This window comes from Marmota flaviventris, chromosome 11, assembly GCF_047511675.1.
Source record: "Marmota flaviventris isolate mMarFla1 chromosome 11, mMarFla1.hap1, whole genome shotgun sequence".
NCBI lineage: Eukaryota > Metazoa > Chordata > Mammalia > Rodentia > Sciuridae > Marmota > Marmota flaviventris.
In genome coordinates, this window is record NC_092508.1 from 2,271,429 (window position 1) to 2,415,055 (window position 143,627).

A 143,627-nucleotide genomic window follows, 5' to 3' on the forward strand; every position below is an offset into this window, starting at 1 on the left:
CCACACTGTCTCCATGCTGTGTCGAGATCGCTGCCCCAAGGTGGGAAGGCAGGAGGTCTACTGTGTCCTTTGCCACAGAATTGCATCATCGCTACCCGCTAGGAGCAGTAACGAGAGCTTCATAGAGCAGTGGTTTGGGGCTTTTTATTGAAGACAAGACGGTGGGATGGACTCATACCTACCTGGCGTCAGATTTGCTGGTCCCCTCCGAGGTTTTCTTTACTGGGATCTTTGCACGTGAGAGTGTGGAACACCCGACACACAGAGAGAAGCCTGTGGTTTACATAGTGCCCTTTCCTGCATGATTTTAAAATTAGTTTTATTTTAAATTAAATGTGAAATTGCTTGATAAGTCTTTGGTGCCTTCCTAGCTGCTATAAAGAGGGAATTTCTTTCCGGTTAACTTAGCAATGTTAGGTTTCTAGGAGCTCAAATAGGTCAGAATTTAAAAGTAATTAAAGAAAGAATTCCATTAACTACAAAATGGTCTATATTGGGTTTATTAGAAATTGCAAGGAACTGCTAACAGAACACATTTTCAGTTTAAAAAAATGTGTTCTGAAAGGCTGAGATATAATACCATTTAGGCACAAAAACTGGAATTTTGTTGAAAAAAATCCTGCCCTAATTCATCACAGCTAGAGCCTAAAACGCCGCAGGCTTCAGCCAGCGGATCCGCTGTGGCCACCTCCACAGGGTGCCCTGGTCCTGGGACATGTTTCTTTTCTGCACTTTCGTTTTCTGAAGCGGTTTGCTAGAGTTCGTAAAAAGGGAATAACGGCTCGCTTCGCTCTTGGGACTGGAAGTGGGCTTCCCGTTGCCTTTCCCGTCTCTCGGCTACTTGAGGAGCTGGGCTGCACTGAGGTGACCCTCTGCGTGCTGGGTTTGCAGAGCTCTGCTGCTGGTGGCTGGAGGGCGAGGTGCACTCCTGTCGGGTGGCCTGGCCGCCGGCTGGCTCCCTGCTTGCACACAGCTGTGCCGCACAGGGGATCCCGCCTTTGTGAGGAAAGAAGAGGAGGCTTTACCTGCAGCTCTGAGCCCTGGAAGGCAGCAGCTGGCTGAGCCTGGAGGCCCGCGACAGTCAGGACCGGGAGCAGCCTGGCTGTGTGAATGCCACCACAGGAAGAGCCAAGGCTCTGGGACCCGAGGGCTGCAGACACCACTGGGGGGCCACAACCAACGCGTATGACTCCATGATATCCTCTCCTCGGCATGAATTTCAACCAGTAATTAATTTCAAAATCTCATCCTTGGCATTGCTTCCCTGGCTGGAAAGTGAGGTGACAGGTTAGGGGTGTTTGGAGACGACTTCAGAATGAGCACAGTGTTACAACAGTGGTTTTATAGTGTTTATGGAGCTCTGAGCCTGGAGAGCCAGAGAATGGCACAGGATGCAGGTGATCTGACAGCCACACAGTGCCTCCTGGCCTTCCTCCTGACGGCCCCAGCAGGAGAACTTCAGGTCACAGGACAGCGTCACCCAAGCTCTCTGATGATGTTTCTGCCTGGTGCATTTGGTGGGAGCTTTCCATTTGAGAATAGTCCTTTTAGTTAAAACAGAACCTTTTCTATGCTTTTAGATCAATTGAAAAGACATTTCGGTTTCCTAATCCTTCTGAATTCAATCCCAAATTTCAAATGGCATCTGGCCCAGGGTTGCTGCCTAAGCATGGCCCCAGGTCCAGAGAGCTCCACTGGAGTAAGGAAGGGATCCAGGATGCGCCCAACTCTAGTGACCCTGGGTGACAGCCACCGGCTGTCAACCAACTGCAAGCTGTGTTCCAGGGGACCCCAGCCGGCGTGGGCAGGAGGACTCCAGCTCGGCTCCCAACCTCATGAGGGCCGTGCTACCTGCAGAGGGACAGTGCTCAGTGCCAGGACTCAGCGAAGTCCATGAGCTGCGGAGACACCAGCGTCCAGGGCAGGTGGACAGAGAAGCCCGGTTGACGCAGCCACACCATGCAACGCTGGGTGGCCTTGGGAGGAGGGACTCTGAGCAGTGCCGTGACAGAGGAAGACCCATGCTCGGCCAGCAGGGAGCCACAGGCAGGGACCCCTGGCTCGTGGAGACGGGGAGCAGGGCGGTGCCGCCGGGCTGAGGAGGGAGTCGTGCCCGTGGGCGAGGTCTGGGAGGAGGCCAGAGGCCGAGGTGGGTGGAGCTGGGTGCGGGGGCAGACGCAGAGGGGCACTGTCCATGTATTTGACCAGAATGAAAACACAGGAGATCTCAGGAGCCCAGGCCACAGGCCGTCCGACTGGGCCCTCTGTTGAGGAGAAGTGGCCAGAGCTGCACAGAGCACTGGCTATGGAGCGTCCAGGTCCCTGGCCCTGGCCCTGGCCCTGCTCTTGCTGGGACCTGGCTGGGGCCTTCCTTGTCCTCCTCCAAGGGCCTGACCCCAGGCTTGTGAAAGAGACTGTCCCTGCTCAGGAAGGGGGTGGACAGAGACAGCAACAGTGACACACGTCCAGGGGACCATTAGGGCCCAACCTCCTCCCTCCACCAGCGTCCTTCGGTCTCCTGATGTCTGACTATCAGACCACGCAGCGGGCAGCAGAGCCACCGGCAATCTGCTGTTTGATCTTGGGCACGTCACTCCACCTCTCTGGTCTCCATCTCCCCAGAGTTTTACAAAAGAGTGACTTCAATACAATCATCCCCGGGATGCTGTTCAGCCCCGACACCTTGTGATTTTTCAATCCTGATCTACAGTTCCAAGATCAAATCATAAGCATGATCCAACGCTCCCCTTATCCCAGTGACAGAGGGGAGCACCACAGAGTGCCTCCTTGGGTCCCTGCTGCGGGCGAGGGCACACACTGAGTCCTGGGGACGGAGCACAGCTCTGTCCTGCACAGTGTGGATCAGGGTCCTGCCTTGGGAGCCATCTGCTTGCCGCGTGGCCACCAGAGGGCAGTGGCGCCGCGGGCTGTGCCATCGGGCGGGGCAGAGCCCAATCTTCACCCAGTGGCCATTCTCTCCCAGGTCTCTCCGGGGTCTTCTCTGGGCTCAGACTCCAGCCCTAAAGTCCAGCTCACAGGTGCTGGACCACGGGGCAGCAACACTGACCGCGGCACCTGGCCCAGCCTCCTGTTGATTACAGGGCACGGGATCTGGGCGGGAGCGCGCAGGGTTAAACAGCTCGGCTCACGCCCCCCTCTGCTCCAGGGCCTCTGGCGCATGCCACCAGGAGCTCAGAGTCACCAGAGGTGACCTGCCACCTACCGACTGTCAGAGACTCTCTCTGTCACCAGATCAGAAATGGGCAAAGTCACCATGAAAAGGGGGAAAAGGCTCATGTTATGATTTGGGAGTGGACTGTCCCTCCCCCGCCCCCCCACCCGCCCCGACGCTCCTGTGTTGAAGGCTGGTCCCCTGCAGCCTGTTCAGGGGAGGGTTAGCGAAGCGACCTCATCAGGGGGTCAACCCATCCAGGGACTCACAGCTGCAGGGACTATTGAGAGGTGGTGGGGACTGCAGGAGGTGGGGCCTGGCTGGAGAGAGTGCACCTGGGGACATGCCTTAGGGGTCACTACCCTGCCTCCATCTCCCCCTCCCTCTCTCTCTCTCCCTCTCTTTCTCTCTCTCCTTCCCTCTCTTTCTCTCCTTCCCTCTCTGTCTCCTCATCTCTCCATGTCTCTCCCTCCCTCTCCCCTCCCTCCCCTCCTCTCCCTCTCTCCCTCCCTCTCTCTCTCCCTCCCTCTCTCTCCTTCCCTCTCTTTCTCTCCTTCCCTCTCTGTCTCTCCCTCCCTCTCTTTCTCTCCTTCCCTCTCTTTCTCTCCCTCCCTCTCTCTCTCCCCATCTCTCCCTGTCTCTCCCTTCCCCTCTCTCTCTCCCCATCTCTCCATGTCTCTCCCTCCCTCTCTCCCCTCCCTCCCCTCCCCTCTGTCTCTCCCTCCCTCTCTCTCCTTCCCTCTCTTTCTCTCCTTCCCTCTCTTTCTCTCCCTCCCTCTCTCTCTCTCTCCATCTCTCCATGTCTCTCCCTCCCTCCCTCTCTCTCTCTCTCTCCTTCTCTCTCTCCATCTCTCTCTCCTTCCTGGCTGCCACTATCTGAGCAGCTCCCCTGCTATGCCCTGCCACCATGGGGTTCTGTCTCCCATTAGGTCCAAGCAATGGAGTCAGTTAACCGTGAACAGAAACCTCTGAAACCGTGAACAAAATGAACCTCTCCTCCTTTCCGATGCTTTCCTCAGGCGTGTTGTCACAGTGATGAGAAGCTGGCCGTCACAGCCCCTTTCCCAAGCACGCTCTTCCTCTGTCTTGGTACTTCTGCCTTGACCCACTCTATGGGCTCATTTGTGCCCTGTGTCCCAGCCCACTGTCCCTTGTCCAACAGTGCAGTCAGTCCTCTGGGTGGGAACAGGCTCCTGCGTCCTGTAGCAGGTGTGATCCTCTCTTCAAGGCTGATATCTGCTCTTGAGGCTTCCCTGACGCCGCTGCTCGGAAGCCCCTGCCATCAGCCTGGTCCTGGCTCCTCAGGCACAGCCCCTAGTGAGCCGCCCTGTGGGGACTGAGAGCTTCCTAAAGTGCCGTGACCCTGGCCCTGACCCTGGCCCTGGCCAGCTGCTCCTGAGGCCCTGGAGAGAGCTGTCTCCCAGGCAGTCACACTGTCTCTTTATCCAGGTGCATCTTCCAGGCCCCTCCCTCCGTTCCTGCTTTGACTTCCCGGCTGCCTCCCTTTCCTGAGTGACCTGGAAACACTGAGGGGGGCCGTCCTGCAGGCTGGTGCCTTATTCAGCTGTCCCACAGTCAGTCACCACCCGGTGCTGTTGGTGGTCAGTGGGCAGCCCCTGAACCAAGGCCTTGTGCTGCTGGGGCCACGCAGGCCCGTGGGGTGCAGACTACCCCAGGTCTGCTCCGCCCAGGGGTGCTTGTCCCAGTGTGGATCCTTCATCCAGCCACACTGCTAGAGCCTCGGGCTGCAGGTCGGTCAGCCTTGGGGTCTGTGAGGTGGGATTAGGGGTCCCTCGGCCTGGTGATTGTCGTTGTGAGAAGCAAGACTCGTGCACAAATACATGCAGGAGGCAGCAGTTCTGCTCGCTCCGGGAGCTCGTGAACAGCCCTCTACGCCCAGCTCCGCCCCAGTTACTCCTGTTGGCACATATTCATGAGGCCCACAGCCCTCAGCACCTGCCAAGGGCCAGCACCATCCCAGGAACCCAGGAACCCTCAGGACACAGCCCTGAGGCAGGGAGCACGCGGGGGAGGGAGAGCCCCAGGCAAAGACCTCGTCACCTCCGCCCTGGCACAGATGAACAGTAGGGACCAAACTTGCCCTTCCTCCTGAAACGGCAATGAACAGAACCAGACCCATCATAAGAAACAACAGTGATCAGAGCCCTGAGGACGGGGACCCCAGTGGGACAGTAAAGAAACCAGGTGGCCCTTGGCAGCCCCCTGACAGCCTTGCGTTTTCAGGACACAGCCCTGGGCGGAGGCCCTGGCGGAGCCAGCTGAGCCCTCCAGCAGGGAGTTTGAGGAACCCTCAGAGAACCTCCCAGAGGACAAGAGGCTCGCCCCAGGCATCGTGGGAGGAAGCTGCCCCCCATCACCTTGAAGAGAGGAAAGGGTGCCCAGCTTTCACGTAGGCCTTGGAGAGTCCCGTCACTACCAGGCAGGCTGAACCCTGCGGGGATCAGGGAGGGCACTCGGGGCTTGTCTCAACAACACGCAAAACCCTTCTAGATTAAATGAGGCTCTGGTCCTACCTAACAAACCGTCAAAGCAAGACTCAAGAGGATCGAGAAACTCAACTGCATCCCGGAGCAAATCTCAGGAATATTTGCAGAAATATAAAAACACCCAGCGCCCAACAAGATGAAATCCACAGTTTCTGGCAACCAATCAAAGACTACCAAGCAAAGAAACAGAAAAATAGGACCTTTAATGAGGAGAAAAACCAATCAATCAAAGCAGAGCCAGAACTGGTGCAGATGTTAGAATTAGCAGACAAAGAAATTAAAAGTCACCATGACTGTGCTCCATATGTTCCGAAAGTTCCGTAAAGAGTGGAAGATATTAAAAGGACAAATTGAACTTCTAGAGATGAAAACTATAATGTATGAAATTAAAAACACCCGGGATGGATTAATAGCAGATTACACGTTGCAGAAGAAAACGTTAGTGAACTTGAATGCATAGCAACGGAAACTAGGTAAAAGGAGAAGAGAGGAAAAGGGATTTTTAGAGAAAAGAGCGCCGGTGAGGTCTAAGTGACATCGGGTGGCCTAACATGTGTCACCGGGGCCCACGGAGGGAACGGGGCAGAGGAGCACGAGACACATGCGTCTTCAAGGACGTAATAATGGTCATTTCCCCCAAAACTTGGTGAAAACTATAAACTCGTGCACCCAAGAAGCTCAGTCAGCTTTAATTTATGAGAAAACCACACAAAGGGAACTGACCAGGGGCATGGCAAGCAGAATCTCTCAGAACCAGCGATGGGCAGAAAGATCTTTCGATGACACTTTGTATACAGAGGAGCAGTGACAGCCCGCGGGCAGGTCCTCATTAAAAATGGTACAGGCAAGAAGCCGGTGGGAGAACGTGCTCAGTTACAAAGGCAAACACTACAACCTAAGACTTTATACCTGACGATAATGTCACCCCCAAACCAAGGAGAACAAAACCTGTTATTTTTCTTTTATCTTTCAACAAAAGCTGAAAGGATTTATATAGCAGTGTCACACTATAGGAATGTTCAAGGAAGTCTTCTAGAAGAAAAACAGCTCCAAATGGAAACGTGAGTCCTCACAAGGGACCAGAAACAGTGGCCACATGAGTAAGGACAGTCAGGTCTTTCTTATTATTTACATCCCTTTTTATAATAAAATTGTTTGCTTAAACAAAATAACAACACAGTATGAGATACTAGGATGTAACTAAACAACTACAGCTGATAAGCCATATAAGGGAATAAGATGGATTCAAAACAACGATTTAGTCTAAAGAGGGCCAGAAGGGACAACACAGGACCGACGGTAGAGTAGAAAACAGACATCAGGATGGTAGACAAACTGCACTATGTCAATAAGTGTATGAAACACAAATTGTCCAAATTCTTCAATTAAAATGCAGGTAGCGCCAGAATGGATAAAAGTAAAAACCCAGTTTATATATAAAGACACAACTAGATTAAAAGTAAAAGGACAGAAATAGATGTGCCCTATGCCATCACTGATCAGCCAGAAGCCGGAAACACTGCACTGATGTCAGAGAAAGCAGATTTCAGAGTTCCCCTGGGGTGCAGCCCAGTAGCTCACGGTGGGAGGTGGGTGCGTCTGGAGGACATGACAGCCCTCAACGCTCAGCACGGTATTGTCACATCGGAACACATCGAGAAGCCTGTAGACCTGCAGGGAGAAATAGACTGTGGTTCTCAGAGCCTTCCATACCCTCCTGTCAATCACTGGTAGAGCACGGACCGAGAATCGACAGTGACATGGAAGACTTCGCGACTCGGTCAGCTTGACCATTCTGGAGAATTCTCGAAGCAACAACAGGATCCACAGTATTTTGAAGAACACTTGGAGTGTTTACCATGTGAGCCCTAAAGCAAGCCTCAACAAACAGGGAGGATGTGACGAGAACACAGGAATCCTGAACGGTACACCCATGAACCCAGTGTCTGAGATGAATATGACGATCCTTTAAAGACACAGACTGTCAGACTCACCCCAAAGTCCCCTTTCCACTGAAAGAGCATCCAGAACTGGAGACAGGCGGCCACCCTCTGCAGAGGCTGGAGCAGGCGGGCGCCTGGGCGCCACCTAGAGGTGGCAGCGTCTCATGGTCTATTCTGGAAAGAGAAGCATAGCCAGAAAGTTCAAGAACCAAGCCACAGAAACAAGAAGTCCTCCCTCCATCCAGACACTCTGGGGTCAAGGTCTCCTGGGCACCAGTATTATCAGAAGAGACTGCCACACACAGCCACCAGCCCCCGCGCTTCCCATCAAGACGGTCGGTGGAGGGACCCAGCCAGGGCCTCTCAGTCACGGAGGCTCAGGAGAGACTGGCCACCAGAACAGAGGAGAGAGGGTGGCTTGGGATGTGAAGGAAGAACACGGGTTTGGAAAGCCTTTCCAATGGGGCCCCTAAATTAATTGTCTTCTGCAGTCGCAACATTATCAGGGAAACGCCGTCTCTGGGACACCAGGGTGGCGGGAGGTGGTGACGAGCCCAGGCCAGTTCTTCACCTGGCCCCGTCTCTGCCCCTGAGCTCTGGACTTGGCAGTGTCTCTCCAACTGCAGTGCTCTTCTGCAAGGTCTGTCCAGGTCCTGGGGCCAGCCCCCCCTGGCTGGGCCCTGACCAGTGGGACCTGGGGCTGGGAGAGCTGGCATCTGGCCCCACTGCCCCTGCCCAGCAGGCTCTGTCTTCTTCTGTGTTCTTGCACAGGGCTTGCCCTCTGCCCACTAAAGCCCCCTGGGGAGGCTCCAGGACTCCAGAGGCCCAGGGCACCATGGCTGGGGTCTCTCCAGTTGACCCTCACAACTCTCCTGGGTAGCAATCTGCTCTTCATTTTGTGACGTGTGGCTGAGGCAGGGAGCTGGCTCAAGCCACACAGCCTGGTGGGCTGTTTCCCAGCCCAGGGTATCTGCCTGTGCCGGAGCCCACACTCACCCCCGAGGCCGGGTGCTCCTGTTGTCACACGTGCCAGCCATGTGGTCCCACAGGAGGTGACGGGCTGGCACCCGCCCCACAGCTCCTGCACTGCTGCCCCTGGGGAAGGACCGTACAATGTTGCCTCCCAGCCTACCTGACCTCTGGCCTCTCGTGGCCCAGGAGCCGTTGCTGAATCGGCGTTTGGAGTGAGTTTGGCCTTGGGCTCCGTGTAGAGTCACACTCAGTGCTTCCAGGACCACACAGAGCCCCGGGCCCTCCCACCAGAGGTTGTGTGGGGTGCCCTAAAAACCTCCTGTCACATGGCTTGGGCCTCCAAGCTGGAGCCCGCCGGGGTCATCGACCTGTGCAGAACCCCCTCTGCTCTCTGTGCCCGAGAGAGGCGGGCACACGTGTCTGGCCCTGTCAAAGGCATGGGAAAGTCACAGTTTGCATGACAGTGAAGGGCCTCACCCACTAGGGGAGGAAGAAGAGCTGCCTCTGAGTCCTGCTGTGGTCCCGTCCTGTGGGTTCTGCCACCCCAAGCCCCCTCTTCTCTTGGATGCGCCCGAGGAGACCTCAAAGGTCTGTACCCAAAGCAGGAACCCTGGACCCCAATCCACTTAGCAAATCACCTGATCAGGGACCCAACAGAACCCCCAGCCCGGCCAATGAGCCGCGGAGAAGATGCCTTCCTCTGGGGTCAGCCTAACGACTGGGGGGGCTACAGTTTCCAGCAGGCTGAGGGGCAGCATGTTGGCCCCAGGAGAGGGGCAGGGCAGCTCCGGTTAATTTTTCTTGGCAGGAAACTGAATCAGCGGGAAACACCGGGCGTGCTCTCTGCCAGCCATGCCCTGCTCCCAGCAGCCCAGGGCGGAGCAGCAGCGTCCGCCTCTCACCTGCTCTCTGCGAGGGCGCGGTGAACGTCTCCTGAAAGGGAGCAGCCTGCTGACCCGTGGCTGCAGAAAGAGAAGACAGACCCCCACGGACGAGAGCTGGAGAAGGAGCCCAGGCAGAGCCCGTCTGAGGTCTGGAATGTTCCGCACCACCCCAGGGAAGGCTCGGCTGGCATGGTCCTGGCTGCCCGTTAGCTGGCGAGGGGCAGGCCTGGCAGGTGCAGCCTCGGCCCACCCTGCAGACTTGGTCCAGCAGGCGACTGGGCCACGGGGACAGGACCTGGGGACCTGCCATGGAGCCGCAGTGGGAAGGCAGGTCTCGCGTTCGGGGTCCCCTGCAGGCCTTCAGTGCTCTCTTGTGCGGTCACTTCTCTGAGGAACATTGTGTCTGGTTAGAACTTCCCTCTGGGAGTCAGAAATGAAGCTCCCAGGCAGGAGGAGCTGGTCCGGGGGCTCTCTGGGGGCCATGTCCTGAGGACCCACAGCAGGGCTTCTTCCAGCTGTACCCGTCACCCCGTCCCACCAGAGCACCCCCCAGCGCCCACCGGCCCCCTCAGCCCTCTGCAGCCTCCTGCTCTCTAGTGGACCCCTCCACCCTCAGGCCCAGTCCTGGAAGCCTTGGCTCCCTCCCGATGGGGACCCACAGCCCTGGCCTGCGTGTCACAGCCCCCCCACCAGGTCAGCATCTTCACTTGGTTGAGCCAAACACGCCCCACAGCTGCACCGTGCGGCCCCTGGGCCTCTGTGCCGCTCACCTCTGGAGACCCTCCCTGCCTGAGAGGACCCTGGGACTCCACTGACGGCTGCGAGCGGCCTCAGGACTTAACACTCCCGCTGACTGATGGGCCTCCTCCTGCCTCTGGTGCCCCAAGGCCAGAGTCATCCTGACTCCTCCGTCCCCAGCGCGGCACCCTGCTGTGCCCGTCCTGCAGCAGATGGAGCGCCTGGCCCAGCAAGTGAGTTCAGGAGCAGTGTGCACGTCCACACCCGCAGTCGGCCTCACATTCACTCAAGTCTGATTCCCGTCGGAATGCTCGAGGCTTGCCTCCTCTGGGAGGTCTTCCAGGCTTGCCCTGCCACCTTCCGCCCCTCGCATCCCTGCCCTGCTCTCCTGTTGGACATCAGCTGTGGGAACTCGCGGCTTTCCCAGTCCCCCTGGGTGCAGCTCCTCTCCCTCCCGCCCACTGACCTGGGCCCCTCGGAGGCAGCGGTGTCCCATCAGCTACGAGGCAACCTCAGCCTCTGTTCGCGGCAAGCTGTGCAGGATCAAGGGGTCCTGACGATGATGACTCCTTCCCAGGAAGGACCCTGCTGATGTCCCCATTGAAGGACGCTGAGGATGGGAGAAGCACCTGTAGGAGGAGGTGACCCATCGAGGGCTGAGAAAAGACCCCAGCCATTTATTTTATGATTAAAAGTTTGCTCCACCTTTAAAGAGACAGCGGCACCCCTCACCCCTGCCTCCCAGGCAAAGCGCTGTTCTCCGTTCCCCCTAGTTCAGCTCTGAGGTCACCTCCCTCACGGTGAGGACAGCCACCTGGGCACACACTCCGTGTGTGGGTGGCGGGACGGTCGCCGTCCTGCCCGGCTGGGCCTCCTGCCAGCTGCTGGCGCTCTGAGCTTCTCCTGGGAGCGCCTCTTCCCGACGGAGGAGCCGGCTTCAGGGGCCCCAGCCCTTCCTTCCCTGAAGCCGGCCTTGCTCCCAGCCTCTTGCTTTTTAAAACTTTTCTCCCTTAAGCTCAGAGCCCAGCACCTCCTGGGGAAAACTGAAGGCCTCCGCTTTATACCCCAGGGCAGGACAGTACAAAGCGGGCCACCTGGAACTGACCCCCGTGCAGGGCGCCCACAGAACGAAGCATCAGGGCCGAGGGAGGGACCGTCCACTCTCACCTCCCTCTGGGCTGTGCCCAGTTGCGCTGCCCTCACTTCCTGTAGAATAGAGGAGGGGTGTCCCCCCCCCCTGCAGAGGAAGGCAGAGGGCGCTGGGCTGGCTGCTGTGGTGCCTTCCTGGATCCCAGGTGACTCTGTCCCATCATCGAGGCTCGGCCACGGCCTCTGTGTGCCTGCAGTACCACCGGCTCCGGATTCACCCCTCGGCCGTGGCATCGTCCGTCAGAATCCTATCAGCAGGCAGTTGGTATGAACATTCTGAAGATATGATGGTTTTTCATTAGTCATTTGGTTTAATTAATTTTTATACAAATTAACGTCAAGCAGAAAACAGTATTTTTAAACATAGAATGCACGTTGGTTTATAATTTATTTTTCCTGATCACTTTCAATTGGACATTAAAAAGAAAATGTGTTCCAAATCTTCTTCACCCCAAAACAGATTTTAAAGCCATGTTTTTATATGTTAAAGCTTATTTACTATAAAAAAATTTGATTTATTTAGATCACAATAAACACTAAATTTCTATGCTGTTACTACTTTCTCAACTGGATTCAAGTTATCACTGTGATATGTCTATTCTCAGGACTTTCTTTGAATCATTTTATGCCTTTAAAGCCATGAGATTTTTTTTTTTTTGTAGCAAATAACTAAAGGTCAAATTCATAGAAATGAAAACAGAGGTCAGATTTCTGCTTCCAGCCAGAGTGGAGTGAGAGAGACCAGTTTTTCCCTGCTTGAGGCCATCAGAACCTCAGAAACACAAAGAAAAGGCTTCCCAGAACTTCAGCCTCAGGCCCCAAGGGCAGTGCCCCTGAGGATGGAGGGCCCTGGAGTGGCCTCTGTGTGTGGCTTGGAGGGAAGTTATAGACTGGACAGGCTCAGGGGCAGGAGGGGCTCAGGGGCAGGAGGGGCTCGGGGTCCTCTGAGTTGAGGAGAGGGAGCCGGGGTCAGGAAGGTCCAAGACAGGTGGGGTCCCCCTGTGAGTCTTCAGCTGGGTGCTGGCCAGGGTAGGCATGTGGGGAAACTACTGGGGAACAAGAAAAGAATCATCTGGAAGGTTTAGAAGAAGCAATGCAAGCAGCTCGCTCAGGATCAGACACGGGCTGGAAAACGCTGGAGTCCCAAAAATCAGGCCGTCCACAGGAGGGCTTGCCTCCACTCTACGAACCCGCTCCACCCCACAGCAGCCAGGTCCTGCCCCGCAAGCTCCAGAGCAAGCCCTGGGGCATGAGCTGCTCCCACGTCCCTGCTGTGTGCAGAACTAAGCTCTGTCACATCTCCAGGAGACACAAGGTAAAACATGGCTGACCACCACCGAGGGCCTGGGGGTCGGCAGCCTTGAAGGCAGTTCTTGAGAATTCAAGGGCTAAGCACAGCAGTGTGCAGGGCAGAGTGGGGGGGAGCTTCCCTGAGGAGGAGGGTCTGGAAGCAGCAGGAGGGAGGCAAAGGCCACTCGGAGGCTGCAGGGCCCACTGTAAAAGGGGAAGGGTCCTGTGGAGCAGAGGCTCAGAAGGTGGAAAGGGAGAGGGCAAGATAGGAGGGCAACCTCATTCCTGCCAGAGGCGAGAGGCCTGGGCACAAGAGGGCTCCCAGGGTCGGGGGGACAGCACTCATTGTAGTCCTGGCCCAGAGGGGCCTGCGTAGACCGTGAGTGTGCAGGCTGCAGACCTGAGCGCCGGGCCCTGAGGCTGAGTAGCATCCACCCCACGGCTGACAGGCACGTGGCCTGGGCCACCCTTGCTCAAGCTGCCACAGGTGGCGCATGTCCTCCCACAAGTGCAGGGAGCACAGGAGACGGGGGGCCGGGGGCCAATGCTCAGCCTGAGTGTGCGCATCCCTCAGCCAACAGCCAACTTGTACACAGACTTGGAGGTTCCTCTAAAAGTCTATCAGGACGTGGAGCGGGAGGACCCGAGGGACACGAGGCCTCCGATGTCTGTAAAATAAGGTTTGAGTGTGCCTTTTCCCCACACCCTCGCCACACTTACTATTGCTGGTATCTTGATAACTGACTGGAGGGAGACGAAATCTTAGAGAAGTTTTGATTTGCATTTCACTAATTACTAGAGAAGTTGAACATTCTTTTCATATATTTGTTGATCGATTGTATATATCTTCTGAGAAGTGTGTTCATTTCCTTAGCCCATTTATTGATTGGGTTATTTATTTACTTATTTGGTTAAGGTGTTAAGTTTTTGGAGTTCTTTACATACCCTGGAGATTCATGCTCTACCTGATGTGCATGTAGTAAAGATGTTTTCCCACTCTGTGGGCTCTCTCTTCACGTCATTGACCATTTCCTTTGCTGAGAAGAAGCTTTTTAGTTTGAATCCATCCCATTTATTAATTCTTGATTTTATTTCTTGCACTTTAAGTGTCCGGTTAAGGAAGTCAGAACTTAAAGCAACATGAAGATTTGGGCCAATTTTTTATTCTTCTTTCTTTTTTTAGTTGTCAATGTATTTTTTATATACGTGGTGCTGAGGATTGGACCCAGGGCCTCACACATGTCAGGCAGGCACTCTATTACTACCTCTACAACACCAGCCCCTACTTTTTATTCTATTACATGCAGGGTCTCTGGTCTAATTCCTAGGTCCTTGATACACTTTGAGTTGAGCTTTGTGCATGGTGAAAAAGTCACACTCATCCATTGCTGGGGGACTGCAAATTGGTGCAGTCACTATGGAAAGCAGTATGGAGATTCCTTAGAAAACTGGGAATGGAACCAACATTTGAACCAGCTATCCCACTCCTTGGTCTATACCCAAAGGACTTAAAATCATCCACTATAGTGACACAGCCACATCAATGTTCATAGCAGCTCAATTCACAATAGCTAAACTGTGAGACCAACCTAGGTACCCTTCAGTAGATGAATGGATACAGAAACTGCGGTACATATACACAATGGAAGAGAATAAAATCATGGCATTTGCAGGTAAATGGATGGCGCTGGAGAAGATCAGGCTAAGCAAAGTTAGCCAATCCCATAAAACCAAGACTGAATGTTCTCCCTGATATGTGGATGCTGACTGATAATGGGGGTGGGGCGAGGGAGAATGGAGGAATTTGGGCAAAAGAGAAAGAGGGACAGAGAGGGGAGATGGGGTCAGGAACGATGGTGGTCATACATCATTACCCTAGGTACATGTATGATTGCAGTATGGTGTGACTCTACATTGTGCACATCCAGAGAAATGAAAAATTTGTGTACAATGAATTGAATCTGTTATCATGTATAACTAATTAAAACAAATTTAAATAATTAAAAATTTTTTTAAAAAATGAGGTTTGATCAACCACCTCTCAAGATGGCTACAAAGACGTACAAATCAAAAAGAACCTGCAAAGTTATGTTCCGTATTCTTATATTCAACCCCCTCAATGTTAAGGAGCTGTACAGACGTCAGAGCGGGTGTCCCACTGTGAGTCTACGAAGACAGGGGCGAGACGGGGACGCAGGCCCACGGAGGAGACTGAGTGAAGGAACTGTCCCTCCCCGAGTCTCGCCGCTCTCCCTTCAAGCATCTGGACCCTTGGGAGCCTGCCGGCCTGTCCCCGGGACCCTGGTTTCCTCAAGGTTTCTTTAACCCCATTTTATCTCAGCCTGGAGGGTCATCAGACTGGCACCATGAAGGGATCTGAGGAGAAGGGAGCAGGAGTTAGCTAAACAGAGCCTAGGCCAACGGGTTCCGTGACCCGGCACCACGACACCGTCACCCATCTGCTGCAGAGGCCCTCCTAGGAAGAGCCCTGAGCTCATCCGACCTCCACGCGCTGACCCGGCGGTCATCAGCCAATGTCTCCCTGCAAAGAGATGTCAGCTTTCATTCCCCAAATGAGCAGGGGCTGGTGCTGGGGCCCAGAGGGTGGCGCAAGGGAGCACGCTGCCCTCCTGAGCCTCACGCCGCTCGCTCAGCCCTCGCGCTGCTCAGCCCTCCAGAGCCCCCTCCAGCCGCCGCGCCTTCCGCCTCTGTCTTCTCTCCTCTCTTTACATCAGTTATTTTATGAACTTATTGATGGCGTGTGTTGTCCCCATAACAAGTGCCAAGCAGTCTCCCTTGTAATCTGCCACACAGCTCGACGCTGTTGAGGATGCTTTCACACATTTGGATAGACGCATAGAGACCATATTAGAGGATCTGGGCATCGTCAAGCAGAGACACCAGGAAGCCCTCAAGACCATCCGCACTGAGTTACACGCTGTTGACCTTGTGTTTGAATCACAAAGACCCTGTAGGTCTCATTTGTGAAGCAAAGGTGAAAGTTAGATATTTTTGATAGCCTTCGAATTAATGCCTTACAATTGTTTCTTAATAATTGTGAACTGTGTTGTTTGTATTTTCATTTTACGCTGTTTATTGGTACGCCCTCCCTGTTGCTCCCATTTCTGAGGAGCAGCCTGCAGGCGCCTGACCATGGCAGACGATGCCATCTGCAGAGCCCGCCCAGAGTCTTGAAAGGTGGCCACACTCACCACTCATCTTGCCCATGGCCCTCTGCTGACACTAGAATCTGGTTTCCACACATTATTCTATGAATGATCCAGGACCAGAGCCTGAGATGAGGGGTCAGCAAGTAAGACCACGTGGGCAGACACAGCAGTTGTAGACAGCTGCTGTTCTCTCGAGGGCAGGACGGGGCATCTCAGCTCCAGGCAGGCAGGGACCATGCTGAGCACCTCTCCCACGGTGGCTGCTGGCCTCTACCCAGTTGGCCTCCACCTGGCGCTGGAGAAGGCTGCACCAAGCCTCCCATAGCTCTGACTCCCCTCCTGCCAGTGGGCCTGCGGGAGCTGTCCCCTTCAGCACTGCTCTCTAGCACAGACGTGGGCACCTGGATCTGGGGTGCAACTTGACCTTCAGAACAGATGGGCTGACGAGGTGGGCAGGCCAAGGGTCCAGCCGACCCCCACAGAAGGGCAGCTGTGTCCCTGGTAAGGGCAGTCTGCAGCATTCGCGTGGTCTGGCCCATGAAATCAGGCTCTTGCTCCAAATCACAAGTGGATGGTCAGTAAGTTGTCCCGACTTACCAGTAAAAAGTCAAAATTTGTAAACTTGCCCCGTTAATGGCCTGAGAGTGTCCTGCCTGTTGGAGCCTCCCATGAGACCCAGGGCCGCGCAGCAGCAGAGGTCATTGCCACGCAGATGGACACATGCGTGTCCAGGCATGTGCTCCTCTCTCACCAGCAGTGACCCACAGTGACAGGTGGGAGACAATGGAGCACAGGGTGTTCACCAACCTTCCCCTGAAGGACTTCCTGAGGCCTTTCCAACCCTGCTCTTAGGTGGCAAAAACGCACAGAAAGACCTTCACCAGGACTTTACAGCTTCTGCCTGGGGAGAGGCTTGAGCTAGCCTCCTTCATGCCACGAAATGAGAGGGACACAAAAGCCATGGACGAGGTGACACGGGCAGTGACGCAGGAGCTGTGAGGACCCTATGAGGGGCAGTGGGTTTTTCCTCAACCCACCTGCCACGGTAGTGAGGTCACTGCTGCTCGGAGCACTGGAGCGCGTCCCAGGACCCAAGAAGGGCTGACCTGCGGCCTGCGGCCCAAGGCCTGCTGCAGGACAGGGAGGAGGGGCTCGAGGAACCGGCCCTCGGGACAGGCACCAGCCCGATTCGTCTTCCCCCTTACACCTGGGTCTTGATTTGAAAACCACTGGAAACTGTGTAGTACCCAGGATTATCAGAACGGCTGCCCTCCAACCACACAGGGACTGATGCGCTGGAGCCCACGGGGTTTCTACCGGTTGAAAGTTGACAGTGGGTTTCTCAAGCTCTTCCCTAGGCCATCTTCAGAGCAGCCTGTGGGCAGCAACGCTCACTGGACAGACAGGAAGCCAAGGCGTCCTCTAGGTTGGCAGCTTGTGGCCTGCCCAGAGTCACACAGCAGGCTCATACACACACGCATGTATGCATATGCACACACACACACACGCACACATACACACACGCACACATACACACACACAGACACACATGCACACACATACACACATGCACACAGACACACATGCACACATACACGTGCACACACGCACACAACATGCACACACTCACACATCTACCTTAAGCAGTGATACTTAGCAATCATTGTTGAGTGAATGAATTAAAGGATATAATGTACAAAAAAGCAAGATCATGTACAAAGCTATGTAATTTTCCTCTTTGCATTTAATGCCATATTAGGGGAATTTTCTCTATTGTTAAATATGCTCCAAAAGTAAAGCTCCCAGTGTGTGTCATCTGTTGCTCACATAGGTGCCCAGAGTTCACCCAGCCATTCTGGATGCTGGGGAATTTGAGTTGCTTCACCTTGTAAGTAACTGTGACCAATGTCCACCCTCGCTTCACCGTGCGCTTTCTGAGGGCTGAATACATGCTCTGTGCTGCGCCTGGTTCTGGGGCTCCCAGGGTGACGAGGGTCTTGTCCTCCCTGTGCAGCTCACAGGCAGGCAGAGGCGCAGGACTGGATGTGAGGTGCTGGAGAAGAGCCCAGCCTGCCCTGAAACTGGCTGCGTAGACTCCCGTGCCCGCACTGCCCCGTCGGGTTTCTCTTCACTCTTTAGGGCCAATGCTTCCCATTTATTCTTCCTCAAGTTCACCGAACAACTCCTGCTATCGCTTCTCCCAGAGAAATTTTCATGTCAGACATGGTCCTTTTTAGTTCTCAGAGTCCCGTTTTTTAGCTCCCTGGAAACCTGGTGAGACCTTGGCACGGCCTCGCGGGCACCTCAGTGGGGCAGGTTGGCCCGTGGAGCAGACGGCCGGCGTTGGTTGCATCCTTTCTTACAATGACATAACAAGAGAGTGAAGGTGGACAGGCCGGTGGACAGACTCTTCCCAGCCCACCGGGTAACCCAGAGGGAAGGCGGAGGTGAGTGTGGGGCACTGCCGTGGCTGGCGGAGCGCCCTGTACGTCCCTCTCTCCCTCTCCCCCTGGCCAGCTGGTCTGGAAGGCTGGTGGACAGGGAGCTCGGTGGACAGAGGGCAGTAGCAAAGCTGGAGAGTGGGAGAGCCACCTGTGGTTAAACGGAAGGCCTCGGCCGGGTCGTCTCCAGAGCTTAGCGAGGTAGCAAGACTTTCACAGATAAACTTCAAGGGGGTGCGGAGTCTGGCCTGGAGCTGTCCTGAGAGGAGACCAATAACACCCACGTTCTTGTTATAATGATGTGAAGGAACTGATCAAAAACGAGTCACGGCATCTTGCATGTCTCGCAGCAGCACTGCACCGAGGTGCGAGGGTAACCGAGGACGGCTTAGCTTGCATTCCAGACATTGGGCGTGAGTATTTCCAAAAAGCACATGGAAATGCAAAGCGTGGTTAGGAGACGTACAATATAGGAAAGGGGCATACTTCGAGGCAAACAGAGCATCTTATTGCCAGTGAAACCCTGACTTTAGGACGATATTAAGTCACTCACTATTCTTTTCAGTCTTCCCTGAACTTTCTACTCAAAACCAGTTTCCTAGTTCAAAAAGTTCCCGTGACTGTTGTGACAATAATCAGGACCCCAGCTGAAGGCTCCAGCCTCCCCCCAGGGTGCCCTTGGTAAGGGCTCTTCACTCCAGAGTCAGGCAGAAGGAAGCTGCATCCTGCTCACACCACACCCACACCAGGCCTCCTGTGCTCCTGCGAGTGAGGAGGGACAGTGAGAGCCAGACCCCCCCCCCCCCCCGTTCCAGCCCACGGGCCCAGGTTCCACCCTTCCAGAACATTCTCTGCAGAACTGCCTGGACATTTTGCCCATCTGTTTAGTTCCCAAGCTTCTTCAAAGGCATCTGTGGCTGGGGAGAGGCTTGAGCTAGCCTCCTTCATGCAAGGGTGTGGGTAGCTTTACTGCTCTCCCCAAGGGGCTGATATTAATTGGCCCTCAAATCGTTCCCAAAGAATGAAAACGCCTTTGAGGATATGAATGGATTAGAATCCCCAAGAAAGACAAGCTGGTGAGAGTGACAGTTCCCTTTTCCATTGTTTAAAGAACAGAATGTGTTTCTTTTTACCCTAATAGAAGAGTGAATGCAGCAGTATAATAAAAAGCAGAGGTGGAATTTCTTCTGTCAGGGAATTTCAAAGGGATGTGATCTCCTTTGAAAAGCTGGCATGACTTCTGAGCAGGGCCCGGTCCATGCACCGGGCAGGCTGGCTTTACACCCACCAGCGCGAGCCGTCCACCTGACGGTGCAACCCGTCCAGGTGAAGACGGATCTTCGAGGTCTCTCTTGTTTGTATGAGAACTACGAGAAACACCCACCTTCGAGAGTTTCAGTTTTGCTATTTGAGAAAGAACTTGGCCAGTTCCGTCCGTCCCCCTTTTCTATATTCAGTTCTACGTAAATTAATTCCAGTCTTCTTCGGAGGTGAAGGAAATTTCTCTGATAAAAAGTCATTGATGTTTTCCCGTTTTTCATCATTTTTTTAAAAAACTGTACTGTAACATTTTATGAAGGATAATTTAATGGAATGTCATGTTATTTATGTTACAGAGTGGATCTGAGGATAGAATAAAAAAGTCTGGCTTTTTTGATAATGAAAAGCAGAGTTTTGAACATTGAAAAAATAGGAGAAAAGCAAAATGTTATGGTATATTAGCATTATGGCATATAGATGCAATTATTTTAAAAGAAAATAAAATGATCTGGGTTTCTCAGACCTGAAGAGTATACAGACACATTTAAGGAAAAACAATTTTTATAGACACCCAACATTGTCATATTATTTTTATTATAATGTCACTTCAATATGCACAAATATGTGCTTTTTAACACCTCATTCTACACAAAATCAGACCAAGCTGTATAACAAGAAGGGACAGAACAAGGGTCGTGAAGGTCCCCACTGTGGTACCCACTGGACACAATGGATGTGCTGTTCTGCTGAGGTTCCTCCAAAATGAGGAAATGAGAGGGGCCACGCAGCCGGGGGCTGGCACTGCTGCACCCCGCATCCGGGCGGTGAGAGGCTGCTCACCCCTGGGCCACAGCCGCAGCTCCCTGGCTTCCCCGGGGAGCAATGCAGACTCCACGCAGTCAGCCTTCATCCTCTGTAACCGGGACGGTCGACTAACACCTGCCTTGACTTTGACCAGGTGCCAGCCTGTGGCTGAAAGCCTGTGACTCTGTGGGCCACACACCAGTCTTCCAGTTGCTCCAGGACACGAGGAGACTGAACATCTGCTGGAGAATACTTCTGGGGGCCCCACTCCTCAGGGCAGCCGCAATTTTTTCCCCATCTCAGAAGAAATCCTGGAAACACACTTTTCCTCTTCACCTCCGCTCTCCTTTGTGGAGAACTCTCCACAATTGTTGCCCAGAAAACTGCCAGTCACCCTGGGGACGCCCACCTGAGGGCCGCTGTCTTCCTCCGGCTCCTGTGTTGTTGAAATGTCAAACTGCTCACCTTCAGGCCGACACTGGTCCCCTCTCTGCCCCTGATGTGGCTGAACTCACTGTGATCTTCTGTTTGGTGTTCACGGAGTTGCTCAACTTGGATATCACAGGACACCATTCAGCCATTCTGGACAATCCCCAGTCACCTCTTGGATTCCTGCCTCTGACCCGTGCGCTCCACCCCGTCTTCCTACCCCCCATCTCCCACCGTTTTACACTTTAATCCTATCCAAGGTGTTCAGAGCTGCCTTCCGCCTTGCTGAGTTTCCCTTCAGCTGCATCAACCTGTGTCTCTCCGTTTCCTGAGTTTCTGAACTTGGCTAGCATATTTTTCATGCTCAGTGTTTATTTGGTTCTATTCTGTACCTGCTTGTTCATTTATTTGATCATTTGTTGCCACCAAACCTTCAAAATCTCTTACTTGTCAAAAAATATAAAATGTTCCAGCAGGTGGGCAGCTCTAACAAGCACGCCCCCTCCGTCCTCGGGGTTCACAGCCGGCGCTCCGAGGTGACTGTGGCCTCTCGCACCCGATGGCTTCCTCCCTGGTGGGAACTGCTTTTGTAGTGAACTCATGCTCCAACAACTCCACCTGTTGATGCTTGAGCTTAAGGCGGATTCCGTCACGTTTGCGTCTCCAGGTATCTGGGAACGTAGCCCACCGAGACTCTTCAGACGAAGTGCTCAGCCCTTTCCCCACACAAGGAGCCAACTCTCGTGTTATGGCCTTTCGTAAGAATACTTTGGGGGTGCTGGGGTGATTGGGCATGATTTGTCCTGTGAAGGCTCATGAGTGGAAACTTGTCCACCTGTGCAGGGGGACTGAGGGCAGTGCCCCCTCTAAGAGGGGCCCCCAGGGAAGGCCAGTAGGGCACTGAGGGAACTGCCTTCAGGGCAGCTGATGAGTTCTCGCGGGATCCGGCTTAGCTCTTGCTGTAAAGCAGGGCTATACCGCGAGCTCTGCCCCTCCCACCTGGCTGATTTCCGTTTTGCTTCTCTGCTATGGTAGGAGCAACCAGGCAGCCCCCACCAGAGGCCGAACATAAGGGGCCCACTGTCTTGAACAGTCACCCCCAAAACTGTGAACTACATAAACCTCTTTTCTTTCCAAGTATCTAGTTCCAGTTATTTTGTTATAGCAACAGAAAGCAGACAAATGCAGATACTTTTTCTTTTTTGAGGTCTGCCCAAAGAAAACTCATCTCTTTCAGCAGGCCTGCTCTGCCCCCCAAGTTCCAACTCTCACACCTTAGGGGCCTGGCTTTATCAGAAGTTCTCTCATTTCACTTACAGCTGCCTCAAGCGTCCAGATTTGTGCACTGACCCTAAACAATTGTCCTGTTAAATCCAGGAACTGGGCCACCAGGGCAGGCAGATGTAGTGTTCAACAGCCGGGCCACCCCTCCAGCTCACGCGTCCTTGTTTCAGGCTCAAACTGGGCTCTGAACTTCTCACTAACCCAGCACGTGGAGGAAAAGACGTGTCCTGTTCTGCTGAGAGCCGTGTTCCGTGTGTTACAGTGAGGAGTTCTCTAGACACGGGAAGAAGTAGAGGTTCCCTTCTTCCAGGTCTCGCTATTTTTAAAAGTCTCCTCCCTTGATCTCCGTGACAGTGTTTCTCCGTTCCCCCCCCTTCGAGAGCGGTTCCATGGTCCAGCATCTCGGCTCCCAAGGCAGGGGCCCGGAGTCATGCTCCACTTCACCCCGTACACGTTGAGCTGCAGCCTCGTCCTTCCTCCCTCTGCACCTGTCCCCACTCTCAGCTTCTCTGAGGTCCAGGGATCCCTCACTCATGGCCAGCTCGGCTGCCACAGCTCCCAGCTGCAGGCCCGCCTTCCGCAGCTGTCCCACCCCGCCGTCTTTAGAGGAACCCTAGGACGCGCCCTTCCTCTGGCCAGCCTGCTCTCGCGCAGACGCATTGCCAGCTTCTGCACATCGCCCAGTGTCCGTCAGAGACGCTGCTGCCTGCAGCAAATGGCAAGGCCCTGGCTCTCTCTGGCCGGCCTCAGGAGTGCTGGGCGCCAGGGAGCTCTGCCTCGCGGGCTCTGGGTTGCTCTGGCAGGAAGGCCAGGGCCGTGGTGACATCACACACGGTTCGTCTCTACATGACCTCGAGTCTGATGAGGGTGCATCCCCTGTCTAACCAGAAAACAGGGACACTGGCTCCAGCTGCTGCTGCCTGTGCATGTGGATCTGGGCATAAATGACTCTTCCCTGGACAATATGGAAAACTGTGTGTCTTTAAGGAGTAGCCGCTAGGCCGGCCTGAGATGACCGCGGGCCGGGACACGCAGGCTCCACAGAAGTCTCGGCTCTCAGGTTCCCCGCCTTCCCATGAACGGAAGCTAACAGTCTTCCTGACTGCAAGTATTCAATTCAAATCGCTAACGCACATTCTAACCCGGAGAAGACCAGGTTTTATGGGCATGTTATCTGTTCAAAGGCAGAGGTCCAGATTTTCACTTAGATTATTTCAGAATTTTAATATCGTGTTCTTCCACTGGTAGCCACAGCCCATGGAGTCAATTCCAAAAGGACATGCATTCACGGTCTCTGATAATCCAGCAAGGTTTGAGGTCCTCGGTGTGTGTGGGTGTGTGTACATATGTGAGGGTATAAGTGTGTATGGCTAGGTGTACCTAGGTATGTATGTGAGTCCTGTGTGTGTGTGTGTGTATGCATAAACATGTGTGGGTACATGTGAGTGTGTATATGCGTGTGTCTCTGTGTGTGTGCAAGGTGTATTTATGTATCTATGCGTGTCTGTATATGGGTGTGAATGTGTGTATGCATGTGTGTGTACACATGTATATGTATTTATGTGCATGTATGTGGGCTGTGTGTGCACATGTGTGTGTGCTCATTCTAGTATTTGTTGCCATGTCCCACCCCCATCCTGCCTGTGCAGCCTCCTGGCCCATGAATCACAGAAGTGGCACCTCATAAACCTGCCGGCCCCTCCGACCCACCGAGTCATCCTGCAGATTTACAAAGTGACATCTGGGTGACTGGCAGCTGCTGCTTTGCGGGGTGGGCAGATGTGCACCAGAGCTGTGGCCTGGTGCTGCTGGTGGGGGTGGGGCTGGAGCCGTGGGTGGAAAGGAAACTGTGGCCGGGCCCTGTGGGCCGCCTCCTTGGCCGCGGGGACCTTTCTGTGTGTGACATCCTTCTGCAAGACTCAGCCCGCGGCTGTCATGGACTCTCTCCTTCGGCCCTGCCTCATCCGGTGCTTCTGGGTCTGGATGGGGTGGGGTAGGGATCCCAGGCTTCGCACACGGGGGCAAGTGTCTGCCCTAAGCCACTCCCCAGCCCTGGGTCCACTTTTAAGAGGTAAACTGTTCCACAGCCATGAAAAGGACCAGGAGATGTCACAGGTTGTCACCACAGACCCAGGGCACCCTCCAGGGACACTGTTCTCACGCCAGCTTCTGGCCATTCTGCCCTTGGCCCAGGGCTGGCCCCCACGGGGTGCACAAGGCACTGCTCCACCAGCGTCCCCAGTCACCATGCAGGGCTGGGCCCGTGAGGACCACTCCGTCTGCAGATGGGGAGGTGGCAGCACAGGGGGGACACAGCGGGGAGCCACCTTGAGATGGCATCTGGCCCTTGCCTGGTGGCTGGGGACCTGCACCCCCCTGCTCTGGGCTCTGGGGCACCACTGAAGGTGACACTTCACATGCTGATCCACAGTGTCCCCGTACAGCACAAACCAGGATGTGGCCACACCCACCTGGTGTCTGGGAGCTGGCCTCAGAGGAGGTGGTGTGAGCCCGGGAGGGCGGCAGGGGACCTGAGTCCCTGTGTTTGTCCTCCTGCAGCCCGGCGCTTGCTCCTCCAGGCCAGGAGGCCCCACAGCTTCCAGCATGGCTCCTGTGTGTGGCAAACAGGCGGCTCCTGCAGCGGCCGTGGTGGGCGGCAGGGAAAGCAGAGGACGGCTGGGCCTGAAGACGAGCCCTCTCCCTCGGCTGGACTCAGCAGGACAGCACCCGAGCCAGGCTGGCAGACTCCGTCCACACAGGCGGGCTGCCCTGGGGCTCCCACCTAGTGGGGACAGCCAGCTGCAATCACGGGCCCAGGAGGTGCTGGGTGCCAGGGAGATGGGCAGAGGCTCCTGCTGACCCCTGGGGAGGGAGGTGTCCCAGAGGGAGTGTTGGCAGACTAGAGCTTCAGGCGAGGAGAGCTGCCTGCGAGGAGGGGCCCAGGAGGCTGCGGGCTGGCGGATCTGTCTGCAGAGACCCCAAGCGGGAGCCAGGCCCTGGGGTGCTGGAGGAGCGGCCGAGCCCAGAGTCCAGGCAGGGCTGGGCGACAGGAGCCCACAGGAGAGGGGCAGGAGGGAGGGCACAGTCACCTGGCCACAGAGGGGCCAAGGGTTAGCGAGGCGAGACTGGACTTGAGCCAGTGAGGACTCGGTTGTGCAGGACACAGTCACTGTGGGGATGTAGAGGGACCCAGCAGCAGTGGCGCTGGGCTAGGGGCGGGAGCGGAGGGCCCGGGTCTGGCAGGCAACGGCTTCCTCAGCGGTGCCCAGCCCTGTGCCACTCACTGCACTCCACACCACTCAACACTGGAGCCACGCCACCGATGTGGCCCTGAATCTGGCTGCAGGGTCCCCATCGAGTGCCAGCTGTGTGGCTGGCATAGGCTACTGCCACCCCACCTCTGTGACAAGGCGGCACAGTGTGGTGAGGACACGAACCCTGCTGAGCCTGGACCTGGGAGGCCGGGCGCTAGCTCTGCCTCCGTCTGTGGGCTGGTGCAAGCAGGGCACGCCCCCTCTTCCCTGCAGACCACCGTGAGGCCAGGAGTGGGCTGGACTGCACGGACCCCTCGCCTGGCCAGTGCCCTTGACTCTGGCTCACTCCTGGTCTCCTCCCCAGGGCCACCATGTGGTAGCTCTCACTGGTGCCCCACCCTGCCTCGGGGCCCAAGACCTGGCAGAGACTCGGGCAGGAGGGGATCTGGGGGGATCCAGAAGGATCCTGGACAGAGCAGGACCCAGGGCTGAGCCCTGGCACCTGAGGCAGTCAGTTGGGGTGGGCCGGGGTCTGCGCACTGTGCAGGGAGGTGGGTGTGGAGTTGGAGGGCAGACCCGAGGCCAGGCAGCATGGGGGGCCACGGGGAGCCTGTGAGCAGAGGATGGCTGGGCCCTGGCTTGGGGCACTGGGCGGGCGGGAAGGCCAGGAGCAGCTGTTTCTTCTCGAGTCAAAGAAAGACCAGAGCCAGCAGTGGAATGGCAGCAGACAGGAAGCACCATGTGTGAAGGCCTTGGCCACCAAGTGAGCAGGGAGTGGCAGCTCGGAGGGGCAGGGCCCTCCAGGCTAGAGGCCAGGGGCCTGGGGAGCACAGGGACCGAATCTGTGGATGCTCCACGGGAGAGAGGAGGCTCCCACCTTCTCCGCCCCATGGTGGGGACCCTCCAGGAAAGGGCCGTCTCTGTGGGTGGGGTCTCCTCCCGCACCTAGGGCTGCGCCTGTCTCTGAGGTTTCATGGCCCTGTGCTGGGGAGAGCTCTTCCTCATCGCATGGCAACATCTTCAGCGTTTTCCACTTTGAGTTGGTCTGTGAGTTTCTAGAATTCTGGGCCCGTATCTCACTGCACCTGGCCACGTCCGCCTCCTGGGGGGCCTGCACGTCCTGGGTGATGGCTAACATCTCGGGTGAATTAACAATGGATGGTTTCCTCGCATTTGAAGTGAGGAGGGGATTTTGGGTGCAGGACTCCCTGCAGGCGCCCATGTCTTGCGACGGTTGTTACCTTAGTGGCCGACCCTCCAGCGGCCACCTGCACATTTCATTAGCCGTCACTCTCCTCCAGCCCATTAATCAAGCTGTTAAATGCGGGACTTAACACCAGGCCAGCCATTCATCTGCGGGGCCGGGGCTTCGGGCTCCTCCGTTTCCCCTGCGGCGGCGAGGAAATCGTTAACACCTGGCAGCCGCGGCCGGCTCAGTCTTCTGCTTTGTGCATTAGTGGAAAGTGCTGGGGCCCCACCTTTGCCCCCTCGCCCTCTCCCCATTTCTGCAGCAGTGGAGGGCTCCCCCCACACCAGGTCACCAGCAACGGTTGTGTGGAGCAATCTTGACCTCCATCGACCAGTCACACGGTGGCTGGGGAGAGGCCCTGATCAGGTGTCCAAGGAGCTGGTGGCTGTAGCCCTGGACTCAGATGAAGTTCATCATGTTCCCAAAGAGGTCTCCAGAGGGTCCCGACCCATTTCAGGTGAGGGTCTGAGGCCTGGAGAGTGACTGGGCAAGAGCCCTGGTCCTCAGTTGTCTCCACGCCCCAGACCCAGGCTCCCCCAGGACCACAACGGCTGCCAGGCCAGCAGGGACTCGGGCGTGGCTTGTCCTCTCCTGGGCAGTTGGCAAAGCTTTATCCAAAGGGCTCTGCGTGAAGGCTGTCTTCTTTGCCGTGGTCAGGGTGGCAGATTGGAGTTTTCCAAAGATGGCTCTGACCCTGCCTCCATTACACAGGCTCCTGGAGCTGACCTTCTCTAGTCCAGAGGTAAGATGCATTTGTTCATTCCTGGACCTGCTGACCCTGGGTCTGCCCTAGCCAGTGGAGCACAGTAAGGACGCTGTGCCCATTACTGCATGGCCCTTGGCTGGCCTGGGGACTTCCATTTCCTGTTCCTAGAACACTCGCTGCTGTTGGCAGCATTTCCTCTCATCACAGCCAAGGTGTGAGAGGTCAAACCACATGGGGAGGCTAGATATGGGCCTCAGTTGAACTCCCAGATAACAGCCAGCTTCGACTGCCTGTCTGGGAGGTGCCACGTTGAAAGCCCAGCCCAGGAGAGTCTGGCTCCCCGGGCCTGCAGCTGCAGAGAGACCCGTGGAGAACCCTGCTGAGCCCCATCAACCTCTGGGGCCACAAAAGACTGTATCAAAGTGTCATCTTAAGTCATTAGTTTTTAGGGTGTCTACATGTAGAGAGTGGTGACAGAACGGGAGAGCAGGGTCTGCTGACATCGGGGTCCCTGATGGCCTCATGGCTGTGGCATGCCTGGTGCCTGGGAAAGTTTCTGGGCAAAGGTGGGGGATGGCTGGTTGCTATGGTAACACCCTCCATGAGGAGGCTCTGTGCTGGAGTCTTATCAGCCTCGACCTTGACCTCAGGCACACAGCTCCTGGGGATAGAGGAACCTTCTTGCTAGACAACCACGATGTTTCACCAGCTCGCTGCTCCTGAACCTGCCTGCCTAACAGTAACTTTGAACAACGGACTTTCTGGAGAGCTGCACCATTCTCCTAACATTGCACATCGCAACTGTAGAATGTAGCTGCAGAAAAGCTGCATAATGTTGCAGCCCTGTAACTTTCTGGGTACAAAGAATAACACTTGCATCTTTAATCTAATTAATGAGACACATATAATAAAGATTGCTGGTGTGATTCTTTAGAACTGCTTCTCCATCAGAGAGCAGCGCTCCACCTGACCCCAGATTTATCTTCAGAAACATCTGTAAGTGTGTGAGTCTTTATTTTCCTTATCCCCCTTCGCCCCTCGCCAGAACCTGCTAGATTGACCATGCTGGTCACAGCTGCTACATATGTAGAAGTGGACACCAGAGTGACCTGTGGCTGTGCTGGTGGTCAGCGGCCATGGCTGCAGTGTGAGGATCCAGGTAACTGGTGCAGACAAAGTCATGTTGAAAACAAGGGAGCTGCTTCTGGCCTGGCTCTGCCCCCCAGCAAGCTGCGTGACCCTGAGCCCGTCACCGTGCCCATCTTATCTGGGTGTCCTCATCTGTGAGGTGGGGATTCACAGCCTGGCCAGGAGAACAGCTGGCCAGGTGAGCCACATGGCCCAAGTAGCCCAGGCAGGTGGATTAGAGTGAATCTGCAGTTGACAACATCCACTGCTGGATATGTGCCACCAGGATTCCTGGGTCCTGGTCTGTAGAAGCCTCTGCACTTCTCCGAGCTCATTCCCCATGGATTCGAACTCTGCTCTGTCTCTCTTCTGCTGCCTGTGAGTCTGACACTGTGATCACGCATCTCTGGGCTGCTTCCTCTGCTCCTCGTGGCACCCAGAGTTTAGCATAGAAGGAGCTCAGCTGTGGGGAAGTACTCGGGGTGGTCAGAGGGTCTGTCCCAGTCACTTCCAGTCCCTAAGGCTGCGACTGTGGGGGGCGGCATGGAATGTTCATTCCACACCCCTTTCCTTGGAGAGCCAGCAGTGAGGGAGAGAAGAGCACTGCCCCAGGGAGAGGGGGGGAGGCCCTCCAAGAATGAGGGCCGTGCAGCCAGCAAAGGCACCTGGAGCAGAGGGAGACGAGAGCGGGGTGGCCGAGGATCCGGCTGCCCTGAGCTCACCGTCAGCTTGGGAGGGCGAGGCTCTGGAGAGGGCCGACCCCACCTCCTGGTGCAGGCTCCGACCCAGTAAGTGGAGGGCGTCCTGACAACGGGTGGGTGGGGTTGGGGACCAAATGCTGCCTGCCCTGCCCCACCCTTATCCCAAGAATCAAGCTCTGGAAGGAGGAGGGACAGGCCTCAAGTTAACAGCTTGACCTCCTGCCTCAAGTCACTGGCACGGGGACAGCCAGCTCGCCTCACCCACTGCGGGGAGGGATCCTGACAGGCCACCTCTGAGGCCGTCTGCCCCTCCTCGAGGGGCTCCACAGCCACCAGGGACGCCCCGCCGGCACCCACCCCAAAGCCATGCAGAAACCTGTAGGCAAAGGTGCTAGAGCTCAGGTCACAGCCGACGACCAGCCCAGGTCGGCGTCTAACCAGAACAACTCAAGCCTCGCGCGGAGCCCGCAGGCCAGCTGAGCCCCAGCTGGACTGAGCACAGCAGCCAGGTCACACGGACATTCTGAACACTTGACCCAACCCCAGCAGCACATTCCTCCCAGCCCACACACACCAGGCACCAGGGCAGACACTGGGAGCCACAAACCCACCATACCAGACCTAGGAGAATAGGAGTCAGGAGAGTCGTGGTTCGGACCACAATGGAATTAATCCAGAAATTTTGAAACACACGGGAAAATCCCAAAGTCTTTGGAAATTAAACATACACTTCTACATGTCACAGAAGAATTCAAGAGAAACTGAAGAAATTTTTTTTTTAAAATAAATGAAAATGAAAACACAACTTGTAGGAATTTATAGTGTTTGATTCATATATTAGAAGGCATAACTAAAATTGATATTCTAAGCTTCCATTTTAGAAAACTAGAAAAAAAAGAGCAGATGATGTTTAAGTAGAAAAAAAAAGAAATAATAAAAGTTAGCACAAAAATAAATGAAATTCATAACAGAAAATCAACAAGACCAAAAGCTGATTCTTTGAAATATTTAAAAATTTGACAAACCCCTATCCAGGCTGACCAACAACACGAGAGGAGACACACATTACTAGTATCAGAAGCAGCAGGGTCATCTGCACTGACCGTGGGCCCTTTCAGGGGTGAGGAAGGGATTCTATTAGCCACTCAATGCCCACAAATTTGGTAACTGAAACAATGGACCAATTTCTTGTAAGACAAACTCCACAAAAAGAAATTGATCATCTGAAAAAGGCTACAAATATTTTAAATAAATGAGTAAACAATAATCTTCCAGAAAAAAAAAAAATCCCATCCAACCTAGATAGTTTCACTGGCAAATTCTCCAAAAGAATGGAAACAGAATGAACACTTCCTAATTCTTCCTGTGAGGCTGATATTGCCCTAAAACCAAAAATAGATGAAGAATTGCCAGAAAAAAAAAAGATTCAGACCAATATCTCTTCTACATAGATGCCAAAGCCCTCAGCAAAACATCGCAAATCAAAGCCAACAATGAATAAAATCAAGCACACACCACAACCAAGTCAGCTCCAGGCGCATGACTAGCTTAGAACTCCAAAACAAGGCAGTCATCCTCTGTAGACAGGCTGGCGAGGAATGATCATACGACTATATCTACTGGCACAGAAAGAGCTTCTGACAAAACCAATATCCAGCCATGATACAAGGTAAGAGAATTCCCTCAGCTTGCAAAAGACCATCTGCAAAATCCCGACAACTGTGATGGTGCTTCAGGGAGAGAACGGATGGTTTCCCTCAAAGTCCCAGAAAAGGCAGGGTCAGCTCCTCCCGTCACCCATACTCAGTGTTGGACTGGAGGTCCTGGCCGTGCAGAGTCAGGAGAGAGCAATTAAGAGATTACAGATTGGTGAAGAAAAGGGAGAACTCTTCCTTTGCATATGACATCATTATCTGTGTTAAGTATTCCAAAGAATTAAACAAAAAAACAAGCAATGCCTTCCTAGGTCTGTTGGTTATAACAAGGATACAAGATACACACACCAATCACTCTCCCATGCACCAGCAATGAACAACTAGAGTCAGACATTTAAACAGCACAATTTAAACCTGGCAAAATACATGCAAAATCTATGTAGAGAACATTAGACGTCTCTAATAAATAGATTTATTAGACACACGAGAAACACTGATAAATCAAGGAATATCTAAACAAATGGAGAGATAGTGTATGTTCTTAGATCAGAAGAGTCAATATTAAGATGTTGATTCTTATCAATTTGGTCTATATAGTCAGTGCAATCCTAATCTAATTCCCAGCAAATTATTTTGTAGATATTAACAAACTGATTAAAGTTTAAATGCCAAGCCAACAGAACTCAGTCTAGCCACACCGTGCTGAAGAAGAACAGGGGGCAGGCTGGCATCGCCCCGTGGCAAGAGCTGCTGTGAAGCTGCAGCCAGCAGACCGTGTGCTCTTTGCAGAAGGGAGGCGGGCAGACCCAGGAGCAGACGGGAGCCCCCACAGACCCACACACAGGAGGCGATCGTCCTCAACAGAGAAGCAAAGGCCATTCCGTGAGAAACATTCTTCCCAGACAATGGAACTGGGGCAACCGGACACTCCATTCCTGTCCTGCCCCTGAGAAGATCCAGGCACCTTCCACCGTCCACAGAAGTCACTCACCACGGGTCCTAGAGCTAAGTGCGAAATGTAGAACTACAACGCTTCCAGAAGATTACACAGAAGGAAAATCTAGGTGACTCGGGTTTAGGATGAGTTTTTGGATACAATACTCAAAGCCTAGTTCATAATAGAAACATCGATCAGTTAGCCGTCATTAAAATTTAAAACTTCTGCTCTGCTGAGACACTGTTAACAGAATGAAGACAAGCCCAGACTGGACCTGAAAACACCTGCCTGATGAGAACTTGTATCCCAAGCCCACGAAGGACTCCTAAAACTCAAAAACAAGAAGACAAACAGCTCAACCTGCATATGACAGAAGATCGGAACATACACTTGGGAAAACTATGTACCAGTGGTGAATCAGCCTTTGCTTCTCTGTAAAAAGATGCTCACGTCATTTATCCTTAAGGAAAGTAAGTCAAAAAGACGTCGGGCTCCCCTCCTCGTAGAACAGCTAGAATCCAAAAGCCGGGCAATTCCCAGTGCTGATGAGATGCTGAGCCACAGGGTGCAGAGCAGTGCAGCCACTTGGAAAGCACAGGGACAGCTCCCCCAGAGCCAACCAGTCGGACCAGGGATTCAGAAAACCGCACACCGGGGGGTTTACCCCAATTGAATTGAAAACCTGTCCACATGAAAACCGACACACGACGTTCATACGAATCTCATTCACGATTGCCAAACAGTGGAAGCCACCAAGATGTTCCTCACCTGGTGAAGTCGGAACACGCTGGTACATCCACGCAGGGGGAGACCATTCAGCAACAGAAAGAAATGAGCACGTCAGCCCCGGAAGGGGAAGGGAGCAGCCCTAACAGATGTTGCCAAGGGAAGGAAGCCAGTGTTAGGTCTCCAACCAGGCTTACTCCAGAAAGGTCGCAAAAGGTCAGTGTGGTCCAGGGCTTGGAAGGAGCAGGGAAGTGAGGCTCAGGGTTTTTGAGACAGTGAAACTAGGCTGTGAGATGCCATCACGGAGGATAAGACATGGATCTGTCCAAACCTGCAGACTTTGGCAACACACGGTGAGCCCTAAGACACGCAGGTGAAAGTCACTTAGGAGCTTGAGCAACCTCGGGGAAAAGCAGTCTTGAACAAGGAATGGAATTCTATCAGGAATCTACAAAGGGCCCCCTCTGAGGGCCTGAGACAGGGCTGGCTTAAGCAACTCCGAAGGCAGAAGAAGCAGCCCCTGGACACCACGCTCCGCCTGACCACGCTGTTCCTGGGCTCAGCAGCTCTGATCCTGCCGGGCCTCTGTGGGGTCTGAAGGGCTGAGATGGCAGAGGGTGGAAGCCAGACTCTCACTCTTGGAGCAAAAGGTTAAAAAGCACTGCACGTGCTCATTGCTACTTCTGAGAAAGCTAAGTGGCCCGGTGGCACTGGACTAGGCTTGGAGACATCAGTGAGAGCGCGTGCTGAACTGCGGTGGGGACTCACGCTCTGAGGAGAAGCCCTTCCAGACACACATGCCAAGGGTAGCAATCCACACCCGTGGCCCTGCTCTGCCTGCTAGGACCAGCAGTGACCTTCCTGCCCACCTTGGAATCACAGCAGCCAAAGTGCCCTGGACACAATCTGATCTCTCTGGGCAGCCTGGCGTGCTGAGTACCCTGAGGCAGCCGGTGCTCCCAGGCAGGAGGGACCTTCGTCTCTGCACCTCCAGGACCTGCAGCCGGTGCCCATTAGACAGAGGCCCATCACACCCTGCCTGGCCTCCTGCAATCCTCAAAACCACCCCAGGAGCGTGATCTTGTGATCCACAGGAGACCCAGCACGGCAGGTGAGACCACACCCACGGGAACTCCCCACCATCTCCGACTCCTTAGGCAGGACTCGACCTCGCACCCGGCTCTGGATGACTGTCCTACTAAGGCTGCCCTGCACTCAGGACAGCAGCCCATGCCCGCAGCTGAGCGAGCCGCCTCAGGCAGGCCCAGGCTTCCTGGGAGCATCGTGAATTCTGTAGCCACACCTTCTGGGTCGCCGTCGCTTCTTAAGAAGTGACTTCAGCCGTGAAATGTGCTGCACATTAAGGCCGGCCGTGCTGCCTTGCAGCAGGAGCTCACGGTCGCCAGCTTTTCTGGGAAGGATCTAGAAGGCCAACCGGGACGTTGCAAAGGTTCAGGGGAAAGGAATGCTGATGGGCGTCCCAAAATAGAACTTCCAGGGAAGCGCTGGCCCAGGGCAGCCAAACCAGCAGGACTCGCACCCTGGAACATGGACGGGTGAGTCACAGCAAAGGGACGAAAGTGGGTTTGAGTTTCCCCTTTCATCGAAATTCTGATGATCGTAAGATAAATCATGTTTGGAGAAGAATCAGAACAACTGGATTAACTTTTACTGCACCGTTTCCATTTGGACCCCGGTCGCCCCGTTGAAAACCCACATCTGCTGAACACTTGGACGCTCGCCCTCGCTAAGACCCCCCTGATGGCAGCGCAGCCCAGGCAGGCCTCCTGCACAGGCGGCACCCCAAGGACAGGCCCCAAATGCTCCATTTCCCCATGAGGTTTTGCCTGGAAGTCCCTCTGGGTTCGTGATTATGACAGATCGCTGCTCACGCCGTGCTCAGCCCTTCTTGGACTGACGGGGGTGGAAGCCCCAGCCGCCAGCAACCATCCTTTTCCTGGAGGAGAAGGGAGCAAGGACTCCATGCGGCTTTGCCACTTGCTTCCGTGAGAGCTGAGAGCTCACCACACCACACACCCTGCTGGCACCCCCTGGAGGGAGCTTCATACCTCGATACCCCTTGCTTGTGAGCAGACCCTACCCAGACGTCCACCTGACCCTTTCTGGTGGGATTGGCCAAGGTGGACACGGGAGAGCAGGCCCATTTGCACCTGGTGTCACAGCTCCCCTGTGGGGTCGAATGGCAGTCCCTGTGGCAGACAAGCTCCTGAGCCCCACCTGTCCGAGGGACCTGGTCCTGGACCTTCCTGGAGGGGCAGCCGCCCTCTGGGGCACTTTCAGGAATGAGGTGGAAATGTCATCAGTGCCACAGGCCTAGACTTCGGAGTCTCCCAGAGCTGGAGGAAGCTTGTCCTTGTCCTTCCTGGCTGCAACACTGGCAAATTAGTAAGCCAGGCGACTTCCAGACTTCCCATCCCTGACTGGGTGTCCGTCACTACACAGCCCTCACACAAGGACGCAGAGCTGTGCACACAGAACCGTGCATGGTACCAGTGAGGGTCGCCGCTGCACACAGAACCGCACGTGGTACCAGTGAGTGTCACCGCTGCAGTCAAGGACAGAAGTGGTCCTTGGCCGTACTCTCTGTGCCAGCACAAAGGATGCGCCAATAAATGTTGCTGGCTGAGGGGAGCCTGGCCCGCCCCCCTTCCCTTCTCTATCATTGAGTGCTGTGTGCAGAGCCTCCTCTGCTGTGTGCTGCACACGTCCCATCTGCCTGTGTTTCCTGCCACCTACGTGGGACGTTTTCCCTAACAATATGGTATGATGAAGATTCTCTGTCCTAGGATCAGAGACTGCTGCCTGTCCTGAAGACAAAGACCCCCGAATCCTAAATGTGTAAGCCGGTGATGATCACACTGCGAAACACACAGAGCACAACAGGTAAACCGGATGGAAAAACAGACGAACTCAGAACCACAGCTGGACTTGTCCACTCCACTGTCTGTCACTGAGAGGCAAGAAGACAGAAAGGCAGCGCTGATGTACAAGGGCTGACCCCCGTGCCCCACTGAGACTCAGAACCCGCCACCTGCTCCAAACACCCACCAAGTCGAGCACATGCTAGTGCCATCAAATGATTCTTAATAAGTTTAAGGCTTGTGTTTCCTGACCACCACAGAAATCAATCAGAAACCAATAGAAAGACATCTAAAAATAGAAATCTGTCTATCTATAATAGAAAACCTAAAAATTTTCCAAGGAGTTAAAAATTAAATAATACACTTCTAAATAACTATGGATAAAGAAGAAATCACCAGGGAAATTAGAAAAGTTCTTTAGCTGGCTGATGACACACACACAAGGACACTTGCCGCAGGTGGGCAGGGGCAGCCAGCGGGGCTCAGAGGGAAGCCAAGGCCATGCTTGAAGAGATGGCTGAAATCCTTGTTAGAAAAAGAGGTAGAGAGTCCAGTCCCAGGAAGAAGCAGGAAGGAATAGACACAGCAATCGAAATCAAGAGTACAAGTCATAGCCGTGCAGTGATCCGGGGGACCCAGGAGGCCGAGGCAGGAGGATCACAAGTGAGGCCAGGGATCCTCCCTCAAGTGTCAGCCTGCCTCAGAATAAAAACAGAAAAGACTGGGAATGTAGCTCAGTGGTAGAGCACCCCAAATTCAACCCCCAGTAAAACGCACACGTGCACACACGCACACACAAGCGCACACACGTGTGCCCACACATGCACACACACACGCGTGCACACACGCATGCACACACACGCACATGCATGCCCCCACACACACACGCGTGCCCACACATGCACACACACGTGCCCACACACATGCACACGCACACACACACGCACACATATATGTGCCCGCACACACGCACTCGCAGACAGTACAAGTGGTGGAAAATGACAAAGAATATCAACAGGGGAATGATAAAGTCCAAGAACCCAAAGCCACTACCCTGAAGAGGAGAGCTCAGTTTGACAGATTCCTCATGGACTAGTCCAAGAAATAAGGAGAGGGTGGTTTACCTGAGTGAGAGGGAAGGTGGGACGTCGCTGAAGGTCCTGGGGACGTGAGGGAGCCACAGGATGGGCGCAGGAACAACACTGCCCACCGACTCGACCGTCTGAAGAGTCCTTCATCTTTCCAGCAGCTGAGCTCACCGCCAAGGGCCCCTCCCTTCACTAGGAACCCGCAGATTCTCAGGGAGACAACTTCCAACCTCAGGCAAATTTTCCAGAAAACAGAAAGGGAAAGTCCGTGTCCTCCCAACACCAGCTGCCCACCGCCAAGGCTCTCCTCCAGGAGGACGGCCCCCTCCTGTCCCCCTCCCCACCGCCCAGCCACAGTAGCACAGGGTGCTGTGGGGAGGGGGGAGGAAGAGGCCTCGGGAACCCCCAGCACTGCCCGGGGTTCCATCTGCAGCTCGTCCTGCGTCCTGCCGGGGTGGGGGTGGGAAGGAGCAGGACAAGGGCACTCACAGGCCAGTTCTCCTTGCCAAAAGAAAAGATCATGGATTTTGGACACTGAATCCTGATTAGATAAAACAATACCTGTCCACTCCGTTACAGAGTCCTCGTGAGGACGGCAGCTGGCCTCTGAGCAGACCTGGGAAACTCAGCCCCACACTTCTCAGTGACCAAGGCCAGTGTCCTCCAGCCCAGTAGTCCAGGGGCCCTGCCTGCGGCTCCACCCGCCCCCTCCTCTGGACGTGCTGGGCTCCTGACCCCTTCACAGGCTCTCTGCTCTATCTCAGTGGGAGAGGCCCGGCCCAGCACTGCCACACCCTGTTAAGCAGTGACCCTCAGGGGCCCTGTCCCAACATCAAGACCTCCCAGAGAGCACTTCTGAGATTTATGATTCTGTACCTAACACGGGGCATCAGGAAGAAGTGTCAGGAGTTCTGGATCTGCTCTTTTAGGTCACAAGAGGGAGGCAGTCCAGGGCTCCCAGCAAGGGCACAAACCCAGACAGCTCAGAGGCTTCCAAGGCCCGTGAGCTAAGGTCACCATGATGCTTCTCCTTCAAGTCCAGGGCAACTCTGTGACGCAGACACTGCTGCCGGTGAAGCTCGAGGAGGTTGTTTCCGGCGGACAGCCTCCCTCTGTGTTGCTCCATGTGGGGGCCGCCAAAGCCCCGCCAGCCCTGACCCTCAGGCAAGGCGGCAGAACTCTGTGCTGTCAGGCTGGGCAGCCTCCAAGGACCCAGCCCTGTGCTGTACACACAGTAGGCGCCCAATTAAGGATCGCTGCATGATGCATTGCCAAGGCTGCTCGTGACCTCAGGAGGGAAGAGGCAGGGGCGGCGCACGTCAGGACTTCTCTGGCGCACTTCAGGCAGACTTGTCTCCTTCTAGGCTCAAGTTGATGATAGTGTAAAGGCTGAGATTGTCAGTTTATTTCTGTACATTTAATTGTTGCAGATTAAGTTCTACCATAAAAGAAATGTGCTGTAAGTGAGGCACTTGGAAGCCCAAGAGAATGACTAATATTACTGGAGCAATTGTTGATATTAAAAAAATTCCAGCACAACCCAAGGATTTTCCTGTCCCACAGGAGAGATCTGGCCCCTTCCCCGGTGTCCAGATCTACCAAGTCATGTGCTCAACATGCGGCTAAAAATCCTTCTATAGTCAGACCTGCCCAGAGTGGATAAAAGGCATTCCCAAAAAGGTTTCAACAAAATAAAGTTAAAATGGCCATATGTTTAACTTGGCCTCAAGTTGCAAAATATTTCACAGTGTAATATGCTATTAATGTTGTAAACTTATACAGGCTTTTCAGCTGATCCAAAAGCTAAAGAGAAGAAAGTGAGTTAAATTAAAAAAAAGAGGTGAAAGATCTAGACGCAGGAGAACAAATACTCAAAATATTAAAAAAAAAAAAAAACCCACAGGTGACTCTGATGTCCAGTGGGTTTCCCTGGGTGCAAACATGGGGCTGATTTTCAGAAGGTCATAGGCTGCTGGGGCGTTTTAGGGCAGCAGTGCAGACACCCGGCTGACGGGGGCCACATACACTCCTTCAGTGCTTCTCGCCTCCCAGGCTTTCTGTTCTCTCCCCCAGGACTGGTGGGTGGAGGGGAGAACGGGTGACCCCCGGGGGGTCCGCAACTTCATCTCTTTTATGAAATGTGGTATGCAGGGGCCAGGGGTTCCCATCCATGATCCCGATGTACCTGCTCCACACTGACCTGCTGTCTTAATTCTCTATAAGTATTAATATATGTGTGCTATAAAAAATGGAAAATGCCAAATAGCACAGAAATTACCCAGAATTTCCAGTTCTGGGAATGAGAGAAGAGGTGATTCCTGCCAACCTTTCCACTAAGAAAAAGCAAAACCTGGGCCAAAATCTCTGCTGGAAGACACCAGGCGGTAAAGAAAGCAAAGAAACGTCGAAAACCGTCCACCCAGGAAGAGAGAAGGGCAGAGCCTGGTCCCTCCAGGTCCTCGGTCCACTCCAGAGGAGAGGAGAGGAAGTGGGGCGGTCGCCCAGGAGGGAGCTCTGGGAGATCTGAAGGTTGTGGAGTCGCAAGGACACGTCTGCTCCTTCTCAGTCACTCTAAGTCCTCGAGCCACCTTCTAGAAATAAGTGTGAACGCGCCTGGAGCATCAGGTCCTGCACCTCGATTATCTTCTCAACTTCCACACACCACACCATCAGTATGCAAACTTAAAGAAGGAAAAAATCAGAACCCAGGGGAACAACAGACAGAACCAATGGGCCTGGGGGTCAGGTGGTGGAGGGTCGGACCCAGCCTTTAGAGCAACCGCCACTCATGAGTTCAAGTGAGCGAGAGAGAGAGAATTTAGCAAGGAAATTCAAAGGTTTTTTTTTCCCTTTAAAAAAGGACATTATAAAGGCAACAAAATACAATCCACCAAAGATAGATGAGAGAAGCAAAAGGAAGAGTAAATAAGGAGACCTAAAGGTCACAGTGAAAAGAGGGAGTAACCGAGCTCCCTGGGAGGAAAGAGGAAAAATGTCAGACATTCAGCAAACACAGCACTTAACTGCAGAGGATTTGCATCAAGTCTGAAAAAAAACAGGCAGATGATACGCCATGTTCAAGATGTTCCGCGTCTCAATGTCAAAGTGCGTCTCCATTCCCAGAAGGAAGGATACCTTATAGATTAAGATACTCAACAACAAAAAGCAGTGCAAATAAAAGCAAGAAATAGTGCACAAAAGAGGTATTCTTAGATAAAATAGAAAATGGGAGGATAAACAGAGAAAATAATAAGTTCAAGGACTTACTTATAGTTAAAAATAGGTACTCAGAGGTGGGGCTCACAAAATTCAATGAAGACGGGCAAACCAAAGAGAGGAGACTGAGCAAACAAAGAGGTGGGGCCTCAGAACACGTGGAGGTCTTCCATGTACAAAGAGGAGAGTATCACACCCAGAGCCATCCACAGTTCCATGAAAATAGGATTCTTTCTAAACTAAAACCCCAAACCAAAAAGAGCTGCTAAAGCGATCAAGTGAGGAGAGAGGTTGACTGCACCGTGTTCTACATGGTGAACGTACCCTCAGGAATAGTGCAGGGACAGACACTTTTGTCACAGCACTAAGTTAAAAGGGCTTAATCCACAGGAAAATCGTTTAAGACCAGCTCAAGAAAAAAGCCCAGCTCTACCCTCCATGTGAGAGTGGTGCCCAAGGACAGAGATGTGGAGGAGGGGGAGAAGTCAGGATTCAATATGCAAAGAAAACACAGTTCGTGGTCCTGGTTTGAAAGATGGACCGCCACAGGCAGGGGATGAGGGGACAGCCGTTTACACTGCTAGAAGCCACAGTTCAGAGCAGAGCAATTGGAATACCTCGTTCCAAGTGACAGTGCCAGCTCACACACAGAGGCCGCAGGAGGAAGACGGGGACAGGAGAAAGGGAGAGGTGCAGAGAACACAGCTGCCACCGTCAGCCTGGATGGGGCTCAGGGGCACGGGCAAGTCAGCGTAGACCTCCACACGTGCTCCCTAACCAGAGAGCTCCCTGGGCAGAGTGCTCCCTGAGCAGTGACCTACCTGGGCAGAGTCCTCCCTGAAGAGAGTGCTCCCTGAACAGTCACATCTCTGAACAGTATCCTCCCCGACCAGTGTCCTCCCTGAACAATGATCTCCCTCAATAGAGTCCTCCCTGAAGAGAGTCCTCCCTGGACAGTGTCCTCTCTGAACAGAGTGGTCCCTGACCAGAGTCCTCTCTGAACAGTGACCTCCCAGAACAGTGTCCTCCCTCAACAGTGACCTCCCTCAACAATGTCCTCCCTGACCACTGTGCTCCCTGATCAGTGTCCTCCCTGAACAGTGACCCCCCTCAACAGAGTCCTCCCTGACCAGTGTGCTCACGGAACAGAGTGCTCCCTCAGCAGCACACCAAGAACCCAGACAGCACACTCCGTGAGGTTTGTGAGAGGGGAATCTTACAGGTGCCCCACACCCTGCTCTCAACCACGGGAGGCCGTGTGTGCCAAATTTGCTGAAAAGTGGCCACATGGCAGCCTGCAAAGCCAAGCTCCGTAAATCCCAGAAAGCAGGATTAATACACACAGTATTTTTGTTCATAATGAAACAAACTCAAAATTGATTATAAAAGAGCCTTTCTGCCAGATGATCAGCGAAACCTGTAAATGAAAAACTGCAGGGTCAAAGGGAAATACGAAGCCTAAACTGGAGAATTTCTTTAAAAATGATGATAATGGGAAAGTCACAGTGAAATCAATAGGGACAAAGTTAAAGTAGTCATCAAAAGAAAGTTCACAGTTTAATGCAGAAATCACTAAGGAACAAAGAAGCAATAGGAAGTGGATTACATATTCTAACTAGGGAGCCAGAGAAACAAACTCATCTAAAGGAAAGCAGAGAGCAGGAAGTGACAAAGATAAAAGCCAAAATTAACCATTTGGAAAAATAAAACAATGGACCTAATAAATAAATTAAATGCCGGTTGTGGGGGGAGGGAGGGACAAGCCACAAGCTAACCTAGTCATGAAGAAGGGAGAAAGCCCAGGCGCACAGAATCAGAAGGAAGGGACCAAGACATGACAATGAAAGGGTTTTTAAAAGAAACTACTTTGCGGGCTGGGGCTCAGGGGTAGGCGCCTGCCTCCCACATGCGAGACACTGAGTTCCATCCTCAGCACCACGTAAAAATACATGAATGAGGATATTGTGTCCATCTACACCTAAAAAAAAAAAAATTTAAAGAAACTACTTTGCAAAATTGTATGCAAATGTGAAAAGTACTGGTGACTTCCTGATAATATGATTTGTCAAAATTAACCCTTGCTGTGGTCAGTTTTCTGTCACTGTATCAAAAGACCTGAGATAATTAACTTAAGAAGGGTGTTTGGCTCTCAGTTCTGGAGGGTCTAGCCTGGGATTGGGCAGGCCCATGGCTCTGGGTCTCTGGAGGGTGTGCCAGATGGCAATGGTGGGGTGTGTGGTGAAGCCAACCGCTCACCTCGTGGCCAGGGAGATAGAGAGGGGACCCAGCGTTCAGCACACGGAGCTTTCTGGGACCCTCATGCAAATCACTGCCGCCCTTGTAGAGACGGTCTACACAGACCGTCCACAGAGGAAAGGAGGAGGCAACCAAGGAACTAAGCCACAAAACAGCAACAGGCCCGCCCAGAGGATTTTACAAAGAATCCCACCAAACTTTCAAAGACCAGATGATTCTAATGCTACTCAAACTGTTTCAGACACAGAAAAAGAAACAACTTTCAGATTATTTTGTGAAACATATTATTGTGTTTTCAGCCTCCAGATCAGAGATTTACTCAGAGGACAAAGGCTGCGTGTGCCTCTCTAGAATCAGAGAGAAGCAGGAAGGTCTCTAGGTTCAGGAGGAGCATGGGGCGCGCCTGGGGTGCCCAGCCACACAGTCCCCCAGAGGAGGGGCCAGAGCCCCAGGCTGGAGCAGGAGGAAGACAGCCGTCTCTATGCGCAGAAGAGAAGGAGCCCTGAGGGGGGTCAAGTGCACACAGGCCTTCAGTGGGACATCACCAGAAGGTAACGGAAGGGAGTGGAACAGCAGAGGAAGAGGTGACCACAACGGGCCAGACCCGTGGGAAAGAAGCTTGGAAACCACCTTGGGACAGTGGGGAGAACCCTTATCCTGGGGTGTTCCCTAAAGGCACAAAGAACGGCAGGAACTTAGGCCACGTCGGCACTGCTGGAGGGGGGGGGGGTTTGAGCATCGTTCTTCAGAAACACTAGAGATAAGTCAAAGACATGGTGTTGGTGGGAATTAGGAGTTAAAAAGAAACAAAACCCAGATACAGACGGAAGATCAAAAAGGCCGAGTTGAGCGTCCCATGGGCCTGATTTTATATTGGGGATATCAGAACCAAGTATATATTTTAGCCTTAAAAGTCCTAGTCCCTTCCCGTCACCAGAGTAGGGGAAGGGCTCAGCATGAGACCCCCAGGAACGGGCTGAGCCTCCTAGAAGACCAGGTCCAGCACTCCCAGGAGCCACGGCACTTGGCCCCCACACCAGCGGGGACTAGGGGGCTGCGTCCAGGTGGTGGACCACAGCTGGCCCAGGGGCTCTTCCTCTGGGAGTATCTGCCTCTCTACAGCACTTGCCAGCGGGGCAAGGCCCAGGGACGTGCCAACTGCCACCATGAAGCCAAGAGACAGCAACGGCTTGCCCTGAGTGCAGGAGGAATCCACCCCTAGGGCAGAGGAAGGGAGAGGAGCCAAAGACGCAGGGCAGCGGGCCTGTGGCAGAGAGGCTCAGGGCTGACGGTGGGAGATGGCATCCCAGAATGGGCCTCTGACAGCAGGGAGGATCAGTGTCACAAAAAAGAGGGGACAGCGAGGAGCTGCGTCAGCAGAGCGAGGTGGAAAGCAGGAGGCCTGAGGGTTCAGAAGGGGGGACACCGCCTGGGTGGACGTGGGGACTGCAGACCTGCCGGGGGGTCGGGGGCTGGGCAATACAGGGAGTCCTGGCCCAGGCGTGGCTCACGGAACTTTCTCAGGCCACCTGAGGGCCACGTCTGCGTGCCTGAGTATTGAGCACAGCTGCCCTGGACATGCAGGGTCGTTGGCCAGCATCGCAGCTCAGAGAGGGGGAGCAGAAGTCCCCCCAAATGCTCCCTGCGGCAGGGATAGGAGGAGTGCTGACTCCGCCCAGCACAGGGCCGTGGTGCTCAGTGGGAAGCAAGGGGCAGAGCCGTGCCGCTCCCAGGAAGGGGCGCCTCCTGCACCCTGAACATCTGGGGTTAGGACAAGGAGAGGGAGGGACTCTAGGGCAGTTTAGAAGGTGCCATTGGACTTGGCAGTCTGGAGACAAGGTCAAGGGGGGGACTCAAGGTCTGACTGAGACCCTACCATGTTGGCCTGCAGATGCCTGAAGCCACACACCCCCTACCAGCTCCCCTGAAGATCACCCAGCTTGAGTCTGCACCTGCCAAACCCCCTTGACCACAGGGGCACCCACAAGGTGGGCCCAGGGTCAGGTCTGCTGACTCTAATGCTGTCCTCATGCAGCCCTGGCCTTTCCTGGCGGGTCTCATTTCCCCCAGTGACCAGCTGATGATCCTGGGTGCTCTGGGGACAAGTCCTCTGGGCTCATCCCGTTGTCTGTTCAGGGGAAAAATTTCGGGTCCATGAGGCTGAAAACCAGTGAGGCCAGAACACGAAGCCACAGAGCGGACAGTGTGGCTTCTCTCCTGCGCACAGTGAGAAGTCTCCAAAGGAGTCTCAGGAGGTGCGCTTCCCGCTCAAGGAAAGGACTTTCTGGAAGGAGGGTGGTCTAGAGTGGGACATCAGAGACTGCCCTCAGGACCTATGTGCTGGTCAAGGTGATGCCCTGGGCACCACAGAGTGACCCAAGCTCAGGCCACGGGGAGCGCAAGCCCCCTAGGTGCAGCCTGCAAAGGACTTTGGGGTTCCAAATGGAGTGGGTGGGGACTGCAGGGAGCGAGGTCCTCCTGGGGGAAGAGTAGTTGGTTTGAGGAGATGCTGAGCTGGTGCTGAGCCGCTAGTCTGGAGGGAGCTGGGTCCTGCCCACAGGTGCACGTGGGAGGAGGCGTGTCTGGAGGGGACACTGCTGTCCAGGGAGGATGCGCAGAGCCCCAGCCCGGTTCCTCTCCTCCTGCGCCCTGCCTGCCTGGTCTGCAGCGCAGCTGGGACACATGTGTCCGCCCACCGCAGCTCCTTGGGAGCTGTTTCTCAGCAGACCCACTGGAAGATTTCTGTTGTTGCTCCATTATTACGAATTTCTTTTGTTTGTACAGAAACAGGATCCACTTGAAGCCAAGGTTTGCAGGGAAAAAAGAAAGCCTCCCTCCCTCCCGGCACCAGGGCTCCCAGGTCCGTCCTGGTTGCCCAGATGCTCCCACATGCTCCACAGCACAGCTGGACCAACCAGCTGAGCTTACACTGCGCTGCCTGCGGTGTCACTGTGACTGTCACTGAACTTGTCACTGTCTCCCTCAGCAGCAGTGCTGCTCCGCCCAAGGCTCCCTTTCCCTCCAGGGTCCACGAGTCCATAGTGGTTCATGTGACTCTGGGAACAGGTGGGAATGTGCTCAGGAACACAATGGCAGTGTCAGTGTCACCTGTCACCTGGTGCACAGCACCCAAGTGTTTGAACATGGCTTAAAGTGGTGTGAGGATATGCTGGAGAACCCACAGCCAGATGGGCCTCAGGACCCACCTGCAGGGTGCTGGCCTCAGGGACCCACGCTCCAGGGTGCTGGTCCTCAGGATGGAGAGGTAGTCCAAGCGAGGGCAGCTAGAGAAGTCACATGGTGTGAAGCCCCTCTACCAGGTCCTTCCCAGAGCATCCCTCCACAGTGAGCAGACTCCCTGGGAACACGCTGACTCTGCCATACAGGTAGACTGTCCCTGACCCAAGACGGTTCAACCTCGGATTTATCAAAGTCACTATGGTGGGCAAGTGGCACAATCCAGCAGAGATCAGACTTCAGACTTTGAATTTACATCTTTCCCTGGGCCAGAGACTTGTAGTACTGTCCTCTCCAGGTGCTAACAGCTCTTGAGCTCCAGGAGAGGTAACCATGTTCACAGGGGGCCACGAAGCCGGGGGGATTTTGCACAACCACATGAGCTGTTCAAAACGTTCTCGAAAAACAGGCTCGTGTGGGATGGCTTTGCCCAACGGCAGGCTAAGGGAGTGTCCTGAGCACATCTGCGCAGCCGGGCACAGCCAGGATGTTCCACAGATGAAGGGAATCAAACACACTTTTGACATTTTCTGCTTACAGTGGGTTAACTGGGATCTAACTCTGTCATAAATCGAAGAACACGGATGTACTTTTTCCTCTAGGACACATCTGCCCCAAACTACCGGGAGCTGTGTTTGAAGTTCAGGTCATCTGGGAGGCAGTGTGGCCCCTTCTTCCTGTCACCTGTGCAGGCCCAGCAGGAGGTCAGGCCAGCCACAGGGGGGAGGGACCCTGTGACTGGACAAGAGGCTTAGGGTTCAGTAGCATGCACAGGCCTCAGAAATGGACATGGCCAGTGGTTCCCCCAGGACAGTCGAGTGGCATGCTGAGCCCTGCTGAGACCCCCTGGCCACCCACGCACTCTGAGAACCAGAAGCCTGTGGACTCCAGGGGCTGGGCAGGGTCAGATCCAAGAGGGGAACCAGTCACAGCCACAGGAGCTCGCCCTCACGAAATGAGAAAGCCCTCGTCCTCCAGGTGACCATGAGAGCACAGTCACCCTCGGCAGAAATCAAACAGAGTCCCCATCTGGCTCCAGAGGATAAAGCAGGCAAAGCAGGAGCCACGCAGGAAGAGGAAGGACAGAGGCCAGCAAGGAAGCCGGAGAGCCAGCAGCGGAACCAGCCACCAGGAAAATGAGAACTGATGCGTCTCCGTCAGTGGCAAAGGCTCCTGTGGGGCGGAGACGGCTTTGCTCTCTGCCAAACAGATGGCTGAAAAGACGGCAGATCCATCTCCGACTGTCAAACTAAAATAGCTTCTGTGGGCGGCAATGGGATGGGCAGCAGCGTCAAGTTCAAGGTGAAAAGCAGGAAGTGGGGAGCAGGCATTTCAGTCCATGACATGAAGGCTGCCCTCAAGCAGGACGGACAGAACCCAGCTCAGAGGCAGACCCCGCGACCTGCTTCCCAGCACCGAGGACGCCAGGCACCTAGTGCTGGGCCACCACCAGGGAATAGGGGGACTGTGAGAGGACCAGCTTGTGGCTGGTGATTCCTGTGGGGCTATGCCAAGACCCCGGGACGTTTTCACAGGGGATCAGTGAGACTTCTAACTCGCTGATAACCCCACTGGTAACCCCATGAAGCTGATGTCGCTCCCAGGGGAGGCTGGGGGAGCTGCCAGGGCCTGCGGTGCTGTGTTTCACGACTTCTGGTGAGAGGATGCGTCATTTCAAGAAGAAAGCTCGCACACGTCATTAAGAAGAAATCAATTTGCACAGCATCTCACTTAACAGTGCAGCTACCTCCGTGAGTGTTCCGGACCCGAGTCATCCCACACTGTGCGCATTAATGTACCCCCAGTACGCTGAGTGTGGCGTTTGGTCAGGATCGATGAGGAATGAGGCTCGTCACTTGAACACGTCGGGTCCTGGCCGAGTGACACCCTCAATCAGGGCTGAGAGTCAGGGCTGCTTCAGGGGGTGCCGGCCCCATGGGAGTGAGGGCCTGTGCTCCCAGGACAGTCTCCCGCTGCCTGTTCACCTCCACTGCTTGGCCACCCACCCGCGGGCTGCCCAGATGGACTTTGTCCTGTCCACTTCATTTCCATGGGCAGTGGGGAGCCAGCAAGTAGAGCTCCTGTTCCCCCAAACTGGACAGAGGCCGCGAGACTTTCTTCTTGCTCAACAACCCCTGCTCGACTCGGGAGGGCGTGTCCTGTTCCTGGCTTCCCAGGGCCCATGGTGGCTTTGGGGCGGTGCAGGGCCTGGGACACACCTCCTGGCACTTCAGAGTGGCACGGGGTGCTGGAGAGCTGGTGCGAAGGCCGCACAGGTTTTCCTCAGTGCGCAGAGGAAGAGCCTGGGTTGGATTTTAACCCCATTTCAAAAGTGTTTCTATGGGACTTGGACAATTTTTATTTTATTTTATTTTTTAGCTTTAAAATTATCTTTGAACTTTGGGACTGTATGTCTGGGGGGAGAAAATGATTCCTTCTTCATAATGTTTTTGTGGGAAAGCCAGCTGACCCAGTTCCCCGTGTTCACACTCCACAATGACCACGGCCTGACGGTCACACCCCTTGTGGGAATGACTGTGTCCTGGGTTAGGGTGACTCCAGGTGTCCTCTGCTGTGGTCCACCTGCCCTCAACTTAGTAGGAATATGGTTTTCAAAACACCGAGTGATGCGTCGCTGGTTCTGCTGGCAGGGTGTTCCTGGGCCAGCTGGCCGTGAGGCGGGCTGGGCCACCAGAGGCAGCTCTGCTACCCAGTGTCCGTGGCAGGGTGGAGCCGAGTCCTGCTGTCTTCAGCTTCTTATGGACAGTGGGGAAGGCCCAGGAAGTGTCTGCAGCAGCAGTGTCTCTCTCCCCAGAACCCTGCAAGGCCACCAGCACCTCGGGGTCCAGGATAGACTGGGCCGTGAAGCTGCTGGGCCGACCCCACCCAGGGCCTGCACTGGGACGTCTGTCCTGCTGGTCAGCCCCGGAGAGCTCCAGTCCCGGGCATTCTCCCCGGGCTATGGCTGCCCCCACTGCGCCTCCTTGGGGTCGGGGATACTGGATAAAGGGTGTAACCGCACACACACGACCTTGGGCTGCCCTTTCTTAACAGGAGATCGCACAACATGAAAATCAACCACAGTAAGCCCAACGGCGTTGGCTTGGCGGCAGGGCCTGGGGCTCCCAGCACCTGAGGTTTCTTCCTCTCCCCGGAAACCTGCGCCGCGTTGCTTGGAGAAGAGGTTCATCAGATAAAAAGGAGAAGCTGGTATTTAGACTCCCAAATATCTGCCGTCTGGCTGGAGTCGTGAGAAGCCAGGAAGGGTGGTCAGGAGAGGTGACCCAGATGTGTAAGAAGGTGCCCAAACTTCTGGACACGTCCTCATAGGAAAGGCCAGCAAGGGCCAGTGTCCTGCAGTGCCCAGGGCAGGGAGGCGCCTCCTGGAGGGAGGGTGGGTGAGGGCCCACGGGCGGCTCACCCAGCTCCAAAGAAACACCACACATCTCCTGACAGAAGGACTGTCCTGTCCAGAATGCCCAGCTGCGAGAGCTTTCCGAAGTCCCCTCTACCACCACAACACCTCGAGGCCTGGGCCAGGGTCCCACAGGATACCAGGAAGACTCTCAGTCCACCCCACTGGGAAGAGCACCCAGAGGGAGCCCCCAGAGCCCAGGGGAGAGCCGCCCACTGTTGGGACTGGAGTCACCTCTGAGCATGTCCTCTCCACCCTCTCTGCCTCCCCGGTGCCCCCTCCCTCCTCTGCCCCCTCCTCCCCATGCCCCCCTCCCTCCTCCACCCCCCCCCCCGCCACCCTCTCTGCCTCCCCGGTGTCCCCCCTCCCTCCTCAGTCTCTCCTCTTCCTCCCCGGTGCCCCCTCCCTCCTCCATCCCTCCTCTTCCTCCCCTGTGCTCCCCCTCCCCCCCCCAGCGTTTCCCAACACCTCTCTCCTTGGTCCCAGTGGCTGTAGGGAAATGTCACCTGCTGTCCTCTGGAGTCTGGAAACTCCAGCTTCTGGAGGTGACAGGAAAGGTCAAATGGCCCTGATCCCCGGGGCTCGGGACCTGCAGCTCTAAGCCTGGGTGCTGGGTCCGGCTCGATGCTCTTCACGTCCTTCTCCCCGCAAGCCGCTGTTTGGATGGCCTGTCGCCCACCGAGCCAGAGCCTACTGAGTGCAGGGGGTGACAGGAGCCCAGGACAGAACCTCAGGTCCCTTGGCCTCTGGGGATGCCAGTACTGTGCTCCCGACCCGGGCTGTGAACCTGGGCCGTGCCCAGGGCGCCCTTCCCTCCCCACCTGACCACGGCACACTTTTAGGGGGGCCTTTATCCCCTCTGTCCTTGAAGGGTGGTCCTGAGTCACCCGCGTCCCATGCGCTTCCTCCTCTGTGCCCCTCGTCACCTTCCTCCGTGACCCTCACGTCTCCCTCTTGTAAGGGCCCTGTGATGACACGGGGCCCCACTGGGGAAGGACCTGCCAGGGTGAGATCCTAGAGCTGAAGGCTCCTGGGAAGTGAGGGTGCAGATGCCTCTGGGGTCCTTGTTATGCCCCCCACAAGGCCCTTGGGAACAGAACACCGTGGGTGGGGCAGGTCCATCCCCGGGGAGTAGTCCCAACATCCCAACAGCTGCGGGCCACACCGTCCCAAGCAAAGGGGTGACAGCAGTCTCTGCCCCAGGACCACACTCAACAAAGAAGAGAGGAGGCCACTCACAACAGGGAGGCCAAACACCCAAGGCCCAGGGGGCCATGCCACCCGTAGAGAGGGTGGGGACTGACGATGCTCCCCGCCCATCTCCATCGATGCTGAGGGGGCAGGAGGGCACAGTGCAGCCGGCCCAGCCCAGCGCCATTCCCAGGAGAGCTTAGGTCCCTGGAAGGTGGCTGCTGAGGGGCCCTGGGGGTGACAGAGTGCCCTGGGTCCCCTGCATATCCCTCTGCCTGCCTCTCTCCCTCCACTTTCCCTGCTAGATGGACACGGCCATGTGCTGGGCTTCACCGCAGGCCCTCAGAGGGGGCCCATGGGCCCCTGAAGGTGCAGGCTGAGGTGAGCTGGGCGACTCACAGCAAGCACACCCTGCCACCCCGGGACCCCAGGGTCCGCAGACGGGTGCACTTCTGGGGGAGCGGTGGACCCAAGGAGACGAGCCCCCTCTGCAGGGGGCGAGTGGGTGCCCCTGACACTTCTCTGTGAGTTAAAATGTCTTCTGAGTTGTCTGACCCCCGTCTTCTGCCTGGCTGTCTAGACTTCAGGTTGTCTCTGAGGGGGCCCTGGACACTCAGCCCCTGGGGCACAGGGACACAGCTCCTTCCAGGGCCACAGCCTCCAGGGTGTCTGCAGTCATTGGCTCCACACGGGCTTCAGCTTGGGCCTGGCCACGCCCCCCTGGAAGCCCAAAGCCAGACCCAGGGCGACGAGGGACATTGTCATCAGTCGCCTCAAGCAAGCTGGCCCTGCCCTCGTCTTTCTGGCTCCTGTGGGCCAGGACACGTGAGGCAAAGGGCCATGATCTGAGCAGCCAACTGCCGTAGTCCGCCGTGACACCACTGTGACCACAAGGCCTGGCAAGAACTGGTGGGTGAGGAGGTTGAGCTGGGCTCCTGGCTTCAGAGGTTCAACCCGTAGACAGCCGGCCCGTCGCTCTGCCCAGTGAGGCAGAAGTCCATGGGGAAGGGCGCAGTGGAGGAGGGACATGCCACCAGGAAGCAGAGAGCTCCACTCACCAGGGACTAAATGGAACCCCCAAGGGCACGTCCCCCAGGGAGGCACCTCCTCCAGCCACATGCCACGGGCTTACAGTGGCCTCCCGGTCAGTCCCTGTCCGTGGCTGCCGAGGTTAAGGCTCTCGCATCCCGGTCATTCATCTGAACTCTCTGGCCCGTCGCACTGTGAGCTTCAGGGACACCTCCTCTCTTAGCACCAGCCGGAGCTGAGACGCTGGGACTGTGACCCCAGTGCCCAGGGGGTCCAGAGGAGAAGGAGGGGCTGTCACTGCCTCACAGCCACTCGCTCTAGGGAACCAGGGGCTCAGTCACCCCCCCCCCGGCGGGTTCCTGCAAGCGTCCACTCCGCCATGACGGTCCTATTTTGGATGCTGGTTCTCAGCTTGAGCTTGAGAGACAGTGGGAACTGAGAGGCAGGGTCCACTGGGCGGTCTTCAGGTCACTGGGGCCTTCCCTTGAGGGGACACAGGCCCAGTCCACCCCCTTACTCCCGTAACTTCCTGACGGCTGAGCTCTGCCGGGTGCTGCTGCTCACCACAGGCCCAGGCACCGTGGGTCAACAATGTCCCACCAGACCAAAAACTCTGACACCTCGAGCCAGGCTAAACCTTTCTTCTTTATAAGGTGATGGCCTCAGGTACTTGTTATAGTGACAAGAAGCTGACTGACAGCGGCTCACCCTCCTGACATCCGGGGCTTATTCCCAGGCCTCCGACTCTCCTGAGGTTCTTCTGTGGTTTGTATTGAAGCCTTTTTCCCTGTGGATTCTACCTCGAGTCCCCGCAGAGGGATCTGGACTCTCATCCTCATGCCATGTCACCCTCATGCCACCCTAGGTCCTCCCTGAGGTCTTTTCTTCCAGGTCTGCCTGGTAGGCAGGTGGCCCTTTGCCCTTCCCTCACCTCCCAGCCTGACAGGCCTCAGGGTCCCCAGGGAGGGTGGGCTGAGGAGAGCTAGGAAAATGCTGTGTGGGTAGACAGAGGACGCAGGGTGCTGGGGACACTCCAACAGCTCACGTGGTTTCCTAAGGCCATCGTGGATGGAGAGGAGGCAGGTGGCCACGGGACGGAGGATGTTGAAGGTCTGGGCAATGTGGCTTGGGAAATGTTGGCATCTTCTGCTCAGAGGAACTGAGGGCTGGACAGGGGCAGCAGGCAGGGCCAGCGGGGAGGGTCTCCCATCTTAGCCCCAGGGAGGAGGGCGAAGGGGAACTAGGAGACTTTCCACATGGCCCTTAGTCTCCAAGCTACGAAAGGTCGCCAGCATTCAGCAGAGGATCCGGGCGCCACCTACAGCCTCCGCTTGCTCTGGGTCCAGCCTCTTGGGAAGCAGAGCAGGAGATGATGGACCAGTCCAGCCCTTTACGAAACAAAGCAGAGAAGGAGCAGTCCCGGGGAGGGCCTGCTACCTGTTGGATCTGGATTATGTGGTCACTGGTGATGGACGCTAGCCCTCCAGGATTGGAACTTCACTTCACACCGACCTCAGGGCAGTCGCGTCCACTGCTCGCTGACTGAACTCACCAACACCCTAAGATGCAAGCTGCGAGCTCGTTTCTCCCCAGCCCATGAGGGCACAGCCAGGGCAGCCACTCTACAGAAAGGCTGGGTGCAGATGGGCAGGACAGGGGCCGGGGCAGGGTCACCTGACCAGCTCTGCAGGAGGGACACCTCTCTTACTGAGAGGCCAGTTCCCCATAGGCAGTGGTCAGCATCACACAAGTGCACACTGGGTCACCTTGCCTGGATCCTGAGCGGAGGTTCACCCTAGAGGGGCCACCCTTGTCCAAGGGGATGAGAACACAAGGGTCCTTGTGTCCTTCCTCGGGAGGTCTCAGTGGGGTGGACACCAGCCCCCAAGGGCCAAAATGTCTACACCGACTCCCTCCTGCTTGCCCTTCTCCTATCCCCAGCTCATCAGTCTCTCGGGCGTTTGGGAACCCTCTTCCCAGGCTCTGTTTTCAGTGGACGCAGGTTAAGACAGGGACGCTGAGAGCCAAAGAGGGCATGGAGGCCACAGCCCACACCAGCAGGAGGGGCCTGGGGTGGAGGACCAGGCCCCATGGGTGGCCAGCAGGCAGGACGCTCCAGCACCCTGGGGCAGCTGCAGGGCGGGCAGCGTCTGCCCAGGAAATGGACACCAGCCCCCAGGAAGTGGGCACTTGTTTTAGCTTCCAAGGCTCAGGAACGTGCAGCAGAAAGAGTGGCCTGGAGCTGACCGGAGCCACACTGTGGGGCCCCGAGGAGGGAACCGGCCCTGCCCGGCTGGCTGCCCGCTCACGTCTGCAGGGCCTCCAGGTCCCCTGGGCCGGGCTGACTACCCAGGAAGGGCGAACAAGGCACCCGAACGTCCCACCCCAAGCACAGGCAGCGCCTGGGCCCCGCACCCCATTCCATTTGCGTCCCTCAGGCCTGAGGTGGTCACTGAGGTGGTCACTGAGGTGGTCACAGGGCTCCCATGTGGCCGTCACCAGCAGCCCATGCCCAGCCTCTGCTTCCGCCCTCCTCCACCCCCTCTCCCTCTCCCTCTCTCCAAAGAAGGCAGAAGAATGTCTTTGGACGGTTCCATTTTCAGTCCCCGGGCAGTGAGCCTGATGCCTGTTGACTGCCCCTCTGGAGCTCTTGGGGACATGGATGGGCGGCCACGTGCCCCAAGAGGGCCCTGGAGTCCTGCATCCTGGGGAGGAAGGGTGGCTTCCGAGGACAGGGGCAGTCAGGGCACCCGTGTTGGCTTCTTTGGGCTACGATGCATGGTCTTCTCTGCTGCATGCCAGGTCCCTGCAGTGACCCCAAACCCTCCCAGCGGTGGCATGAAGACAGCCACCACTGTCCCACCCTGGGGAGGGAAGATGGAGCAGCTCTCCCACCGGCCACCACCCAGGCAGCCATCCTGCCTGCTCGCTGGGCTCCTCACCAGGGCAGGCTTGTTCAGACCCCCCCCCCCCGGTACATCTCCTCGGTGTTGGTGGGTTGTCCCAATGTCCACTGCCTCCTCGACGGGTGACTTTGAACGGCACCCCCTCAGTTGACCTGGGCTGTTTGCTTCTGTTGTGAACTGATGCTGCTCCCATGCACACATCTGTTGTCTTGATAGCTGCCTGGCCAGCTGCTAGGCCAGACACTGGACATCCCTGTGCCACAGAGTCCCCACTGAGCGTGTGGAGCATGGGCCCCGCCCTCAGCTGTCCATCAAACACGGACAGCGGGCTCCGGTGAGGGCTGTGGTCATCCACTGGGAAGGAGCTCCTTGGGTTCCGGTCGCACGTGGTGACTGGTTTCTTGGTCTTCCCGAGCCTCAGGTGGCAGCCTCAGGTGGCACCCAGGGATATGACTTTTCCACTCTGCTCTCTGACCTGGGTGCCCCGCTTAGCAATGCCTTTCACCCCAGAGTGTAAGAGCACTCACAGTGCGCCCCTCACCTGCCCTCCCGTCTCTTGGAGCCATCTGGAAGTGATCTCACTGTGGGGTAAGAGTCCAACTTCAGCTTTTCTTTCTCCCCCCACCCCCCGCTTTTCAAAAACTGTGGCCACCTACGCCAGGACACGTGTTGCACAATCCGTCCTCTCCACACGGATCTGATTATCTCTTTTCATGTAACCAGCGCTCAGAGTCTCGGTCATTTCTCAGGCGCTCCTCCGGCTGCCACCGCCGTCAGCCTCAGCCGTGGGATTCTGCATTTGCGAACTTTTGAGGGGTCCTGAGTTTGGGCTGGGCCACCTGCCTTGATGCTCTAGTCTTGGTTCTTGCGTGTTCTTCTAAGTGGACTTAGCATCATTCTGTTCCCCAAACTTGACTTTGGGGACTTTAGTTGGAATTCCATTCCCAAGGTATTCGAGAGCCCTCCCAGGGGAACCGTGCACCTAAACAGGGCCGTGGGCCTCCCCTCGCTCGCCTGCAGAGCGCCCACCGCCTCCTGGAGTGGCTCGCGGGCAGCACTGGAGAACTCTGTTACTCTCACAAGGGAAACGTGTCTTTTCAATAGAGTCATATTTTATTCATTAGAAGACACTGTTGATTAGAAAACTGAACTAGTAAGTTGATGTCACCTTTCCAAGAAACAGGGCCTCAATATTTAATATATGTCATGGTTATGAAAATAGTTCCGTTTCAGAAAAATTAGATAAACTTGATTTGCTGATAAATAAACATCTAGAAAAAGCATGGTTTCTTAGGTTCTGTTCTGTGACCACCCACCTCCCAGAGGCCCATCTGGGCTGGTCATTTCAAGCTGTCTCTGGACCTCCTGGTGGCTACTGTCAAGGTAGCATTTGAGCTTAGCTCAGGGCAAATGATGTCCTTTAGGTCCCAGGGGTCTGTGACAGCAAAGCCAGCCGCAGCGTGTGCTGGTGGGGGCAGGGAGGAGTGGGGGGAGCCCTGCTAATTCGGAGGGGCTGTTGGGAGTGTCTGCCTTCCGGAGTGTGGGAGTGCTGCACACGTCTGCACGCTTTGAGATTAAACAGCTGCCCCAATATTGTGTAGCAACGGACAAGTTCCCAGTTTTTATGAGTTAAGTAGAAATTTCTAGTTTTTAATGTAAGAATGGATCATGAAAAAGTCTAACAACATTCACAAAAAGTCTCAGTTCTCCGAGAGTAAGGGAGCCGGCTAGCAGGAACCCACTTCTCAGGAAGACGCTGCACCGGAGGCCACGGGCTGCTGCCCTGACCAGGGGCTGCAGGCGGGACCAGCCCAGGCGCTGGCAGGTGAGAATCACAATTGACCGCACTGTACCCTGAGGAACCAGGACCTGGGACAGTCCTGGGGACCAGCTTTGGCATTGACTATGTCACAGCCAAGCCCCGAGGAGAACAAAGGGCCCCAGCGCGGCCCTCGCCCGCTCTCTGTGTCCCAGACATCAGGGCCTGGAGTCCACGCCGCTGGAAACCTCCACTTGGCCATTCTACGCCAACAAAATGTGCAGGAACCTGAACCCACTGCCCTAGAGATGGGGACTCAGCTCACTGCCAACACCTCTCTGTCCCGGAGGCAGTCCAGGTCCTGATGTCTTGCCAACCCAGACTCCAGGGCGAAGGCTTCCGGGCCAGGTTCTGGCACTTGTGACACCACGCACCTCCTTCCTGCCTCCTGAACCGTGTGTGCTGCACCTGAGTCCCAACTGCCACAACCAGGACACTGTCAGAATTGAGCACTGGGCAGGCACGGCTTCGCAGGTCCTCCGTCTGTCACAGGATGACGGCCACTTCACTGCACAGGTGATGGGAGACGCCCCCGGCCTGGCGTGAGCGCTCCACCTGCACATTCCCCACCATGAGGAGACTCCTCGGCCCCTCTGCTACCTCGGGAGTCCATGACAGTCACAGCTTAGAGCCAGCACCCAATCCCACCCACTCCTGCTCAGCCCAGCATGCTCAACGCTCCAGCCAGGACAGCAGTGCCCAGCCGTCCAGGGCTCAGGGGGAAAGTGGCCCCTGGGAATGCAAGCTGCGAGGCTGGGGATTCAGGCGCACCCTGCAGCGGGGCGCAGCTGCCTTCCTATGCTGTTTATCCCTGCGCAGGTCTGCACAGCCTGCCTCTCCCTCCTCGGCCAGACATTAGGTCCTGCTTCTACAGACGCACCTCTCCCTGCCGACCCGTGAGCAGGAGCCAACGACAGTGGTGGAAATGGATCCCTCTGGCTCCAGAGAACGTCTTGGAGGGCTGAAGGCCATCGCATCCAACTCCTGAGCTGGAGGGGTGCTCCCAGGCCAGATTCCTCGTAATTAATCCTAGTTAGCTTTTGTACAGTGATGACAACAGAACCCAGTTTATGATCTCATTTATCACCTTCCTGTCACTAAAGTATGAGATGCAAACACCCCACCCGAATATTTGAAGGAACGCCAGTGAATGCAAAGCATAAATTCCTTCCCCAACACCATGGCTTGCAGTGTCCTCCTGGGGTGGCTCTGAGTGCTGCCTCCACGCACCTCACCTGGGACTTGCTCATGGAGCAAGAGCGGAAATAGACTCAAATCAGTTTTCGTCTTGGGAATCCATCTCCTCCGAAGCCAAATTAAATGCATGTATTCCATTAATGTGTGGTAAGAGATTAAAAGGATGAGCCACTTGGCTGGTCTTTCAGAACAAAATGGCAATTGTCTGCTTGTGGGAGGGGTCATTTGTGAGTTTAAAAACTCTGAAAATGAGAATAAACACCCCTCTGACTCATGAGTGAGTCACGCAGTGGGACTTTCCCGACTCCCTGGAGCAGTCCACGTGGCGAGGTGCATGCCGGCCAGGCTGACCCCGCGCTGCCCACGCTGCTGAGGGCAGTCCACACTGGCTCTCCCAGCCCTGTCCCACACCCACGTGTGCGTCACACAGCTCTTCTAGGAAACGGCAGTGACAGACGGGCACAGGACGGGCCGTACCCCTGGATGCACAGCCTAGTGCTGCACCTTGGGCTTCACAGAAGGTGTCTGGTGTTCTGGGTAATGGACAAATTCCCCTGCAGGTTTTCTGGATCTTTCCCCCAGGAAGCAGGACTGGGGGACGCAGAACGAGCACGCGGGGAGTCCTAAGGAGTGACGGCTGCGTCAACGCGGGAAGGACGTCCGCAGAGCTGCCCCACGGCACTGCTGTCTGGAATCACCAGCTCGAAGGCACTTCCTGTGGGACCTGGACAGGGGGTGTGAGGGATGCTCCAAGGGTGGCTTCCAGCAGTCCCAGCGGGTGGCCTGCCGTGGTCCCTCCTACTGGAGGCCCCGCCGCTCTGTCTGCAGGTTTTCTCCACGGGGTGATCAGGCCGGAAACACCAGGCAGCTGAGCCCAGGGAGTAGCCCTCTCCCCGTGACTGACAGGGGTCCTCTCAACGCTTGGTTTGACTGACCACAAGTTCCAATCAGTCAGAGGTGCCCGTGGGAACGGCCGGCCACCCACAGCATCACCCATGTTCCTTCCGGGGCTGCCCCCTGAGTCTCACCTGGCATCCACCTTCACTGCCGCCTGGACCCCCCCCCCGGGGTGTTACTTCCCCCACGACCTTCGCCCAGCGCCCGTCAGTGGGGCCAACTAGAGGGGGTTGTGCAGCGGAGGAGTTAGACGGGGGAGGAAAGCTGTGTCTCACCTCTGAACCGCGAAGTCTGAGCCTGGAAGGAAGAAATAGAAGGTGACTAATCGTGGTCAGAGGTGACGGGGCTGAAGCCAGTCTCAACTGGGCCACACTGACCACACCCTGGGACTTGCAAGAAGGCCCGGTGGGTGCCGTGGCCCTCAGAGATCCACCCTGGGAGCCCCATAGAAGCAACGGCCTGGGAGGGTGCAGCCTGGGGCTCTGAGACAACGTCCGTGACGCCCCACAGCCTCTCCTGAGACCCCATGAGCTCGCCCTTGAATCCCCAAGGGCCTCTCACTGCGCGTCTGTGCACTGTGTGTTAAATGTGTGAAGATGGTGGCGTTGCAAATCAGAGGAGAAGCATGGGTTACTGAAAGGTTTAGGCAACATTTATAAAGTTCATCGCTCATCTATGTCTTAAGCTAAAATCATTTCAATCATGATTAAAACATTAAACATGAAAGACAAATGAACTTATGGAAATCCTAAAAGAAATGATGGTTGAATATTTACATAACAATAAGCTGAGATGAAGAATTTTTAAAATGGCAGCAAGAACAAAAACTATAAAGAGAAAAATTGATCAGTCCACGCAAACATGTAAAGCTTCTTTATAGCAACAACAAAATAAAAAGGGAGACGACAAGAAGAAAACAGTATTTGCAACATACAAGACACTTATCAGTGTTTTCATGTACAGGAAGCATTTAAACAGCAACAGTGAAATAAAGAACAGGAATATACAGGGCACATAAATCAGAGGAGAGTCACTCTTACGAGTAGTCCCAGGAAAATGCCACATCTCCTACCAAGAACAGAAGGCTGCGACCTGCCGTGGGCCATGTTGGGAGGTCAGAGGCGACACAGCGCACTACCTGAGGGCCAGGTGGGAGCCGCCGCTCAGAGCTGAAGATACAGACACCACAGCAGGAGCTCACAGATGGAGGACCTCAACCCGAGGGGTGGCTCTAGAGCTTCAGTCCCTCTTCTCCAAATGTGAGCATCGCCCAAAACTCGCATCCTGGAGACAGTAACAACGAGAGTGTCCCTAAGAGAAAACGTCGGGATAGAAGTTATGGAACCATCCAGAAAAAAGACTGACTAGTCAACCTCAGTACTTCTACACAATCAGGTGCTATGTGGTCACTAAAATACTGTTAAAGCCACATATCCCTTGATACAGAAAATGTTCGCAAAGTGTAGTTAGGTGAGATCAGAGGCTCAACATTTTGAGGAAAAGATACATGAACCTGAAGGATCTGAAAGCCACCAACAGTGGTGTCACAGTCAGGGGATTATCATGGGTTTGTCCCACTGTGTTTTCTGAGTTTAATAAAAGTCTGTTACCTTGGGGGTAAGAAAAATCAATCCCTGAAATTTCATTTTGAATTAAAAACAATAAACATAAATCATCTATGCATTTAACTAAAACAGAAAGGGAACAAAAATATTACTAATCAAATCTAAGAGGAAGGAAATCATAAGGAATAAAAAGTGAATGAAGAAATTATGAAAGAGCAGCACCATTAATAAATAGAGCCATGTGTTCTCCAAAAAGCAATCAATAGACAGAAAAGCAAGAGACGTGCTTCTGTAGCATGAGCTCAGTCATGTTCTAAAGCATGGAAAACACTCAGAAGCCAACAGCCTGGTGTGGAAGGCCACATCTGGGCATCACGCTCACGTGTCTGTGTCTGCAATTTCATACTCTCATTGATTTTCCCAGTATTCTACGATGAACATGAGTGCACGTAACGTCTAAGTTGACAGCGGAAAGCTACATGAGGGGGACAGAAGCAGGCAGAGGTCAGTGAAAATGTTGAGGTAGGAGGGGTCCGCAGCTTAGACGGGCTGAGGGGGAGGAACCCGGGGGTGGGAGGTAGGTCCCTGCCCCCAGGAAGCACTTGACCCCCAGGAGGGTCTCCCCAGTGCCTCAGGCCAGGCCAGGCAGAGGGAGAGGGCAAGGCAGGAGCTGCGGGGCTGGTGGCAGAGGGACATGCAGGACGGAGGAGGACCGAGTCTGGAGGAAGGCAGGAAGGAGAGAAGGGCCACCAGAGCCCTGCTGACAAGCACCAGGCTCCCAGGTGACAACCCCGGCAGTGAGGGAGCTGCAGGACCTTGGGAAGGGGAGACATGGGGTGGACCCAACCTCAAGGTCAGCCTCGAAGCCAGCAGCACCGGCCAGGAGGGCACTGCCCTCGACGGGAGCCAGGGCCACTCCTCCTTCCTCGCGGCTTCTGTAGATGTGCTCTAGGTCCCCTGCTTCGAGTCATCTTGTGGGTGTCTATGACTCAGGACTCCTTCGTGTCACACATTGTTTCTATATTAAGGTTATAGCCATGTTAAATCAAACGTTCCAGATACTTTTCAAAGACAATGATCAAACAGTTGAATTTGAGAATGTATTGGGTTTTCCAAGATTTGATGAAATATTTTTGGCCAGACTATGGAGAAACATTCACCCTCCTCATACGTTGCAGAAGAGAATGTAAAATGCAAATCCTCCTACGGAAAGGAATTTCAAAATACTTAGCAAAATTACATATTCATTTAGCCTTGGATCCAACAATTTCACCTCTGGAAACACATCGGAATGGCACACTGGGAAAAACATGCAACAAATATGCATAAAACTAAGCTTGGTGACACTGGTTATAATAGCAAAAGAGTAGGGGCCATCCAAAAGAGGGCTGGTGGGATAAACCATGGCACGTCTACATGTAAAGCAGTGAAATATTTACAAACCACCATGGCATGACATTTAGGACAGAGTTATCGTATTAAAAAACTGAGATGAATAACTGTAGCATACCAGAATGGTATGCTACCATGTACCAAAATGTGGGAGAATGTGAAAATATCATCTATCATAGTTCTAAGTGGGAGGGTAAAACGTACGTTCTACTTGCAGAGGATGGAAGGGACAGAGATAGAAACTGAACTTCTCTGAATATAATGTTGTCTTATAGATCTGACTTAGGATCCATTTAAACAGTGCACATCCTCATACATAACACAAGAGACAACTTCTAAACAGCAAAATGAAGCAAGTGAACCTGGATGGGTAACCAGTTGTCAAAGAACAGAATAGAAAGCGACCGGTGACTGTGACTTCACTATTCACCCCTGGTGGGATACACCCAAGGACGGACAGACAGACAGACAGACACACACAGAGTTAAACTGTCTTCAGGAATCATACTGCTGGTAGTTTATGTCGGTGTCATCATGCTGAGGTTGTGGTGTGTGTCCTATAGTACAATGCAAATAAGTAACCGTGTTGGAGTCATCAACACCAGGACTTGGGCTTTGGAAAGGAGATTCATATGGATCAATCAACTTTAGTAAAAAGTAATAGTACTAAGCTGGAGCTGAAAGTAAAATCACTCACTCAGTCTTTTTACATTTTTTCTTTCCTCTCTCTGTCCACTGGAAAGACCTAGTAGTGAGGGACGGCCAGTGGCAGTGAGCACTCCTGGAGCCTAGATCTTGGCTTCTTTGACAGGAGCCATGGCAGCTAGGGATGGTGGGGCAGGAGGACCAAGTCCATCCTGGACAACTTAAAAGACCGGGTCTCAGATTTTTAAGAAAGTGGGGGGCAGGGGGTGTGCTGGGGATATACTAAAAAAAAAAAAAAAAAAAAAACTTTGAAAAGAGCCATGGTTTTTCAGAGAAATGGCCAAGCCCAGGCACAGGACAGAAACAAACAGAGGAGCCTGCAACTTTTTTTTTTTTTTTTTAGTTGTAGATGGACACAATCCCTTTATTTCATTTATTTATTTTTATGTGGTGCTGAGGATTGAGCCCAGTACCTTGCACGTGCTAGGCACGCACTCTACCACTGAGCCACAACTCGGCTGAGCCTGGAACCCTGTTGTCATACCAAAAGCAAGAAAGACACCAAGAACTGCTAGGACCTATCAAAGTCCCATGACTCCACTTGCAGAGGTTTTTATTGGACAAAGATGTGACAATTTGAACATGAATAAGTATAACAACTGAAATAGATTGAAATATATCAAATTATTATATACATGAATTCATAGTTGTACTACTAAAAAATGTCTTACTGCTCAGCCTTGAAGGATGCTAGGAAACAAATCATTAGAAAATTGATAAATGAAGAGGGAAAAAAGTACTTATCCTGTCTTTTCTATATGGCCTTGTACCTCTGGGCAAGAGAGTTTGATAAGTGGAATTTTTTTCATAGAATGGTTCACACTAATAATTGAAAAATAAATAATAGATTTAAAATATCAAAATTTTGCACACATGGGGGGAAAAACATTAAAATAGTGATCTAAACAATCACTAATGGTTGCTACCATCATATATAGAAAGATGACCAGAAATTGCATGCCTCCAGATGGAAATATACCACTTACAATGTGTTTTTATTTTAAAAACTACAATTACAAAATCTTGTATCATAAATAAACCATAATATGATCAAAATTCTAAACAAACTTAGCAAATAGAATCTATCAATATGTAGAAAGTACAAAATATCATGCAAAGTTGGTTTCCTCCCAAGAATGCAAAGTTGATAATTCAAAATGAGGATTAAAGGAGAAATTATAAAATCACCTTATAAATGTATTAAGAACACTTGAAAACTCAAAACTGACTCAAAAAGGTGTAGCAAGCTGGTAATAAAAATGACTTTCCTTAATGTGATGAACAACATCTACGAAAACATAGCAAATATTATAGCTAGTGATGAAATATTAAAAACTACAAAATATTGAAAACAGTAAAATATACAGATATCTGCTATCACCACCTTCAATACCATGCTACAAATCTAGATCTGAAAATAAGTCAGTAATATATTCTCTTGGAAATATGGCAGATCATTATTGATATATAAATTGGAAGTAGAAAATTAAACTTATTATTTGCAAGAATTGATTATATATACAGGGAAAAACTATTCTACTAACTTCGAACTATTAAAAAAATTTAATTACAAAGTTTAAGTAAACAAGAATAATTCTATGTATTAATACAAGCAGCAAAGGATTCTAAGTTGAAATTAAAATGATACTACTTACAATAACTTTTAGTATCCTAAAACACCTAGAAAGAACCCTACACTGTATTGTTGAAAGTAATTATGAAAAATCTAAATAGATGGGAGATGTACCATGTTCATGGATTGAAAGATTCAATATTATAAAAGATGTCAGTTCTTTGATCTAAAATTCAATATAATCCTGTTCAAAACCTCAACACGTTTTTGGTGAGGAACTTAACAGAAATTATTTTTCAATGTATATGAATAGATAAAGGGTCACAAGTAGATAAGATAACATTGAAGAAAAATAAAACTGAAGGACTTACACTACCAGATATAATAAAATTATAATGATCAAGTTAGATGAATTGAGAAAAGGATAAGATATAATATAATAAAATAAAATAAACATAGATCAGTGAACAGAGAGTCCAGAAAGATTGAGACATACACATAATAAACTTGACCTTACAGTGGTAGCTCTGCAATGAATTGGCAAAAGACTTATCTTTAAAATAAATAGCACTAATCAACTAAATATTCACATGGAGAAAAGAAAAGAATCTACACCTGTACCTCACACCATGCAAAAATAATAATAATAATTCCATGCAAATTGTAGACCCATAAGGGAAAGATAGAACAGTGAAGATTTTAGAATCTACCATAAGAAAATGCATTCCTAAAAGTGTGTTGGGCAAATATTCTTTAAACGGGATACAAAAAGCAGTGCTAACCATAAAGGAAAACACTGATATGTTGGACTACAACAAAATTGAAAATTTTTGTTCAGACATAAATAAATATTTATATAGTAAAAAATAGTAAATAGTAAAAATTCAAGCCACACAATATGGGGAGAAATATTTTAAATCCATATAAATTATAAAGGTCTTATACCCAAGAAATGTTCTTGAAGTCCTACAAACAGGGAAGAAAAGGACCAACAGATTTTGAGGTGGGCAAGAGACTTGAAAACGTGCACCTCAAAGAGGAAATGCAGGAGCCGATAAGCATAAGAGGGGGCGAAGATGGCCTTCAGTCAGTGAGCAGTGGACACTGAAGTCGCAGTGAGATGACACCAATAGTCACCAGGAGACCCACAATTTAGGAGCATCTGCAGTGTTGCTGAAAGGGCTACACATGGAATGACCCTTTTGAACAACTAGTTGGCGGTATCTAGAAAGCTACTGCACACTGACAAGCTGGCGATTCCACTCCTAGCACAGACCCAAGAGAGCTGCACCAACAACTCGTACAAAACACTCACTCGGGCTTTCTCAGTGGGAGCCTTGAGCTGGAACAAACCAAACACCCCTCACACCTGGAGTCAGAAAAGGAGCTGTTTCTATACACCGGAGCACTTCCTCCACAGCAAGGGGCATGAGTGGTCCCTGCTCCCTGCGTCAACATGGCTGGATGTCACAGACGAGTACTGGGTAAACGCCAGGCGCCAGACGCATAGACTGTAGGATTCCACTCATGCAGATATCCAGCATGGATCTGACCAGCAGGTGGGGCTGGAGGTCAGCATGCCAGTTGCCCTTGGGGAGGGGGATACAGCCGAGTGAGTGGGAAGGACAGAAAGGGACCCTAGGGTGTCAGTGGCATCCCGTGTCCTGATCTGGGTGGGTGTTGTATGGATGTGTTCTTGTGATACACATTCCTTGAGCTGTACCCGTGAGATGCGTGCCTTGTAAATATGTGTTTAATAAAAACGGAATCAACACCACGTGCACGGCAGCGTCACTCCATCACTAAAAGGTGGAGGAACTCGGTGTTGGTCCAGGTGTGAAGGCATAAGCACCAGGTGGCAAGTACACACAGTAGTGTGTCACTCAGTCCCAAAGGGAAGGACCTCTGATTGTACAACATGGATGAACCTCGAGGGCATGGTGCTGAGCAACCTACCTCAGCCAGCTGTAAGCTTGCCCGTGCCTGACCCTGGAGGAGTCAGACTCGTGGTGCCCGAGGCTTTGGGGAGGGAGGTAGGGCTTACTGGAGCCAGAGTCTCAGCTGTGCGGTTTCCGGAGATGCTGGCTGCATGACAGTGTAAAGGTCCGTATTGTCACTGCACACTTACCAATGGCTCAGTTGGACACAATTAGAAAAACTGGAAACAGGTGGAAATGGGGGGAAGCTGCCCAGGTCTAGCAGCGATGGCAGCACTACGGCTTAGGTCATCTCTGACCCTCTTGCGCTGGACTTGAGGCAGGGGAAATTCTGAGGCCAAGTACAAATGTGGGCATGGGTCAGGTTGCCAGGCCCGTACTTACTCGCTAGGGAATGAGTTTCCTGAGGAGGGGGCAGATGAAAGACCCGTTTGAATGATTGCTACTTCGAGGCCTTATTTCACCCAGAGTACCTGCAGGGCCTCGCTGTGCCTCGAACACTGGGTGCCCTCCTGCCTCCGGACCAGTGCCTCGCTCCAGCCCTATCCACCCAGCTTCCTGGGAAGAGCCTGAGCTGGTCACAACTGAAGGCAAGTGACGGAGAATACAAAAAGTGACCGAGACAGACCTCAACGGATCAGCGCTGCTTTATTCAGCACGTTTTCAAGAAGAAAATGGCCACCGGCTACAACAAGTGTCTGTGTTTTACGGGGTTTAGCAGGGCCACACCATGGGAGGAGTTTGTCCCCTAGTGTGGTGGCGTGCTTTGGCAGGCAGGGGAACTGTGGCAGATAAGAGAGACCACCACAGGTCAGTCCTCGGTGTCCTGTCCCTGCGGGGGGTTGTAAGTCTCCACCTCCTTCAGTGACATCACCACCCTGGTCCATGCCTGTTAGGGTTCCTATCTGGAATGTCCCCCAAGGCTCACGAATGGGGGCTGGGTTCCCACTGTGACAATGTTCAGAAGTGGACCTTTAAGGAAATGGATGGACCGTGAGGGTTCTGACATCATCCCGGATTACTCACTGATAGGTTCCTACGTGGACAGCGTCGTTGGGAGGCAGTGGGCCTGGAGGAGAGGGGCATAGTGAGCAGGAGCAGGTCACTGGGGTGTGCCCGTGAGCACTGACTCTCGTCCCTGGCCCCTTCCGCCCCCTCTCTGCCTCCCGGCTGCCGGCTGCCACGAGGTAAACTGCTTTGCTCGGCCGTACCCTTCTGCTGGCCACGCAGTTCTGCCTTGGGACCAGCCGGCCATGGACCGAAACCTGGGAAGCCGAGAGCCGTACGGGGTTTTCCTCGCGTGTTTCTCCCAGAGGGGAAGAGCGTCTACCATGGCGGCCTTGGCCCCAGCTGGCTCTCTCTCCTCTTCCTTCCATATGCTGTAGTTGATGGCCATGTTTCGGCCAGGACACTCACTGGCTTATACGCCATATAGGGACACAACGGGGAATGAGCTAGGAACGGGCCAAACGTCACTGCTGTCCAACGCTGCCCTCAGCTCGTGTTCCAGCCGTTTAGGCAAGGACCACCTGGGGAGGAGGACACAGATGACCACAGAAGCTAACAGTCCACATGAGCCCTTATCCTCAGACATCACCTGATTCAGTTATCGTATTCGGCTGGTCAGACTAGGGTCCCAAGGCAAGGGGAGGGGTCACCTGGTGCTCAGCAATGGCACAGCTGGGAGAGCAGAGTCGATATCCCCCATCTCGAGGCACAGCCGCCTCCCACCATCCCAAGCGAGGACTCTAAGGACCCGAGGGTGGACTGAACAGTCCTGTGAGGAGCTCGACCTCGGGACCCCCCGACTGCAGCATGGAGACGCCCTGGTGTGGGGGCTGGTGTTTCCTAACATCTCCGAACCTGAACCTTGTGTTCAGGCATCCCATGTACACGGTGCTGCTTTCGCTTTCACTGTTGTCTACAAATCACCACAAACTGTGTGAGCTCACGGCTCCGCAGGGGAGAAGCCTAGCGGCGTGACTGGGTTCAGCTGGGCTAGGATCTTATCTGCAGGTTGGATTGGGGGAGAAGCCTCTTCTGTGCTCATTGAGATGTTGGCAGAACTCAGTCCCTGCGGCTGGGTGATGGGGGTCTCGTCTCCTTGCGGCTGGGTGATGGGGGTCTCGTCTCCTTGCTGGTCACAGCTGGGGTCTTTCCTCAACTCCCGAAGCCTTGCTGGGCGCTCCGAATTGTTCGTTCTTCAGTTCTCCGGCTTTCCCTGGCTCCGACTTCCAGACTCAGATCTCGCCACGAGCCTGGCTCGGCCAATTCTCCTTCCTCAGTCAACCATGCTGCATAATCACCTAATTGTGGGGGTGAGACCCATTGTATTCCCTGTGGCACATGATATGCCCCGGTGTGCACCCCAGGGCAGGTCTGCGGGTGGCCTACAATTCTTCATTCTGCCATGTATCCCAAAGCAGCCCCAAAGAACCAAACACCCGGTCCACAGACCTAACACCCACCTTTAGAGGTGTCCACGGGTTGGAAGGACCTCAGCAGTCCGGGAGGCCAGCCTTTCCACATGGGGGTGAACTTGAGCTCAGTCCTGCTGGGGAATCAGTCAGAGCATAGCCAACTCCCCACTCTGCCGTCCTGGTCTGGCTCAAAGTCTTAGCATTCCCAGCTTTTCCCTCCACCTGCGAGAACCCTGTGGAAATTATTCCTAATGGTCCATGAAAAGATCAAGGACAACCAAACTCAGATGTCTTCAGTTGCTAAACTCTAATTTATTGGCAATATGCAGAGTAATGTTTTCCTGATTGTTTCCTGGTTAGGTTACTTTACCAGATGAAAAATGGCCAACGACAGTTATTAATTAAATAAAAATTCAGCAACTGAATGTGAAGAGCTCAAATTCTTTTATTCTAAAGTACCCTCCCCCCACCCCCGCTTTTTTTTTTTTTAAAGAAACACTGGGCAGAAAAGAAAGTTAACATAACTCTTAATTTATAAATTTATTTCCAACATCCATATGCAACTGACTTCTGGTTTCATTTCCTATCAAACGATTCTTTGAACTTGTTTGCCTTCTAAGATCATCCCAAATAAGCCCATATTAACTCATGAGTCAGGCCACTTTGGTTTCAGAAAAACTGTGGAAAGAAAATTGAATCCATCTCCAACTGTGAAGAGGAACAGTGCTCTGCCGGGTCCCGCGGCTGATTGACAGCGCCTGTCTTGCCGTTTTTATATCGTGCTCCAAACCCTGGCTTTGTAGAGGCCGGGAAACCAGGGGAGTCTCGGGCACCATCTCTTTGTTTGGCAGATGGAGAGATCAAGGCGAGAGTTGCGGTGTCTCAGAGCTGCACAGTGGATTCCCAAGGGCTCTTCCCACAGCCAGGTCATCTCCCGACCCCGGAACAGGGCAGGCGGCCCTCTTAAGGCATCTCCAGGCCGCCCTCCTAAGGCATCTCCAGGCCGCCCATGGCTTCATGCAGAGGCTGTTGCTAACGGAAACAAAATGACGTAAATCAGGCCGACTCTCATGTGTTACTGTTTTGAACAAAGACAGAACATGTGTCTTCACTTTGCCCTTGCGGAGGGCCCTCTGCGTGAGCCTGCTGTGTGTCTCTCTGATGATCCTTGCAGGATGGGCCAGAGCAGGGAGTGAAGGTGGGGGGCCAGGCTGGGGGCCAGGCTGCCAGAGACTGAGGACCCTCACTCCAGGAGGGGCTGATAGAGACCCCCAGACAACCTCCCAGCATGCCGTTCCACTCCCATTAGCCTTCACACCAACACCTCTCCGGTCCTCAGAAGCTGGCAGTAGCTTCTTAAGATATTCAACGCCATTATTTTTATTAACAAAGCACATTTTGAAATTGCTTGTAATAAATCAATTTAAGTATTATGTGTTGGCATAAAAATCATCGATAATACTCTTCCTGTACTAAAGAGCTAAAAACAATTATAAAGGTTTATAAGTTTTGCAAACAAGAGCTTATAAATCCCTGCATGTCTAAGCCAGTGTCTGTCCTGGTACCCCTCGCATTGGAGTCTCACAATCCTGCGTTGTGGGGCATGTGCCTTGTGAGGTGTTAGCATCATTCTTGGCCTCGACTCACCAGACACCGGTGGCATACCCCTGCCCCTGTGACAATCAGCAATGTCTCCATGTACTGCCAAACGTCCCCCAGGGGCCAAACACACTGGCTGCACACTGTCCAGGCTTTTCAGATTTGAAACTAAACAGCATCTGCACTGTCCAGAGCCAGGAGCTCTCCAAGGCAGTTTTACAGTAAAGTCACTAACCAATATCACCAAATTTGTCTCCACGGTTCCGACCAGAGGACTTCCCCTGAGGCAGAGGGCCCAAGGAACCAGCTGCCTGAGAAGCTGGGGTTCATCAGCCGTGTGTCTACGAGGACAGCAGGAAACGACCCGCTCAGCTGGGCTGGAGGGAGAGAAGCTGCCGGGGCAGGTGGAAGTGGGCCAGGGCCACTCAGCTGTCTGAAGACTGGGTCAGAAGACTGGCATGGGCCTGTGAGAGCGTCCACCCTGGCCAGGCTTGGGTTCCCATCATGTAAGCATTTTAGATTGATTATAGTAATAATGTCACCTTGTAAAAAAAAAAATTGGAAAGTACATGAAAGTACAAAGAGACATAAAAAAATGATTTCCCCCAGTCTCACCATCAGAGAAGTCACTCTTGATGTGTGCATGTAGCTCTGTCCAGATGATGCTCTGGGCACATTCTTGCCTTGTTAACATTCCATTTGTTTTACTTTACAATTCTGTATTTGGGAACATTTTTCCTCCTTCAATAAAACTATTTGGAAGCAAAATGTATGGTAATGTAATTAACCATCCATGTATGAATACATGGAGATACAGCAATCTTGGTCTCTGCACGTGTTTCACACCTGTGACGTACACAGACCAGCACTTGGGGAACGCCGAGTCGGCTTGTGACATCCTCATTGCACCACCCCACACTTCCCGAAAGCTGCCTTCCTGCCGCAGTGCAAGACAGCCTGTCTCACTAAACGTTAACATCTCTTGAGATCTTGTAACTTAATGAGTGAAGATGATATTGTTATCTTAATTTACTTTGCAATTCTTCACTACATTTGAGGTTGAATAATCAGGTTATGAAACACTCTCTGAAACAGGCAACCTGTCTAGGCCCCGTTTTGAATTTTCTGGGACTCACTTTTTTCTTTATACACCTGTGTAAGCTCTGCTTTTAATAAAGTTGTTAGATATTAAACTTTATCTTTTTCTGGGGCTTGCTCACAGCTATCTGTAGTTACACAATTAAACACAATTTTGCTCAAGGACCTGGGTCCCAGGCGTAGTAAACTTTTAAATAAAAGTATAAAACACTTAACAAAATCTATTGCCATAGGTAATTAAAAGAACCACTCACTGGAGAATTCATATTTATTGAAATTAGGAGAAAATGGAATGACTTAAAAAGAATTCTAAAATTAAGTTGTTGGACTTCATGGCAACAGAATGAATAGCAATTATTATGTGGAACAGAAATTTTAGGTTTAAGAAAGATCCATTTGGAAATCCTGGCACTGAAAAGCACAGTTACTGAAATAAATAATCATCAAAAAAAAATCCGTAGGTGGCTTAAACTGTATACTAGACATAAATGAAGAGAGAATCAATGAATTAGAACACAGATCTAAGGATATCACCCAGAACGCAGCATAGAATGATGAAACATGAAAGATTGGCTGGATGTCTTTAAGAGACATATAAGAGGAGTTCTGGAAGGAGAAAGTGAATGAAATGCGATATGGGAGCATTTAAGTGGATAACAGCAGAAAATCACCATAATTGAAAAACGAGGGATCAAGCTGAAGCTCACAGAGAGATGAGAAGCATCCAGAAGAGACGCAGGGTGAGAAGCACCAGGGAAAGGCAAAACATTCATAAAACCTGAAGGAAACCAAAGACCAGCGGCAGAGGCTTTGGAATATGCCAAAGAGTCTTTCCGTAACAGATTCAAAATGCTGAGGAAAGAACCTGATATCAGCTTGGAATCCTATGCTCAAGTCAGCTGCTGTAGACATATTTAAACACGCAGAGACAGGAGTGTTCACTGTGACACGACAGCAGTCCCCACGTGTCCACGTGTGGGGTCGCCTAGGGAGCCTCATTCAGTGTGAGGTCTGCACTCACCCCAAAGATGGGGTATCATGGTTGAAATATGGGTGTCCTCCCAGAGCCCCAGTGTGAGCCACTGCAGCAAGTCTAGAGCCTCAACCTAGTAAGTGTGTTGATCCCCGGGTGGGGATTAACTGGGTGTTAAACGCAGGCAGGTGGGGTGTGGCTAGAGGAGGCGGGTCCCTGGGGCGTGCCTTTGGGGTACTTATTTGTCCTTGTTGAGGGAAGCTCTCTCTCTGCTTCCTCAGCAATGTCCTGAGCTGCTTCCCTCCACCACACTCTTGCGCCATGATGTTCTGCCTCACCTTGAGCCCCAAGGAATGGAGTTTACTGTCTATGGACGGAGACTTCTGAAACCATGAGCCCCAGATTATATTTTTCTTCCTCTAAAATTGTGCTTGTCACATCCTTTAGTCACACAGTGAAAAAGCTGACTAAAACACTGGGGTCTAACTGAAGTGAGCCTGGGGTTTGGAAGTTTTCTAATGTGAATATGAGTCTGATTTCCACTGTCTAGACCCTTGCATTAACTGCTGAAGAATGAACTTTAACACAAAGAAAAAATGAATCCCCCAACAACAAAGGAGTGTAATAAAGTTCAGTGAACAAATAATTAAAAATGTTATTCAATATTGAACTTTAAATGTTATAAGCAACCCAGGTTATATCTTCATTATAAAAAAATAATGATGATGAGCAACAAATTATTTTTTAAAATAACAGGTATTAAAATTCTGATTAATAACATGGGAGAAAAAGAAGCAGGAATTTCAGAGGAAAATTAAAGTCTTCCTAGACTCCTATTTTGTTTGTGAAAAATATAGAGTAAGTCACTTGTTAAATGCTATAAGTGACCACTTAAAATGCCAATAAAGAATACTTAGATTTCAAAAGGTTGAACAAGGAAATAAAGAAAACTTCCAGTCCAGCCAAGTCAGGGAAGAAAAAACAACAAGGAAAATGATAGTATATAGAAAACAGAACCAAAACGCATGTTAAAAACAAGCCCAAATGTATCAATAGACACAATAAATGTAAATGAATTAGATTCACATTTCTAAAGACAGATTTTTTTTTAACTACCACAGATCCTAAAATTCTAGTTTTGACCTCAGTTGAAATCAATGTGAAAATCCTAAATGAAGTGCCAGATTCACAAAGGAAATGGTGGAGACCCAGCCTCAAGCTTTAGCCGACACACACTCACAACGCAGCAGAGCTGAAAGAGGAGGGGGACATGGGGTTTGGGAGGTGTCTTTGGTGGTGCTTACAGCTCACCACCCCCCCAAGAGAGACGGGGAAGGACCACACTCCTCCACAAAGAGGAGGGTCTGACTGTGGCCGATCCTCTTCAGGTCCTTCCAGAGGACTGAGGGCCTTGAGCCACAGACCCTGAGGTAGGAAGGAGGGAGCAGCCGCAGCAGGATGGGCCCCTGAGACACAGCCCAGGGGAAACATGGGAACATAGGCCTCCAGAGGGAAGGGGCAAACGTAAGCCCACTTTCACCTCAGCAGGAAACGTGCTCATTGCACACTGTCACCAGTGCCCCCTCCATGCACCTGGTGAGACACCCAAACCCAGGAAACAGGCCGAAAGCAAAGAGACAGGAAAAGATACAGTCAGTTGCTAAAGAAAAGAAAGTTGGATGTCTTATAAATGTTAGAAAAACACAGATTTTAAGGCAAAAGTATTGCTAGAGATGAAAAAGACTATTTTATATGATAAAAGCAATAACTCTCTAGGAAGGTCAGTAATGCTCAACCCACACACATCTCTCAACATCGTCCCAACACACGAGACAAAAAGTTGGCAGGACTGCAAGACGTCGGCAGATCCAGAGTCAGAAACTGCTCCACTTCTCTTGCTAAAGAGGAATTAAGCTTTCAAAATATCAGTAGAATAAAACAATATTGAAACACCATAGTAGACATACCTCGGTACATATTATTGTATGTCCCATGCTCCTACTAATACAGAGGACACATTCTTTTTGAACACACATGTATGCTTTTAAATCAGGCACATGTGGAGTGATTCACAAAGGAAGTCTTGCAAAATTTCCAAGATTAGAAAACAAGCAGCTGACAATGAATTTAGAAAGCTTTGGAGTCAGCTAAAATGCACCCATACATTTGGAAACTACATAACACTTAAATAATTCATGGGGCTGGAAGAAATTGTAATGGAGATTATAAACAATGAGAACCGAATGACAAGGAAGAACTCTACATAGAAGTCTGTAGAACGCAGATGCAGGGTGTATCACAGGAAATTAAAAACAGTAAATATACCCACATATTTAAAAACAAACAAGATTTTTAATTAATGAGGTAAGAATTTAAGAAGTTAGGAAAATGAATCTGTGGGGGAAAAAGACAATAATAAAAGTTGAAATCACTGAAATAGTAACTAAGTAAGCAAGAAGGGGAAGCAAAAATCAAAAGCTGATTCTTTACAAATGACTAATTAAAAAGTTTATTCTCAGGAAATAAAACATTAATAAAAATATTAAAAAGAAGAATGAAACTAATCAGAAGTGATTAAAAAGCAGAAATAAATGAACAATTTGAACTCATGTATTCACATGAGTTATGTGTGGTGGGTGATTTGCAATTTTTAATTTCCAAATTTTAATTTCCAAAACTTCTATTTTTACCAGTATGCTCCAAGGACTAGAATACCAGGGAAAACTATCCCCCTTCATGAGGCAAGCATTCCTATGGTAGGGTAGGTAGCTAAACAAGATAAGGCAGAAGGAAAACTACAAACACAGACTCAACTATTCTAAATAAAATACTAGCAAATATAATCCTACAATGCACAGGAAAAAAGTAAGTCATGACCAAGTTGGATGTGCCCTGGGAATGCAAGGATGGTTTAACATTAGAAAATCCAAGACTAAACTGCAACTCACCATGGAAACAAGCCAAGAAAAACCCTGTGGTGATCTAAATGAATGCAAAAACCATGCATTTGATATTAAATATCCATTAATGACTAAAGGAAGAGAAGGTAGTTTCTTAATCTATTATATGTATGCAACAAGAACCTTCAAGAGATATTCTAATAGGGATATATTAATGTGTTCTCCTTAAAAATCCAAATTGAAAGTTATACCCCCTGCCACATTATGCCTGGATTCTTCAAAAAAGATCCCAAAAAGCCAAAAAGGGATTAAGGATCTGCTCTTAATTAAAGGAGATTGAAGAGTGACAACCAAGTGCAACATGTTATCCTTGGTTGTATCCTAAATCAACAACAACACAAGCAGTTGTGGAGGGTCTTATGAGACAGCTGATAAAATTTACATATATATAGTACAATAGGTACTAGTCTTATCAAAGTAAATTTCCCAACTCTGGTTCCATAGAAGAATGCCCTTATTCTCAGTTGACGATTACTAAAATCATTAGGATGAAATATCATAAAGTCTGTACCTTATACTTTTGTGGTTTAGAAAAACAGTGCTAGGATAGAGCATTTAAAATGGACAGACATATTGCAGTGTGGTTGCTCCCATTATCCACAAGAGATATGTTCCAAGACTTCCAATGGACCCGAGACCACAGATGGCACTGAGCCCTGTGCATACACCATGTTTATTTCCTACACATAGATACTTATGATAAAGTTTGATTTATAAATTAGGCACAGTAAGAGATCAACAACTGATAATGAAATAGAGTGACTATAAAAATACAGTAACAAATTGCCAGTGTCACAACCGTTATGCTTCATTAAGTTAATACTTGAACACAGGCACTGCACACCATGTCCATCTGATAACCAAGATGCTACTAAGTGGCTAACAGGAGGGCCACATAGACAGCATGGACACACTGGACAAAGGGATAATTCACATTCCAGGAGAGACAAGCAGGGTGGTGTGGAGTTCAGAAAGGCACAGGGTTTACAATTTATGGACTCTTAGACAGCAGAAAGCCACACGGTGCCTTAGGAGGTTACTGTACGGGTACAGGACAGGGAGGTGATGGCAGGACAGAAAAGAGAGCCCGAAACAGAGCCTTCTCCGTGAGAGATGGCAGGCACCAAGATGCCACTCCCCTGTGGATGGGGACTGGGTGCACTATACAACGTCTTCAGACTCTTCACCAAAGCATCATTGTAGTTCTGAAAAAATGTAAATTCCAAAGGGGTGGACTCACTAAAAGTAAGAAGCAAACCTTAAAGTTTCTAAAATAAAGCATAGAACAGAGTCCGCATCTGACGTCAGGGAAGATTTTTTTGAAACAAGCCCCTGAAGTGCACAGCCCACATGGATGGCCGGCAACGGATGCTCTGAGGAACCACCTGTGTCCAGCTGCAGACTTGAGGTGAATCCCAGGAAACTGCTGGAATTCAGCCGATCATTAGTCCAACGTGCTCTGCTCAGAGGAGGGCACCCGCCTCTGAGGGTGCTCAGGAAGAGATGAAGCAGACCTGAGAAGAGAGCATGGTCCAGAATAGCCAGAAGACGTGGTCACCAGCATCAAGTTGACAAGTGGGTAGTGGCACCCAGGGGACGTTGGAAAGCAGTGGGGGGCCCCATTGGCTATGTCCACTGTGTTCTAGCTCTCCAGGGGCACCCATAGGGAGAAGGGCCAGGCCTGACTCGTGTTGTGGGTTCTCACTGGGCCCTGGGCAGAGCTGTGGGGTGGGACCTCGGGAGCTGGTGAGAGTGGACGGGAGGGTGGGAAGGGAAGCGGCTCTGGAGCCAGCAGGGGGTGAGTGTAGGCCCCTGGATAGGGGGTGACAGGGGCTGCAGGGGTGGGGATGGCTGTGGAGATGGGAAGGTCCAGTGTGTGTTCAGCGTTGGAGCTACAGGAGGAAAGTGGCAGGCCAGCTGGCCAGGGCTTCCTAACAATTTCCTGTTCTAGGCAATCCCAGAACCTCTCCTCACAATGTCCAAACTCATTTCTGGGAGGGTCACAGAGGACAGACACACTGGGCAGACACACTGGACAGACACACTGGACAGACATATCGTCCACATCCCCATAGCAAGGACCTACAAGCCACCAGAGCCCTCTGTGCGCCGTCCATCATGCACAGCGAGGGACTGGCCAGTGGATCTCCTAACGCTGCCTTAAAGGAGCAAACCAGGCCCAGTACAACCAGGGAAAGGAGGCCAGTCTCAGAGGCCCTGCCCCAAAGGCCTCCTGGCTCCATCACAACTCCACCCCTCTCACTCCAACCTGCCCAGGGCAGGGCTGCTGTCCTGCACAAGTTTACAGGTTACTTGTGACCCGGAACTCCGCGTAACCGGCTCCCTGGGGCTGTGCAAAGCCATGCGCTGCCCACCTAGGCTGGTGGAGGCCCACCACTGCCCCCGGAGGGCCACTGAAGGTCTCTGGCTCACCCCCCAGCCTGGTTCAGGCTGAGGAAGGTCACTGAGGTCAGACCCTGTCCTCCAGACAGCCCTGGCCCCTCCTCTGGTCCTCTCCTGGGAGCTTTCCTGATACCTGCGGGTCTCTGTTCACAGGGGAAAGAATTCTGTACAACACGGATTTCAGAAAATGGAGACTTCCGAGATCTCCAAGGGCCGGAGATTGGCAACCCTCTGGAGGTTCCCGCTGGGCCAGCTGGACAACGGGAGATGGAAAGACACATTCGCTCCTACCACGGTAGACCAAGAGCTTTCCTCCCGGGCACTGAGACCCTTCCAGGGAAAGCCCCGCACCCCAGAGCCACCTGGGGTTCCTCTCAGTAGTCACGGCACTTCTGCAGCTGGCAGATGAGACGGCTCCCGTCACAGCTCAGCCTCCTCCACGTGGCTTCCCCCACGGCCAGCTTCTCTGCTAAGAATAAAACCTGCTCGTCAACAAATGCTTGAGTATTGACTTGTTTCCTGAGCACGCCGCTTACCAGCTTACGTCACCATGTACAAGGACATGCCAATGGTGGTGAAGTATTAAATCAAGTGACACTTGGGAACATGTGCCTCCCTGGAACGTTCCTTCACGCGCAGGACACAGTGGGCGGTCATCGGGCAGCACTGTGTGGAGCACGGGGCCTTCCGGCCTGGTTCTTCCCCACCTGAGACCTCCAGACCACCCCCTCCGCCCTCCTGGGGCTGATGATGCGCATCCCACACCCACCAATACAGAGGGGGCAGGCTGCCCAGCCTCAAAGACCATGGACTTCACCACTACAGACTCCCCTGGATGAGAGCCCAGTTGTTGACCCTGAAGCAAAGTCGAGGAGAAGGCCAAGGTGACCCTCCCCAGCCAGTGCACCCGCCTCCTGCTCCGACTCCTTCTCCGTGAGTCCTGTGGAAAGTCTGACCTCAGGTGGCTTGTGTGTCCGTCCCTGGGTCTGCCCCCGCGTCGTCCCTGGGTGGTCTCTGTCACCTTCACGCCCATTCGCCCCACCCTGCGGCACCACAGCTGAGCACTGACTCCAAGGAGCGGAGCCCACAGGCCTCTGCCCTCCAGGAGCCCCTGGTCCAGCTGGGAGGAGACCAGTGACCAGAAGCAGGCCTCGCCACGTGCGCAGGAGCCAGAGGGCGGAAGCAGCAGCGGGGCGACTCCTCGGGCCAGGCCGAGGCCCAGCGGGCAGTCCCCAGAGGACATGCACAGAGTGGCCTCAGCACTCCTTCTCCGTACGTTCAAGGCCCTTCAGCCGTCCAATGCCCCGGGTTCCTTCCCGACCGACGGAGTCGTTGGTTTCTCGCTTTGGCTTCTTCCGGAGCGTCTTCTCTCCAGAGTGACTCCAGTCTCCAGGAAGTGGCCTCACCACCCCAGCCCCACCGCAGACAGCACCGTGCGAAGGCTGCAGGTCACTGTTGGTGAGCTCTGCCACCCCAGCAATGGGGAGGCCCCACACTCCTGACCTCTGGATCTGACACATTACAGAGCAGATGAATGTCCACTTTTTAGTTTGACTGTTGGCCATTGGGAGATCTTCCAGATCCACACGCGGCCACTAAAGCACAAGCAGGCCAGCAGGGGACATAGGCAGAGACTGAGGTCGCGTCACCTGCTGTCCACCAGGACAGAAGTCCCTTATCAGTGACATCTACATGAGTGTTGTTCAAGGGTCTCCAAGTACATTTAAGTGTCTCCAAAATGAGAATCTTAAGAAGAACCGATGCTTAGGGAAAGGGCAGTGTCGGGGACAGGCATACCCCTGCTGCAGTGTCCCCACAAGTCCCTGTGAAGAGCCCAAATGTCAGACCTCACAGGCTGCTGACGCTGAGCAGTCATGGTCACATGATCTCGGCATGGCCACCGCACATCTGCCCACCCCAAGGAGCAGGGCAGGTGTGCATGCTACCAGGACACTGGGCCCCTGGAGTCCTGCCTCGGGTGCACCCACCATCACCTGGCCAGCATGGCCTCCCGCTGGCTCCTGGGAGGTACTGCCGTACTCCCAGCCAGAGAGCCAGCTGCCCCAGGGCCTCAGCTGGCCCCCTCTGGGCTCCCGTGACTCCTTGCTGCCCTTTATAAAGTGGTGGCCACTCACCCAGCATGGTGGGGGCTGGTCCTGGTCAGGGGTGGAGCCACTGAAATATGCCAAGTTTATAGAATAGAAAATAAGCAGGAGGAGCAAGAGGCTGGTGGCCCTGATGTGGACGGGGGTCACCACATACTGACCGGCTCTGCTGGTGGACGTACCTGGTCCCCTCTGCTCGATGACAGAACAGGGCTAAGGACTCCCCAGGTCCTATTTGGGCCTGGTGTTGGGACCCTGTTGTCCTACTCACCTGTGCTAAGGAGGGAAGCCCGTGGGCCTCATTAGACGTGTTCCCAGGTCACTGAGGCTAACTGGGGAGACCACGAAGCCTGGCTGGAGCCTTTCAGTCCTGATGGGCATTGAGGGCAGCGACTCTCATGACCAGGAGTTCCCGCTGCCCCTTGAAGGGGGCCAGTACTAGAAGCAAGCTTCTTGGAGTCCCCCAGGCAGGTGGACAATCCAGGGAAGACCGGCCTTGGAAGGGGATACCCTGTCCATCTGCTCGAGACCCCCACCTGCAAACTGCTGCCTCCTAAGCAGGACCCCACCCTGGGGCTCCTGACCAACAAGGGGCTGCTGCCCACCATGGCACACAGAGAGAAACACCAGGCCCAGACCCCGCAGCTGCTTCCCAGAACCCAGTGAGCCCCAGGGAAAGAGCCAACACCAGCCAACAGATGCAGGGGAGGGCTGCCCTCCACCCACGCGCCGGCTCCTCTGCGCTCTGTGCCTCATAAGCTTTAACTGTGCCAAGTGTTTACGTGATGGCGATGACAAAGGCTAAGTACTGAGTCGGCCAAAATGACCCAGCACATCCACACCTGCCTCCACACCTGGGGAGAAACGCCACACAGGACTTAGGAGCCCGAGGCAAACACCTCGAGGAGTCCCACAGTGAGAGCAGGGGGGCTTGCTGTTCAGAATCAGCCATTGGCACCAGTGTTTTAAGTAGAAAATCAAGCCACCCGAGGCTTTCCTTAATCTCTGGGGAACTTCTGAAAATTTAAAACTATTAGAGTTTTTTGTGACTGAAGACACCTCCTACGGAGCCTGGCACAGAGACATTTTCCGATGCGGACCCTCACTCTGCACACACAGCACCTGTGCACACACACATTCCCTAAAAGCTTTGTGAACACGCCACAGGTGGATAATTCGGATGCCGAACTGAGAGTGCCAACATATGGAAGATGTGGCAGTTAGTAATATGGAGAGTGATAAGAGCAGTGTTTTAAGAGGATGAGTCTCTGGGCATGGTGGCACATGCCTCTCATCTCAGAGACTCTGGAGGCTGAGGCAGGAGGATCACAAGTTCAAGGCCAGCTTGGGTAACTTAGTGAGACCCTGTCTCAGAAAATAAAAAACAGGTGGAGACGTGGCTCAGTTGAAAAGTTCCCCTGGGTTTAATCCCCAGTACCCAAAGTAATTAAAGTAAAAAGGATGAGTTTAAGTAAGTACCACTAGAATATTTATGAAAATATCCAATTATTCCAAGAAGAGAAGTCGCTGATGTGATTCAACACACTTTGGATATAAAGTTTCATAAAACAGAACAAAATCTTCAAAGCAACAAAATGAAATCTTCAAAGCAAGGATGAGAGTTCAAAGAAGTCTTGACATGGACACATTATGGAGGAGACGGGTCGGAATTTCCCTGGAAAGGTCAGGAATGGGCACCTGTCGTCCTTTTAGTGGCCTTTCTACAGGGGCAAAAGGAAAAGAACCACCTCGATGTGTGGACAGAAAGGATCAGACAATCTTGGTAAATCCAAAGGACGGTCATGTGGGCCACTCCACAAGGTGGCCCAGGAGAAGTGTCCAGCCATCCTTAATGCTCAGCAGCCCCTGGAGAGGCCGCAGAGGCCAGCACCACCTGCAGAATGTGGGCCACAGCCAGGAAATGCCACGGTGTGCCCAGCGCCCATCCATCCTCCGAGGTGGCACCTGAGCAGCGTCCCTGCAGAGCTCAAGGCTGCCCCTGTACGGGGGTCACGTCCACTGTGTGCGGGGTCACGTCCACTCTGTGCTGGGGTCACGTCCACTCTGTGCAGGGGTCACATCCACCCTGTGCTGGGGTCAGATCCACCCTGTGCGGGGGTCAGGTCCACCCTGTGCAGGGCTCAGGTCCACTCTGTGCTGGGGTCACGTCCACTCTGTGCGGGGTCATGTCCACTCTGTGCTGGGGTCAGGTCCACTGTGTGAGGGGTCAGGTCCACCCTGTGCAGGGTCACATCCACTCTGTGCTGGGGTCAGGTCCACCCTATGCGGGGGGGTCACGTCCACTCTGTGCTGGTGTCACGTCCACTCTGTGCGGGGTCACGTCCACTCTGTGCTGGGGTCACGTCCACTCTGTGCAGGGTCAGGTCCACCCTGTGCGGGGGTCAGGTCCACTCTGTCTTCTTTGTAGCCTTGCTGTATTTCCCAAGGTTCCTCCGGTGAGACTGCTGTTCTCCTGTGGGTCACAGGAAGCTCCGTGGGCACAGAGCCCCTGGTTCCAGCTGGGAGGTGTCCTCTTCCTGCCTCTCTCTTCTTCTCCTTTAGAAAACTGAAAGAGAGTCCAGTGGTGCACTTTGACCTCCCAGCCACTCTGCCCTTGCCACATGGTGATGTTGGGTGGTGGGACACTGGGGGAGGGTCCTCTGGAGACCAGGTACTGGAGCTTGGCTCTGGACAACTTCTGAGCTGCGGTCAGTGCGGGTGCGAGGATGGTAGGCCCGGGACCTCGGCATAGATGTGAGCCGGCTTTCCACCACCGCGCAGGCTCCCGGGGTCTGACCCCAGGTGATGAAGAGCTCCGTCCCACTCCCTGGGATGCTGCAGGCCACAGTGATGAAGGGGACCCAGGCAGGGCCCCTGCCCACTGCACACTGAGGCCGCAGGCCGCCAGCCAGGCCCTCCCCGCATCCCCCTTGCTGCAGGATGAGGGGCTTCTCTGCTTCCTCCCGCAGCTGTGGCAAGCTCTGCAGTCCCTTCACTGAAGGGGGATGTTTGAAACGCAGTTTAAGCCTGAGGGGAGATGGCACCTTGGAAGTCCGCATGTTGGCTCGAACCCCACGTGCCATCCCACCAGGGCCATCGGGGCCCCTCCGAGCTGTCCCAAGTGCTGAGGATGCATGTGTGCCTTCTCAGGGCTGGGCTTGGTGCTGACCCTTCCTGGGCAGCAGGGAGAACCAGCCAGCCAGCTCACCACACTCGCTCTCGGCCTCGGGTGTGGGCAACCTGGCTTCTGGCAGCCAGAAGTCCAGCCAACCCCTGGGGCCACCCCTGGCCAAGGCTGCCCAGAAAGCTCTTGACACAGGACAGTGACACGTATGTGACCTTGCAGGATCGTGTCATTCACTTCAAAGGCCACTTTACAAAAGGAGAGCAGAATTTTGTCCCTTAAAACAAATCTTTGTGTGTGTGTGGTGCTCGGGATTGAACCCAGGGTAGAACGCAGATGGCTGGTACCAGGCCTGGGCAGACTGGGGAGATGGGGAAGAAGCCGCTTCTTTGGAGGGTTGCTTTGGAGTCATGGAAGTGTGTTGAGACCAGACGAGGGATGCTCGCATCACCTGGTGCGCGCACAGCACCAAGGCACGGTTCACTTCCAAAGGGTCGAATCCATCTCGTCGAGTACCTTAAAATCCATTCCAAGTCCTCTCCCCTCTGAATGGCAAGGCTCTTCGATGCGGGCACTGGGTAGGACACACACAGCTGGCTCCCAAGGGCCTGGGGTCCACTTCCCAGCCTGCTCTCGAGACCAGGTGGCCTGGTGCAAGGTGCTGCTGGGCCGAGAAGCCCTGTGAACCGGATTCCTCTAATAAGGCGATGCTGGTGTGTTGAGACGTGCACCAAATAAGGACGACAGGCACCCAGCCAGGCCCCTGCTCAGAGGGGACGCCCTGCGCTGTCGCACAGGCTTCTACCCTCTGTCCACCTGGGCTCAGGCGCCCCCCTGCCCCCATCACTGCTCCTGGGCTGGCTCCAGGACTCATGGAGTCCCCCGCCTGGCCCTAGGAAGTGCTTCCTGGGTCGGGAAGGGGATCAGAAAGACCTGTGAGTGGCACCATCGAGATTGGCTCTTTTAAATCCTTAGGTTCTCCTGTGCCCTCCTCTGTCTCCAGTGCTGGTTCAAACAGCACCGCTTTTCCCTCTCCTCAGAGCATCTGTTTATTTTCTCTTCTTTGACTTTCAGAAGCCCAAGGCATGACTCATCGTGTGTGTGCATGTGCATGTGGTGTGTGTGCGTGTGCATGTGGTGTGTGTGCATGTGGTGTGTGTGTGTGTCTAGCAAAGCAGTAAAGGGAGTACCATCTAGAACAGCTATTGGATCTGATTCTCCTGTAGATATTTCAGTGAGAAGCACATCTTGCTTCCCGTGACAGGAATCTGCATGTTTGCTATGAGCCAAGCAGAAGGTCGGCTGCGACACTGAATGTGGCCAGTTGCCCTTCAGTTGAAGGGAGCAGTTCTCTGAGGCCCGGGTGCCAGGAGGCCTGTGTCTGCACTGCTGGCCTGCAGGACCCGACCCAGCCCAGCTCTCCCTCTGGGCCTGTTTCCACCCCTGCGGTCCCTCCTCGCTCTCCTCCCATTCAATACCTATTCATAGTCCCCTGTTCCCAAAGGGCAGCTGGTACCACCTATCCCCACAGTCAAGTAGCTGCACCCCCTGGAAGGGTCACTTCTCTCTGGCATCAGAATAACTAAAACAAATAGGTCCCCAGTGGTGGAGTCCAGGGGACCAGGCAGAGTCAGTGGCTGCTCTGGGACAAGAGCCCCAGAGCTGCTGATGCTCTGGTTCGTGGGAGGGCAACCCAGGAGCCATGCGGCCTCAGAGCCCCACCTCGGGCCTCTCTGTCTCTCAGGGCCAGCCACAACACAGCCGGCCCGACCAGGACCCAACCCCTGCCCTGTTCTCCCCCGTCCTGTGCTACCTGCAGGTGCCGCTTCTGCCTGTGGGCAGCTCACGGGAACCCAGGGAAGGGGCACGCATCAGGGAGCTCACAGGCTCGAGACCACAGCACCCTGGGGTGGACCTCACTTCCCACCCACCCCAGCTGCTTGTATCTATGGCTTCCAAAGCTTTCAAGTTTTCCAAGAAGTTTCCCTGAACAAATCAGTATGTCACTGTCGTCTGAAAGTTTCCCCCCAACCCAGCACTGCCTCTCCTCTCCCTGCATCTGAAGGGAAGCAGAAACGAGAAGCTCTTTCTGACGCTCTGCGCCCCTCCAGCCTCCCGGCCCAGCGCTACCCGGCCAGCCACCGCACACCTGAGGGTTTCCGAACCAGGCAGACACACAGGCCGCCTCCCCGATGGGAGCCAGTCCCCACGGGCTAAGCCGGCAAAGGGTTTGGGTGGAGCAAGAGGCTCCAGCCGGGGGCTGGGACAGACTGGCTGCTCTGCTCCTGTACCTAAGCTTGGAGCCCAGGCCACCCCAGTGCAGGATGAGGTCATCTGGACCCGTACCTGAACTGTGCCCACGGGGGCACCAATCCCATCAGCCCTGCAGATGCTCCAGAAGCCACACGGGAACCAGGCCACCCCGGGCACTTTCAAGCATTTCCCCACCCAGTACTCAAGGTCATCATGAAGTCCAACCACCCAAGGAAGGACTGCGCCCCTCGGTATGTAGGAACCCACTCCCGAGGTCCTACAATTGAACCTACGGACAGATGTCCATCAGGACTGTGTGGCCTCCTCTTCAAGGGAGTGTTCATGGGAGTGACCAGCAGGAAGTCCCTCTCCATGGATGGATCCCGACTGATTAAATGGAGGAGTGATGGGCTAAGAATGGGATCCCCTGCCTCCACTCCTGAAATAGTGGCCCTGCACAGAGGCAGCCGATGGGGGGCACCGGGCCCCCGGGGAGGTTCCTGGCCACAGTCTGCCTCTCTCAGCATGTTGGCCACTGGTCATTGGCCAGGCCAGGAGAAGGACAATCTTTTTCTTCCTTCTTTTTTTTTTTTCTGGTTTAAGGAGACTTTGGGGACACTGTAGGACCTCGAATGTAAAGAATTTAAAGAAATAATAAGATGCATCGTTGGATTTCAAAGCACAAAGCCCCATGAGATAGATACCCCTCCTAGCATTTTACAGCTGCCAAAATCCACAGCTACTTAACGGAAGACTCATCTTGTAAACTAGAACCTTCTCCTAGACCGTCCCAGAGTGTGCCCTTCCATCTCAGCTTCCCTCAACGGTGAGAGTTGCTTAGGATTCTTCAACTCACCACAAATACAAGTCTCAGGTTCTTTTCTCCTTCAAGTGACAATTATCAAGATATTAGAAAGAAATTACTTGCATAATATACTTGTGAATTTAGCATTTTATTTATATATCGTTAAATCTCATTTCTCTAAAGAATAAGCCATGTTTGCCTTGCAAATCCCAGCCATGCAGGAAAAACAAAGAAAAAAAAAACTTTGAAACATGTGTTGCTCTTAAAACCAGACAGCAATGGCCGTTGCTGTGGTCCTGGAGAGCCGGAGCCGCCCGGCAGTGCCCACGTCAAGCACATCTGAATACGTTTCATTGAAACGTTTCCCTCAAAGTCGCCCCCACTGGTTGATATCTTCAGCATGTCCTTTGATTTCAGCGTCATGTAGGAATGGGAGGAAGAGGACCTGAGGTGCACTTGCATTTCCTGAGACTTTCCATGTGGCCCTGTTTGCTGAGTTTCCTGAAGTCATATAAGTGTTGACAATCTGTTTACTTTCATGCTTGATATTTAGCATGGTGTGACCTGCTAGGATCCAGGTCACCACGAGGAGCCGTGCTTCTTGGCTCTGGGGAAACGTTGGTCTTTGTGTCATTTTGATGGCATCTGGAAGGTGGTCACTGGGGCTGCTCCCTGCAGTCCTCTGTGCCTCTCCTGTGCACCACTGCAGGGCGGGGCTTGCAGGACGCAGCCAGCCAGGACTACACCCGTCCCACCAGGAAGCCAAAGCTGCCCTCCCCAGAGGCCCCTGAGACAGGAGGACAAGGAATCCTCCACTACCACCTTCTCAGACTCTGCTGAGAGCTGACCACCAAAGGATAGAAGCCCGCCAGGCTAACAGACCAGAAATCACAGTATCTCGGGACACACATAGCATTTTCTGGAAAAAGTGGAGCTACTCTTCAATCTCTTAAAATATCGTAGTTTACTTCTCTGCCTAAATTTGTAAAGGAAAAGTCACTGAGTGTATTTGATCAGTGAGCAGCTGAGTGAGCTGGGAGGAACGTGGAGAGAAGATTCCCACAGCTCCACGTGGCGGCTGTAGAGAGAAGAGTTGGTCTACACGCCTCCGAACTTCCTTTCTCTTCAGTGAATCCACAAGATAAATTTATCCCTTGTACTTTTCTTCTTTCTCCTAAAAAGTACAAGTACTGAATTTTCCTTTCCATTTATTAAGGCTTTTAACATCTGAACTCAAATAGTTTCACCATCTCGTCTGTAAACTGAGTTCTAAAATGTTCCCTACGACGACTCTTTCCACAGACCTTAGATTCAAGGTGGAGATGGACCAAGAATTCCACTCTAACCAGAGCTGAAACTGGGAAGTGGATGCTCAGAACCCAAGCTGTTGAGAGCTGCTGGGGGAGCGCTCGGACATGAAAGGGGGCTTTGGTTCTGCTTTGGGGGACGTCTAACATCTGGGCATATCTCAGACAAACCAAAACTTGAAGAAAATTTACATTAGAGCGAGATCATGGAGAAAACCTGGGCCTCCGAGGGGGTCTGCCTCCAAGGGGGTCTGCCTCCAAGGGGGTCTCCCTCCGAGGGGGTCTGCCACAGGCACCAGGCGAGGAAGAGCAAGTAGTTCACACGCAGCTCGAGGTTTCTCTGGAAAGAGTGTGAGGAGCCTGTCCTGCTAAGGGGACTTATTCTTGCTTAAGCAAGCTGGCCACATGGTGTGTCTCCTCTGCTGGCCTCTCTTCTCACCTACAGGGAGTGGTAGGCATACCATCCCCTCGAGGCCCCCAGCCAGTCCCCTGAGGGCTGCGGCTGTGGTCCCTGAGACCAGGGGCCCTACTGAGACACACACGACTCCGCACCTTCACCTGGATGCGAGATGGTCAAGAATGGCCACAAACAGCCAGCAAGGGCCACCCAACAGCATGGCCCTGGCACCCTGGGCCCTGCTGGACGAGGTGATGATGGATCTATGCCTCAGCCTCTCCGTCAGGACTTCCCCACGTCCTTCTGACGGCAGCCCCTACTTCTCAGGTATATCCACTTGCATTAATGAAGACCACATGCCTCCCCTGGAACAGAAATGAGTGCCAGGGTGGGATCCGCACACGTCAGCGTCACCAGGCTGGGTCAGGAGCTCCTGAGAACCACCCTGGGCAGCCAACAAGACGCACAGTGCTGCCCAGGCGCGAGAGCCACCTGGGAGACGGGCGCTGCCCCACTGTCCCAGCGTGCAGCACTCCGTCACCCCGTGTTTCACGGCTGCTCCTCCCCCGCGGGAGTGCCAGCTGCAGACCGTTTCACCTGTCCGTCAAACGGTGGCCCAAGTCGCATCCACTCACGTGCAGCATAACTGTTAGATGTCCCAGCTGTCAGGACAAATGGCAGGCTCAGAGGGCGAGTCCCAAAGCCTTCGAAGGCCAGCGAGATGCTGGTGGCCTTCCCTGCAGTGCCGAGCAGAGCAGCTGTCTTCACCTGTGTCACGTTGGTGCACCACAAAGAGGCACATGGGTCCAAAGTCAAGACAGCCTCCGCCTCGAGCCAGCACCAGGCCTGCCTCAGACCCAGCAGCTCCGTGGCTGAGACCTGGGCTGCCCGACTCCTGGGAGAGCACGGCCATCGCCTCTCGGGCCACGAGGGGCTCACACAGGGCGCTGTGCGCAGACGGGACTTTGGAAAGTGCAAGCTGCCCCCCCCCGCCCCCGGGCCTCTCCTCATTCTTTCTCTTGCTCAGCTTCATGGTACATGGGTGCAGAACTCCATCGGGCAAGCCTTGCTACCCCGAGGACGCTGGTGCAGCAGTGAGGCCAGGCTCAAAGGCCCTGCAGAGAGGCTGCGCCTGCCCCTGGGTCAGACCCACGGGGCAGACGCCAGGAACCTCACAGTCGGCATCTTCAAGCGTAAATAGGATTCTGAGATGGAGCGTGGCCGTCCAAACCACTGGACGTAGAGATAAAGGAGCTGTGGCCTTAGGGCGGCACTCCCCTGCTCCCCTCCCCAGGGCTCATCTCGTGGGTGGACCACTGAGAGACTGCCAAGCCCTGGGTGGAGGCCTGCCAGCCAGGTGAGCGGCTGCCGGTGCCTCGGCTGCCTGAGCCAGCCCCTGCTCTGTGGCGGGGACACGGCTCTCCGTGACCGACCTGAGCTCTCAGCTCAGTACACCGTTCCCACTCCTGACAGGCCATCTGGAAGCCCTGGGGCCTCGTCACCCAGTCTCCAGACGTGGCCACCAGTGCACCCCGATTCCTGGTGGCTCCACCTTCTTTCCTAGTCCCTGCCTTGGTGCCCGAAGACATTACAGCAGTCCCTGCTCACAGTCCTCGGCAGGTCTCCAGCCTGCCCTCAGGGCCACCGCTGACACATGGCTGACCTCCACAGCTTCCAGCCCTCCCCACCCTGCTGCGGCCCTCGCTGTCCCCAGGCAACCCTCCCGGTCCCCACTGCTGGCTGATGTGACAACCAGGCCTCTGGCTCTGGTGCTGTCCCCTCACTTCACCTTCAACCCGCAGGAGCTTAGGTGACATCCTGCTACACTGCTGCAGCAGGAGCAGCTGGCAGTAACCAGGAGAGAGGCTGTGTCTCCTGCACAGGGACAGCCCCACCACCAGGGCTCAGCCCGCAGGCCACCTGTCCTACCAGCCTGCCTGTGCTGAGCACCGAGTCTCCACATCGGGGCTGCTGACAAGGCGGATCCCTAGCTCCCAGGGCTCAGGGCTAGGAGTCCTGCAGCTCCTGGGACACCTGGCTCTGACCACACAGCCCCTCCACGGGCCATCCTGCAACAAGCCAGCTCCCTTCAAGGCCAGCAAGGGCGTGTCTGCCACTGGCCCTCACCACAGGGTCTCGGGACAGCAGGGAAGGGCATCCCAGCCCTGTGCCAATCTTTTGCTGGTCAGATGTAGTCAGATGCCAGCCACAGGTCACCCCACCCGCAGGTGAGGGGGTCATACAGAACGCTGAGGCAGGATGATCCCTGATGCTCCCACCACACGGTCCTGAGTCAGCCCCTGGGTGGCTTCTCTTGTCCTCAGTGTGTCACCTCGTTTGAGCTGATGGGAAGGCCAGTTTCCGGAGGCCACGGAATGGCAGCACTAGAGCCAGAGGGGCCAGGGAGGGTCCTGGCAGAGTGGGCGCAGGACTGCAGGCCAGGACCCCTCGATCTGCCGCACTCTCTGCAGGACCAGTGTGTCCATCACATCTCTAAGTGGCAATGTACCTCAGGCCAGCAGAGACAAGTTGACATCGTCCTTTCAGGCCACCTGCATCACATTGTCCCTCTTAGCCATGGCCAACTACTCACATCCAAATCCCAGCACTTCCCCGTCTGGAAGATCTAACCAGGTACAGATCCTAAGGAGGACAGTCTTCATGTCACCCCTTCCTTGGTTACATCCATATTGATAACAACAGTCACAGCTACTTGTCAGGAGTGCCAAGCCACCTTGTCAGCAGCCTGGATGTGGAGACTCGGTGCTCAGCACAGGCAGACTGAGAGGGCGGGTGGCCGGCTCCCGAAGGCCTGGCCTGCGGGCTGGCCCCTGGTGGTGGGGCTGTCCCTGTGCAGGAGACACAGCCTCTCTCGGGGTTGCTGCCAGGCCCTCGGAGGGAACAGGCAGGGCAGGGGACACTTTGAAGGAAATCGAATCTCTTTGGCATCCGAGCTTAAACATTCTTGGAGACGGCTGAGGCTTGCCTGAAGAGGGAAAGTCCTAGCGCATACAGAATGTGAGCGACAGGGCCTGCCCTGGGAGCAGGTGTGTGTGCTCGGCCAGGCTCTGTCACCCACATGTCATGGCTGTGTCCGTGCTCACGGGAGAGCGTTGACACCTGCAGGCATGAAGGAACACCATGCATTTGCCACTTGGAACACAGTGCTATCTGTGCAGACTGCCAGGGAGGCTCCACACGCAGGAGTGGAGACCAGAGCCCGCGGGGGGACTTGTAGGCCACGCCGGCCGCCCATCAGGCGGGCTGGGGTCAGGCGGCAGTCCTCTGCTTCTTCCTGGTCTCCGCAGGAAAACAGATTGAAAGTCCCGCGAGCAGATGGGAAACAGAAATCCCCCTTTTACATGGGGATTTGAATATTTTTAGATACCTAGCTCAAGCGCCCAAATGAGGTGTGTTTCAATTAAAGTGGATTCAACCCCCAACCCCCAAACAAGAGCCTCATAAAGAGCCTTCCGGCAACTTCTAACCCTGTTCTCTCTGCCTCTCTCCGGGGACATCTGTTTGGAAAGCGGATTGCATTCAGCTGATGTGTTCACCAGATGAGAGGGACGTGCCCTCCTCGGCTGGAAGAGGCCGCGCGTGTGCTGGGGGTGCAGGAGACACAGATGTCAAGCCGCGCTCCTTAGCACACAGACCCTCTGACGCACGCGAGCCTGTGATGTTAACGCCGGGCGGCATCTCTCCTGGTGACTCACCAGGGGGTGGGTGCGTGGGCCGCCTGCTGACCTCTGCAGCCACTCGGCCCTTTGGAGTGTGAAATCTCAATTTCTACATCAGAGCTTTGCGTGTCAGTCCCCAAAAATGCTCCATGTGAGAGCAAGGTTGATGCTTTCCAGGTCGGCGCTGCAGCGGGGAAGCAGGGAGGGAGACAGAGGAGTAATTTCCACCAGGCCCGCGCTGCCTTTGAAACTGTGCTCTGCAGCTCACCACGCGCCCGTCAGCCCACTCCAAAGACACCCCCCACAAAGCCACAGGAGACGGAGCTGCCTTCCAGTGCCGAGGATCCCCCAGGCTCTGGCTGCCAGGCTCCCCAATCCTCTCTGTAGCTGGACTAGAGCAGGACGCAGGCCCAGGGCCGGGCCAAGGGAGCCCGCAGGCCCCACTGGAGGCTGGTTGTCCTTGATGGTCGGCAGGAAGTGGGGGACAGGTTGGTGTAGCTACCCACAGCTGGAGCCCCAGCACAGCGGCCATTCCTGTGACCCCAGACGCCTGGCTTCACCTCCCTGCCAGCCCCCTCAACGTGGCTTGCCCTCCTTGCCTGCACCCACACTGCTGGCATGTGCCATCCTGGGCCCACGGAAGCCCTTCCTTCGGTGTGAAAGCCAGGTGCATGTCTGAGCCTTCTACTCTGAGGCCAGGTGTTGAAAATATGCCCGTCTCTGTTCCGTGGGATGAAATGACCATTCCTCTCCTGCACAGAATACAGCAGAAGGGAGTGGGACAGGGGGACAGGACCCCCACTGCAGACAGCGCGACCTCAGCCACTTCCTCTGGTCACGACCACCCAGAGCCCCTTCCTGGTACGGAACTCTGTAACACATGCTGGTGGCCTTAGGGTCACCCGTCTGCCCCAGAAAGGGAAGTCTGGAGGGCCTCCCTGAGTTTGGGTCAGTCACAGCCCCTCTGTTGGTGGTGGCCAGTAGCACAGTCGTGTCTGTCCCCGGGAGCACCTTACAAACCAGCCCATTCTGTCCTCGGAGGGAGGATTTGAGGGCATTAGGAGCACCAACTGGGGACACAATGGAGCCAAGGCACTGGCCCGGAGGTGGCTGCGGCTGTGGATCACCAGGGGGATAAGGAAGGGAAAGAGCTTGAGGTCCCCCAGACGTGGACTGCACCCCGAGGAGCAGAGTGCCCAGAGAGCAGAGGAGGTGGGCTGGCTCCCCGGGGGCCCTGTGCCACACCACTTCCCAGGCTGGTGTGGGGCCAGAGTTCAAAGTCTTGGATTCAACGCCATCGGAGCAGAAATCCCAGCAGAAACTTGACCCCCAGCTGCCTTTGCAGGAGGACCCTGGACTGGGAGACGCACTTGCACCCTACCCAGCTGCGCCTCCTGCTGGCTGCAGGGGGGAGTCCCGTGCACACGCATGTCAGGTGAAGTAGGCAGAGTCGCGTCCCCAGGTCAGTGGCCCCCAAATGAGCAGCGATGCCCAGAGGGCCTCAGAGAACTGTGCCTGGGAAATGCCAGGCATTTAAACACAACAAAGGTGGAGCTTAGCCAGATCTGGATCAGCCTGAAACAAGAACACCCATGCCTACAACTCCGGCAGAGAGGGGTCCGCCCCGAGAGCCTGGGAAGAGAGCCGGTCCTGGAGAGCCAGCGCCCCTCCAGGGGACCGGGACCAGGGCCTCTCTTCATGGAGTCAGGGGGCTCCACTGAACAATTCTCGAAGGACTTTTCATGCTAGATATAGCAACCCAGGGTCCCGGCTCCTCAGCGCATGGATAGGGCTGCTCACAGGCCCTGGGGCTTCCATGGTGGGTCCTTGCACCCACTCACCACCCACGCATGCCCACCCCACCCACACTGCATGCACCACACCCAGCCCTGGTCAGGAGGGGCAGGAGCGCAGGTGAACGGGTCCCAGGCCCACTCTCTCCCCTGTAGGTGGAAGGAAGGGCTTCTGCACAGGCCCATTTCAAGGGGTCCTTGGCCACACAGATAGGAAAGCTCCGGTCCCCACATGGGTCCTCCTGCATCTCACCAGGCCCCCTCAGGGTCCCCCCACCCCCCTGTGCCTCAGGTGGCTTGTCCAGCTCCCCATGCCTGTGCCCCAAGAGCAGCTCAGCGCCTCCTCCTGACCCCCTGGACAGCTCCTGGCCCTGTTCCCCTTGGCCCTGCTCCCCTGCTGCTCCCCTGCTGCTCCCCTGCCCTGGGCACCTCAGCACTACCTCTTTCCCTGGAAGGGCATGGCACCTACAGAGGTCACAGTGACCAGAAGCAGCTCCCTGAAGGCCCTGAGCCACTCTGGCACACAGTGGTCAGACAGGCCTGAGTGACCACCAGGTCAGGTTTAACCCAGCTCTGCCACTGACCTGCATGAGGTCTGGCTTCTTCCGGGCACTGAACCTCCGGCTCCTCTGAAAAGCTCCTCTCAACCCATCAGCACCCTAGAGAAGGCTAGCATCCCAGGGAAGACCAGCACCCAGGGAAGGCCAGCACCCAGGGAAGGCCAGCACCCAGGGAAGGCCAGAACCCAGGGAAGGCCAGAACCCAGGGAAGACCAGCACCCAGGGAAGATAGCACCCCAGGGAAGACCAGCACCCAGGGAAGGCCAGCACCCAGGGAAGCCTCTGCCTTGGGTCCACGCGAGTGTCCCTGTGACGGGCGTGTCAGAGTGCACTACATCAGTAGTCCTTTCTCAACCAGAAGAGAGGCGCTGGCTCTGTGGACAGTAAGCACCCCTTGGGCCCCAGGGTTCCACGCCTGATGAGCACACAGAGCACTCACAGGAGATGTACTGCAAACCAGGGGAGACCTGCCCAGGAGGAGCCCCGTGGGCAGTGAGGAGGATGTAGGGGCACCCTGTCCTCCAGGGCCCAGGGCAAACAGATGCCACAGAGAGAGCTCCCTGGCCCGCCATCACCGTGGGCAGGGACCTGACTGGTCATTTTCCCTCTCTGGACGACCTGCCAGGAGGACCTCTCAGCACCACCACGCACATGCAGGGACGGAGATACGCAGGCTCCATGACTCCCCAAGGCCTCAAATCCAGGTCTGTCAGCCTTGCAAGGTTCTAACCCACAGCAACGTGCCGTGGTCTGCACTCGTTCAACAAGCCACGGGCAGGGCTCCACCTAGACAGGCAGAGCCACGCCCACAGCAATGGGAGGAGAAGGGCCAATGCAAGTGCCACCCTCACCCAGGAGCCTGGGACCAGTAGCACCCGCCCAGGCTGCCCTGTCTCCACCGGAAGCACCCCTAGACATCACCATGGGAAGGAGTCTCAGGCCCAAGCCAGAAAAGGCCCGGCCAGACTCAGTGGACCTGGGGCTCCCACGGGGGGCTGCAGGAGCCCCTCTCAGGAAGCATCCTCGACAGGTTTCCAGCAGCTGAAATGATTGTCATCCAGTGATGGTCCCTGGTAGATCAGCCAGGGTGACTTCAAGTCACCAAGCAGGGGCACTGCCTGCCTTCCCACAAAACAGCAAGGGTGTATTTTTATTTTTTCAATAAATAAATAGGGAGCCTTTAAAAAGTGAGACGTCATTTAAAATAGAACATTGAACAAATCAGAAATCAGCAATTGCCAACCTCTCCAGCCTGTCACCTGGTTGGATGTGATTTAACATCTCAAGAAACAGAGACTAGATTCCAAGGGAGAGACAGTTATCTGGGGACCCAGGCCTGGAAGGGGGACCTGCCCACTCCAGGAGTGGCTCCAAACTGGGATCTTCAGACAAGGTGAAGCACTAGGTGTGCTCTGGGGAAATGAGCCCAGAGACAGGTGGAGCCCAGAGGCCCACGCTGTCCCGTGGGACTTCCCAGCAAGCACAGAAGAGCCCAGGAATGGGCCGGAGACACATGACCATGACGAACGGTGGCAGTGGGGTGGGAAGCCCCCAGTTGGGTCCCAGAAGATGGTGCACAGAGCAAATGTAGGGATGCCTGCGTTGTGCCAACGCTGGTTCCAGAGAGTGCGCCCAGAGTCAGCGACAGGTTCTTCTCATATTTGCCAGGAGGTGCCACCACCTGGCCTGGGGCTGGGCCTGGGGCTTCCCAGGAAAGGACAATGCCCCCACTTACACCATGGTGGGCTCTGGGCATCACACCCCGCCACGTCTAAGGCACCCACCTCACAGCAGAGGAGCCTCTGGTGCACCACGGGACCCGGCCAACAAGTGCTGCCAAGGGACAGATGGGAGTGCTTTGCTTTCCCAATAAATCTTCAATTAAAAAATTTTAAAAGGCCATCGTGACATTAGCCAGTTGTGTGGCCACTGATAAGCCTCCTCAGTCCTCTGTTCCCAGATCCTGAATCTAAGCGTTGACTCTACAACCTCTTCCAGTTGTGACATCCATGTTCTCACGACTCCCCAGCACAGGGTAGACCAGGAGTGAAAAACGCCAACCCGACACAGTAGGGACCTCTGCTCCTTAGCAGTTTCCAAATAGCTTTTCTGCTGCCATGAGTGTCATTACCGGAACTGTCACCACGATCCAGGTACCGCGGGGCACTTCAAACCTCGTCTTATCTGTCCCTCTCAACCCCTCCAAGACGTGACACGACCTCAGAGTGCTTTGCCCGAGTGCCAGGCATTGCCCGCAGTGCCGTGCTGGTGCCAGCCGGCTTGCTAGGGGAGGGGCGGGGAGCAGAGCCTGGCGTCAGTGCCCGCTGGGCTGAATGGCCTCATTGCCCTGCCCTGCCACCCCCCTGGCATTCCAGACGGGGGGACCTGAGGACCCCGGAGTTAGCAACACCAAGAACACGTCACTCAGCACAACCAACCAGGCGGCCGCAGAGGCGTTGGGATTGGCACACAGCTGAAATCCTCTGCAACACGTGATGGACACGCCGTGTGATGGACACGCCGTGTGATGGACACGCCGTGTGATGGACATGCTGTGTGATGGACACGCCGTGTGATGGACATGCTGTGTGATGGACATGCTGTGATGATGGACACGCCATGAGATGGACACACCATGTGATGGACACACCGTGTGATGGACACACCGTGAGATGGTCACACTGTGAGATGGATACGCCGTGTGATGGACATGCTGTGTGATGGACATGCCGTGTGATGGACACGCCATGAGATGGACACACCGTGTGATGGACACACCGTGAGATGGACATGGCGTGTGATGGACACGCCGTGTGATGGACACACCGTGAGATGGTCACACTGTGAGATGGACATGGCGTGTGTTCGCTGAACCTTCCTCAACACAGCAGACCCAGCCCACTGAGCATGTTGGTCCCAGCGGCCCTTCCACTTGCATTTCTGCGGGCCGCACACCCTCCTCCTGCCCAGCTCAGGGTGTGCCCAATGCAGCTGGTCACACAGGAGTCGGGGCCAGGTGGCAACAGGGACGCTCTGCACTTAGAGCTTCCCTGCCAGTCCAAGGTCACACGTCACCCCCTCTTGGGAGTCAGCATGATTCCACCCCAAGCCACCACGGAGCGGGCTTCTGGAATGGCAGGAGGAGGGAGCCAGGCTACCTGGGGACACCCCTGACTGGGGCCAAGGACACGGCCTCTCCTGGGGTGAACCCAGGCTGCAGACTCCTGGCCTGTTCTTGCTCCTGCGCTCACGGGAGCACCGCCTTCCATGGGCGCAGGGACCAGATCACAAAACAGAGGTAGGACATGGTCCCCGTCTTCTGCTCTCCAGAGGCCTCTGGCTGCAAAGGCAGCTGTTACGGAAAATCACCTCCCCAAACGCTTTAGTCCTCTACTGTCATCACGCGCTGGTGGAAAAACTGAGCTCAGCAGTAAACACCGCAGAGCCCTGGGGCAGCCGGCCCGAGTCCCGTCTCTGGGGTTTGTTTGCTTCTGCAGTATACAGATGGCATCCACTCTCGCCAACCCCTTCCCTCTCAAGCTGCCTGGGTTTCTCTGAGCAGGAGACGGCTGAGCTGTGCTGGCCCAGGGCAGAGGCAGAGCCTCTCTGTGCGGGCACAGGGAGGAATGCTCGGGCCAACGGGAGGCATCTCACACGGCTCACCTGAGGGGCCGGTCCTCATGGTCACAGAGGCAAGTGGGCACCCGGTGGCCTCGGTGTAGTTTGAAGTCTGCAAGTCGGAGAATGGGTGTGCAGATTCCAGGCCACGTCTGAAGTCCTGAGAGCAGGAAAAGACGGCCGTCCTGGCACAGGCAGCAGGGACAGCAAGGACACCCACCTCCCTCACCTCTTTGTCCTACCAAGGCCCACTCACACTGGGGAGTCCATCTACACTCAGTCCCCCAGTTTGAATGTGGATCTCTTCTGGAGACTGCCTCTCAGACCCAACAGAAATAATGTTTAGGTCGGCAGGAGGGCATCCTGTGAGCCCGTCCAGCTGACATGACCATCACTGTGGGGTCTGTTGCCCCTGGTCCATCTGAGGCCGCGTGGGCACCTGCATGCAGCTCTGCCCTAACACAACGTCCATCATTTGCAGTGAGCCAGACCCAGCCAGCAGGACGTCGTTTGCCAACCTGTGGTGCGTCGTGCTGATGCCCTTGTACCGGAGTCCAGTGAGCCCCGGGACACTGGCGGAGGTATCGGGGCCTTACCCGGGCTGGTTAAGGGCTTCCGAAAGGGTAGGATGAGCCATGTTTGACATGTCCACTTGGCTGGTCTTTGAACGTGGTGCCTGGGCTTTGTGCTGTCAGAGCCACTACCACATCTGAAACTGCTTCAAAGCACGTGTTCCCACAGCCTGTAGAGTGCCGGCGTTCGGGACATTCAAGATGAAGGGTCACAGGTGAGCTGTGTCAGTCTGCAAAGCTCAGAAGCATCTAGAAACACGTCAGTACCAATGAAGATCCTGGGTGCAGAAATTCCTGCCCTCCCTCCTGCCTCATGAAGTGCCCCGGAGCCCCTGTCCACGTCACCATGTTTCTGGTGGCCTCTGGGTCTCGCTGTGTGGGTCATGTTGCACCCAGCCCAGCCCAGCAGCCCAGGCCTCTGCAGCAAACTGCAAAGTGAGGCTTTCCAAAGGAGCGTTCCCAGCACCACACCCCTGGACCTGGCTGCTCCCACGAGGCTGCGGTGTCAGGGAGAGTCTGTTCCTCTGGTCCCAGGGAAGCACACAAGAGCAGCGCTGGGCAGAGGAGGGGAAGGCAGTCTGCCACGAGCCTGTCCTCACCGGGCCACACTGGACCCCCTCTCTTGTCCCTCTGCATCCGGCCTTCCTCCTCCGTAAGTCGGGGAGAGCCTGCGTCCACCTCACTTCCAGGCTCGCCGGGCAGGTGAGGGGAGGGTGGGCGGTGCCCCAGGGACGCTCCGTCACCCCTTCCTCTAGCTGACTCTGTACCTGAACCACAAAAGGGCAGGATGAGCCATGCCTGACATGTCCAAGAGCTAAGCTGACTGAGAGGCAGAGGACGCAGGCGGACAGTGGCCGGTAGAGGACAGTGGATGCACCGCCGCGGCCTCAGGCACCTGGTCAGCCATGAGCAGCTTTCCTTCCTCCGACTTCCCCCTCGGGGCTGCCCAGGGGAACAGCAGCCCAGACCACCCAGGACTCTTCGTGCAGCGAGCCTCAGGCTTCCCAGGCCAGTGACCTGACCTCCTCCATGGCTGGCCCCTAGCTACAGGAAGCCCTGAGTGGACGGGGCTTGTGCCACCTGGGTGGTCCTTACTGATTGACACATCCTCAAACACTCACTTACCCTGAGCCCCTCGCCTGTCACCAGGCAGGCCAGTCTCTCAAAAAGCTTCAAAGACGCGTTGAGTGAAAGTGCCCGCCACTGAGGGCCTGGCCTCACCACAGGGCTCCTGCGCAGCCGCCCAGCAACGGACCTCAGAAGCCTCCCTCCCAGGCCCACAGCTCGGGGCCACGCTCGCTGACTTCAGGACCTGCTCACAAACCCCCGGCAACGGCCCTCACTGTCCCCCACGAGCCCACTGTGCCCCACCAGCTCCCACCTGGTCACCTCAGTGATACTGGGCACTCCTCATGGGTCCTCTGCGGCCTGTTTTGATGAACACGAGCACAGCATAGACTTGACCCTCCTCAGCCGGAACTGGAAGCTCAGGCTGTTCCCTCCCACGTGGGTGAGTCCACTCACCCCCTCCACGCACACTGCTCTCCTTCTGGCCATCACTAGCCCTTGGCTGGATGGAAGAGGCCCTGCTAGCAGATGCTCAAGCCCAGCAACCCCTGCCCGACCACCTGACCTCTCACTAACGGGTGGCCACAGCGATCTCTCTCAAACACCAACCTGGTCCAACTGTCTAAATACCTGCAGTTCTAATGGCGGAGATAGATGGCGGCTAACTGACCAAAACCATCTCAGTGGGGTCATGCCAGCAGCAGCAACTTGAGGCCACTGGGGTGGAGGGAGAGTGTCCCCTCTCCAGGGTCTGCTGGAAGCCTAGAGAGGTACAGACCCACAGAAGCTTCGAGATTGGAGGCATCCGAGCGAGGGACAGAGACTGTCACAACAGAATAAAAAATGCGTGAGTCACCAAAAAATGATGACGATCAACTTGTACCAGCAGCAGCAACAGATTGACACCAGGACACCGGAAGGGACAAGTCCACAGTCAGGACAAGTCCGCAGCAACTGCGACCGCCAGGCGAAGGCCATGAGAACCCTGGGAAGGCACCGGCCGGGCAGGGTCAGCAGGCACAGGGCAGCAGGCCCGAGGGCTCAGCTGCCCAGAGGGATGGCCCCCTCTAGGCAGGAGCCCCCGACCCCTCGCCACCCCAGAAAAAACAGGCCCTCCCGCTGCGCGCTCACAAGGCACACCTGAAGGCGTTTTCTAAACGTGGGCCCCACAGGGAGGGAACGCGGTTCAGGTCCCAGGGCCATACTCGGGAGGAAGTCCAGCCAGAGGCAGGCCCCCGCAGTGTCCAGGAACGTCACCCCACAGCCTAGTTATCGACACGTAATGCCATCGAGTGAGAGACAGGTGTGCGGGCAAGGCCCACACATTGAGAAAATGATTCTGAAAACATTCATGTGAACATGTGACTCGTACCCGGAACAGACAGGCTTGGCCCTAAGCAATGATAAAGATGCCATTCGCCAAGACACAGCCGCAGTGGCTCTCTGGAAAGTCATAGGACGACAGACTGGAGGTCAATGACCAAGTGTCCAGTTACGTTGGGTTTTTTTAATGGAGTCAATTCAAAGAAAGAGAAAGTCGTCCACAAAACTATAGAGAAGTGGGACAGCACGAGGGACCGGCAAGCCGAGGCGTGACTGCACGGGAACACCGGCAGAGGAGAGGAGAGCGAGCCGAGGAGGTGGCAGAGGGGCACGGGCACAGCCACAGGCTGAGCAGAGGCTGCCACAGCCACGGGCCGTCCGCGGGGCCCCAGCCGGGCCACGCTGCTGACCCCTGTAAAGGCTCCTTCCTCTCAGGGACGTCACCTGCTTGCCTGGTACGCTGCTAGGCCACCTCCGACTAAAACCCAGAAAGGGCAGTATGAGGGTGAAGAGCAGGGTCTGTGGGGCCCGCCCTCGGGACGGACTGAAAGACGCACACGCAGCATGTCAGCAGCAGTCAGCTACGCCCAGGAGCGTCCAGGGCAGGCCCGCAACCGTATGGCTGGCCTTTGGTCTCCAGGTGAGCTGGGGGACGCTCGAGCGGTCTCCACGTCTTACTGTCATGGGACTGATGGCAGCCTGCGTGGCCCTGTGGAGCACGTCCTCCTCTGCCCTGCAGGTCTCTTGTTGCTGTCTGGTTGAGTAGCTCAGAAGCTGTTTTGGTGCTTTTCTTAGCAACAGTTATTTTGAAGAATGAATTTGTAAATCTACTAACACTAGTTTTGCAATAAACAAATATCTATTTAAACTCTTACTACTTTACAAAAATCAAGAAAAGCTGGTCTTTGTCCTCTATTACGTGGAGCCCAGAGCATTTCCACCTCCTCTGTCCACAGCTCAGTCATTTGTCCCTCCCTAAGGCCATCTGCAAAGCCAGCCAGCACCCTTCTCCTACGGAACCTCTAAGTGTCCAGCCAGCAGTGGGCTCGGGGCTGGTCTTGGTATTGGGCCACTACTTCCTGACTCTTCTCCCCCGAGTTGATGTGTGTCTTGAAGAAATGACAGCAGGGTGGCATCTGAAGGCTGGATCTGACAGCCCTTGTTCCCGAGACTCTGGCTGTGGCCCTCACCTGTGACTGCGTGGCCACTGGGGGTTCTGAACACACACTGTCTCCTCCCCTCAAACTCAGGGCCAATGCCGGCCCTGGTGCCTCCTGCACCCCCCACTCCCAGCCCCGGGGACACTGCGTGCAGAAGCTGAGCACAGTGCCGGGTTCCAGGATCTGGCAGGGGCCAGGACAGGGCCAAGTGAGCGCGCAGACCCTTTCCTGATTTTCAGATCAGAAAGTCTCAACCCACGTTAGAGCCAGGAGGAAGGGTCCAGAGCCCAAACTGTTCCTGATTGACCATCCAAGATCAGAGCTGGGCTGACCCAAGAAGGTGTTCCAGGAGTTCCATGGGCAGCCAAGAGCCGTCCCCCGCACAGTGGTAGGAAGAGTCTCAGACAGGCACCCAGGAGGATGCACCCAGATGCCCTCTGAACACTGCAGCCAGCAGAGGAGTTCAAGAAACGGATGCTGGAGGGGCAAACATGGACGACAGGGCTGAGGTAAGGAGGACCCGAAATCTAAGGCCCTGGGCCCAGCACGGGGCACAGAACTGATGTACAGTCAAAGCCATCGCCTCCAAAGTACGGACCAAAAGGTACAAGTACGTTACGTGGTGATTCTAAACTCAAAGGCACAGGAACAGGGCTGCTGAGGGGAAGGGAAGGCTTGGCCTCACCCAGAGTGACCTCCCAGAGGGACAGCAGGCTCGGCGGGAGGACCAGGTGCTGGAAGGAAACCATCAGCCCCCAGTCTCACCAGGAGCTACTCAGGGTTAACTGAGGAGTAGAGAATGTAAGTCTTTACATGCCCAAAGAGTTTAAGACCTTATTACCCCGAAATCTCATTAATACACATGAAATTACGTATTATAAAGATTTTTAAAAATACAAGAAAAAAAGTAACATGAAATTAGCTGTAGTTCGGGCTGGGGATGTGGCTCAATGTGGCCCGGGTTCGATCCTCAGCACCACATACAAACAAAGATGTTGTGTCCACCGAAAACTGAAAAATAAATATTAAAAAAAAATTCTCTCTCTCTCTCTTAAAAAAAAAATTAGCTGTAGTTTGAGGGACTACATGCAAATTACAGCTTTCTTCTGTGTTTGATCATTTTTCCTGATAATAAACATGTATCACTTCTACCACAAGGACAGTAGCTGTGATTAGATGAAATCATAAAGTGATGTTTATAGTATGATTTGTAACACAGCTGAGTTATGAGAGCCTTCATAGAACAACCTGGAGACAGGAAGGAGCAGACGTGGTCAATATGAAGACAACTGACCACGTTCAAATGAAAACCAAAGATACGACAGCGCAGATGTGTCTGGGCTGGAAAATACAGAGCACAACGTGTAGAGGACAAACTGCCTGCCACTCAAAGAGGAACTGACCAAAGGTAACTGCAGTGGACATGTGACCCTGTCCCACGAGTCAGAAGGCAAGTCTGCGGGCAGGGTACTGAGCGTCTGAGTGACTTAGACAAGAGTCTGCTCGGCTGATGGAAACGGTCCCTCTCCGGCACAGGGCACTGCTGCGGTCATCATGGGACACTCACAAGGTACATCGTGTGCCAGTGAGGAGTACTGTGACAGGTCTAGAAGAAAGTGATGAGTCACATTCTCAATCAATAGTTCAGAAACCGTGAATAAGTAGGAATTCGCAGCCAAATCCCACCCCTTGAAAACCTTGTGCACGTGCGTGTGCACACATGTGTGTCCATGACTGACAAACACTGGAGACGCCTGATTACAAGAAAGGGCTGTTGCTGAGGAAGCAGCTACGACGCCAGCACGTCTTATCACAGCCCACGGGACACGTCGAGCCTGCACTCAGAAACCCGCGCCACAAGCTGTTTGTCTGACCTTTGTGCTAGTCGGCTTTCCGTCACTGTAACAGACACTGAGATGACCAGCTTAGAAAGAGGGAAGGTTTGTTTCCGTGAGCGGTCCGTCTCTGGGCTCTGCTGCTTTGGGGCCTGTGATGAGGCAGGACGTCGTGACGGGGCACATGGCAGAGCCAAGCCACTCGCCTCATGGCAGGTAGCAAAGCACAGAGCTAGAGGAAGGGACTGGGGCTCTGTCCCCATCAAGAGCAGCACCCAGGATCTCACCCCTTCCCACCGCCCCCCCACACACAGGTTCCGCCCTTCCCCCCACGGCCCGCTGACTGTGGCTTGTTGGTGACGACTGGCTGCTCAGTGCTCACCGTGTTCCAAGCACAGTACCCAGCACTGAACACTCCCAACCAGACACGATTATTTTCTGCATGGCCCCAGGAGACGTTAAACAGCCAGCGTGAACGGGAAGGGCACCCCAGGACCCCGGAGGGGGACACAGAACACATCACAAGAATCAACAAGATTAATCACCCCTCACTGTGCTTCCCTGGTCTCCCACAGGACACACAGGTGTGGAGATCGAGGGGCCCACTCAGTGGGGAACACCTCACCAACAGCGTTTGGGAAGGAGCAGCTCAGAGCAGAAGCTCTCTGTGTGACGGCCGGCAGCTTGGTTCTGAGCAAAGCCTTCTGGGGATCTGAGGCTCAGGAAACCCACCGCCCGCTGAGGGCGAGCAGCAGGAACGAAGGCGGGCGTGGGCCCATCTCCCCTCAAGACTGACAGCCAGTCGGGCACCAAACTGGAGGCCAGCGGGGCTTCCCAGCCCTGTCCACCTGCCGTCCCCCAAGGCAGCCCTGAGCACACAGCTGTCACCAATGGGCACCTGTCCCTCCCCTGGAGGAGAGGGGGAAGAGAGGAGACCAGGAGCCATCGATTAACAAGCGATCTGGACAATACTGTCACCACACCCACCCAGCCGCCACAAACTCCTTCCCCTGGGACCCGTGAGCAGGGGGGCATCAGCCCAGGGCCAGGAACTGGAGCCCAGTGACAAGCTGTCCTCTCTCGAGGGACTTGGATACAAGAGGGGAGCCATCTACCCACAAAGCTGCCTCTTGAAGATGGCGTTAACAGAAAGCCATCCCAAGTCTTAAAATAACATAGAACCCCTGTGCTAAATAAAGTGTCCCGGGCCACAGCAGAAAATAGCAATTAATACAGAATAGAATTGTTCACAGTTCATTCTGAACCAAGCACCATCCCTTCTCCACTCCCCCTGGTGAGCACACATGCCTAACCCCGCCGCCCGGAGCTGGGGAGGCAGACCAGTGGTCCACGCCGGAAAACACTGTCACCAAGGAGACTGTGCCAGGAATGCAAGACAGGAAATCCGGGGTATAAATCACGTCAATCAGTGAAGGGATAAAAACCATATGATCATCTCACTCGATGCCAGAAAGGCTTGTGATGGAATTCAGCACGCGTCCTTCACCTCGCCCGCGCACACCCCCAGCCCGGCACTGCCCGCCAGCGGGGAGACCCCATCTGCCTCCTGGTCACACTGCTGCTGAGAATAGGGTGTCCAGTCTGGTCACGTTGAGAAGGGGAAAACAGAGCTGGGCAGAGCCAGTGTGGGGGAGCAGGGGGCACGGCAGGAACCTGACCCTCCTGTGCAGGACCCCCCAGGCTCTCCCAAAGGGAGCCTGCGGAAGGAGGGCCAAGGGGAGGGCTGCCACACAGAGCGCGGCTCGCCGCAGCGTGGATCCCAGGTGCACCACGAGCTCTCCTCTGACACACCTCGGTCCTGAACCCTGCAGCGACACACACTAGGATGAACACCATCATGTATCTAAGATTAGGATGCCACCTAGGGTGGCCGGATTTCCACCTGCTTGATCTGCAATTTTACCAAGAGGCTCTTGTCCCTTTGTGTCACTGCTGTTGTCATTCCTATTACGAAACCCTGCGGCTAAGTATAAGGAGAGAGATTCATTTAGCTCCTGGTTTTGGAGGCTCCAGAGCGGAGTGCGTCTCCTGACTACCGAGCCCTGGGAGCTCCCTCGGCTCCGCCACGTCTCCACGGACGGCATCACGGTGGGAGTGGGCGGGGGAGCTCGTGGAGCAAGACAGGAAGTGGGGGTCCAGTCCTGCTCTTTTGTGGCAGCCCCTCACAGAGGTACGAGCTGCGATCTCAGAAGACCCAGGCCAACCCTTCCAAGGAAGGCACCCCAACACCTACTGACCTCCCTCGACCCCACCTTGTAACGGTGGCACTGACCCCCGACAGCCCCGGCTGAAGATCAGGCATCCACACCTGAACCCTGGGACAGGCTGAAGCCATATCCTGACACGGCAGAGGGCAGGCCCGAGTTCTGACCCCCACGTCAGAACCACGCCGTAGGGCGGCCCCAGAAAGGACCCAGCAACCACAAGTGCCGTCCACCTCGTGTGAGCAGAGCACGGCCACAGCCTGCAGAGCAGAACGGCTCAGCTGCCCGCTGGGAGCAAAGCCTGCCCCTGTCATCCCCACCCCAAGACCTGGAGACTAGATTTGTCACAGGAGGAGCAGACAGACACGCTGCCCCAGCACACTCCCAGGATACAGGGACAGAAGGACGAAGGTCAGACCAGGCCCTGCCCCACTTCCGGGTCCTCGGACTGCAGCGTGGCGATGGCATGGGCTGTGGTGGCAGAAGCTCTAGGAAGACGTTGATACCCGGCCAAACCAGCACAGGTGTCAAGATACGCGGCCATTCAGTCTGTGAGGTGAGAAGGACAGAGGACTTTACCACTCGACCATGCCAACATCCCGATTAACGTTTCAATAAAAAGCAGAACGAAGCTACCTCTGCTGTCATTATAAAGACTGTTCTGGAATTGCTGATCAATGCAGTTAGGAAACAGAATAGGAGATGATCTGCTGGAAAGAAGACATCAGTCAGGATTCGCAAAACATAAGAAATTTCTAGCTGGAAAATCATGAAAATCAGAGTTCAGCACCCTGCCAAGACCTTCTGTAAGGGTCCCGCGAAGCGTCGGAGAAAGAGGCCACCAAGTGACCACTCATGCAATTGTCAGAAGGGGGTTTATTGAACCAGCATGCTGGGGCTCCATGCCCACTCAAGAAGGGAAAGCAGCCCAGAGCCCCGAGCAGGGGCTGAGCACTGCTTAAGTACACTTTTTGGGGAGGGCGGGGGGCTTTGTATACATCAGAACAAATCATCATGAGGCGCGGGAAAATTGAACAACAGCTCCTAAACATGATTAGTTCATTCATTGGCGGGAACAGGTCAGGCTGGAGTGATAGGTCATTTCTAAACGGGGTCCACATTCAAACTGACTGGTTTTAGGGCCTAGAGGACTACGTGACCAGTTACACAGAGCCCTTCAGTTATTAAACAACCAAACAGTCAGGGGAAATGTTTACTGGGCGGTTCCAAGCATTGTCTTAACAGCTAAAGAAATTTCAGGTTTTGCAGGTAGCATAGAAACCTAACAATACCTAATCCTTTACATTTTAACTCAGACCTTGCAGCTTAGAAACTTTACAACACCCGGTCTTTTACCCTTTAACTTTTACGCTTTAACTTCAATTTCTTTTACCCTTACACTTCCTTCCCTCACCCTGAGACCTGAGGACTCCCAGAGGGTGACCCACTGCATTCCCAGAGGTCAGAGAATCAGCACAGATGCAGGAGGAGAGAGAATGGAAGGTGTCCGCAGGCCCCCTCCTCTTGCATGTCGGATGTCCCCCACCCCGGGAAAAGGGACAGAGGGGATTAGGATTCTTATAGCAGATGAACGGTCAAAAGAAAGAATATCATCTTCTACTTGAAAAAGAATTTTGCATCTGCAGCAAGAAAGCAAGACTGTTGAGACAGAAAAGCAGCATTCCCCACTTGATCACCTCTAGGATGGAGGTGGCAGGTCCCCCAGTGTGCCGAGAGCAGACAAGATGGCGCCTGTCAGAAGAGAGAGGAAAGGGAGGAACAGGCAAGGGGGCCGAGCCAGCAGGAGGCAGGGAGGAAGAGCCTTTGCGTGCTGGTCACGGGCGGCCTCGTCCTCTGTACGCCAAGTGTGGCCGCAGGGAAGCCCTCCTCAGCTGGGACATGCCACCAGAGGCTCCAGACCCCGCATGTCCCATGAGGCTAGTGACCTCCTGAGGGGGAAGCGGGCCCTGGGGCTGTGGCCTTGCAGGGAGGGTCAGAGGATGAGCACGGAGACAGCTGCAGAGGGTCTGCAGCTTGCAGCAGCAGGGCGGGTCCCAGGCAGCAAGAGGCAAGGGCACAAAAACCAAGAGCATGACGCAGGACAAGCCGACCAGGCACACCTACAGCCTTCAGAAGCTCACCAGCAGTGCCGCGGGAGGACTGGCCAGGGAGCAGCGGTCACTCCACAGCAGGGCTGCAAGGCCCAGGGGCCCACAGGACTCCCCCTTGCTCCAGCCCCCATGCCAACTCAGAGGCCTGAGGGCAAGGGTGCCCATGTTCTAAGGACGGGAATCGGAGTCGTCAAAGAGAATCTGGGAGACTGTTGCAATTATTGCCAAGGTCATTATGGCTTCTCTGCCACCAGCGCAGCGCTGAGGGAGTGGGACTGAGCACGAACCACACAAGTTCACACAGAATGTGTCTTGTAGATTGTTCATTTGGCTGACACTCTAAAAAAAGTAATCCAAACCATTCCCAGGACAGATACACTGCAGCCAGGTAATGTCACATGACATCAGTACCCATGTTTGTCCATGTGTTAAGGTTACACTAGGCACTAAGAACTCGTCATTGTAGGTAACAAAAATAGAAAAGGAAACTTAATATTTATGCATTTATTCATAGATTTGTGTTTTTATTCATTAACAAATATTTCCCAAACATCAGATAGGCATACTAAGTGTTTGAATTCAACAATAGTGAGATGGGTGGATGGGTGGATGGATGGATGGATGGATGGATGGATGGGTGGGTGGGTGGATGGATGGATGGATGGGTGGGTGGGTGGGTGGATGGATGGGTGGATGGATGGGTGGATGGGTGGATGGATGGATGGGTGGGTGGATGGATGGATGGGTGGGTGGATGGATGGGTGGATGGATGGATGGATGGGTGGATGGATGGGTGGATGGGTGGGTGGATGGGTGGATGGGTGGATGGATGGATGGATGGATGGGTGGGTGGATGGATGGATGGATGGATGGATGGGTGGATGGATGGGTGGATGGGTGGATGGGTGGATGGATGGGTGGATGGGTGGATGGGTGGGTGGATGGGTGGATGGATGGATGGGTGGGTGGATGGATGGATGGGTGGGTGGATGGATGGATGGATGGATGGATGGATGGATGGATGGGTGGATGGGTGGATGGGTGGATGGGTGGATGGATGGGTGGATGGGTGGAAGGATGGGTGGATGGATGGGTGGATGGGTGGATGGATGGGTGGATTGATGGGTGGATGAATGGGTGGATGGGTGGATGGATGGGTGGATGGGTGGATGGATGGACAGACAAATGAAGGGATAATTCAATGTAGTTAAATAATGGAAATTTGAGGTATGCAGGTAGACATGTTAGGTTTTGATCAGTGAATGTAAAATTTGAATAGAATAGACTGGCAGGGTTGCCAATGCAGAGGTTGAGGCTATTTCCCTCATTTCACATCAGGTGTTTCACAGGAGCTGGTCGGGTAGGACCACTGTGATAAAGCAGCATTGAGCAGGGACCACAGCACGAGAGGGAGTGAGCTGAGGAGGTCTACGGGGTGTCGAGCAAACGAGGGCCGTGGATCAGCAGCACCCAGAGCAGTCCTGCGGCAGCACCCTCCACGGGGAGAGCTCCAGGGCCCGGGCCAGAGGCAGGGGTGGGTAACTGCCTCGGAATTACCCTCCTGGGAGTGTTGACATCCGACAGGAAGAAGAGTCCTAACCCTTGGGCCTCAAAGCTCTGAAGCCACACAATCACAGACGTGCCAGTCCCCACCTGGTGGGACTAGGACAAGGACACAGTCACAACATGATGTGACAGGACCTGGGCCTGGCACTGACCGTGGCTGGGGGCCTGAGAGCCTTTGAATAAATGTTTTCTAACATTTCTGCAGTGAACATGGTGAACATAACTCTGTGGCAGGAAGAAATCATTTTGCTCATTTTCTTATGAAGATTAAAACGGGGGTCTGAGAGCAGACGGCTGACATGAGGTGAGGCTCCGTGGGGTCAGAGCACGGGCCCAGGTGCGCTCGGGCAGGACCTTCCCATGGTCAGGTCAGCTCGACCTCAGGACCTCAGGCCAGACGTGTTAGACCAGCACAGGCTTCGGGGCCCACGCCTGCCCTTGGTGGCCCTGGGGTCCTTGACCTGGGGCCCCGAGCAGGGCTGGCGTGCTCTGCCTTCCACCCTGGCCGGGCGGTGAGCTGGAGCGAGGGGCAGCTGTCCTGGAAGACCAGGCGTGGGGTGGGGGATGGTGACCCTGAAGTCGGGCTCTTCTGGGGTTGGCAGGTGGCTGGCTGCTCAGCCTGACCCTCTCCGTACGCGGGTGGCTGGGCGTGGCGTCCCCCACGCGGTCTGCATCAGGCCCACCAAGCCCACCCCTTCCCTGGGTGCCCTGGGCAGCACTTTGCTTTTCTCCCGTTGCCCTCGTCTGCTTTGGCCTCCTGGTTTGCAGCTATAGAAACGAAGTGGCCACCACTTCACCTTGTTCGTCCTCTGGACCAAGTTACAAACACCGAGGCCAGGGTCCTGAGTGTTTGGTGGAGCCTCTCCAGGCTGTCTGGCCTGCAGGAGTTCTGTCAGTAGAATTTAACCATTGGTTCAGTTTTATTAATGAGTTGGTGGCAGTTCTCTGTTCTTGGTTTTTCCAGTGCTAGGACTGAATCCACGGCCTCCTGCGTGTTAGGCACTTGCTCCACCCCTGAGCTACAACCCCAGTGCTTTCCGATTTCTTTTCATTTTGAAACAGGGTCTTGCTAAGTTGCTGAGGCTGGCCTCAACTTTCAATCCTCCTGCTTCAGCCTCCTAAGTCACTGAGACTACAGGTGTGTGCCCCCACGCCTGGCTCTACTTACTTTTAAATCAGTTTTAGTAATTTTTACTTTTCTAAGAGATTCACAAGTTTGTTGTAAATTTTCATGGTTATCTGTGGTATCTTCCTATTTTCAAACTCATTTTGTATTCCCGTCAGAGTGTTTGTTTACGCACAGCCTACCCCAAGTCGCCCACCTCTCGTCATTGATCAATGTAACCAGGAAACTTTCTGGGGTGCTCTGTCCCCGAGGACCAGCTTTGGTTTCCTCACTCATTTCATTTGTTCCCTTTCCTCTCCTTTAGAGTTTATCATGTTATTCTTTAAATTTCTATTAGATCAACAATTAATTTCCAGTCTTTTTTTCTCTAATAAATAAATACACCTAAGACTATAAATTTTGTCCCACATACTACTTTAACAGCAGCCCACAAATTCAGAAGTGTCGTTTTCATTATCATTCAGTTGTTAATAATATCCTTATCTCGGTTTTGATTCATTCTTTGAATCATGACTTAGGTGTTAGTCAGCATTCTGTTACTGTAACAAATACCTGAGATAATCAACTTGTAAAGAGAAAAGGTTATTTTGCCCCCAATTTTGGAGGTTTCAGAGCATGGTCAGTTGGTCCATTGCTTTAAGCCTGTGGTGAGGGAGCACATCACAGCGGGAGCATGGGGTGACCAAAGCCATTCACCTCCTGGCCAGGATGCAAAGGAGAGAAGGGGAGGAGCCGGGTGCTTCACACCCCTGGCAGGCATGCCCCCACCACCCGAGCCCTCCTGCGAGGCCACATCTTGGCGTTCCCAACACCTCCCGACAGCACCTAGCAGGGGACCCAGTTGTCAACACGAGGCCCCAACTGCAGCAACCTGTGTGCAGCTGTGCCTTTGCACGCCCGCCGTGTGTGTGGTATGTGCGTGTGTGTGTGCACACGCGCTCTCCTGTTGGCAGCTGTTCTGCGGTTCTGTGTTCCCCGTCTTCCTAGGTTTTCTTCTCTCCCCAGTTTCCCCTGCAGGTGCTGGCCGACGGCAGGTGCTGGCCGACGGCAGGCGCAGCAGATCCAGGACACCTGTCTGTGATGTGGTGTGACTGCTGCATGTGCCCCCCTTCTCTGAGTCCTCCCCACAGCTGCTTTGCACTGTAGCTGCAGGGTTCAGACCACATGGCTCACAAAATCCAAAGGATTCACCATCCAGCCAATTATGGAAAATGTTTGCTGGCCCTTGTTCTATAGGATGAGTTTCTTTTTTAAATTTTCTTCTACTATTTTGAAAATTATAAATCTACGTCGGCACCCTAAGTAGTCCTGACTTAAATTTTAACTTGTAGTCAGCAGGACAAACTCTAAAGGTAACCCATGTGGTCATTTAACGATTTAGGATCCTTGGACTATTCTCCTCCCAGCCGGGGGTCCTAACTCACTGCCTCAGCTCCGACAGGCTGCCATGCGCTTCAGGTGTCACCGATGTCACTGTTGTGGCTCCCGTTGGCTCCACCCAAGCTTGCAGACCTGTCTGCTGGCTGTCCTGCCGCACAGCCCGAGAGGCCCCCTGGGGAGAGTCCGCAGGTGATGAGCAACCTCAGGCGCTTCTTCTCACCCCCATTCTGGGGTGAGGGCCATCGAGGTGGGGATCTCCCGGCAGCCGAGCTGACTGGCTCCCACAGAGGTGGTCTTGTGGCTGGCTGTCCAGGGCTGTCCTGTCTCCCGTGTTCTCCAGAGCCTGCTGCCATATATCAATGGGACTATTTTCCCCCTGAATCAGAGAATTCAGGACTTTTCCCAGTTTCAGAAAATCCCCACCCCCCTTCCTGCTGCCCACTCTCTTCCCTCCTCCTGGACCCCTGCTGTGCTTCGGCTGGACCTTCTCGTCCTCCGCTCCCCACCTCAAGCCTGGCTTCCCGGGGTCCCTCTCTCTATTTCTGTCTGTCCCCAGGGAGTCTCCCCTTCTCTGACCCCGTCCCCTTGTGCCCCTCTGCTCTTTGGCTCACCTGGAGGCCCCGTCCCTGTGGAGGCTGCTGCAGGCTCCCTCTTGTTCTTTCCGTCTTCCTGGACTTGTTCTCCTCGTTTCTCCTCACGTCTGACTTTCCACTGTGTCTCTAACCCGCCTACTTACAATCCCCTCCTGAGAATAGCTCCTGAGGCTCCGAGAGATTCGAGCCACTGTTTGTACATCTTCAAACTTACTCGGAGGATTTTTCCTTCTTGAGTTGGTCCCTGGGGTCTCGAGCTCACCTTCCCCGAGGTGGTCTGAGGGAATCCTTTGTGTCTTCACCTGCCGGGTTCTCCAAGGTACCACCACCCGGGGTTCATCTCATCTCATCTCTCACTGGGGACTTCAGGCCACTCGGATAGTATAAACTCAAACCCCAAATAGACGATGAGGACAGCTCTGGGTGCAGATTCCAAAGACCACCATGTCTCTCTGCTCATAAACGGGCCCCGGTTGGCAGCCTGCCTGTCCTCTCCCTGTGCCAGGGGCTGGTGCTAGCGGTGCCGTTTCCTAACCCGCCGCAGGGTAACTCGTGCAATCACCTCCATTCTAACGTCCATTCTCTTATGAGCTCAAAGATCCATTTCCTGTTTCTGCATGACCATCAGATTCAAAAAGCTCATTAGTTAAAAAGACACAGTGACCTCGACCCCCCCTCTGCCACCCACGCCTGCCCCCAGTGCAGACACAGCTTCACCTCCCATACATTGCTGGTTTCTGCTTCCTCTTTGATTTGGGCCCTTGCAGGAGATGGACCACATGTTTTCACGAATGGTGTTTATTATACTTGTAACATTTTATCCAAGATTCCTAGGCATTTTGAAAAAGATGCTTTTCAGGTTATCTGACTCATCAGATTGTTGGAAACAGAATGTAAAATGTGCACTCACACCGACCACCGTAGACACAATGAGTTTATGGATCCAACACCCTGGAGCCAGCTCAGACACCTAGACCAATGCGTCCCTCGTTCATTCATGAAGACACGTGGCGTGGGAAAGGCCTTCTGCATGGTGAGGAACCTTCCTCATCGGCTCCCAGGCCTCTGCCACGCAGCCGTGCCACTGAGGCCTCCCGATACTTTTAATTTCTGGAAAGGAGGCGGGACGTGGGAGAAGTCGCCTGCTTCCATGAGCCTCGGAGGGGCACGGAGCTGCCAGGAGGTAGGTCTCTCCAACCTTTCACAAAGCCAGATTCTGTTTTGGTTTGTTTTTGTTCTTTCTTGATACTTCCAAAACACCCGAGATGTGTGCCTGTTGGAATACCGTCTCCTAAGCAGAGGTCTTTCCCATGCCATGGTCGTAACGTGGAGTTTTAAATCAGCCAGAATGCTTCTGACAGCTCAAAAACACTTTCATGCCATGAACAAAATAAAGTTTAGCATCCACGTTAAACGAGGCTCTGGGGACTCAGCCAGTGACTCCCTGGCCAACTGGGGGCAGCAGGTCAGAACCTGACAATTGTGAGGGGAAAATGTTCTCGATCCACTACACACACAGTGCCACAGCTGTCACTGCGCCAGCCAGACCCAGCCTTGAGGAGCACAAGTCACAATCAACCAGCTCTGATGTCCCGTCCTGAGAGGGCAGTTGTGCACCTTCCCAGAGATACCAGCCAAGGGCCAGTTCCCAGAGCTCAGAGGTCACGCACAGGGAGCAACAAGGGTCCAGGCATGGAGAAATGGGTCCCAGAGGGAGAAGCTTGGGGCCTTGGACACCACCCAGTCCTGGGCCGCATGCTGGGGCAGGAGCTGCCGTGGGGGCCCTGCGACTCAGCTGCTCCGGAGGTGGCCGGGGCCACTGACTCCTGCAGATGCAAGAGTGTGACTCACCAGCCCTCCATCTGCATCTGCTCTGCTCTTGGCCAGAATGGTTTCCACCGTCCCACAAACTCAGTGTCACCAAACCCTGGATGATGTCCTGAGATGGCTCCTTGAGGAGAAGGAGCTAAGGCCAGCTTCAGAACAGAGGGTCACGACTGAGCCTGGGCTTCCTGCCTTTCCTGGGAAGAGCGAGGCGTCTCAGCCCTCAGACAGACGTTCAGAGCTCTCCCTCCCTCACTGGCCTGGGAGAGGGGCTGATCCAAGGAGGGGGCTTCTCTCCAGAGACCCACATAGCGGATCAGGCCCAGGGTGCAAGACTAAGGGGCCAACTAAGACCAGTGAGCTGGGGAACAGCCCCAGGTCTGCAGACGGGTCAGGTCAGCGCTGTGAGGGCCAGCCCCAGGAGGTTCCTAGGCGGCTGTGGCTGCAGGCTGGTGTCCTGGGACCTCAGGTCCAGGGCGCCACACTGCACACCGGGGTGGTGGGTAGGCCCTGGGCTGGGAGGTGGAGAAGCCGGAGCAAGCGCTGGGGGCACATGGGGGTCTTCCTCCCCCGGGCTCCGTGTCCTCCACGGCTCCCCAGCACTAGCTGCCCCTGAACACGCCCTCTCCTGACCCATCCTACAATAGGCTCAGAGGGCCACTCTGAGCTGGGCGCCATGGGCTGGGCTCAAGCCACCTGACATCCTGGGTCCTGAGCACTTTGGGGGCTTCCAGCCTCAGGCCTCCATCGGGCACTGCCCTCCTGACTTCTTCAGACAAATGAGCACTGACCTGCCCTACTACCCGGCCTCCCTCCTCCCAGTCCACCTGCAGGGTCACACCAAAACCAGCGCCACCTGCCCCCAGACCTGGGCACCAGGCCACAAAAGTCGGCAAGTCCAAGGCTCAAGGTCCTGGGAGGCAGCAGCTGGGTGCCAGCCCCCGTGGCCACCAACACCCCTGAGTCACTGAGCTCTCGCGGCCCCTCACGTGGCGTGGCTCCACGGTGTGAACAGAAGTGATTATAAAGAGATCTCAGGTTGTGCATTTCTACAGGATCCTCAGGGGAGAGCAGAGCGGGACAGGAGGGGAGGTAACGGCGCTGCCCACGCCCAGTCCCAAGTGGACCACTGTGGCGTCTCGGGGAAGGCCAGGAGGGCAGTCTGCATGCCACTGGTGACACCAACCTGGACTTCACTGGGGCTGGATGCTCAGCCAGGGCCATTCAGGCAGACAGGACAGGACACCCCACAGCCAGCCTCCGTCCACCCCCGTTGCCGCCTCCTCCACCCTAGCACCACTTCCTGGCATCTGGCAGCCAGAGGACCCGCCCACTCCGAGGAGGTCCCCCAGTGTTTCCAGGACGCCCTGCTCCCCTGTGGGCCCAGCATGGCTCCCTCCAGCTGTCCCCACGCCTGGAGGCTCCCGCCACATTCCTGGCAGGCCGCTCCCTGCGGCAGGTCCATGTGCGCCCCATTTGCTGCAGCACCGCGCTGGGGTAGGGGAGCCAACGGGTGGGTGTCGTCGTCGGGGCTGGCCTTAAACACTTCCACCTGAGAATGTGGAGCGGACACCCCCCAGGGCGATGAAAGGGCCCGAGGGCAGGGCTGCGCATGCCAGGGGAGGAGCAGAGGAGCCTGACGTGGGGGCGTCCTCGCTGAGCCCGAGACCCCCCAGCACGAGGCCGCCAGGGGACAGCGGGACAGGAAGGCTGGGCGCGCAGCTGGCTGCTGCGTGGGCTGCCGCACGAGGTGCCCAAGGAGGCTGGTGGAGCTGTGGCCCTGGCTCTGCGCCAGCAGCAGCGAAATCCAGCCCCCCAGCCTGTGTTCCTGGGTCCTCCACAGCTCCGCAGGCATGCAGCTGCCCTGGAGCTGCCAGGCGCCCCCCGCAGGCGCCAGGGCCACTAGGCCCCACCGTCAATTCCCAGAAAAACAAGCCAAGCCCAGGTGAGTGTTAACACGGGGGGAGTACGTTGGTGTCCCTGCTGTCCACGCTCCTCTCTCCACACTGAGGCCCACTGGGGGGCCACCGGCCTCCAGTGCTCGGCTCAGCTCTGAGTGCAAGGCCTCCAGCTGTAGGAAGGGGCACCTCCCAGCTCTGGGCCTGCCTGAGCCCGTGGCCTTGCCCCACCCCTGCTGGCCACTCCAGAACAAGCTCCAGCCGGTGGGCTCCAGGCCAGGCCAGGGCCAGCCCGACCTCGGCACAGGCACCCAGACCTGGCGCTCCCTCTGCACAGGAAGCCCAGGCTCCTGGGCACTGCCCTCCTGACTTCTTCAGACAAATGAGCACTGACCTGCCCTACTGTCCCGCCTCCCTCCTCCCAGTCCACCTGCAGGGTCGCTCCCAACACTCCTGAGCTTCAGACCAGTACAGGGACGTCTGTCCGGGGGTGTAGGGCCTCGCCAAGGTTCAAACCCAAAATCCATCGCCAGCCAGAATCAGAACGCTCAAAGAGGGGACACCGTGGGACACACAGGCCACCAGCTCACCTGGCCTTCTTCATCGCACACTGAGGAGGAGCAAACTAGAGTCTGGCACCATCTGGGCTCCTCACTGGTGGACTGGAGGGAGAGTCCAGCCCCCAACCCCAGGGAACACTCACACAGTGTCACAGGGCTCTTGCCCAGGTGCCAGCCTGAGGGTGGGCAGGGTGAGGGGACCGGGCAGGGTGAGGGGACCGGGCAGGGTCAGGACACCTCCATGTTCTAGCCAGGCCTGGCTGGGGAGTGGTGAAGGGAAGGGACCCGCCCCTGCCAACCGCCAGGAGCCCCTCTGCTTGGGGTGGGGGGACAAGCATGCGGCATCCAGGGACCCCACCAGCACGAGCCTAGGGGTGACAGCCTCAGGGATGTGGGAGGAAGGGTCCGGGCAGGAGTGAGGGGTGGTCCAGACCCACGATAACCATGGACAACAGCATGACTGACCAGGCGTGGACCCGAGCTGCCCATGGTGTGCGTCTCAGGTGAGTGGCACTGGCATGTCCCAGGGGGACACTGCCCCAGTTTACAGACAAGGCCCGTGGAAGATGGGCAGGAAGGGACAGACCTGAAAGCAGATGTGGCAGACGGAGTGGAGAAGAGACGGGGCCCGGCAACACTGAGGAATCGTGCTGGTTAGGGGCAGGAAGCTGGGAGGTCCCAGCCGGGTCGCAGGGGAGCTCAGAGCTGGACGGGGAGGTCCTCAGGAAGAGGAAGGGCAGTTTTGGGGGGCTGAGGGTTGCAGAACACTTGCAGGACATCACAGATCCAAGGAGGACCGCTCACTGGGAAGGGCAGGAGGAGCACTCAGGCCAGAGGAGGTGGGCCCTGTGAGGAGCAGGGAAATCAGGTCAAGGCAGGAGGAGGAGGCCTGGGGAGCCCTGGACATTCCGAAGGATTTAAAAGAGGAAAGCAATCACTATGCTTCCGATAAGTGATTTTCCCTTTTGAAAAGTTAAGAAGAAAGAAATCTTACAAAGGGAAAAGGTAATGATCGACCTCTGGGCAAATTCTACAGGAGAAAGGGAAGGAGGCGGGCGGGTGGGAAATGAAGGTCCCAGCCCGCAGCCCCCGCCGGCACAGAAGGTGCAGCCCCTTGGCCGGGTGCCTGCCTGCCGACTGCAGCTTTGAAAAACAACTTCCTGTCAATAAATGTGAACAAAAGTTTGGACCCATCTTCAAAGTGATGAGTTATGCTGAAAATATGTTCCTGCAAACGGAGGGAATGGATCGTTCATGGCGCTTTGGCATTTGGAGAGTTTATAAATAACCACTGGGGTCTGCTTGGCTTCTGCCTGCCATGGGAACACGCCCGCCGCAGAGACCTGGAGACAGCAGCATGTGCCGCAGATCAGGGTGACGAGAGCGGCTCTCGGCTGGGCCAGCCTCCCCAGGGTGGCACAGTGTGCTGGCAAGTCCAGTGCAACCTGGCGAGCAGGAGGAGGACCCCGGGGCCAGCGCCCCGTTTAGGTTTTGGAGGAAAAAGGGAGAGAGAGATTCTACATGTGGTTTCCATTGACTTAGAAAAGCCACACCCGGTACCAGCCTCCCCGGCCACGTGGGCCTTGCTCTTCTTTAAGGAGACAGTCCCTCGAGGGGCCAGGGAAGAGCAGCGATGAATTCTCCCTCACCCCGAGGGGCTGGCGCCATCGGCAGGGGAGGACCGGGGACTGGGCAGCGAGAACTCCGGACCCACAGCCCCTTTCTCAGGGTTGCAGGCGCCGCCCAAGCGGTCCCCTCACAGTGTTTAGACACCGCAGCCTGGCGGCCTCGCCCAGGTCCAGAGTCCTCGGTGCACCCCGAAAATCAGAGCGCAGCAGACGGGACTCTGCTGAACCTCAGCCCATCAGAAGTGAAACTCCAACGCTTTTTACAATTCTCTGCTTTCTTCCAATTATATTAAAATATTTATTTGCACCCTGCACGATACATATAAATGTTTTATTAAGAACATTTGAAGCCTGGCTCTTTAAACAGGAAAAAGACGCACAGGGCGCGTGCCAGCTGGCAGAGGCTGGCCGCTGGCTCCACACAGGGAACCTGGGCTTATGGGGTTTGCAAGGAATTATTAATAAGATGATGGGTGAGTGTGAAGCCTGCCCCCCAAGGGTCCCTGTGGTGTCCCCAGGACTTCCTCGGGCTGCAGCCTATGTCCCGCCTCCAGGCACCTACCCAGCGTGAGCAGGAGACACCCGGGGTGGGGACTCTCCACCAAGCCATCGTCATGGCTGGATGTAGACAGCAGCAAACCCAAGTCCCCCTCCTGGGGTGGGCGGTGGGCTGCCCTGCCCTGCCCTGCACTCAGTTCCTCTGTCTTGAAAATGGGCATCATATCAAGCACCCTGGGAGCCACCAGCATGCCACACCCCCTGAGTAGAGGATGAGCCCTGTGCATGCCAGGAACTCTCCAGCCTGAGCCACAGCACCCTCCCTGAGTGCCATCGCCACCCCTGTTCCTTCCTGAAGGTCCCCTCTTGCTCCAAGTACACAGGAACGTAGGTGGCTCAATGCAGGCCAGGAGGGTGCCGAGGCACCGGGGCTCCCTCCCTGGTTTCACAAAACACCAGCAGGAAGGGGGCTCACACTGACTGGGTGCTTACCAGGTGACTGGGTGCTTACCAGGTTCTGAATGCCTCTGCAGTCAGTCCCCCTCGTAACTCCTGCTGCAGCCCAGGAAGGAGCATCTGGGAGAGTGGGAGGTTCGGCCGAGGGCCACAGCACCTCATGCTCCCCTGCCCGGCACCAGCATCACGATGAAGTGCTCAGGGGCTGAAGGCCAGGCTCAGGCCCACTGGGAAGGGGTAGCCAAGCAGGACGCCTGCAGACCGGGCCAGGGCAGCCAAGGGAAGCCAGAGGAGCAGCAGGGGTGCTGTATCTGGGGGAGCACCCAGGGGCTGGTCACCGCCCCCTGCCCACGGGGCCCACCCTGCACAGGGCCTCACCCACCTGAAGGGCCCCAGCATGGAAAAGCATCAAGCACACTCTTGTGAGAATGTCCCTGACCACAAAAGCAGACCTGAGGTACACACGGGCTCTGGTGCTGACCTCTTGTCCTTGTGACTGTCCAAGGCAGCTCCTGGACACACATGGTGTCCCTCCCACAGGACTCCAGGGAACAGCAGCCTTCTACCCTGTTGTTCACCTGCCCGCCTTGGGCCTCACCGTGGTCAGCAAGCAAAGCACACGGAGGGTCGAGGGCCAGGCCTGGAACCCAGTCAGTGGCCACACCTGGTTGCAATGACCTTGGGAAGCCTTGGGAAGGCTGTGCTTACCAACTGGCCGTCTCCACAGCAGGACCCCCGAACAACACTGTCACCCCAGAATTTCAGGCTCTGACTGTACTTAGAAATAGAAGAGCCCAAGACACCAAAGAGAGGGAGGACAGGTGCAGTGGCTAAGGACAGAGTCCAAGTGGGACAAGGGGAGCAGAGCCCAGGGCAGAGCTCTCTCCAGGGGAAGAAGGAAAGCAGCCAGGGGGTCTCCAGGAGAGGCAGCCGCCGTGACGGGGCCCACCCAGCCCACCCCAGGGGAGGCAGCCGCCGTGACGGGGCCCACCCCAGGAGAGGCTCTGGGAGCCCAGCTCTGCCAGGGGATTGTCAGCCCCACACAGGGCAGAGTCTAAGAGGACTGGCCACTCGGGCCACGGGGAGGCTCCTGCCCGGCTGACAGACACCAGCTCAGCTCCGGCTGCCCCATCCACCCTCAGGCACCCAGGTAAGCGGTGAGAGCACTGGTCTGCCAGGCGAATCGGGAGCCCAGCCCCACCGTGCCCACTGCAGGCCCCAAGTGGGCTGCTTACCCACTATGCTTCAGCTCCCTCGCCGTAAAACAGGGACGACAGCAGCCCCCAGCTCATAAATGGCCGAGAAGATGGAAGGGGACTTTGCAGGTGCGAGTCCTCTGCAAAGCGCTAGGCGTGCGGCGAGCATTCTCGAGAAGCTGCTGAGCAAGGACTGTGCGCTCAGGAACACCCCAGAGGATTCGTGAGAGCAATCCTTCCCAGGCTGCCCCACAGGCAGGCAGACCACCAAGCAGATGCCCCCGGCACAGATGGCAAGGGACAGGAAGGCCAGGGGACACCAAGGGACAAGTACGTGGAATTGGGACCCAGTGCCAGTTAGGAAGTTGGAGGTGAGTAGTGGAGATGTTCCCCCCGTTGTGATGGTGCTGATCCTATAAACCCACCGTGAGTTGAAATCAGCCCAATCCTACAGAACAGCACGGCTCAGAACCACAGCAGAACCACACTGCAGAGCGTCGGCTGACCCCTCCAGGCCATGGGGCTGACTGGGAGCCTCAGGCGGCCGATGTCCCACATGGCAAGAGACAGTCCACATGGCACTAGACCAGAAAAATATGAGATTCAGAACTCAGAGTAAGGCTTCTCCAGATGCATGTCACTGCCACACCTTTGTGAAGTTGAGAAATCGCAAAGTCGAGCCATCCTAAGTCAGGGACCGTCTGTACTAGAAACGCTGGAACTTCAGGACTAAGAACTCGCCAGCAAATGACTCCAAAGATACTGAAGTGAATGAAATACCAAATAACGAAGGATTATAAGAATGATCAATTAATTCTAAGAGAACACAGGGGGCAAATGGGATGAATTAAGGAAGCCAGTACATGATGTGAATGACAGATTTAAAAAGGAGATAGAGATATTGGAAAAGAAGCAAATAGAAATCTTGAAACTAAAGGTACAAGAAATCAGATAAACTTTCAGTTGAAAGTCTCTCTAGTAGAGTAGATAATGCAGAAGACAGAATCTCAGAGCTGGAAGACAAAGTGGCTGGCCTCAAACGTTGAACAGGATCAAAGAAAAGAAAATAAGTAACCATGACCAGAGTGTACAACAGCCAGACTCATCAAGAGACAATATTTAAGGATTATTGGAATTAAAGAGGGTTGTGAGAGGCAGGCTAAAGGCATGATAACCTCTTCAGGTGAAATAGGTGAACATTCACATACAGGAGGCATTCAGTACCCCAAATGGGTTATATCAAAGAAGAACTCTCCGTGACACATTGTAATTAAAATGCCTGACATTTGGAACAAGAACAGGATTTTGAAAGTGCAAGAGGAAAACATCAAGTCATATTTTGAAGGAAGTCAATCAGAATTACTTGTTTCTCAACACAGACCCTAAAATCCAGAAGGATTGGAATGATGTGTTCCACACCCTGAAAGAAAATAACTGCCAACTGACATTGCTATATCCAGCAAGGACATCCTTCAGAATCAAATAAGAAATAAAAAATCTTCCAAAAAAATAAGCACAACCCAAAAGAATTCATGACGACTACAAGTTGGCTCTATAGAAAATACTATAAAAAGTACTCCTCACAGAAGAAATTAAAAACAAACTCCCGAGCTCACCGATGGACAAATCTCATTTGAAGAGTAGCTTAAAAAATGTACAACAGGGCTGGAGTTGTGGCTCAGTGGCAGAGTGCTTGCCTCGCATGCATGAGGCCCTGGGTTCGATCCTCAGCACCGCATAAAAATAAATAAATAAAAGTGAAGATTTTCCAAAAAATTGTACAACAGGACCAAAATAAACATTAGAAAACAAAATGGCAGGAATTAATAGCACTGAATGTAAATGTCCTCAACTATCCAACTAAAAGACATAGGCTAGCAGACTGGTTTAAAAAATAAGACTTCAGGGCTGGGGATGTGGCTCAAGTGGCAGCGCTGGTCTGGCATGCGCGTGGCGCTGGGTTCGATCCTCAGCACCTCATACAAATAAAGATGTTGTGTCTGCCAAAAACTAATATATATATATATATATAAATAAGACTTGACTACATATTGTTTGCAAGATATTCACCTTATAGGCAAAGACAGCTACAGGATGAGAGAATGGAAACTGATACACCATACAGATGGACACCAAAAACAAGTAGAAGTGGCTATTCTCATTAACAAAGCAGATATCAAGCCAAAATTAATCAGAAGAGTCAAAAAAGATCACTTTATACTACTAAAGGTAATAATCCAACAATAATATATAATAATAGTAAATATTTATATCTCAAATGTTGGTGCACTTAATTATGTAAAACAGACACTATTCAACTTAAAGATGTGTATAGACCCCAGTATGATAATATTAGGTGATTTCATCATGCCTTTCTCACCAACAAATAGGTCATCCAGACATAAGCTCAGTTAAGATATATATATATATATATATATATATATATATATATATATATATATGACTACTTCTATATATAATCATATATATGTATATATATGACTACTACAAGTTAGCACTACAGAAAATACTATAAAAATAGTCGAGATTGTACATCATGACTTTTATTTGTAGTCTTTTTAAGGCACATCCTTCATATATATATGAAGACCTTAACTGAGCTTATGTATATCTATATACATAGATTGATAGATATCTCAAATGGACTTAATAGCCATTTATTGAGTATTATAGAGTATTTCATCAAACAACAGCTGAATTCATTTCCTTCTCAGCTTCTCATGGAACCTTCTCCAAAATAGACCATATTTTAGTCCACAAAGCAACTCTTTCCTAATACAATAATCATTTGCATCTTATCTGATCATAGTGAAATGAAGTTAGAAATCAACACCAAAAAATGCTACAGTTACTATATAAACACATGGAGATTGAACAATACAATTTTGAATTATGAATGAGTGAGGGGAGAAATTTTAAAAAATCTTAGAATCAAACAAGAATTGTGATACAGCATACCAGAATCTCTGGGACACAATGGAGGTGATTCTAAGAGAAAAGTCTATGCGTGCCTACTGAAGAAAATCTCATGGCCCTGGAAAAACAATAGTAAACCAATTCCAAAAAAAAATGGAAGTAAATAATAAAGATCAGAGCCAAAATCAATAAAATAGGGAATAAAAAATACAAAGGATCAATGAATCAAAAAGTTGGTTCTTTGAAGAGAGAAAGCAAGTTTGACAAACATTTAACCAAACTGACCAAAAGAAAAAGAGAACATCCAGATTTACGAACTTAGAGTTGAAAAAGGAGAAATTACCATAGGCATCACAGAAATCCAGAGGACTATTTTGAAAACCTGTACTCCAATAAATTGAAAAACCTAGAAGAAATAGATACATTTCTAGACACATGTGGCCTTCCAAGATTGAATCAAGAGGACATAGAAAACCTCAAAAGACCAACAACTAACAGTGAGAGAAGCCGTAATAAAAAGGCTTCCAACAAAAAAGCCTAGCACCAGCGGGGTTCTCAGTAAACTCTACCAGACCTTTAAAGAATAACTAATGCCAAGGCCTCTCAAATTATTCCATGAAATATAAAGGAGTAGAGCTCTTCCAAACTGATTCTATGAAGTAGGTATCACCCTAATACCATAACCAGATTAGGACACATCAGGAAAGAAAACTACAGACCCGTGTCCCTGATGAACTTAAATGCAAAACTCCTTAATAAAATATTAGAAATTGTATTCAACAACATATACATCATGATCAAGCTGGTTTTACTCAGGATTGTAAGAAAGGTTTAACATATGCAAACCAATAAGTAAAATTCACCCCATAAATAGAATCAAGGACAAAAATTACTTTATCATCCTTAGATGAAAAAAAAAATCCTTTGACAAAATTTGTGATAAAAATACTGAAGAAACTAGGGATAGAAGGAACTTGCCTCAGCATCATAAAGGCTATATACAAAAACCCCAAAGTCAACATCAAAATGAATGGTGAAAAACTGAAATCATTTCCTTTAACATCTGCAGCAAGACAGGTATGCCCACTCTCACCACCTCTATTCATTACAGTACTAGAAATTCTAGCCAGAGAAATTAGGGAAGAAAAAGAAACAAAAGAGATAAACATGGGAAAGAAAGAAGTCAAATTATAAGTTGCAGATCATATGATCCTATACTTAAAAGATCCAAAGATCCACCAGAAGACCGCTAGAGCTAATAAACAAATTCAGCAATATAGCAGGTTACAAAATCAGAATACAAATATCAATAGCTTTCCTAGACACCAATGATGCATCTGCTAAGAAAGAAATCAGGAAAACAATCCTATTCACAATAGCTCAAGAAATACCTAGCAATTACTCTAACCAAGGAGGAAAAAGACCTCTACAGTGAAAACTATAGAACACTAAAGAAAGAAACTGAAGACGGCCTCAGAAGATGGGAAGACCTCCCATGTCCATGGAGAGGCAGAATTAATATTGTTGAAATGGTCATTCTACCAAAGCAATATACAGATCCCATGCAATCCCCATGGAGATACCAATGATATTCTTTTTTTTTTAAAGAGAGAGGGAGAGAGGGAGAAAGAGAGAGAGAGAGAGAGAGAGAGAGAGAGAATTTTTTTTAATATTTATTTTTTAGTTATCAGCGGACACAACATCTTTGTTTTGTATGTGGTGCTGAGGATCGAACCCGGGCTGCATGCATGCCAGGCGAGCGCGCTACGGCTTGAGCCACATCCCCAGCCCCACCAATGATATTCTTAATAGAACTAGAAAAAAAAAAAAACAGTCCTAGAATTCATTGGAAGAATAAAGACCCAGAATAACCAAAGCAATTCTAAGCCAAAAAAGCAATACTGGAGGCTTCATAATATACCACAGAGCTATAGTAACAAAAACGGCATGGTACTGACATAAAACACATAGAGCAATGGTACAGATTAGAACACACAGAGACAGACTCATACAGATACAGTCATCTGTCCTTGTGTCCTTGACAAAGGTACCAAAAACATTTGTTGGTGAAAAGAAACAAAAGAGATAAACATGGGAAAGAAAGAAGTCAAATTATAAGTTGCAGATCATACGATCCTATACCTAAAAGATCCAAAGATCCACCAGAAGACCAGTGCTGGGAAAACTGGTTTGCCACATTTAGAAGAATAAAACTAGATCCTTATCTCTCGCTGTGCACAAAAATCAATTTAAAATGGATCAAAGACCTCAGAATTATACCAGAAACTATGCAACTCCTAGAAGAAAACATAGGCTCAACAGTCCAACATATAGGCACAGGCAAAGACTTCTCAGTAGGACTTCTGAATCTCAGGAAATAATACTAAGAACTAGTCAATGGAATGGCATCAAGTTAGAAAGTTTTTACACAGCAAAAGAAATAATTAAGAATGTGAAGAGAGAACCTACAGAATGGGAGAAAAATCTTTGCAAGTTACTCCTCTGACAGAGCATCAATACACAGAACATGAAGAACTCAAAACACCACCAAAAAAAAAAACCCAGTTAATAAATAGGCAAAAACAATTGAACAGACATTTCTCAAAAGATGAAATAAAATGGCCAACGAATATATGAAAAATGTTCAAAATCATTAACAATTAGGGAAATGCAAATTAAAAAACCACTGAGATTTCATCTTATACCAGTCAGAATGGCAATCATCAAGAACACAAATGATCAATGCTGGAGAGGACGTGGGGGGAAGGAGCGCTTTTACACTCTCGGTGGGACTGTCCATCAGCACAACCACTGTGGAAATGGAGGTTCCTCAAACGACTAGGCATGGAGCCACCCCAGGACCCAGCTGCACCCCTGCTCAGTGTTTACCCTGCAGCGATACCTGCACACCCACAGTCACTGCAACACAGTTCACAGCAGGCAGACAAGGAACCCGCCTCCGTGTCATCAGTGGATGAAGGGATAATGAAAATGTGGTACGTACACAATGGGATTTTATTCAGCCATAAAGAAGAGTTAAATCATGTCATCTGCAGGAAAACGGACGAAATGCAGAGCCTTGTGTTAAGTGAAATCAGCCAGACGCAGAAGGTCAAGGGTCTTGTTTTCTCCCGTGGAAAGCTCGAGACGAAAAGGGGAAGAAAGGTGGAGGTGGATCTCATGAAAACCAAAGGGAGAAAAGTCAGAAAGGGCCAAGAGGTGGGAGGTGGGCAGTGACACTGGCCAAATCACATTGCTAACCTGTGTGCCTGTGTGGCTGTTCGGCATGAATCCCACTGCCATGTTATCTGTGATACCCACGTAAGAGATACGAGAAAATCCACAGTCAAAACGCTACCTGGAGACGGCACGTGGTGAAGTGTCATAACTGATCTTGCCCAAGCACCTTCGGCACGACAGCTGCGGTCACCCAGGTTGTCACATCCGATCATCAAAGACTTAGGCAAAAGTTCTCCCTATTTGAAAGGCCTGAGGGTCGTGGGATTTGTCTCTGGATGATGTTTGAAGCTCCTCACCGCCCACCCACTTCCTGACCGGCCCCTCATGGCCACCGCGTGCTTTGAACTCCCGTTTCCTGCTGGACTTCTGGAAAGGGACAAGCGAGGCCGAGCCTGCAGGGGGAGGCCCTGAGTGGCGCGTCCGCTGGTCTGCCAGACCCTGGGTGTGCAGGCCAGGCTCCTGTCCCACCAGGAACCCTGCTGCCGCCAAGGTTCCCATGACAATACCAGGTGGCACCAAGCGACCCGAGAAATGACCATCAGAGGTGGTTCCTGTGGCCAGCAGCTGCTGCCCAAATGCCCTCCCCCACCTGCGATGAAAGCGTCCCCTCTCAGTGCCACCCTCTCCAGAGCGGCACCTCCCCCTGCTCCCCCCCCCCCAGGCTTTGTCCCTCTCATCACCCCTCGGTCTCCAGAGTTCCCATAGTTCGCCTTCCTCCCTGCTCTGGATGGAGGCTTCTGCCTGGTGGGGTCTTGGTCTCTTGCTCCCTGCTGTCCCCACGCCCCCAGGACACTGCCCCAGGACAGGGAGCTGGTGCTGGTAACTGAACGATGGGTAGAGATTGGGTCAGCAATGGCAGCCTCTCCTCATCGCCTGCTGTGTCCCTAGCCTCAGCTTCTTCTGGGGTAAGATGGTGTCCCAGATGCACGTCTGCCCCCGACACCCCTCAGCTGTGCGGTGGGTGACATGTCGGTCCCAGTGCTCTTTGGCTGTGCTCCCAGACCTGGGGCCTCTTTCCTGCTGTGGGAGGCTGCTCAGCCCAGTGTCGGGCAGCCCGGAGGCAGCAGGGACTTACAGCCTGGGCCGCTGAAGGCTGCAGTCCCTGGGCAGACACCCCAGCTTTTGAGTCCCGCGGGGAGGAGTTCTTGGGAGATCCTGGGGCTGAGCCCCAGTGACACGTCAGGGCCCGGCTCAGTGATGACACCTCATGGGTGTTGCCCCCACCCTGTCTCCCTGCTCGCTCCTGGACTGGCATCTCCTCCCAAACCAGCCCTTCCCCCCAGGGCCTGTCTTCAGGGCAGCCCGAGCTCTTGGGGGGATGGTCTCCACCAGCTGCTGAGAGCTCAGTGCCAAAATGTGCTCTCTGCAGTTTGGAAGTCACATGGGTCCTGAAAATGAGTCTGGAGAGATTTATTTCCAAAAGTCAGCAGATGCTTCCCATTTTCTGGTAGTAATCTCGATTCTGAATCTGTGAAGAGCTGTCCCCTGCCACGCAAAACAGCCATTCAGAACACGTTCCTGGCAGGCGAACTGCTAATTCAAAGTCCCGAGACACAGACCAGAGGCCAGCATGGACACCGTGGGGCTCAGGTCCACCCAGAGAACAAGGCCTGCCCTGCCGTGGCTGCTCCAGAGGACAGGAGTCCCGGGCAGAGGCTTCCACGGCTTGATTTCCTGCCAACTGGGAAACAGGTTGCCCCGGCAGGAATTCTGCAGTGCAATGTCTTGGGTCAGCTGGGGAGGGGGACGTGCCGGCCACTCCCTGGCCCTCCTGGCCAGGCCACTCCAAGAACAGGCTCCACTCTGCCTGAGTGTCCTGGCCGAAGGTCCTCGTGGTGTCTCAGTCTCTCTGAGAATCAGCTGGCCGGGGCTCTGGGCTCTGTCAGGAGAAGCCAGCTGCCCAGGACCGGCTGAAGCCCGAGTGGAGAGCACAGCAGCAGGAAAGCGGGGGCCTGCCGAACTGCAGGTGGAGGCCTGGTTAGTGGGCGCCTGGCCCCGGACCAGGAGGCCTGGCAAGAACGATTTCAGAGGAGGAAAAGCTCATTTGGTTCGTGGTGTCAGCGGTCTCAGCCCATGGACACAGGCTCCATTATCTGTGCCCAAGTAGGCAGAGCCTCATGGCAGAGGAAAGCAGCTCAGGACATGATTCCAGGAGGCCGAGAGGACGCCGCTCACCAGGGAGGACACATAAACCCCAAGGCACGCCCAGGGCCACTCCTGCAGCCACACCCCACCTGCCTAGAGTGGCCAACTGTTAGTCCATTCAAGGGGATTAATGCCCGGACCAGGTCAAGGCTCTCGTCACCCAGTCATTTCACCTCTGAACGTTCTTGCAGTGTCGCACACTTGAGCTTCTGGGGACACCCCATCTCTAAAACATGACAAAGCTGGAGGTCAGACCGGGCAGTCATGGAAGCCACTTTCCTCCAGCTAGATGGACCCCACCGAAAACTCCATCGCCATGTGTGCTCAGCTCAGCTGGCCGACACAGAGGTGCCCTTCACCTGGGAGTTCAGCCCCACTGAGCCCTCAGTGGGGACCTGGCCACAAGAAAGCAGGTGCTGGGGGAGGGGGAGGGGGAGGGGGAAGACTAGAAGGGCCTTCCGTGGGGTCACCTTTTATGACGTTTTTTCTAAATATAAATGTAACATTTACATTATGGAGAAATTGGAATCTGAAACTTTTCCAGTGCTGGTTGATGACTTCAATCACGCCTTTTCCTGTGGCTTTCCGGCTTGCTTCGCCCTTCCCACCCTCGTCCCGTCAGAGCTGATCAGTGCAAGCTCCTCCCACTGTGAGACCCTGGTGCTCCTTCCGGATCATTCTGGATGACCACCAGGAGCATCCTTGCCCCTAAAGCTCATCTCCCTTGATGTAAAAGTGTCATCACTGGGTCACAGATACCACACCCCATCTTAGATATTTAAATCGCAGGTTTCCGCAGGACTCACACATGCCGTAATAGAAGAGGACCCCAGTGTTAGAGCAGCAGCAGGGACCAGGTCTGTGTCTCCACGTTAAGGAGCCGCGATGTCGGGGCCTGATCCCAACAAGTGAAAACCTGACAAATGGGAAAAGCAGCCACGTCCCTGGAATCCATCAGCCCACGAGGCCACGAGGAAGACTGCTGGTCCCAAGCTGGAGACGGTGGGTGGAGGTGAGGCCTCCAGGCACAGGATCAAGCTGACCAGAGCAGAGCCTCGGCAGGATCGGTGCCCGGGGGAACCACCCTCACTGACAAACCGCTGGGGCTCTGTGTGGCCAAGTTTGGGAGTTAAATCTCAGGGTCTGCTCATGAGGCAGCCCTCCCTCACCCTTGTGTGAGTTTCCTTCGAGGGTCCACCGGGTTCTCCCAGGAACGCACGTTCCTGGCCGAGTAGAGGGGAGGGACGCACTCTGGAACGCGCCAGGGCATCCTGCTCGTAAGGAGACTGCCCACGGCTGAGCTCTTTTACCAGCGCCCACCTGCGGGGGTTGTCAAGTCTACCCGGCCTGAAGGGAGGCAGCCGTCGACTCCAGCCCCTCTGTCCCCCTTCACCACCTTCAAGGGAAGCAAACCTGAGAGACCCTGAGAAGCTCCCAGTCCAGAGCTTAGCCTCAGCAGGTGGCTGGAATCTGCCCCAGGATCCCAGGAGCCCTCCACACCCCCACGCCTACCCACGTGGCTACAGCTCAGGTTCCGGGGTCCCTCTTACCCAGTATGTCACGCCTGGCTACCAGAAAAAGCTGCAAGGCACTCTAAAAGGCAAAAGGCACACTGGAGAGACAAAGCGTTGGCGCAGGCTCAGATAGCAGGGGCATTGGGATTACCAGACCATGCACTTTAAAGAGCTATGGTCAATATACAAGGAAGAGAGAGAGAGAGGACCAAATCACTCACGACTATCAGAAACGACGGAGCACACACCACTGCAGACCCCTGGACACCAAAGGGGTGGTGAAGTGTGATGGAGAGCTCCAAGTCGGAGAGCCTGCACCTAATGAACAGTGTGAAAGACACGACCTGCCAGAATCCACACAAGAGTCCTTTCTGAAGTATCCAGAATTCTCCTAATGCTTCCTCGTTCTTCCTGATTCATTTCCACGTTAAGCCAGATTACCCTGATACCAAAACCAGACAAAGAAACGGCAAGAAAATGACCACTAATATCTCTCATGAATATAGTTGCAAAAATCCTCAATAAATATTTAAAAATTAAGTCTCACAGAATTTAAAAAGAAATTATACACATCATAAATGAGATTTAGCTCAGGTACAAGTCTCGTTTCAACATTTGAAAATTAAATAATGGACTCCATCATCACAACAAGAAGCTAAGGGGGAAAGAATAACATAATTATATCAAGAGATATAGAATTAGCATTTAACAAATTCCAAAACAGACATAAAAATTCTCAGGAAACTTAGAGGGAATTTTCCTAAAGCTGAGATAGAATAGCTGCAAAAAACCTACAGCTAACATCATATTTAGTGGTTTTCTATATATTTATTAAGTATGTGTGATACAAAAATGCTAAAAATGGGCAGATTTCCCCCTAAGATCAGGAAAAAGTCAAGTATGTCCCTCATCACGAGTTCTTTTCCACATTGTGCTAGAAGTCCTAACTAATGCACTAAGTAATAGAAACAAAAGGTATACTCATTCTGAAGAAGAAATAAAACTATCTTTGTTCACAGATGACAGAATTGTCGATGTAGAAAATCTAAAAGAAACCTTTTTTAAAAAGACTCCAGGAAATAATAAATGAATATATCAAGAAAACAAAGCGAGTATACAAATATCCAACAACTTCTTGTATATCAGCAATGATCCAGTGAATTTTGAAATTAAAAACATAGGACCATTTATATTAGCACTCATAATGTGAAATACTTAAGAAGAAATTTAATAAAATATTTATGAGTTATATGAGGAAAACTATAAAACTTTAATAAAAGAAAGAAATGGAGATTGAGATACCATGTTCCTACATAGGAAGACTCAATATTGTCAGGCCCTCAGTTCTTCCAACTTGATCTGTAGATTTAACACAATCTCAATCAAAGTGGCAGCAAGTTGTTTATCTCCACACAAAACCCACACTGATCCTAAAGTTCGTACAGAGAGGCAAAAGACTCCTAGAACCAGTGAAATATTGAAGAGGAAGAAAAAGTCAGAAGACACACACTGCCCCTCTTCAAGGCTCACGATAAAGCTCCCGTAATCCAGATGGGTGGCACCGGTAAAAGACCAGATCCACAGATTCATGGAGAGAGCACATATAAACAGTGAACTGATCTTTGACAAAAAGAACAAAACAATCAGACAAGAAAATCTTCTCAACAAACATCACTGGAACAACTGGTCATCCACATGCAAAAACAAATGAGACACAGACCTTACACCCGTCACAAAATCAACTCAAAATAGAACAGAGACCTAAATGTAAAATGCAAAACCTCCCAGAAAATAACACAGGAAAAAAATGTAAAGTGAACTTAATTAAATTCTAAAATTTATACTACAAAGGAAAAAAGAAAACACTACCAAGAGAACAAGAAGACGAGCCACAGAATGGGAGAAGATATTGTAAAAGGCACATCTTATAATGAACCATTATCCGAAATTCAACAACATGAAACTAAACAACCCATTTTTTAAAAAATGAAAAAGATTCCTGAACAGATAACTCACCAAAGACAGATAGGTGACAAATAAGCATATGAAAAGAGGCTGACCATCCTTGTCATTAGGAATTGCCAATAAAAACAAGGGGAGGCCATTGCACACCATTAGAATGGCTGAACTCTACCAGGAATGACATCGTTCGTGTGTGAATACGCAATAATGAATCCCAGCACCGTGGGTGATTCTAATGCACCAATCAAAAGTATGGGGGAAGGATGGTGAAGCCCAGGACCCTGACCACAGAGGTGCCGGCAGGACACGGGGCACAGGAGCCACCCCCAGGGCCCGTGGGCGCTCTGGAGGAGCAGGATAGGGCAGTTTCTGCCAGGCTGAACCTGCTCTTCCATCGGCCGAGCACCGGCGCTTAGTGTCGTATTTACCCAAATGGGCTGAAAATTTATCCCCCACAAAAACCCACCCAAGGACATTGAGAGCAGCTTGATCACAAGAGCCCAGGTGCCCTTCAGTAGGTGGGTGGATAATCCTGCGGCCCATCCAACAGCGGAGCACGGCTCAGCATGAAAAAGGACAGCAGTGCCCAGGCGAGAAGACACGGAGAGCAGAGGGCACCTGCTCAGAGAAGGCCGCCGGGACCGGCCACAGCACGGTCTGCAGAGGCCAACGTGGGGACAGCCAGGTGAGTCAGCTCTTCTTGCAGTGACCGAATACCTGCCAAAACAACTCAGAGGGGAAAGATGATCTTGGCGCGCAGAGGTGTCACCGCGGGCCGGCTGCTCCAGGGCTCCGGCCTGAGGTGAGGCAGAGCTTCATGGCAGGCGGTGGGTCGGAGGAAGCTGCTCAGCTCACGGCAGCCAGGAAGCAGGGAGAGGGAGGAAGGGGCCAGAGAGGAGATGAACCCCTGCAGGGTACGCCCCGGGGACCTACTTCCTCCCACTGGGTCCCACCCAGGAGTCCACTCAGCCGTCAGAGCCCCCACGATCCAGTCAGTTCCCCCCACAGCTCCAGCTGCGAGCACCGCAGCAGTGGGGACCATGCTGTCAACACATGAGCTTTGGAGGACAGACCAGATCCAAGCACCAACAGTGTCGATAGGAACAGTGGTCACCAAGTGTTAGAAGGGAAGTCGGGGAGGGGGATAGCAGAACGCAGGGGGGTTTTAGGGCAATGAAAATATGCCGCACAGCGCTGCAGTGGTGGAGATGTCACACACGTCTGTCCAAACTCAGACGTGCAACATCAAAGTGAACCCTAATGTAAATTGTGGGGTCGGGTGATCATGATGTGTCCACGTGGCTTGATCAGTTGTGACAAACGGACCACTCTGGTGGGGGGCTTTAACTGGATATTGGATATTGGTGCACGTGTGGGGACAGGGACCATAGGAAATATTTCTGTGCTTTCTGCTAGATTTTGCTATAAATTTAAAGCTTCTTTGAAAGAATCAAATCTATTTTTTAAAATATCAAGAATGTTGGCATCAACTATCATCCAACGATGACCACTTTTACCCCACTCCCAGTACCATGAAAATTTTGAAACAGAACAAAACGGAAAGACAATTTCACTGTGTGTTAGACTGAAAAATGACTTCCAAAGTCGCCGGGGCTGAGTCCCTGTAAATCTTACCTGCTTTGGAGGAGAGGTTCCTGCCCTTTGGTGAATGATCTTGAGGTGGAGAAGGGGGCTTATCCTAGATCGCCCAGGTGAGCCCTGAAGGCCATCACGGTCAGTGAGAGGGGCAGGTGTAATGCCCAGGAGATGGCCCTGCGCCCACAAGGCAGGGCTGAGGACGTGACCTGGAGCCAAGGAACGCTGGCCACAGCCACCAAAGCAGCAGACAGGTCCCCGAGAGCCTCCAGAGGCAGGGTGGCCTTGCAGGAGCCTTGACCCCAGACCTCTGGCCTCCAGAACTGCGGGAGACTCATTCCTGTTGTTTTGAGTCACCAAGTTTGCTGTGGTCAGTCAGAGCAGCCTCAGAGGTGCCCCGGGAGTCCACACTCCACAACTGGAGCCGCACCTGCACCTCACATGGGGCTGCATCACTCACCTGTCCCCCCCACCCCCTCACCGCCCCCAGCCACTAGTCAGTGCATGGAGTAAGCCACACACCTGGTGCACCCCAACCCTGCAGCAGGCTCAGGGAGCTCGGCACTGGCTTTAGCTCACAAGGGCCAAAGGGAGAGAAGGATTGCCAAGTCCTGATGTGTGTGTTCCACCTCCTCCCAAGATGGAACCGCCCCCATCCAGCCAGTCCTCCCCCATGTCTCACCAAGGGACCACCAGTCTGGTTTCTCCTCCTGACACACAACAGTTTGGGTGTCCAGGGTTACTTCGTGTGTGGGGCCAGGCCTGCTCTCCTGCACGGAGGCTGCTCACCCTCACCCCGTGCCTGGCCAGCAGTGCCCACCCTTCTGTCCAGGCCATGCTTCCACGGCTCGTCCACCTCCCTCTACACCTGGTGCTCCCGGCTCAGGGCTGTGATGTAGAGGGTGGCTGGGGATTTGGGGACAAGTGCTCCGTGAACAGGGTTTTTCTTTCCTGGGACCCGTACCCCGAGTGGGGACTACTACTCATGAAGTTTGGAACCAGGACTTCTCCAGACGGTGGTGCCAGGCACATCCCAACACGCTCCCGCTACCAAGGTCCACCAGCCTTCAGTGCCACCCATCTCCACACTGCTACCCCCTTGTAGGTGAACACTGGCATGGAAACAGCCACCACGGGCACTTTGACACACCGCGAGACTCTAGTGCTGCTGAACACTTTTCTAAGGCAGGATTTAATTGTCACATACTATCAGTGGTATGGATGCCCCACATGTAAAAGCCTGACTTCCCTTCAACCACGAAGGCTGCAGGGTGTGTGCAGGAAGGAAGGAGGTGGAGAAGTGCCCCCCAAGTCTCCATCAGGGGTGCAGAGGAAGAGACGGAGGCCCCGGAAGCGTCCCCCTCCGCTGGGTGCCGAGATGCTAACTGCTGCGGTCAGCTTTGCTTTACTGTGACCGAAACCTGAGAGGGCAACAGAGAGCAGGTGAAGCTCCTGTGGCTCACAGTTTCAGAGGTTCAGCCCACGGTCAGCCAACTGCGTCACTCTGGGCCCCGGTGAAGCAGACACCATGACAGAGGGGCGAGGCAGAGGGAAGGAGCTCAGGACGTGGACCAGGGACACAGAGTCCCCTCACCAGGGACGAAACAGAAGCCCCAGAGGCACACACCGTGTCCCACCTCCTCAGCCACACCCCAGCTGCCTTCATTATCACCCCGTTAATCCGTATCAGTGGATTAATCACTTTGCCTCTGAACATTCTTAGATCGTCTCACACGTGGGCATCTGGGGACCCCTCGTGTCTAACCCAAAACACTGACAATTCAGCTTCGAGGCCTTTGGAGAACCCCGCCCCCACCCCAGAGCGTTTCCTGCCTGGGTCCTCTCGGTCCTCTCGGCAGAGACAAGTGGGCCTCACCTGGCCCCACCCTGGGTTGAAGCTGTGTCTCTGGCTTCTTTCTACTGAGTGTCCTGTGGACAGGATGTCACCTGACCCTGGCCAGCTCTCTCATGATGCAGGAGCCCTTCATCGGCCCCCAGGTTCTTTTGGCATGTGGCATGCTCTGCTCTGCCCCTCTGCGGCCTCTGGCCCCCAAGAAAGGGCAGCATCTCCAAGAGCAAGGCATCGCAGCCTCCCAGGAGAGTCCCCAAAGACTGTCACCAAGCACAGCACTCTCCAGAGGAATCCCTCCTCTACGGAGCCTCGCGGTGCCTCTGGAAGGCACACTGTCTCCAGCCCCGGCAGGACCACACCCCGGCTGCCCGGCCGGGCTCAGTCACTCTGCCTGCGGCTCTCCTCCCCGCCTCTCCCGCTTGTGGAGTGTTTATAGAGTTGAGGCTGGAAAAACTGCCTCTCAGGTCCAGCCTGCATTCCTCCCAGATCGGTTGCTTGTGGCGCAAATGTGTTTGTAACATTGGGGACACAGAAGTTGAGCCTTTAAAGACAGCAAGACCTTCTCCCACATGCCGCCTCTTCCGGGACGTTTCAAGAGTTGAATTGGAGACTCAAATGCTGAACACGGCCTCCTGGGTTTCCTCGTGTTCTGGGGGGAGGCTCCATCCCCGAGGCAGGAACCCTGGACGACACCACAGGGAACCTCGAGAGAAGGGCCATGAGGGAGAGGTCACTGGCAGGAATGGACACTGTTCAGCACACCCACCCACCCCTTTCAGCTTCTCCAGCAACCCCCCACCCTCCCTGCCCCAAGGGACCTTAACTCCTCCTGTCCCACCTGGTACGGTTGTGTCCTGGTCTTGTCATGACTGGAAATGGAACTGGATCAGGAGTGACCTGAACACCACCTCCTGGGGCCTGCCCGACGGCGCCACTCGGCAACATCCTCCTGGTTTCCTTGACTGTGCACTGTCCCCTTCCCACAGCCTTGTCCCAGATCACGGCAGGCCCCTGACGGCCTGTTGGCCCAGGACTAAGCACCCTCACCAGGGACGGTAGAGGTGACAGTGTATAAGCAGAATCCGTAGACGTCTTTACCTGGCTCGTAGTACACAGCAAGTGCTCAATAAAACATCTCAACTCGGCAAACAAAAAAAAGGAGCGACAGCCAGGCAGGTCTGGTACCTCAGAAGCCCTCCTCACGCTGGCCACTGCCCTGGGGAGCAGACACGGGGAGGAAAGCCCAATTCGTCCTCCCGTCAGAGGGCAGGCAACGGAGGGGTTGTGAGTGCTCATTAAACCACCAAGGGGAGTGGGATTCCTGGGCCAGGGGTGCAGACGTCCTCCCGGCTTCCATGCACACTGCCCGCTTAAGGCTGAGTTGGCAAAAGTCGCGTGCGCATGTGTGTGTGTGTGTGTGTGTGTGTGTGTGTGCGCGCATGTGTCCCTACCCCTGTGGGGACTGGGTGACACTGACGTTAGAGACGGACAGATGGATGGCCGGATGGATAGATGCAGCAGGTGTGTGTGTATGAGGTGGCGGGAGAGGTGTCAGGCGGTCCCATGTCATCGGGGCAGTGCTGGCTGTGGTGGCAGGCGAGCCTAATCAGGCCTGAGATGGCTTCTCTGCCTCTCCTGGCTCCGCCCACCCATGGACACCAAGCTGGGGGGTGCTGGCGTGGCCACACGACTGGCGTGGGCCATGGAATGCCAGCAGGCAGGAGGACAGGGTGCTCTACGTGGCTCCTGTGCTTCTGCCAGGGGGGCCACATGCCATGAGAGCCAGGCCAGAAGGAGGTGTGTGGAGGGACATGCAGCCGACCGTGACCTCCACTGAGACGGTCAGCGTCCCAGCCAGCCCAGGCGTGAGGCATGGAGGGGGGCAAGGCGACAGGCAGAGCCTGGGAGAAGAGTCGGCCATTGGCACAGTCTAAGCTGAACTGGTGATGAGGGGGGCGACAGGTGGCTGCAGTGACAAGTGAGTGTCACACTGCAGCCACCGCAGGGCTCAGTGACAGGCGAGCGGGTGTCATCTACAAAGTGCTCCACCACCACCACCTGCACTGAGCCCCAGGCCAGCAGCGACCTAAACGGAGAACACTGAGGGCTCCCTCCAAACACCGGAGCCAGACAGGGTGCCTGTCCCTCTTCACCAGTCCTGGAGACCAGCCAGAGCTGTGGGACAGAGGGAGGACATCAAAGGTCACGAGCAGGAAAGGAGGAGTTCAAACTGGGAGGGAGGGGACAATGGGGGGGGAGGGGTGCCTGGGAGCACAGGGGACACGGGTCTCAAGAACAGGCCACAAGCAAGGCCCTACAGGGTGCCTAGGAGGGAATGGAGACCCACTGGACACCCACGGGACGGTCACTGGTGACCTGAGGGTGTGTGGGGCTGAGACCCCCTGGGCACCCATGGGAAGGTCACTGATGACCAGGAGGGTGTGTGGGGCTGAGACCCCCTGGGCACCCACGGGAAGGTCACTGGTGACCAGGAGGGTGTGTGGGGCTGAGACCCCTTGGGCACCCACAGGAAGGTCACTGGTGACCTGAGGGTGTATAGGTGGCACTTGGCTGGGACAGCTGATTGGAGTGACCTGAGGAAGGAGTGGGAGGTAGAGGGGATGGGAGGGAGAAGACCCCCAGGCTCTCACGTGGGCCAGAGCCTTGGGCGGCGAGCAGCTGAGGAGCCCTGCTGCGTGGCCCAGTGCTGAGCCGTGGGACGGCGCGGCTGAGAGGCCAGTGGTGCAGAAGATGGCGGGGAGCGAGCCCTGGACCTGTGTGGGAAGGAAGCCTGGCCTGGGACAGAAAGCTCTCTGCCACCCCCGCCCCGTGGGACGCTGACCCGGTGGGCGGGGCGCCCGCTGACCGGCTCCCCGCGTGGGGAGGAGGTTTATGGACAGACAGGACTTGAGGGCACTGAGGCTGAGGGTCCTGAGAGGATGAGAAATCTGGGAGGAAAGGAGGAAGACGGCGAAACCCTGGTCAGAGCGAGGGTCCCACAAAGCCCCAGGCTGGCGCGGAGACACTGGGGTTCTCCCTGGACCCGGGGGGCGTCTCTGCGAGGCCTCCGCGTGGTGGGGAGACCCGCCACGGCTGCGCCCCTTCCTCCTGTGGTAGCTGCACGGTGTGCTGCAGCCACCTCCAAGGACCGCAGAATGGGACGGGTGACCAGGAGGCAGGGGAGGGAAGGGAACCACGGCTCTGGACCCACCAGCTCCACCAATGTCCCTCGGCTCCCAGCTGGGCCCCCTCCAGGCCTGGGAGCAGGCGAGCTGGGTGGCCGACCTGAGCAGCGCAGCTCACCCGGAGTCTCCTTTAGATGACACGCAGAGGCAGGTGTCCTTGGGGACTCACGCTGACTGGGTGACGGCGACCTAGAGACCCTGAAAGAGCCAGCCCGCCGTGACCCCTGTGGTTAGCAGAGTGCAGCTGGCCAGCTGACGTACCCACAGCACCTCCCACGTCACCTCTTACAAAGTTCCCTTAAGAGAAGAGCCTGGAACCCCAAAACCCACCTCCCTCTGCATGTGTCCCGCTCGGTCCTGCTGACCTGAAGACCCCTCCGGCTCTCCTAAATCTGCGCTTGGGCCTCTTCTGACAGGTCCTGACCCTCCTCTCTATGGGGAAAGCCAGTAACTGCAGGGCAGAGCTGAGGTCCCCTTCTTCCTTCTGGGGACTGTCATGGGTCCCTGCCTTGGTCCCCTTTTAGTGGATATTATGGTTCTCCTTGACACGGGGGCCCTGACCTGAAAGAAGATGTCCTGGGGAGAAGGTGTGGAGGGCACGTCCCCTGCCCGCCATGTGAACCGCCGGTCAGCCCAGTCTCCACAGCTCCAGTGCCCAACTCTCGGCTGGTTTGAAGTTTTTCAAAATAAAAGTGAGGCCAGGGACGGAAAGGAAACCCTGCCGGCTACAGGAAATGTAGGGAAGGGCTGGAGGGCTGCCGCGCTGGGCCCTGCGTCCTGAGAGCAAGCGTGGACAAGGACGAGGGGTGGGTACCGGAGGCTTGAAGTAGGCCTGGAGGTGGCCTGTGCTGGGAGCCAGACCAGCCGGCCCTGGCCTCTGGGTGCCCTTAACAGCAATCCCACTGCAGCAGAAGAGGCAGGGACCCGTGACAGTCTCAGGGAAAACTCACACAATGTCCCCACCACCAGACCACAGGACGCCTGAAATCTCGAGAGTGGGGGAGGGGCGTTTCAAGAGAGAGAAATCTAGCGCTTCCAAAAGCACGTGGGGATCCTATTTCCAGGAGCCAAAAGGCTGCCTTCCTTGGGCCCAAGTGGGTAAGAAGAGGAGCAGCAGCAGACCCCTGCCAACATGCGGTCCCCAGCCTCGGTGTGCCACAGTGCCCACGGCTCCTGGCTCTGGGTAGGCCTGGGGCACCACACAGGCACAGGTGTGTCTGCTGTCCTCTCCTGGCGCCAGCTGTGCACAGCTGGCCAGCACAGGTGCGAGCTTGTGGAGCAGGGACATAGCTGACCAGGCCACGGACCAGAGCCCGCAAGAGCCACAGCATCAGATCAGGACCAGCGCCAGCCGGGCCAGCCGCGGGGGCCGCGGGGGCCGCACAGCCAGCCCAGGGTGCTGTCCCTCTCCAGCCAGGTCGGCCCTGACTGCCGCCCAGAGCTCGCGGTCCCATGGCCTGTCCCCGGCTGTGCCCGCTGCCCTCCTGCCGCCCTCTTCCCGGCCTCTTCGGGCTGCGGCCTCCGGAGCGGCGGTTCAGCCCAAGTTCACGGGCAGCACGCTGGGTGGGCGGCGGGGCTGGCGGCCACCCAGCAAGGTGTGCAGCCTCGGAGGGCGGAAGGCGCCGAGGCCGCGGAGACACCGGCCGGGCGGGGCCTGCCGCGGGTTCTGGCGCTCGTTCTTGGCGTGACCGGCAGGACCGGAGGCCGAGAGAGGGGGTTATTTCTAAGCAAAGCGCTGCCGTCAACCCGCGGGTGCCTCCCCGGCTCCTGCAGCCCTGGCCAGAAGCGCAGTAATTAAGCCCTTTAAAGCCCCGCTGCCCTCCTCAGGAAGGCCGCCACCTGGGGAGCACTTTCACAGGTGAATGGCTCCTTAAAAGCATTTAAATTAATGTCGTTGCCCATAATTCTTACTTCTCCAGAAAGCGAGTTTTACAACTGCGCTGCCCGTCCCCGCGGAAGTGGGGGCCCCGGGCCTGTGTTCAGTAGATTCCTGAAAGAGTCGGAAAGAATCCAGTACTTGTCCTTAGGCCCCAACCTCTGCCCCACACTGCCAGTGACCCCAGTGACTGTCACCATTCATGAGCTGTGCCATGAGGCAGGTGTTGTCTCCTCTTACAAGTGCGGAGACAGGCTCAGAGAGGCCAGGTAACTTGTACCAGTCGACTCAGCAAGTAGGAAAATGATTACATTTCAAGTGTTCTGGCCCCAAAGTCTGTTTTATGTCAACAATGCTACTTTGTAAAAATCATGGAGAGTATGTCGATTTTGTAACTAATTTAATAAAGATTGAAGGTTAAAAAAAAAAAAAAAGAAGGGAGATGCCCAAACAAGGTCTGTGTGAGGGCCTGAGCCCACACTGTCTGCCCGCACCCTCTGGCAGGGGGCTCCTGGCCCTGCTGGCCCTCCCCACCGGCCTGTTAGATCCAGGAAGGGCGGAGCTCAGCCCTTGGAGCCTGGGAAGGCTGAAAAGGGAGCCACCGCTGCCCCGGCTGTTTCCAGGTGAGCCAGGGAGCCCAGGGACCCGCCGCGCTGTGGGATGGCAGGGAACTGGGCACAGGCAGCCTGTGGGCTCGGAGCTGCTGCTGCTCAGGTGGCTGCCAACAGCCCGCAGCTCCCGGGCTGGCCCGTGTTGAGGAACACGACCCCAAGAGAAGCAGCCGGCAGAGCCCAGAGGGATGACAGTGGGGAGAAAGAGTCGGTGCCAGGGCCCGTCACCCAGCTGACCACGGTTGTCAGGGCCACTGGAATACCCAGGTGGCCACACAGATGGAGCCTCAGGACCACAGAGCCCTGGGAGAAAGGAGGGCCAATCCCTTGTCTCCACTGCCCCGTGGGGTTCCTCACCTTGCCATCAGCGAGACAGCCGGGGCCTGGGACAGACCAGAGGACAGCTAGGGGCCGCTGAGGGCAGTGTCTTTAGCCACTGACTGAAAGCCCCCCCTGCGTGCATGGGGGCCTTGAGAAGGTGCTGGGCCTGTGTCCATGCCAGCAGGGCCACCAGCACAGGGAGAGGCAGCCCCAGGCTTCAGGAGGCTGCGTGGTCAGCAGAGGTCATGCGTTCCCAGGTCCCAGCCACAGGCCCAGACCACACTGAGCATGGAGAGGCTAGTGCCTCTGGGTCCTGAGTGTGGAACCGCGGGGGCCACGCAGCTGCCCACACCAGTCTCACTGGGCTGCAGGCTCTCCTTCCCCACTGGCCAGGCTGAGCTGCTGGACTTCCACTGCTCATCTAGTGTGAAGCCTCTGCCACCCAGGTCCCGGGAGGGCCCAAGACAGGGGTGACCAGAGCCCAGCCAGGTGGTGCCAACTGGCCACGACCATGCAGAGGCCAGCGAGACCAAGGAGCGGCCAGACGCTTGCCACACAGGCCAGGCGAAGCCCCAAGCTGCAGCAGCCAGGGAGACAGGTGGAAGAGTCCTAGCTTAGCAGAGTGTCAACACCCGGGTTGATCTGGAGGACGCTGGGTAGGTTTCTGACTCAGCCTCCAAGGATCCTGGATTCCAGAAAGAAGCCAGGTTATGGGAAACCAATAGTTGCTTTTTAAACATTTTACTGAAGTGTGACACACAAGCAGAAAAGTGGGTATCCTCAGTGAGAGCGCGATGAATTTTTTCACAAACTGGAGACACCCATAAAAAATAGGTTTTAAAAAGCTTTGCAGGTGTGGCTTGAGGATGTTGTTCCCACAGCACAGGACATGAGCCCCCTGCCCCCGCAGGCTGCCCAGGGAGGTCCTGTCTCCAGGACGAGCACTGAGCAGGGTCCCCGATGGAGACCCAGGAGCCCAGACCAGGAGGCTTGCAAGGCCCCAGAGCCTGGCTGAACCCCAGACATCAGCACCTCCGAGGGCGCCAAGCGGGCCCACAGGTGGCAGACCTGGGCCTCTGATCCGGAGGCCGCTCAGTAACCCAGCAACTCTCTAAACACACTCCACCGCTCCTGTGCTGCCAGGGCTCAGGCCGTGCCCACAGATGCTTTGTCTTGTGCAGAAAGATGAAGGTCTTTCTGGCAAAGCACCCGTCAGCCTGGGCTGCCTGTCCACAAGGTGACCCGGACCACACAGACGAAGCCCAAGGTCAAGGGCCACCGGGCTGGCTCCTCCCGAGGCTGCTCTCCTTGGCTGGTGAATGCCCTCCTCTGCCCCCCGTGGGTCGTCTCTCTGGGTCTGTGTCCTCCTCTCCTGTTTAGACCCTACCTCAGCACCTCAGTCCAACTTTAAAGACTCTCCAAGTACAGGCCCAAGTCGGTACATGCCTGGGGGTGGGGACACAGCTCAGCCTGACTAGTAAAGTGGCCAGGCGGCAGGCCTGGGGCAGAGGGAGCTCGTACAGGATGCCCTCTTCTGAGAGCACAGTGCCACGCACAACTAGCCAGAAGCAGGCAGCCCCGGGAGCTGCCCCTGCCCCTGCCATCCCTACAGGGCTGAATCTAACAGTGTCCACGCATCACACAGATGTCCGTCACGTGGCAGGTGTGGACTTGAGTCCTGGGATGGACTTGAGGATGCACATCGCCCCTGGAGTCCCACAGACGTCTGCAGGCAGGCAGGAAGCCCACCGCCCAGAGGGCCCCTCTGCACCCTGCAGAGGACGCCACCCGTGGGCAGCAGCAGGCTCGGGGACTCCTGGAAACACATCCCACTCTGGATCCCACAACTGCAAAGGTGTTTTATTTCCTGAAACTTTTAGATCAAAGGACATTGTTTTAAGACTCAGGGCTGCTATTTCCATTTCTGTGGAGAAATCATTAGAGGCCACAGCCAATTACTATCAGTAAAGGTCGAAGGACAAGAAAGAAAAGTCTATTTCCCTTCAACAGCAAGACCCACCAACGACCAGGGGGCTGCCAGCCTCACGTCTGGCCTCGGAGGCTTGAGATGCACTCTGCCCCCGGGGACACTCGCAGACACATGTCCCCTGGGCAGCAGGGGAGATGAGAGCAGCTGCTGCCTCTGCCCCAGCAGACACACTTGGGAGCCTCGGAAGCCACCATCAAAGAGCATTCCCCATTTTCTGCCTCTGGGAGGAGACGGCATCTCTCCACCTACTTCAAAGGTGGTGCTGGGTGACCTGTCCAGACTGTCCACGTTGCTTGCTGGGACCTGCTTCCTTCAGAAGATGAGACTGTCAACAGCGGGTTGTAAGAGGCGCTCTGGGTCACCACCACTCACACCCTTCTCCTTCCCATTAGAAGAGTTAAACACCGATGGGGTTTTATGAGTAAGGGATCCCGAGGCCACCCACGTGCCTGGAGGCTGAGGCTGCCAGAAAAATTCCCAGATTTCAAATGGCTTCTTGCTGAGGCCGAGGGCTCCATCTCACTGCCGGCTGGAGCTGAGCTCCCCAACCTGGCTAAGCAGAACCGTCTGTGCAGCGAAATTCCACACAGCAGCTGAATTCCTAGAGGCAGAGTGGCCCTGGACCGCAGGGCCCCCACCCCACAGGCCGAGCCCCCTCCCAGGCCTAGGCTCAGCAGCACGCAGCCTGGATCCCGGTGACAGGGGCGGAGGAGTCCAACGGCAAGCCCTGCCCCGAGCTGTGTCTCAGGACACAGACACAGCGGAACTCGCCTCACACTCAACCGCCCACAGCTCTCGGGGAAGATGTCACAGCAAGCAAATCCTGATTCACGCCAGCAAGTTTCGGGGGAGAGCACCCCAGCAAGGCCCGCTCCTGGGGCCTCTGCTGTGAGGAGCTTGCCCCATTGTTATGAGCCTAGTGCCACTTCAGCATGCCACTAGGTGTTTCTAAGGATGACCCCCAGGAAGAAAGAGAGAGGAATAACTAAAGCAGGTTGGAGAGAGGCCTGAGGTCACTTGCCCCGGGGGCTGTTAAGACGAGTGAGAAGCTGCCAATCAGAACAGGAACTGAGTGTGCCGACATTAACAGTCTGCGAGGGGCACAGGCCCCCTGGAGACCTGCAGGCCACAACCCCATACACCAAGGAAGCCTTCAGACCACCAGAGCCGGTGGAGTTGCCCACCAACAGTGTTGGAAAAACTTCACTCGAAACCATATCCCAAAGTAGACTGAGAAGCTAACCACAACAAGAAAAAGAAAAGAAAAGCGAGGCTCAGTCAGGGGCACACGCCTAGAATCCCAGCAGCTCGGGAGGCAGAGGCAGGAGGATTGTGAGTTCAGAGCCAGCCTCAGCAACTTAGCGAGGCCCTAAGCAACTCAGTGAGACCCTGTCTCTAAATGAAATACAAAAGAGGGCTGGGACGTGGCTCAGTGGTTAAGGGCCCCTGGCTTCAATCCCCAGTACCAAAAAAAGAAAGAAACCATAAAATGTGTTAAAGAAAATATATTTGAATATTTCACTGACTTCACAATAAGTAAGATCGTTTAAAGTATGAAAACAAGAAACAAAGAAAATTCT